Below are 144,179 nucleotides of genomic sequence, written 5' to 3' on the forward strand. Positions count from 1 at the left end.
CACATGGAGTTGCCATCGTACTCTCACTGAGATGGCTAGGCCATGTGCTGAGAATGGAGCAGGACCGGACACCACCAGGCAAAAGAAAACCTGGAAGGCCCAAATCCGCCTGGCGCAGAACTGTGTCACAGGAGCTGGAAAAAAAAAACTTGTCATGGTGAGAGGCCCAACATGCTGCCAAGGACTGAGCGCAATGGAGACTCAGTTATGATGGAACTGTTTTGTTTTTTATTATTATTATTATTTTGGCTTTTGCCTTCATTATACAGGATAGCTGAAGAGACAGGAAACATGGGGAGTAGAGAGTGGAGGATGCCATGCGCCAAATGATCAGCAGACCGACCACTGTCGAGTCTGCGATCAGTGCACCTTGGACTGTATACACGGGGCGCCTGCTATATCAACCGAGCCACGCCAGCGCCATGACTGAACATTTTCAACATCTATTAAGGGTTTTTAAATCCTTTAGTGTGGGCCTGCCTGAAGGTGCACGCCCCATGTACTGTAGAGAGGCTCAGTCCTCCAAGCAGCTGCCCCGAGTTCGATTACAACCCTCTGTCTTTTGCTCCGTGCCAACCCTAATTTGTTTCCCCCATGTTTCCGTCTGTATTCACTGAACTATTAAAAGAAAGTGCTAAACTGGTTCCAGCTTCTCTAAATGATTTTTTTTTCTTTATCACATGAATACAAAAAATGTTCATGAGTACTAGACTCTGATTCCAGACTCAGACTCATTGAAAATTACCATTTGTTGCAGCCTTAAATTATATTCTATCAAGCAACATTTGACTCTGTGTGAAGGGAAATTAGCATCGATATCTCCAGCTACACAGCCAGTCTTTAAAACATGGCTCAATTGGAAGGAGAGAGAGAGAGGACAAACTTCAACACAAACAAATGAGAAAGGAGGAAACAGAGTGCATCTGGGGTTAGAGCAGGGAGGAAACGCGAGGCATAACCCAGGGCGGGTTCACGCTCCATCACCCGTGTATTACAAAACTGCACACACTCATATCCATAACTTCAGGCAATCCTAGCTCTCCAAACTTCCTGATCTGCCTGCCTGTTGGCAAAATGTAACATGAGTGACAAGCGGGAGGATGTGCAGAGTTCACACACACAGAGCTGTGGATGTGACGACAGTTTCCCTCTGCAGTCGAAGAGCTTACCCCTCTCCGTTTCTGGTCTACTCTAATTGTTGGCCTTCACATTGATTAAATGTATAAACGTGATATGATTGGGTGCAGTTGGGGTACATTTTTTCAGAGCTAAATGCTTCTTTGCATGCTTCAATTAACAAAGGCAGCACTCAGAGAACACAAGCTGCAGCATCTGCTGAATAAAAGCCATGGCTGACCAAACATGAAAACACTCCCCGTGCCCAGCTGCATCACAAGACTCATCTGTTACAACCCACTTGTGTAAAACTATCAATCCTCTCAACACTAAAGTAGTTGGGTAAAATGCTACTGTACCTATCAGTGTCTGATGAATGGTGGCTCCTTGTGTGGGGCTGCATTTCCAATTACTTTTCCGTGGCTTCTCCGGTCGAGCTGCTACCCCGCACAGCTTTTTGAAGGACGGAGAGGTGAATGCAAAAACAGCCTCTGTGATTTTTCGGCAGCCTGCACCCCCTCCCTCCAGCCTTTGATGTATGAAGCCTTGTGTGAGCCTGCGGCTGCAATATGTATGGGTTGTTTTCCTGACACCTTTTTTTTGTAGTGCTTGTTGTAATGTTTTGTATTGTCAGACAGGAACAGAGCAGGAAGTCAATGCAGGTTCTAAACACTTCTTGTCAACTCCTGTCAGGCCAACTGCTTTGACGTTGCTGTGAGGTGAATGTGCTTAATGTGACTATCGAGCGGCAACCTCCAGGGCTGAAAAGTGCCAAAAACTGCAGTTCCCAGAGTGGCCACTTGGGGCTGGCCCCGAAAGTGAGTCAATATTACAATATCCAACTTTACAGCTGAATTAAACAGGTTTACAGCCTGCTATAATATGTTTTGGTCCTTTAGCTCATTCCTGTATACATGACAACTGTATTGGGGGTGGAATTTTTTATAACTAACCCATTTACGTTATATTCAGGCTTAATATGAAATATTAGCAGCAATTAAATCCAACATAATGAGGTGTCTATCTTTGAAAAACCGGGTCACACGGGTCTGTATGTGACTGACTGACTGAGTGAGTGAGTGAGTGAGTGAGTGACGGTCTTAATGTTACACTTTCTGAGCCGTAAAGACAGAGAGAGTTGCGACATCGCAATGGCGGATCATGGAGCATATTGGACCTCCACTGACACGACTCTCTGTCTATACTGCTCTGGATACTTTGTTCAGGGAGTAGGCGGGGCTGCTCGTCCGCTGTCCTCACCTACGTCCGCAGCGCATACCTGCTTTCAAACACTTTGTCATCGGCCTCATAAGGACAGTCCTTGTGACACATTGCCCACAAAATCGCACATTGACCTTTTGACTTAACAGTATAATCTCAAAGATTTTTTCATGTAAATAAATGTCTGTTAAGTCACTATCGCCAACACAATCGGCATAATGGTGATTGAGCCTGTGGCCCACTGATGAAAGCTATTGCATTTGCAGTATATAGTATTATTATGGACTGGGTGTCTGTGGCGACATTCGTGGAAGAAAATCACAAGCGGCGCCCAGTTAATGACGCGTTCTCCATCAGCCAGCAGTGGTTGGTCTGCCAGAGAGGGTAGGCGGAGCTAAGTGGCTGCACTTTGGGTCTCTGCAAGTGTTGCGAGTAAACAGTAATCTACTATGGCTGAACAAACAAAGAAAAGATCGATGACTACAGATACAACTTCAAAAATAAGTGAAAATCCAAAGAAAAAGAAACAAATTCAATGCTCAGATGAAGGCAAACAGTCTGAAAAGGAAAGCGACCGACAGCGAGGAAAATCAAGAGTTAGATCCATGACAAAGGGAGCCAGCCGCAGACGTTTGGTTAAATCGGGTGCTCCCGCCATTACCGATTATCGCCAATGGGTGGTGCTTAAGAGCATGAAATTGAAATCTATGAGATTGTATCTTTAAAGTCCACACATAACAATTTCATTTGAGCCAATCATTTTTCTTGGGATTTATCTGTGAACTAATCAGTGAGTCAATCAAACAATCACAGCCTTCAAACTCTATTCAACTGGAATAGAGCAGCTAAACAATATCGCAGGTTACATTTGGATTTCAAAGTGTTATTTGATATGAGGACTGTGTGCTTAAAAAGCTTAGTCGCAAACTTTCCAAAAGAAATCAATAATAGAAATATGACCAAATCTCAGATGAGACGTTCTGAGATTTGGGCGCTGAACCCCCCTGAGATCCCCGCCCCCTCCTCTCGATGGTCTTATCTGTGATGTGCAACTGATGAACTCCTGAAAGACTCGGGGATGCGCCGGTATGGATCAACTGACAGAGGGACGGGAGGGGGGCTTGGTCCATTTCGCTCTCCCCGGGAGATAAGCGCTGTCTGTCAGCGTGATTGACGTATCAAAGGAGGGCAGCCTTTGCCATTGTGGGGGGACTTTACTCCCAGATAGGCTTTCTCAGCCATTTGCCAGGCCGGTTTGTAACATAAACAAGCCAGGCCAACAGACATGGCGGCTTTGTTTGCAGCCATAAAGAGGTATTATGATGATGGTGGATATTTAGTACAATAAGACCTGAGAATTGAATAGCAGATTTCAGCAGAAGAGAACGGAGACTGTAAGGCTATAGAAAGGGCAACAACAGGGGATGCAGGATCTATGGTACGTGACTGGAATTACTGATTAGGTAGCAGAAATACAGTGTATGCATTTTCAGACATAATACATGATTCAACTCAATAGTTTGAAAAATAAATCATTAATCTTTGATAGGCATTTTATTCTATAAGCCACTGGCATCATTTGTTTCTGTTCTCGCGCACACAGAGAAAAGAGAATAAAAAGTTGCACGCAGAGACACAACAGAACTTAGTGATGCTTAACGAACTCAGTAAATAAGTAGAAGGAGCAGAATAAAGTTTTGAGCGGCCAACTTTTCAGTATTAATCTAAGGCATCATTTGGGAGAAGATTTTATTTGCACAGGCTTGTTGTTCAAGGCACCGCGAGTAAATAAAAGACTGACCGAGAGGCCAGCCGTCGTGCAGTTAGGCAGAGTGAGAGTTTCACAGTGAAGGACCCACAGACGCTTTCTGCTTTGATACAGCAGCCGGCAGCGCGCCAAAACACCCTTATCCTCAATTCACCACTGCTTCAAATGAGGCTTCAATTATTTAGCCTGAGACCAGCGAGGAATCAGAAGGAGACCTTGTGCACATTTTAGCTCTAACAGGGCTCTGCGTTGCATTTCTACGAGCTTGTCATGGACTTCTAAACATTTGATGGAATTAAAAAAGTGAGTGGTGAATCCTGCAGCAGGTAGTCAACAAAGACTGTATAAACAAAGGATGTAGCTGCCGGGACTTCACCCATGGCATTTTTAAGGCCTCCAGTTTGGCATTTTAGCCACTGCATGTTATTGTTTATCTGGCAAATGAGCTAGTTAACCATCTTATCTCCCACATAATTAGATTTTATTTGTGCTGGTCGCTGACTCTAATTGTTTATTTGACAGACAAAAGAAGCTAGGTTATTACTTGTCTGATATTTGCACAAACATGGTTAAAAGGTTCATTTCAACAAGCTGAAGTATCACTAGACAGACAGCTACCAGCATGCACCTGTCAGTCAGAGTGGCCACGTCTATAATTATGCACAACTTTAATATTTTTATGTAAAATTTTATGTTTTTGTTCAATAGCTTCCATGTCATGTGACCCGGTGTCCTCAAATCAATGTCAGAAGGTAACACTCACTTGGACAAATAAGACACACCTCATTACATTGGATTTAACTGCTGCTACTGTGTTACATTAATATTTTTATGAAAAATGTTAATTTTTTTTCAACAGGCATGCACCGTCATGATCGCCATTGCAGCCGCCACCCTCACAACAATCAACGTTACCATAGGCTAAATTAGTTAATGGGACAAACTGTAATCAGTTACTGTAACTTAAAGTGTTCCAAAAACTTGAATCCCTCAAAATGAATAACTACCACATTAATCTGAGTTATTGCTAATTCACTGGGATGAGTTACATCAAATGTATTTGAGGATAGAGTTAAGCTAATTTACTTCTTTTATTAAGATAGACTGTTCGGTTTGACATTGATGATGAAAGGTTTCACGAGATGGATGAAGACTAACTGGCACAGAGACAGAAGACACTGGGGAGGTGAGGGTAATCAGACACATGTGAGACAATCGAGGAGCAGGAGAAAACAATACACGATCAAAGAAGCGGGAAAACACACAAAGGCAGGAAGTAGAACATCACAAGGGTCGTGCTAGGTCACAAGGTCACGACAGATATACCAACAAGACAAATCAAAACCTAGTATGTGGCTGACCGCATCAGGTCAATGTGCGCTTTTGTGGGCAACACTGGACGCGTGGCGTGTGCGTAACGGCTGCGGGACGTGTTCATTTTTATTTGTAATAAATTAAAACAGGTCATCATGCTGGTGTGATCCGCGCATATCTCGCAAGACTCACTTCCCGAAAACAAGATAAGACAATCCTTTATTGATCCCCAGGGGGGAAATTCGGATGTTACAGCAGATCAAAGACAAAATAGCAAGTCAGTAAAAAATAATAAGAATAGATAGATAAATAAATAATACAAGGTATACATATAAAAATACAAGGTATACAACTGTTATACAAGTAGGAGTAAGTGAAAAAATAACTGACAATGTAGAGAGCCTATTTTTACCGCGAGCCGTGTGTGGTTCTCGGTCAAAATACACGGTGAAAATGAAGTGTGATGAGTGCTTTGGATCTCTGACAGCAATATTAACATCTCTTCCTGTTGTAAAAGTCACAGGCATGGAGAGTAAAGTAGGTCAACAATTCCGGTATGCAGGCTCAAATAGAGTAATTTAAGCTAACATCATGCAATATTCAGCAAAAAGGCAAAGATTAGAGATAAATGTAAAGAAAAGGACAACAAATTTGTGACGAAGAAGTCGCATTTGTCGACCATCCTGCAGCATTAATCATCTCCTGACCCTTTGGATGTGGTCAGACCCCCTTAAACCACCAAAAAAAAAAGTCCCAAACCGCATATAAAGTAGCTCCAACTCCATCAGCAGCAACTGCAAAAAGCTGTATGAAAATGTGTCAGCATGTTTTTATCTTACATTTCAATTCATTCAGACTGTTTGTGCTTCTGAGCCGCAGCCAGTCAGGAGCTGGACGTCTCACAGAATCTCAAATTTACATCCGCCATTAATCTCCAGACCCTAAAATGCCACTCCATTGCACTTTATCTCATTTATGCTTATGAAATGAGCTCGAGTGCTTTTGGCAGCGTTTTTTTTTGTTAGTCATGCACTAAATCTCAAGTTGTTTCACACCCAAATCTCGAGTCATTTCACACCATCTGCTGCTCCACAATTTGCCTCTTTTTTTCCCCCTTTCTTTTCCTTGGACCACTCCTTAATCCATTTGTAAATTAACCGTCTCTGGTGTAAATTTGACGAGTTTGCCTCTGGTGCCATGTGGTGAATATATAACATATCAGCTTGCATTGCTAATATAAATCACTTCCTAAGCATCAGTGAGGGGATACTAACAGCACGTGTGCCTGGGGACCTGGTGTCACCATAAACGTATTATTAAAGGGGAAGGTAGGGCCTAATGTGCTGTCGCATTATTAGTATTTGTTTACGCAGAAGAAAAAGATTGATGTTCTTTTACCAACATTATTTACGGCTAATCAGTCCGGAGAGGGGACCAGAGACGCTACGACGTCAATGGCATTGGTGATGGAGTGATAGCAGCTGAGTCAGCACAAAACAATGACTGTTGCCGACCTCTGCGATGACGATGGTTCAAGGTGAGGGCCCTCGTATATAGGCTCTGTGGAACGTCGCGTCAACATCTGGCCGTCAGACACAATACAGCGTCCTCTATGGTGATATTTTTCCTGCTTGTAACGGAGACAGAAGCAGCTGTTTGATGCTGCAGATGAATCATGAGACACTGTCACACACGCACGCAGAAGACGCGAGGTCAAGGTGAAGCACGTGGGAAACTGAATGAAACCGAATACGGCAGTTTTCATGTTGTGAATATCAAATTAGTCTTTCATATATTGATAATCATACTTTTCTGAACAGCTCCTTTCATCCTCTCATACAGTAAAAATGCAGCTCATAGTGCTTTACAATTATGGGGTGCTGGTTGAGCTCAGTGGGTAGAGCAGGCGCCACATATACAGAGGCCACAGACCTCAAAGCACTGGCTGCAGGCTTGACTTCCGTCTTTGCTGCATGTCATGCCCCATTCTCTTCTACATATATTTCCTGTCTCTCATATGTTCTTGTCTAATAAAGGCAAAATAATCTTAAAAAAAAACACAAAACAGGCAAAACGAACATAAAAATGAGTGCCATAATAATAAAATGGAAAGTTAAACCTACTTTATAATAATTATAGAAACAAGGTGAATACAGTTAAAAATTTAATGCAAACCAAGATTTGATACAAAGACATTTGATGACTAAAAGATCAGAATAAAATGCATCGTATGCATAAAATGAGGCTAATGAAACACCCATAAATATAATAATATAGTTATTATTAGAGGACAGGATTAGAGGACAGAATGCATACAATCAGGTAGAACACATCGTGTGAAAAGAAGTGCAGCAACACAGCAGGGCAAAGCAAAGTTTTAAAAAGCCTGCATCATTGAAGTCATAGCTAGCTACAGGCTAAAGCGAAGAGAAACGTTTCTCAAAGTACCGTAAAGTTTGGTGAATATGACACACTTTTAATACATTTTTTCATCTAAAACAGTGTGACTAATATACCAGTATAAAGTGCAGAGAGAGGTATTTTATTGTGTGATGGTATTTTACCCAGACAATGGCGCTATAATGTAGCTAAAGCTTCTCACAGCACTTTTACATTACATGTCACATTCACCCTTTCACATATAGATGGCAAAGGCCTAAGAGCCAATCTCCAATCAGATCTATGCTCATTCATACCCGATGGCTATGCCCTCAGGAGCAATTCAGGGTTCGGCGTCTTACCCGAGAACACTTGGACATGTGACTGCAGCAGTCAGGGATCGAAACCACAACCTCCCGATTGAGAGACGTCCGACTCTACCACTGAGCCACAGTCGCCCCAATCCTTGACTTTCTTTCACTTGTTACTGGAAACCTCCAACATACCAGAAAAAGATGGCTGCAGTGGTCTTGGCGGCAAATAGCTAACAAGGGAGTTAGCAATGTAGTGTGGTCTTGGCCCATTAAGGGCTTTGTGCATAAGGAGGAAGATCAATTCTCAACGTATAGTTTTCAAGGTTGTAAATGTATGCTCTTTGTTTTATGACATCATAAAATCTAAGCAAGGTTAATTACCACTGCTGTGGTTGTTGTATGCCGGCCTTCCTGTTATCTACGGTGGCCAAATTCAGCATCATGAGGATGATTTATTTGATCCCAAGACAGCAGCGCCAACATATTTCCAACTAGAGGACACTGGGGGTTACTGCTACAGTGGGTCTGCAATATTGGCCCGGCCTTATAATGAGTCTCCTTGGTCTGCTGGCATTGTCATTAATATTCATGACCGGGTTGCAGGGCCGCAGGTCGACATGATCTGTGCGTGCTTCTCCTCTCACGACAGCCATCACACCAAAACACTCAGGATAAGGATGCATCTAGTGGATATGCATTAATGAGTAGATATATCATCACTTTAAATGTGCAATCATGTTTTTTAAGTGCTACATTTTCCCAAGGCTGCTTTTCCCTCCCATTTCCAGATCTTTCCCAACCATCCCTGTTCATTTCATAGCTGCTAAATACAACCAGAGCATCAGAGGATGTTCCCACTGCACTGAGTTTAAAGTTGTAATCATCTGATTTTTGTTTCAAATGGTAAATGGACTGTACTTGTATAGCGCTTCCGCATACTCAAAGCGCTTTTACACTACATGTCACATGCATTCATTCACACACTGATGGCAAAGGCCTAAGTGCCAGTTGTAGATCAGTGTTTCTAATAGCCCAAGATGACATCACACTCTTTTTTAGCCTTATTATGGCTTTATTGTATATAAGGGCGGTGGATGGTGTTGGAAACAGGGGAAGAGAGAGTGGGGGAAGACACGCGGAAAGGGCCGAGGGTGGGAGTTGAACCCAGGGCCGCCACATCGAGGAATGAGGTCTCTGCACATAGGACTCACAATTTAACTGCTGAGCTAAACCAAAGACCATATATAGTTGGACGACACGACAGCTCTCTAAAAGTGAAGCCAAAACATTGACCGCCCCCTGCTGACTGACTGCAGTATAGGTAATAAAGCCCGCCTCCTCCATGTTAACAGAAGGGACATGAGTCAAACTATAAAATTTAAAATACACACCAAATAAATTTTTCTCAAACATGGTTTCTGTCATTATAGTTAGTTGTTATCATACTGATTTACGTCCAAGTGTTCATTTTTCTGACAAGTTTATTTTTAATTGCTTTAAAATAAATTAATGCTGTCAAAAGGATGATTGACAGCTCTGTTGACAAATACGACTCCTGCAGCCGATCTGTTCCGGATTAGCAGAGTGGAGGACGAACGGCGAGAGGAAAGTAACAAAAACAATCACTACAGTCAATGAAATTTCCATACCTGTGAACGTTAACCTCAGACCAACACAAGAAGCTGTTCTGCTGTTAAACATGCCAGTGTGCGGGATCCTTGCTGTTTTTTTCTGTAAGTTAAGTGTGTGTTTTGGTTAGCGGAACAGCGGTGCCACCCGCCGATCTCTACTGCGTAGACTCTGGCTCCAAATGACGTCTCCATTGCAAGATGGCAGCAACTATCACGGGGGCTATTTTGGCATCACTTTCGTACAATGGGAGCAGATGGAGATGCGTCGTCTATCTATAAAAACAGTCATTGCGTGGGACGCACAATTTAACCGCTGACCTAAATCGGCGCACCTGACTTCTTACTTTTTGTTGTCATACAGAAGCAACAAAAAAAAAAAAAAGCAGAAAGTATAAAAATTTAAGTCGCAATCAATTAGTAAAATAGTTTGCTAATAACCTAAGAGTTGACAACCAGGGAAATGTTTGACTATAAAGCTGTCTCTACAAAAGTTTACCCCATTAAAAGTAAACCACCGTCATTAATAGTTCTGTGCTTTTCTATGTGACATCCCCGTTCCCTCATGTAGTAAAATGACTTGCTCTTCAAAGAGATGCTGGTGCCTTTACGACCGCTGAGAGGATGGATGCCTTTAGAAACGCTCAGGAGGAAAAAAAGTTCAGCAACTTGATCCCATCAGGAAACTTTTTTAATATTATAATTGTGTCTCTGCAGAAATAAGCCACCCTAAACTGCAATTACAATAAGTGTGGGCAATAAGTCAGAATTGAATTATGAGACAGACAACCATTAGGAAAATTACTGAGAAAAAACACTGCTTTCTGCTGGTATGTCTGAAATGAAAGTCCTGCAGTTATTATATTATCTACTTTACTCGTTCATTGTATTGTACTCTCGAAACACACTTTGGAGTTATGTGTTACTCAAACAGATATGTGCCAAGGCAGACGGTTCAGTACATCTGGTAGTTTTTTTTGCCTTCAGAGTCTGAGGATTTTATAAGACAAACTTTTCTTCCCTCCTCAGTGAAAGAAAAAGAATGTTTTGCAACTTGCATGAAACTTGCATTTACTATTTATAGACTTTACGCAGATGACACGATGATGTTCAACACAGTACGTCATTAAATTTTAAGGTAATGTTGTTGTTCTTCACTAAAACTCATTACAAATAAATGAAACTTGCTGAGGGGCCTGAGATAGTGTGAGATACTGTGTCCCATGTGATTGCATTTCTTCTCTGTCACATCATATTGAAACTAATATCTTGAGTTAATATACTATAATGGCTGATGACCCAAGAAATGTCTGCACTAATGTGTTTTGTGACTAAATTAACAAAGCTGAACTTTTCCTCAGTGGATGCCGTATTCCTCCTCTTTTTTTAGCAACACCTCGGACGGAATGATTCATGGAATCATTTAGGCATCATTTTCAGGGATACACAGCCTCTTAATGATATTATAATTACACATTGAAGATTAATTTGCTTGTGTGAAGCAAATTATTTGATGGATTACTTATAAATTGGCATGGAGCAGTGTAAGTAGTGAATCATGGCAGGGTGCAGATTTCTCATTGTGCACTGAAATGACCCCAACATATGGTAATATATCCAATCCCCACTGCTGGACCTTTCACAGCGGCTACAGGGTAAAACCTGGAAATGCATAGTGAATACACCAAGCAAACAAAACCACAATTAAGATCAGACTCAAGAATTTTTTTGTTAATTGCCCCCCACAAATGAGTAATTGATTAATTGCTTCTCCGTTAATTAAAGTGGACCTGCGAGGCTCCCTCTTTCATCTGGCCCAGTTAAACGGCCGCCCTCTAATTAGAGATGGAACTAATGTGACGGCCAGCGTTTGCAGCATCTTTCCCCCTTGATGACACAGACTTAAAACCTGACAGTCATCCAAACTTTGCTAGGTTCCCCTAATTACCTTGATTGTGTTGTGCTTTTAAATGAAGTCATTAAAATGAATTCAGACTCCTATCTGAGGCTGGACGGGGGCAGGAGTCATGAACCATGAAAACAAGGGCTCTGGGAGCACATAATTACTTTTGCATGTCAAAAGGTTTTTGTTTTCTCCTGGGAGGTTGACTGTGGTTATTTGGATTGTGTTTTTGCACTGAACTAGAGCTTTATAAAGAGCAAATCAACTTGTTATGTTGTTGAGAATTAATTGGGTCGCAAAATGTGAACATTTTGGAAAAAGGGCCTTCTGATCGCAGGTTTTATAATATGTCTGTGAGACTATTAGAATATTACCCTTATGTCCCTTTTCCACTGGTCAAAAAACCTGCTTACACCCGGCTTTTTGCTTAGTGGGAAAGATTACAATCGACATTCAGACCCGGGTCAAACTACTCTGCAGTAGACCTGGGTAATTATTGCCTCGGCTCCAATCGGCAATGATGGGAACACAAAACCCGGGTCGACACGCTTATCTCCGCCCCCTTTCCGGCACGATGCTATGCTCAGTCGGTAACTTATACGTCTCCTCGTCATCTCGGCTACAAATTCCGCACGTCTCCGTCTGAGCAACGCTCGAACATCGATCCACATTTGTCGCCTCCGAGTTTGATAAACAGACTGAATGAGTAATGGATACAAAAAAGACCTAACCACCGTAACATCTTCACTGTGACGTCAGACGGTGACGCAGCAGATAAGAGGCCAAAAGGAGTATACTTCACTGGCAATGGGGACAAGCTGCATTTCTTAGCGGGTCTTCCTGGGTCTGAAAAACCTGCGTTAATAAACATTTCAAACTATCACAAGAGTGAGTAGTCTGACTGAACTATCATTATTTTCTTCTCTTGATGATCTGCTTTGTTTCACGCCAAATTCAAATGTATGAACATACAGAATACAAAACTGTATGCAGTCAATCACATGGACCTCCGACCTCCACGGCTGTCTATACATCAGAATATACTACAGCAACTTCTGTAAAAACACAGAGTTAATTTGCTCTCCAGTTTGACAGACAGACAAATGCATCTGAAAAATCTGTTTATTCCCCCAATTAGAAATTAAAATGAGGCACCTCCGTCTCCCACCTGAAGAGGAATTTGATGAATGAATAAAAGATCTCCGAAAATATCAAAAGGGACCTTCTGTTTTTCTGTCCTGTTATTGTTTTCTGCTCTCCAACAGACCTGTCTAGCAGCCCATGTGGAATGATTTAGCCCTGGATTAGCTTTCACCTTTACGAGTGCCATGGAATTCAAAACAGTTCACAGGAATAAATCAAAAGACGTTGTACTTTAGGGGAATTGAGGTTGTGTTTGGCTGACAATAGGTCGGTCGCAGACTGAGTCATTTAAATACAAAAAGTTTGAGACAACGATATGAGAGAGGATGAACATCAAATTTCTTTAAGGGGCTTTTGCCTTTTTTGTATAGGACAGCTGAAGAGTGACAGGAAGTGTGGGGAGTAGAGAGCGGGGGAGGACATACACCAAATGATTGGCAGGCCGGGATTCAAACCTGCGATCAGTGCGTCGAGGATTGTAGCCTCTGTATATGGGGCGCCTACTCCGACAACTGAGCCAAACCATCACCCCTTTTTATGACTCTATGACGACGGCAGAGTCAGTAAAGTCAATATCTTACACACTTGGTTATATTTAATGGGAAATACCATTCGCTATCATACCACTCACTTAACTTAAAATATGCAGTAACACAAAAGATCAGTTTTTTGATATAAGCTATTTGTTCTTGGACATTCATCTTATTACAAGTCAGAAATGTAACTATTGATAAAAGCTACTTAAGCATCACTTGGTCTGGTATGAGCAGTAGCTTTTGTTGGCTAATGCTAGCTATTGTTTCTCACACATCTCAGTCACTACAATGGCGTTATGACTCTCCTTACACATACAACTTAAGAATCCAAAGAAAAAGTTACATATCTTCACTTTAAAATTCCAATTGCTGAGATCTCAGTTTTGTTCTCTTTGGTGGCACCTACAGCGATGAACGGTAATTGCAGGAGCACACTTCCCAGCTATCCAGACAGTGTCGCATGTGTGATGTCCACGGTTGGCTCCGGTTGTAACTCTTGATTTTCCTCGCTGACGGTCGCTTTCCTTTTTAGACTGTTTGCCTTCATCTGAGCGTCCAATTTGTTTCTTTTTCTTTGGATTTTCACTTATTTTTGAAGTTGTATCTGTAGTCGTCGATCTTTTCTTTGTTTGTTCAGCCATAGTAGATTACTGTTTACTCGCAACACTTGCAGAGACCGGAAAAGCAGCCGCTTAGCTCCGCCTACCCTCTCTGGCAGACCAACCACTGCTGGCTGATGGAGAACGCGTCACTAACTGGGCAACACTTGTGATTTTTTCTGCTAAAGTTGCCACAGACACCCAGTCTGTAATACTGCAAATGCAAAGTCTTTCATCAGTGGGCCATCGGCTCAATCACCATTGTGTTACCTCATTCGGCGATAGACAGAGACTTAACAGACATTTATTTACATGAAAATCTTCAAGCTTATCACTATAATATGTGTTGTGGTTCTTGAATCTTGTGCTGTGAGGTTTAATTTGAGAATTTTTGCATCCACATCCCAAGAAGAGCATAGAAAACAATCTGTTGTATCTGCTCTGCACTGCAGCCATCTTCACACTTGTCTGTTTTGCCTTCAGTCTTATCTGCAGCAGGTGAAACAGGTTGGAGCTCTAAACATCCCACTGTTTGGTTATGAAAAACATCTTGGTCTTGTTATCTGTGTGTGTAGGATAATGGTTGCTGTATCGCTGTCAAAAAGCAGGACTGTGTCTAATAGGAGGCCCACACTGTTTACCTTTAAAGCGTGATAGTCATTGTTTCATTGTTAAGCCAATGTGCTGCAGTTCAGAGCCAAATAACAGACTCCTAATACTGTTACAACACTGAATAAACAGGCATGCAGAGCTCAAAAATACAACATTTTACAGCTGAATTTGTCACCACTTACCACTCTGAAATTGTGATTCTTCTCACAGATTTTCTGCTATCTACTTCATACTGCTTTTCAAATTGCAACGCAATTAAACTGTTTCACTGTTGTGTATGTTATGTAGCAGGGCTGCTGGAATTATCCTTAGGTTTTGAAAATGATTGCAAACAATGCTGTCGTGCACTTCTCAGTAATGACAATTCTCAAAATGTTCCGGCAGTGTAACAGAGCTGGCTGAGAAGAAAACAGGCCAAAATACAGAATGTCAAGTTTGAGTGTATTGCTTTAATGATCTTAGCTGAGAGTTGGTTCACATGACCCCGAAGCCTTCAGCTTTTTCTCCTACTTTGATGTTTTATTAGAAAAAATATTAGGAAAGGCAAAAGAGATAACAGAAATCTGAACTGATTTTTTTGCAGATCAAATCACATGACGTATATTTCTTTGAGTCATCTGTTCGGGATAAAGTTACTGCAAATGAGGAAGTGTTCTGCTTTCTAAGGTTTTCCATGACCTCCAGCACATAATAACTGCTTCAGATTTCATGTTTTCTTAAGTCAGTGCATGTTATATTCATCGGATGGAGAGACATTCTGTTTCCTCTCATTGTGAACAGAAGAGAGGCAGTTGGCAATGTTTAAACCATGTGTCCTGACACTACATGTGCTACACGGCCTGTACAAGTTTGTGTGGTTCAATACAAACTAATAACCAAAATTAAACAAGATAAGGAGAACAAGTTCACCCTTTAATCTGTCCTTCAAATTTAAAGCAACTGAGAGGTAAGCTTAGTGTAGCATAAGGACTGGAAGAGCTAGCTTGGCTCTGTATAAAGCTAAAAACAATGAAAAATTTGTCCTTCACATTTGCACTGACCCTACATGTGCTATAGGCCTATACAAATGTGTGGCTCAATACAAACTAATAACTGACCAAAATTAAACAAGATAAGGAGAACAAGTTCACCCTTTAATCTGTACGTCAAACTTAAAAGAGCTAAGAGAGGTTAGTTTAGTGTAGGGACTAGAAACAGTAGGAAAGAGCTAGCTTGGCTCTCTAAAGCTAAAAACACTGTAACATTTGGCGTTCACATTTGCGCTGACCCTACATGCTACTATAGGCCTATACAAATGTGTGTGGTTCAAAACAAACTAATAACTGACCAAAATTGAACAAGATAAGGAGAACAAGTTCACCCTTTAATCTCTTGTTCACTTTAAAGCAGCAAAGAGAAGTTAGCTTAAGATTAGCATAAAGGCTAGACAGTTGGAAAGAGCTAGCTTGGCTTTGTAAAGCTAAAAACACTGAAACATTTGGCGTTCACATTTGCGCTGACCCTACATGTGTTATAGGCCTATACAAATGTGTGTAGTTCAATACAAACTAATAACTAATATATTTTAAGAATAGGCTATAACAATTTCACCCAGACTGTCCTTCAAATGTAAAACAGCCAAGAGAAGCTAGCTTAGCTTAGCATGAAGACTAGAAACAGTAAGAAAGGGCTACATTCGATGTATGAAGCTAAACACCAAACAAACAACATTGAGGTGTTTTATTTTTAGCTTTGGACAGAGCTGAGCTAGAGGCTTACAGTCTTTGATCAAGCTCGGCAAAGTTTGGCTAGCTCTCTTGTCTCCCGCGTGGGCTAAATTTAAAGGACAAAAATTAGAGTGGTATTACTTTTCTTCCCTCAAGAAGAAAGCAAACTAGCAATGTTTTAAAAGGCTAAACTATTACATTAGTTAGAATTAATACAACCGTGTTAACTTATGCTAGTTTTGACCTTGTTTCTAGCAGTGACTCTGACCAATAATTGGAATCATTGTGCTGCTAAATGCTAAAATCTGATCTTTTCCAAATGCGATTTTCAGGATTTAGTTTGCAGATAAATCAAGCAACCGCGGATTTCCCTCTTGTGTTTTCTCTTTATTGAGTTAGTGAGGTTTATCCCACTCAGTCAGTGAAAAAACACTTCCTGCCCTGGAGCTTGCGAGTAGAAGTTTTCCACCACAGGTCAGCAAACAGTCCCCGCAGTGCGGTCAGGGTTAAGTGTCTCGCTCAGACACACCTTGAAGGCATTTTTAAAGCTGCTAATTGTTCAGACTCCGTTGAATTGTTAGTATTCCTTCCTCTGCTCAGGCTTTAATGCTTGTAAAAAAAAATAGTGTTGTGTCTTTCCTATCAAATCCGTTGTTTGAGGAATTTTTGGTTGAGGATTACAGAGGCCAGATTAGGGCAAAGTGTTGTGCATAGTGACAGAGTTAATCCCAAAATGAAGATAAAAGGAACTGCAACAGGGATTAAATCATGAACACAAGGACTTATTTATTTACTGATCGGATGAGTCTGTCATTTTATTATGGTATATTAAACCAATCTATCCTCTAAGTTGATGACAAAATATGTGTAACTCTGCTGAGGGACTGTGTGTACTCTGTTCTCTTCATGCCACAGAAAGATAGGGCTGTGTAAATCTGGTGTTTTGGACAGCGGAGGTTAAAAAAGCACCAGTAGAGGTTGGAACTGTTTTGCCCACTGTGCACGCCACGGCGAGGTAAACTCCCCAGGATCCCTGTTAGTCACTGAGGCCATGATATGTTCTGCTGCGTGCCTGGGGGGGGCCGTGCCACATGGGCAATGCTTTTGCCTGTCAGGTGGCTTGTGGTGAGAGCTAATCCTGTTGAAAATAGAAATGTTTTCTGCCTCGGGATGGAACGGGAGGGAGGGAGGGGGGCAAGAGAGATGCGACCGGCCCCAAGGAGTCAGTCATCCATGTGCACAAGGAGAGATAGCCTAATCTTGTCTCAGACGCAGGGGGAAAAGAGGGAGAGTCCCGGGCTATCAGTGGCAAAGACTTCTGCTCATGGAGATGATTTGTAAAATCATGCTAGCACATGATGAAAGTTTTTATTTATTTCCTCCCCAGAGGCTTTGCCGCTGTTGATCCAAAATTCACGTATGCAAACATTAATGTTATTCATCATTTCATACTATTAGGACTGAAATTACTTTTCAGTCGAGCTCACTGGTTGCATGTTTACGCAAGAGCCTCTTTTTGCTTCCATATTCTCCATTTTAAATGTTTCAAAGTTAAACACTGTACAGATGGTGTTTATCCTCGACTCATCTTCTCTCCCCAGTACTCTGTTTTTTTATGGGGTTCAATTCCTATTTAGCCTAAATGTGCGTGCTTTTGTCTTTTATCTGCGATTATCCCAAGGTTGTCGAAGGAGAAGTAGCCCGTTTTCAGGTTATTGTCTGAATCCTGTTATCTTTCTCTGGCTCTGTCTTCATATTATGTCAGCTGAGCATCTTTGCTGCCTTTCCTCCTAGCTGCACACAGAGTCCCATGTAGTATCCCGCTACTCTGTATGCTATGTATGACGGCAGGGAGGCGGCAGTTAGAGTGATATCCTCGGAGGTCCCTTCAATGTGACGGAGTGGCAGGAATGATCTTTGCATACCCGAAAGCTGACGGCTTTCAAGTGGGGGAAACAATTCCCTCATCAGGCTCTGCTTCACTTTTAAAACACCCGGCAGCAGTTTTGATTGTGTGCTGACTTTCAGGTTTCACACAAGCGGCTTCTTGTGCGTTATCAGAGGGAAGCCGAGCATAATATGTTTGCTATTGCAGCACGTAATGTCATATGTTCTCAAATACATGCTGTGCATGTTGTTCTGTCAGAATCTCTCACATTAGATCACATAGTTTGCAATCGCACATAGTCCAGTAGCTGTGAGTAAACTGTTATTTCCTGACCCTGGGATTTGACTGCACAATTTGTCCCTGTTGAGTCAGCCCACTTCTGCACAAACTACGGGTGTGGGTTATACATAACAAAGAACCTCTTTTGAAGGACTGAGCCTTTTTATTATTTTATTCTCTGCTTTTGAATGGTAATTGACATAAACTAAACAAATACAAAGCAAGACTTATTCCTGCAGCATTGTTCCCCAGGTTTATGTCCCAGCAACAAGGAGAGTGCTGCAGTATTTGTGTCCCAACCGACCAAACAGCCACTAAATAGCCTCTGTAATAGTAAGGTGCATGCTCACAGAGCAGATCACATTCTCGTCGTTGATGCTTCTCATCATTTATGGCTTTACACATTTTTGTGTGTAATACATTTAACTGAAAGTGAGTAAATTAATTGACTTTTAATGAGTTGTATCTGTGTTTGTTTTCCTCTGTATTAAGCTTTCACAGGTATAAGCTTCACTGCAGGGTTCGGCTTCGTACAGCATATTTGTAATGGATTACATATTGAATTTAGCCAATAACAGCTCATAGATAAAGTCCAAAAACAATTATAATTAAATGCATTGTTTTTATTTTTTAAATGACTCTGATTAGACCATAAACCTCATCCTTTAAAAAGTCCCTGCAAGAACTGTGTAAGTCGACATTCAATTAATCACATTGCTGCATTTACAGACTGTTGCTGCCATGTCTTTTCTTTAAACTGATAATCTGGAAGATTTTCATTTAAATAAATGTCTGTTAAGTCAATTCAGCGATACAGCAACCATTATCCTACACACACAGATAACAAGACCAAGATGTTTTTCATAACCAAACAGTGGGATGTTTAGAGCTCCAACCTGTTTCACCTGCTGCAGATAAGACTGAAGGCAAAACAGACAAGTGTGAAGATGCCTGCAGTGCAGAGCAGATACAACAGATTGTTTTCTATGCTCTTCTTGGGATGTGGATGCAAAAATTCTCAAATTAAACCTCACAGCACAAGATTCAAGAACCACAACACTTATTAAAGCGATATCTTGAAGATTTTCATGTAAATAAAGTCACTAAGTCACTATCTATCGCCGAATGAGGTAACACAATGGTGACTGAGCCGATGGCCCACTGTTGAAAGCCTTTGCATTTGCAGTATTATGGACTGGCTGTCAGTGGCAACTTTAGCAGAAAAAATCACAAGCGGCGCCCAGTTAGTGACGCGTTTTCCATCACCCAGCAGTGGTTGGTCTGCCAGAGAGTAAACAGTAATCTACTATGGCTGAACAAACAAAGAAAAGATCAACCGTAAATCAAAAAGTAAATTAACCGTCACGATCAGAGCCAACCTTGGACGTCACACGTGCAAAACTGTCTGGATATCTGGGAAATTTGCTCCCGCAATTACCGTTTATCGCCATTGGTGTCGCCAAAGAGAACGAAACTGAGCTCTTAAAGATTCCCACTTTAAGTAGCTGCAACAAATATGAAATAATTCAATTGCACATCTTAATTCTGTAAACAGACTTGTAGGTTCGGAATTTTAGGTAAGATAGAACTTTATAAGATAGTACTTTATACTTTGTGTAGGTTCAGAATTTGCAGCTGCTCCCAAACTCTGCCCCTAATAATGTGACACAACACAGATGCACGTAACAAATCTAAAAACCAAATATCAAACCTACAAATTAATTGTTTTGCCAGTAATGAGGCAGAGGAACTGTAGAACATCTTGCAGAGGAAGAACAAGGTGTCTCTCTCACTGCCAACAACTCTGCAGACAAATTACTCCAGCACAGATGCTCCAGCACTTTGCTTTGGATCCAAGGTCTTCCTTTTCCCAGCCAGGAAATCAAAGGGAAGTGCACCCCGTTTGATTGCGAGGCATCAGCCAGTTCTGTGTGTTTGTTTCAAATGTGAGAAGATCAAATGTTTGCCAAGCCATTTGGTGCTCTTTGCCTTCTGTTTGCTGATAAATGTGGCTCACTCATAACGATAGAACAGAATGTGAGGATGTGAAAGTCAAAAGAAATGGTTTCAATATCCGTTTTTGGGGTTCAGATGTCTGATGCTTTTATTATCACGAACAAAACTTATCATTAAGCAATCTTAGTGGCCTCTTGAGTCGAATGATATAATATAAAGTCAATTATTGTAAATGTGAATATTAATAATTCCACAGAAGCTCTTTTGTTACTTATTTTCAGTAATGAAAGTTCAGATTTATTGCGGTACGACAAACTCTGAACACTCATGATCTCTTTGGCGTTGCCAATCTGATCGTCTGTCACCCACAGAGAGGGAAATGAAGCATGTGTTATTACTGGCAGGGAGACTCAAAATCAAAAAGCTCAGCTGAAATATTATCATGCTCTTCTGCGAGTTCCACATCTAGGATAGTAAATGTGTTTTGGTTGGTAGTCTGAAAAAACATTAATAAATTGAGACTAAGTACATTTATGCAAACCCCACTCTGTTGACCCTCATCCTTCTGACATATTCAACATGCAATGAATGCAGACTGAGTAGCTTACAGTAAGAAACAGCCAGCAAATCCAAAATGCTAATTCATTTCTGGTATTAGTCTTGTTAGAAATGTCATCTGAAAAAAAAACCACTTTTATTATTATTGTAGGAAAGTTCCAGTTGATTTGCTTTGCGTAAGACAAGAATAATAATAACACTTTATTTGTATAGCACTTTTCAATACAGGTAACAAAGTGCTTAGACAACAAAAGCAATAAAAGCAGATAGATTCAAGTCATGATTAACAAGACAAATAAACAAGAACAAACAAGACAATAATATGAATTAAAATAAGGTCACAGAGTAAAAGCTTTTTTTGACCAAGTGTGTCTTTAGCAGTGAGATGAAACAAGGGACTGACCCTGCGAGTCTGATCCCCTCTGGCAGGCCGAGTCTGGGGGCTCTGACAGCAAACGCTGTGTCACCAGAGGATCTCAGACTGCGTACTGGCTCATAGGGGAATAAAATGTCAGAAATATAGAGAGGGGATAATAATAATAATATAATTTATAGACAATAATATAAACTCTCTGTTTCCGTCTCCTACTGTGTGAAACTTTAAATTAGGACCCATACCAAACATGAACCGAAGAAATACTCCCATCTATAACACACTTTGACTGGCTCCCTGAGGATCCCAATACATCCGCATTTTCTTCATTCTTTATTGAGTCTTCTGACAGATAATGAAAAATAAATAACACATTGCATGTATTTTTGCACAAGTTTTGTTTTGTATCATATATGATTCATCAGGTGTTTCTGTCGTGCAGTTTACTGGTAACATTATGTGTTTTAAACAAATAAAAGCATACATAACACATTTTTTTACCCCCTTGAAAGGCCTTCATATAGCTGATGTAACCACCCACAAACATCTGCCACGTGTCTTACAGAACACAACTTTTAACCGCTTGAGCGCTGATCATTCTTTCAATTCTCCTGCCTTCAAACTTAGATGAGAACATTTGTGTTTATATGCACCTTTTTTTCTAATTGTGAGAGTCAATTTGCAAAAGAAAACTGTCAGCAGGAGAGCTAATTACTCATCCATTACTGTGATGAAGCAGGTTACATGTATAATGTATACTGATACATTTACAGATACCAAATTTAAATTTATTATTTATTATTGAAATACACATGACAAGATTTTACTACAAAAGAAGTACAAATATTATTATAATATAAGTCATTATATGTTGCTTAAATCCAGTAAATATTCCTCTTGAAGTATCAGCAACAACTTTTTCAAATTTAGCAAAAATATCAATAACAAAACAAAAGAACAAGGTTGTCCTTGCTTGTTATTTGAAAGCTGTAAATACCAACTATCAGATTTATTATAACAGAATAAAGTTTGACACTGTTGCTCTGTTCTTGCAGGTGGCCGATCAATTGAAGAGGGAATGCTGCGAGGGGATGTGGATTAAGGGGAGACGTTGCCCACCTCACACTTCCAGCCTCCTCCTGCCTTCTGCCCTGTAAGAAGCTCCAGCAGCTCCTTGGAACCAGCAGGCCAGCAATTACTGCCTGTGAGTATTATTGCACTACCCGAATTATGAGATGTTCCCGCTGTTCGGCGTGCAGTGCTCCCAATTTGAGTTTAGTGAGAAATTCTTACATCATCTTTAACTTCAAGTAGTGAAATGCTCTGGATTCGCAGGGCCTGTCTGACATATTTAAAAACCAGCCAAAGATTAGCACTTAAGGGAAGTTTTAAGAAAACATAACAGTGTCTCGCATGCGACAGTGTGAGGCCGATATCAGCAGAGGCTTATCAGAGGCAGCTCATCTCAAAGCGGTCAGAACAGACGCTCCAAACGTTGAAATATCTCATCGCCTTATCTCATCTTATGTCAATCAACATCACTGCACCATAAATGTCACATAGTTCCTCACAATGCATTCACTGCCAGATGGACATTGGGTGCTTCTCAAGCAGGCTGCTTGGGCATTTTAAAGCATTAGTATGCACACAATCCTATTTCACAGCTTGTGTTTGGCGTCTAGGCTCAGACCTCATCACTTCTCGCAGATTTATTTTACATGCAGAAATCTGAAGAGTGACGACATCATATCTTAAACCCCCTCCAGCCAGAGCGCAGCAGGTGGATGCTGGGGCAGAAAGTATGAGCGCAGTGCTGGTGCAGGGCAGCGCTGGCAATGTCAGAGGAGAGGGAGAGACCGGAAATCTTGCAGCTTAAATAGAGCGCCAGATTGGCAGGAAGTGTTTGTCAGGTGATTGTAGAGAATGACACGTCAGCCCGAGGTGCATGAAATTGCTGCCTGGATTATTTTAACTAGCAGCATTTTTAATCGTGTAAAATGTGCTGGATTTACAAATGCAAATTTAGAATGAGTACCTAATTATAACCATAGTTTATGAACGTCTTAGTTGTTAGAAGACAATATTGTAATGCAAGAATGGAAATTATGGGAAGAATATTTTACTGATATGTATAATATTAACACATTTGCAACATGTCAGATGCTTTAATTAACGTAGTTCCCACAATATTATCTATACCGCTTATCCTGCTCAGGGTCCCAGCGGGGCTCGAGCCAATCCGAGCTGTCATTGGGCGAGAGGCGGGGCACACCCTGGACTGCTTGCCAGTCAATCCCAGGGCTGACACACAGACAACCTTTCACGCTCACACTCACACCTACGGACACGTTTGGAGTTACCAATGAACCCAAGGGGCGTAACCGGTATAGACATTGGAGGGGTCCAAATGAGAGTCATCCCCCCCAGATGTTTTTGTGTGGTTCCCGCATTTCTATAATATTAATATTCAAAAAAGATGAACATTTAGAACATCGTTTGGACAACCACATTGACTACATTGGGTGGCTGTGGCTCAGTGGTAGAGTCGGCCGTATGTCAATCGAAAAGGTCGGAGGTTCGATCCCCAGCTCCCTCAGGCTACATGTTGAAGTGTCCTTGGGCAAGACACCAAACCCCAAATTGCTCCCGGCATAGCCAATGGGTATGAATGTGATAGCTGATGGACAGTTGGACACTTTACGTAGCAGCCTCTGCCATCAGTGTATATATGTGTGTGTGAATGGGTGAATGTGGCATGTAGTGTAAAAGCAGCTTTGAGTGGTCGCAAAGACTAGAAAAGCGCTTTATAAGTACAGTCCATTTACCATCTGAATTCACATTTACTTCTCTAATGTATCTAGTTAACGTTACTTACTGTCCAATCTTGGAACCCTCCTCCATATCAGACCTTATCATGTTGCACTATATTATGTTCTGTCTGCTCTATGTTTTGCATGCAATATTGGTCTACCCACCAGCAGACAAATAAATTTAACTTGCAGCAACAATTCCAACAACAAATGGGCCAAGTGTACACTTGGGAGGGATGTCACACACTTATGTTTTCCTTAACAAATGGAAATAAATTGAAAATAAATCGGAATTAACAGGAGACAGATCAGTTGACAGGATGCAGATATTCAGTATTAGGAGAACTGGGTGAATGAACCTAACGAGTACGTCTTTGGACTGAGGAAATCTGGAGTACCCAAAGGGAACCGACGCATGCATGGGGGGAGCAAAAGGCCGACTTCGTCCGAACTGGGATTAGAAGATTCTACCTGTGAGGCGACAGCGCTTCTACAGCCGAACCGTGCAGCCCACCCTTAAATTAATAAGTAACATAAAGCAGGCAACATTGTATTTTATAATAAGGACTGGGAATCAAGGTAGATTTTACTGCAATACTCTACCACTGCAATGTTTAAAAGTGTGTTGTTACAGAGTATTAAAGTTATCTCCGTGAGCTCCTATAATTAAAGTGCACCTTGTATTTGACACGGAAAATAAAGCTTCATTATGTGCGTAACACTTCTTAAATTAACTTGTTTTCACTCTGATTACTGTAGTCCCGCCAATTCTCCTCCTTATAAGTCGCCTTGCTTAATCAACAGCAGAAAATGTTATTTACGGCTGTCAATGAGAAAATTATCCTCTGCTCTCGGAGGTAATGCAATTTGATAAGCATTACACCAGTAACACTCTCAGACAACACAGATAAATTATTAATCAGCACTGAAGTGGTTTTTACACCCACTTGTATACAGACTCTTTACCATGTGATCGAGGTTTACGTCAGCGATAAAAACGTCTGTCGGATACACGATCCATAAAGAATAAAGATGTGTGCACAGACGGATAAATAGTCCTTCTGATTGCCGTTACTCATGTCAGATTACACAGAGATGCTATGTAATTCTATGATTGCACTCCATGAGAAAGGTCAACCTGCTGACCTCTGTAATGTGCGTATAACCCTGGCAGAGCAGGTGTATCATCATCATCATCAATCAGGTCAGTGCACCGTTTCATACACGGGGGGGAAGCTGGGTAAAAGAGGAGTAGGAAAAGACACGGGAACAGATATTTACAGATTCAGATCTCATGAACAGTTGAGTCACCACATGCTGTAGTTTCAGATTCTCTTCACCATTAAGCCCCAGTGAGCCATTTTCAGAGGTATTCACTTCTCCTTATTGCCCTACTTCCACCGGGCAGCTGCTTAATTACACCGTTTCTGATGACTCATATTAGCTCAACCTTCCCCCGATTGTTTCAATTGATTCTTTTTGCCGAGGATTGCGAGAATATTAACTTAAACTTTGGCTTGTCTTATCTTTAGCTTAACTCTATCACAGCTAAAATATAAATATATATATATACATATATATATATATATAAAAAGCAGCCAAGTCGGAAAAAAATTAATCAAGATCTTTTCAGTTTGCGCGCCTGCAGCAGAATGTAGCTATCTCCCAGCAGACGAGCAGCCATCTCTGCTTTTCAGGGGAGCATTACAGGAAGTGCCATCACTTTAGCTCTTCTGTGTCAATTGCTCCAAAATGGCCAATTTCCTGTCTAGGATGTGTGTTTTCACATTTTTATCATCCCCCGCCGTAGTTATCCAGTTGCACTTAGGGCCATCAGTCATCGATGCTGCGTTGAGAGGAAGCCGATGTGCAGTAAAACTGACGGACGGCCTTCCGCATGACTGAAGATGTATGAGACGTGCAGGCGAGCTAGTGGGCCTTTTTTTTATATTGTATTTTCAGGGCTGCCATATAGGTGCCGACAGGGAAAATAGCTGTGCTTACCATTGCCTCTGACTGAATCTTGTGTCTCAATCTTTGGAGGATAAAGTGAGTGACAGCTTTTTTTTTTTTCAGGCTTATTAATTTTGAAACACAGATCTTTGAGTTTACAGAAGCAAACAAAATGAGTCATTGGAGACATCTGGATTAGATTTGTTAATCATTTTGTCCAAAGTGACATTTTTTTTTCTTTTGGCCTTTAAGCCTTTATTGAGAGGATTGTAGATAGTGTCGGAAACAGAGGAAGAGATAGTGGGGATGACAAGCGGCAAAGGGCCGAGGGGGGGAGTCGAACCCGGACCGCCACATCGAGGACTGTAGCTTCTGTATATGGGACGCATGATTTAACCGCTGAGCTAATCCGGCGCCTCCGACATGACATTTAATTAAGGTAAATAAGAGGATTTGAACCTGGTTTTGTTGGAAGGACATTGAATTTTGTCACTTCAGAAATTACAATGTATCTGAAGCTGCTGCAAAGATTTCAGCAGCATCACTGGGTCCTGCTTTTAGTTATGATTCGGTTAATATACAAATCTAAAAAAACACAGTAAAAGATTATTTTTTGTTTTGCATCTCGTGTACAGATATTAGAATTAACCTCAGGAGCAAAACAGCATTCATGGTCAAGAAGAAGAAGCTTTTAACACGAGAACCATCAGGGGTCACAGTATACCTAAAACCGCCAACAGGTCAAATGTACCTGCTATTAGAATGTGTTGATTTTCAAGGTTAATTTATTTAGCATTTTATGACACAAAGTTGTGTCATGAAATGCTACATGTGGCGTCTATTATGCAGCTTACATATTACAAATGACGACATGACAATGAAATATATATAACAACAAAGCACTTTGTGAAGAATAGCATACAGTCCAGAGACGTCCCCACCATCAGACTCACCTTCACTCAAGGCACCGAGTAAATCTAATGATTCACATTCACGCATCTCTTCCTCTTATCCGTGCTGAATTGGAGTTTATGATTTGATGAGCAACTTGATGACACACAGTGGTAGAAAAAATTGCGTTGCCATAGCAACATACAATGTATCAATCTATACACGCAAAATGAATAGCGAGGAAATGGCGGCGTTCTATATGTGGGTAAATTTGACCTGCTGGCGGTTATAGGTATAAATAGCCATTTTTAAAATCTGGCTTTATGTTGACATTTTTTAACAATAGGGGGCGCTACCGAACATGCTTTTAGGAAAAGTCAAAGACGGGGGGGCTTGAATATTTCAAGTTACATACAATCAAAAGACAACTGCGGGTAAATTTTACCCGTTGGCAGTTTCAGAGAAAAAAGTAGTCCTCATACCAGTTTCTTTACTTTTTTATCTTTATGTGTTTCATGCTTCGTTTTGAGTCAGCATCCAATGTCATTCCACATGCAAACATACAATCATACAACAAAATAAGATGAATCAAACGTCTATAAAACTTCGGGTCAACCGTTAATATATTTCCTGTCATAACAGTGTGTGTTAGAGAGTTCCTCCTGCCATATATGTCACCCAATCTAGGAACCCATCTGCTATCATCTGATGACGACATAGCCTCTGAGAGCAACTTTTCGGGGGTTTCCGGTGTAGCCAGTGGTCGGTGATGTTTACAGTCAACTAGAGAAGCAAGAATGGAGTTGAAGTTGAGAGATGACGTCTAAGAGCGGATTGTCAGCTGCACTTTAATGCAGATGTCTGTCAACGGGCCCCCAAGACGGAAACCAGAATGCCTCAAAAGACAGATTCTGTTCAATATCGTATCTTTGATCATTTGGAATCCTCTTATCTGAGCTGCTTAGAATTCAGTGTGTGCGAATGTCTTAAAACACCTTGGACTCCCTGGAAGTCTCACATCTGAAACGTGCATTAACACCTCATTTTCAGATCAATTAATCCTCAAATTTACAACTTTCAGCCAACTGAGCAGATCAGTGTACAACAATAGACTCATACTTCATTTATTAATGACAATGAATATTTATTTACAGAACCTTCAGCTCAACCGTTGTCAGTTTAATTCTTCTCCATCAGGATAAAAGCTATTGTACCGTGCTTTAAGAGCACAGATTATACATTCTGCTGCACAGAAGAACTGCCATGTAGAGCATCGGAGTATGATTCATCATTTGCATAAGAACAATGAAGGGACACCTCTCACAGAGCTCTAATGAGAGTGTTCTTGTTTGATGGCTCGCGCTGCACCTTGCATACAAAACCCACCACCACTTGACCTTTGGATTCAGAACATTCTCCGCTGCACGAAACTGCATCCATGTCCACCAGGCAGCGGAGGAATGTGAAGTGAAACACACCAGGGAGCACTGAAAGGACATTTAGTTAATGGCTGTGAGTCATGGAGGCTTCATTTCCCCACATTTTACCTGCTTACTTATAAAATCTCTGTGTTAGATTCTTAAAGAAGAGCTCGATCAACACTTCCCCTTCAGCATTTTAAACACGCTGCCCTGTCAATTTTTGCATGCACGAGTTATCTGCACATCATTTGACACCCTGACTGTATTTGATTGATCTGCAATTCATGAATTTCTCCTCAAAGAACGCTTGAGTGAAGAGGCCTGTTTACTTTTTCGATACCCGCTACATAATTGGTTTCTCGTGCTTAAGGGCAGCGCATCGTTCTTTGTCCAATTACAGACAATTTCCCTCCAGTTGGACTCCTTCTTTTCCAATACAACTTGTCAAAAGCAGATAATTATAGCCTGATTTCAGCAGAGGATAGAGTTACGCCAAGCGTTTCGAATCAAAAACGGTACACTTGAATCGTCATTAGTATTTTTGGGAGAATCCGTGTAAGCTCTGTCTGAGCTCTCCGAACAAAATACTTTACAAGACACACCTGCCCGGACTGACATTTAAAGCTGTTTTGACAAATAACAGTTTTGACAGAAATGCTCTGAAAATGCTCTCTGCACGCTGGATTTTTACGAGGAAACAAAAGACAGAAATAGAAGCGTTGCATTGTTTCCTTGATGCCTTCTGTTCACAAATGTGCATTGGATAAAACTAAACATTAAAGCAAGACCACCACAACAAAAGCATTCACTATTAGAAACAGCTTTACCTTGCATCCCACTGGCCTGCTTTGTTGTTTGGCGGCGTATTTTTAGCCCAGTCTTCCTGTCATCGTGTCAAGAAGACTTGTTTAATTTCCTGTTTAACTGTGATGAAGTTTGATATCTGAGTCCAGCCGGTGTCAGTCTCTTCTTTCACAGCTTCATTCCAGCCTCAACAGATGTCCCTGATATCAGATTCCATTGATGTTTGGAGCCTGAATAGACCATAAAGCAATGCATACACAAGATACAACTCTAACTCAGTTAATGTTATGTATAAAAAAAAAAAAAGCTAGGAGTATGTATCCTAACCTGAATGTGTATAATGAAGCTAAATCCAGTTTTGTGGCACTAAATTAGCAGAACAGGCAGATAAAGGCCGATAACACCAAAATGTTGCATGATCCAATGTTGATACTGATGTGGATGCATCATGTGATGCATCTGTGAGGGTTCTCAGTCATTCAGGTCATAGTCATTTGAAAGAAATAATCTTGCAGCGCCCAGTTAGTGGTGCGTTTCCCATCAGCCAGCAGTTGTTGGTCTGCCAGAGAGGGTAGGCGGAGCTAAGCGGCTGCTTTTCCGGTCTCTGCAAGTGTTGCGAGTAAACAGTAATCTACTATGGCTGAACAAACAAAGAAAAGATTGATGACTACAGATACAACTTCAAAAATAAGGGAAAATCCAAAGAAAAAAAATCAAATTGGACGATCAGATGAAGCAAACAAAAAAAGGAAAGTGACCGTCAGCGAGGAAAATCAAGAGTTACAACCGGAGCCAACCGTGGATGTCACACATGCAACACTGTCTGGATATCTGGGAAGTGTGCGCCAGCAATTATCGTTTATCACCATAGCTGCCGCCAAAGAGAACGAAACTGAGATCTTCTAGATTATCACTAATCAGGCATCTGGCTGAAATTCTTAAAGACGTTTAACCTCTCATCCAAAAGACTTCTTCAGTTCTTATGGATGTTCTTCTAACTCTTCAGCTTTACAAGACAACAATTGGAAAGGTCTGAACAAACTAACAGTATCTATCATAAAATAAGATAAAATATGATATTCAGAGAGAAAAGTAACATATGTTAACAGTTAAGTAGCTACTGATGGAGTCCGTGGCTCATAGATAGAGCACGCCGTCTTCCAGTCGGTACATCAGTGGTTCATTCAGATATGCCCCCGGTTGCAGCCATAGGTATTTGAAGGTGTGTGTGCGAAAGGGTGAATGTGACATGTAGAGTAAAAGCACTTTGAGTGGTCTGAAGCCTAGAAAAGTGGTATATAAGTGCAGCGCATTTACCATTTACTATTTAAACATGAGGGGATTCATGATATCAGATGCTGAGATGGATGAAGACTCCTGCAGCTCGTTGGTTTCAGGAGGAACAAACTTTGCAGCTTTTTTTTTTTATCACCTGCAGGAGAAAAGGCTGGTTATTTCTCTTTCTCTCCTTTTTTTCTTTTTTTTTGCTTTAGCCACTGGGTGTATTTTTGGTTTTAAAACAACCAGAACTGTCTCTAAAGCTTACGTATGTGCGTAATCGTTGTTAAAGGTAGACAAAAATGTTTTTCAAACATGTACTGTTCGCTTTGTGTTGAATTTTGCAGTCAAAATTTACTTTTCATATTTCTATTGTTATTATTTGTTTCGTTAATAATCTATTTCACACTTGCAAAAAGCATTCCACTTATTCAGCATCACATGAGTGCTTTGTATAAAGTGATACAGCATTTCCTGTTTACTCACTGATAAACAATTCATCATTTAACAGACCTCAGACAAAAACAGATTCAATAAATAAACCGAGCAGTTTTCCCTCTGCGTTGCATCAAAGTCTGTTTTACACAACGCTGTTTTTTCTGTCTGTCTTTGCTGTTTGTTTTAAACCAGAACTAATGTTCATTTTGCCATTTTTCAGTTTCAAAAACTGGCATGATTTTTTTACTTTTTCAAACCAGGCACGACAGAATCGTCTCAAAATCCATCCACACCTTCTGCTAATCCCTATACTGGTAGATTATTTGAGATTATTATTAGAGTTTTTTTCCCCCTCCAACTGCATTTAAATGATATGAAAATTTTGAGACAATGTGAGATTAGGCTAAGGCTGCAGTTTACTTTATTCCTGTTTTTTTATGATAGATGGACTTTTTGTGATAAGCGGGATGTTAGAACTTTCCAAAGCAAAACATAATGAAAAAAAAAGTATTTCTGTCAGGGAACTGCTTTCATTTCTTCAAGTAATACTTTCATTCCCCAGTGGAGATCTGTTTGGACAGTTACCTCAGACAACAGCTGCTTCGACGCAGCAGAGTTTTGTCTTAGTCTATTATTATATTGTCACTTAAAAACAGGATCCCTCTTATGTCATGTACTTTCTTTTTTTTTCACACGTCGCTCCTTCCACCCACGCACCACATGTGCTCTGTGCCCACTGGTGGATTCAGTTGATTTGTTGGATGGAGGAGGCAGTGCGTCCCACTCTGTAGTGTTTGGGTTACATCAAAGGTTGGCAACACACTATCGTGAGGATGTTACAAAAGGTGCCGCGTCCCTGCCCTTTAAAACGCAAAAGAAATGTTTAGTCCAGCGTTGGTTACAAATAAAATTGTATTATTTCCGACCTTGCCTCGGGCATTAAATATGCCAGAGCCGCCGCTGTTTATTCCTGTTCTGTAGCTGTACAGCTTCAGCATCAACTAAGCTTTCATTGAATGCATACTGTCTGTTATCGAGGGCTTTCACCGTCCTTATCTCCCTGCTTGGGTTGTTGGGGGGAATAGTAACGTCTTGTAAGCGACAGAAGGGAGCAGATTTGAAAGAAATTGTGGTCCTGAAAACATTCAGAAACATGAAATTCAACTTGAATGTTAAAAGTAAGTCACAAAAAACTATTGTACATTTAACACAGGGTGCGTCTCTGCAAACTCAACAATTGGAATGCGTCCGTTTTTTGAGTGTGACATCTTAAAACACTTTTAGATAAGCCGTTTAGCCAGCTCACCAATGTGTGAAAAGGTAATCAAAGCAGTTCCATATTTGTGCTCAGTGTAAAGTGCGCTGCAGTGATTATGAGATGTGAGAGGTGGTTCATGCACTGCATTAATGCTCTGACAAAGAACTGCCAACACGACAGCCACAAGTGTGTTTGGCCGTAAAGTTATTTTTTGGTCTTTAATTGATCTAATTTTCAAAACATTTTTGCCTGTTGTTGGTCTCTCAAAGTTGGATATTTGCACGTCAGATGGGACATCACATTAACATTACAGTTAGTGTGGTTAACCTTAACTAACAAAAAACAATTACAAAAATTAAATCTTTGCTGTAAATGTTCAATTTGTACAATTTTAATAATCCAAATGAAGATAAACGAGTATTAAACTCAGTCTCACTGAATCAAAGTTTGTTATTCTTTGTTTCAATCCTCGTCTCTAACCTCTGCTGCTCTCTTCTGCACACCCCTCACTAACATCTGGTCCAGAATCTTTAAATACATCCTTCATCAGTGTTACCCTGAAAAGCAATCTCAGAACCCACTGGCTATAACGTCACAACGCCATACAGCGAACACATCTTGAGTTCACACATATGTGGCATAAATGAAAAGCACTGACAGTAACAGAGAGCTAAAAAGCTACATTTAAAAAAGAAAGTTCAATAATTTACTGAGAGGTCACGTTCCCCAAGAGTTTAGCTTGACTTTTGCAAAGTCTTTTCTTCTCCCAGGACCGGATATCAGTAACTTCCTTTGCCTTTCAGCTCGACCTACTTTTTACATGAAGAGGGAAATGATAAGAGAAAAATCAGCCACTTGCACGCAGTCTTTTCCCTTTACTGTCAATAGCCACAGATTGAAAAGTAGCCTTGTTTTGCGTTTTTTGAAATAAAGCTGAGGCAAAATAGGCCCAGATCTCTTGGAGCAAAATGTGTGTTTGAGGAAGATTTCCTCTAATCCTTGCTGCTAAGCACAAAACAAGAATCCAAGGTCAGCTTTCCCAAGGATGCAGGGGCCATATTTCTATCATGCAAAGGGATTTACGGGGGGCTGCTTTGAGGTGCGTAAGTGCTCTACTGGCATTGTCTTGCACAAAACACACACACTGTTTATCTTTAAGAGAGCACACATACAGTTTTAGTTAACATCTAAAGCAACGGCACGTGCCCAAAAGTTGCCGCCCAGGCATTTGCAACTTATGACACATGCTTTAGATTACATGGAAGAAATCTACATGAGGCTGAGATGTAGAAGAAAAGAAGCAGCACCCACGTGGACTCTGACAAAGAGAAAGCTGACAAAGATTCCTAGAATGCAAAGAAACCATCAGCCCTGGCACCTTTGCACGTGCTTAACCACTTCATGTTTGCTGTTGGTTTTTACCGTAAGCTGTTGCCATGGCAACAGGCGATGTATTCATGTATACACAGGGTGTTTGCGGATGGAGTGTGAAGACACACAAAAGCTTGTCGCCAATAGGAGCATATCTGGGATTTTAAGCATTATCTGTGTAAATGTCAGCACACACTCAGCAGGAGGAGGAATGCAAATACGTCAGGGTGCTTTGTGTGTGTGTGTGTGTGTGTGTGTGTGTGTGTTTCTGCACAAACCTCATTATTGGAAGTGATATTAAAGTGTCCCAAGGAATTAATCTATACTGTTTATGATGTATGTTTTAACGGCCCTCTTAATGAATATTCAATAGTCATTTATCTTAAATATGAAATTGCTTTTGTGATTATGTCTACGACAGTCTTGCTCAGAAGATGCAGGAAGTCGCCGTGTTTGCTTAATTAATGAGAAGTAACAACAGGCAAAGGGGAATCTGATTGTTCACTTCTTTTATCTACTTATGTCACAAGTTGAAACTTTCAGGATCAAATTACGGCCTTACGGTTGTAATGCCTCTGCCAACGAGTCCAGTTCTGTCTGTGTAGACTCTAGATGTTGGAGTTTATAAATCAAAAGGCGAAATGGAAGGTAATAGTATAGAGACTATTTTTCCCGAGGAGGAGAGAGGACTGATAAAGAGCTGTGACACATGACGCAATCATCATCACCTTAAGCTCAATATTAGCAGATCAAAGAGCTTGTTGTGGATAACCAGAGGAGCAGGAGGCCCCCTGTCCTGGTTCCCACCCAGTGAGAGGAAGTGAAAAGGGTGGATTCATGCAAGTACCTTGGGGTCTAAATCAATCACACTGACTTTGACCTTTGACCACTAAAATCTAATCGCATCATTCTTGAGTCCAAGAGGACGTTTGTGCCAACTTTTAACAGAATTAGCGTAGGAACGCTTGAGTCATAACCAGAAATGTGTTTTGTAAGGTCACAGTGACCTTTGACCACCAAAATCAAATCAGTTCATCCTTGACTCCAAGTGAACAGTTGTGCAAAATTTGAAGAAATTCCCTCCAGGCGTTCCTAAGATATCGCGTTCACAAGAATAGTATGGACTTGAGATCACAGTGACCTTTGACCTTTGACCACCAAAATCAAATCAGTTCATCCTTGACTCCAAGTGAACAGTTGTGCATAATCTGAAGAAATTCCCTCCAGGCGTTCCTAAGATATCGCGTTCACAAGAATAGGATGGACTTGAGGTCACAGTGACCTTGACCTTTGACCTTTGGCCAACAAAATCTTATCAGTTCATCCTTGGATCCAAATGGACAATTGTTCCAAATTTGAAGAAATTCCCTCAGGACGTTTCTGAGATATCGTGTTCACAAGAATGGGACGGACAGACAACCTGAAAACATAATGCCTCCAGCCACGGCTTTCGCCGGCGCGGGGGCATTAAAAGTGAAACTGGAGTCTAACTATCAAACAGATACACTGAGTTGTAGCAGTTTTGAGGATTTATGTCAGAGTTTGCAAACAGATTTTTGAGCAGAAACTTCCTCTTGTTGAGCTTTTAGTCTTTCCTCGTGCACGCCGTGGTAGTCTGCTTTTTAAAATGATTGCAAAGCGAAGCATCAGCACACGAAGGTCACTGCCCCTCATATTGCTCGGTGCACTACACTCCCAAAGATTATACTACTGAGCTTCATCCAAGGCTGGCCGTTACTGTTAAGAGCCCATTCTGCATCAAATATTGATGCGTTTAGTGGACGAGAAAGAGCTCACAGTGGATGGAGTACAACAGAGAGAGCACATGAGGAAGAATTGGATGCAGAGTTATGGATTACAGTCACAATAAAGTGAGTTAGAAGCAAAAAATAACAAGTGTTAAAACCATATAAAGCCATATCCTGTTTATTGTTAACACTGAACCCTTCAGTGATTGGATGATAAGCCCTTCTTGACACATGGTTTTCATCATGTTCATTTTGTTTATGACATTTGGCTGATGCTCTTATCAGGCCTGATTTACGATACTTGAGCCGGTTGGGTTTTAGTATCTTGCTCAAGGTCAAGGACACTTTCGCTGAGCAGAGCCGTCAATGGATAAACTGCTGCTTGTCAATTTGATTTAGCTTATTAGCTTATTAAGTATCTGTCTTTGAGGTGACCATGCTCATATTGTGCAATGACCATGATATTTCCATTTGTCAATACCACGTTTTTTTTTCAGAATTGCACATTAGTACTGCTATTGTTAATGCACAGTGCACAAAATAACCCCAGCTCTCAGTGAGGGATGGAGCCCAATCGACACAGGAAGCCGTCGTGCGCTCGTGATTTGTTGTTCAGTCTGCGTTTAAGACGAAGATGAAGCAACAGAAGAAGCAACATATTTCCATCAGCCCACCCCACCTTGCCCCCACTAACTGCATCATTTTCCATCACACAAGAGCAAACTATTCTATTTCCGTAACCTGATTAATGCGCCCCCACGCTTCGCAGCCACCTCTGCACGCGCACAGGAAAACATAATCATTTCTGTCTTGTCTGTGGCGTGACCTCGCTGCATTCTGCAAAATGTGTGGTTTGTCTCCGCAGCCTGCCTCGGAAAGACACCTGAAAACCTATGACGCACTTCATGTTGCATTTGTATCGGCCTTCGGTGTGATGTACTCTCTGTTTTTGTTCAGCTGATGTGACTAAATTGCACTATTCCCCTGACTCAACAACTACATGCATTTGCTTCCTGCCTTGCTACAAATAAGGATGGAAGTTTTATTGCCCGTCTGCGTCCTATGAATGTTTCTTTATCTACAACCGTGCTGCAATATGAGGCTTGTGGCCGAACATGTGAAGGTTGTTCATGTTGCATGGATACTTTGTTGTATAAAATCACTGTCTTGCACCTGTATTGCATCTGCAAGGAGATATTTCCTGTGGTTTTCATTCCTTGGTCGTTTTTTTTCTGTGTGCTTTGCCTTGAGGTTTGTCTTTTGATGGTCCAATAGTTGACACAGAACTTTGTATTTCTCGACTCTTTATGAACTCAGCCCTGTTGACAAGCTTACCTTGCAAAGAAGAAAACCAAAGAGCATTGCTATTTGGTAATGGTTAATGAAATAACATCACTCACCTCAATTCCCAGATCACTGTATTCCATTGGCTCTAATTAATTCTCTTAAATGTATTCTGCCTCTCTCAAACATTAATCATACAAATGTGTTTCTTTTAATGAGATGTTGTTACTAATAGTTTATTGAAATAAAATGTGAGAAAAGTATCAGCAATGCTGTTGATAATCACTGGTTTTGTTTTTCATTTACATTGTTAGTTTAATTTTTGCATATAATATTTCTTCTTTTTTTCAGTTTTTAACCCTTTAGACCCCATAGCACCCCACAGCGCCTGTTCTATATTTCACTCTAGCACCCTAGAGGACCCATTCTAAATTGTATTATTAGTTAGTATGAGCTTTGCATTGTGGATACTTTTATGTTGTCACCTTTTAACCGGAACCTGAAATACACGTCGTTATGTTGAAGTCTTTGTTTTTTTCTTCGTGGGTTTCAATCTGTTTCTTTACAGATCTAAAAGTGGCTCCGCCGGCAATGCGGCCCCGTATTTACAATCTTATGGAAGATGTAAGATTTTGTTGCGAGTCAGCTCCTGAATCGCCGTGCGTAATGGAAGGTGACGAAGATGTGAGTTTGGGTTTTTCAAAACCACGTAATCAAAATAGCGGGACCTATCCGGCTTTCCTTGCCGGAGACGGACGCTGTTTTCCAGGGGGGCAGTGCGCGCCCGTCGGTAGGGAGGACTGACCGGGCTGTAGCGACTTTCCCTCATACAAGTTGCCAAAGACTCCACACATGACTGTTGTCTGTTCTTGTAACATTGCTGTGTGGGTTGAAGCGATTTCTCTTTTAATTTGAAAGCCAAGCATTATAGGTCTCAGACTAAAAAGCTGAACATAACATATATTTGGTATCAAATTAAAAAGGAGTTTTTAAAAATGAAAAATACTTTTAATTGTAATTTTTTTTCTGTTTTGGATGGAGGGTTTGTTTGGATGAAGCAGGAAAATTAAGTGACAGTTCTCAGTGAACTGCAGCAACAATCTAGAAATCTACTGTCAAGGGGGTCAAGCACACCTGACAAGTTTCACCTCGCAGACCTCCAGATGAATATCATACATACCCTTTTTCGTCTGTCAGACATGCAGATACTATCATTGCTTTCCATTTCTTATGTAAACACTAAGTGTACCCCTTTCACTTCCTAAAGTTGGAATCAAACTTGCAGAAATCGAGCTAATGGGTGACTTTCATCTGCTTTGAATTCACAACCATTCTCATAAAAGAGAGGGCCGTCTAAATGCCTGATTCCATTAACAGTTATTTGCCAGCCACTGCTGCGTTGCAAAGTGGAATGCATGAAGCACCACTCGAGCCTGCCCCCCCACACACCCCCACCCTGTATGCTACCTGTTTATCAGTTAACCTTATCACATGCCGTGTTACACCATGTCTCAATGTAATGTGGTAAAGATGGGGGCATATGGCTCGCTGACTGGGCAGATCAAGTGCTCTGGAAACATTATGCCAAGGTCATTCATATTTGCTGTTCAAGTGGACCATGTGGAGAATGAATCTGCCTGATATGTTGTTTTCACTGCTCGATCATAATCCAGATATGATGTTAAACCTTACAGATGCAGCTCCATGGAAATTATACAATATGACACTTAGAATATATAATTATTTGGCTGGTTGTTTCTGTTAAGATTGCCTGGAAAATGACCTAAGAGACTCAACTGTTATGCAAAGAGTTCTAATGGGACTTTGGCACTGTCATGTCTGTGTGAATGCTGGGAGTGGTTTTGCTCTGTTTTGCTGGGTCAGCCTAACATGAGGGAGTTGAGTATAGATGGCTTTGAAGTGCATAAACAATGCAGGAAATGCAATCACCTGAGCACCCATGGACTCCCATGACTTTCAGATGAACAGTTCACTCAGTGTACTTTAATGGAATGTGCACACAGTTTGTCCTTGTATAAAATTTAACTCTGCATAGTTATTATGTTTAATTCCATCCTTGAGTTCTCGTTTTTCACAGTTACTGTGGATATTTTTACCCAGTAATTGAAACTATCAAATTGCTAATCAGTCCTTTCTCCAAGAATTTGTGTTTGCCTACAACTAATTTGCAAAGGCATATACGATTGAAGGAAGCATTATAAGCCTACTAAATTTCAAAGCACATCTGCCCTAGTCTGGCTTCCCTTCAGTGGCTCTTGGTGTGTGTTTCTGAATTTATTTGAAGATTTTATTCTTAACTTATAAACCACTGAATGGGCTTTCAGACCTTTAAAACCACATCTTTGCTGTTGCAAGGTCAAAGTTGAAGCTCAGGGGTGACCAAGCCTTTTCAGTCACCTCTAAAGCTCTAAAGCGTTCTACTTCCATTATGTTCGGCTGTCCCCCACAGTGCCTGTCTTTAAATCAAACCTCTGCATGAAAGTTGCCTTTTTTCCTTCCTTTTCCTTTCCTACTGGTCTTTTATTTTACTACTTTATTGTCCTATTGTCTTTCAATTGTTTTTTTATTGTTTGATTGTACAGCAGTTTGGTCAACAAATTTGGATTGGATTTTTGTAGTGACATAATAAGCTAATGTTGTTAAAGGGCCAGTTCGCCGATTTTCAACCTCAGTCCTATCAAGCTATTATGAGGAGCTAATGCCATTATGGTAGAAGAAAAGTGCAATTTAGCTCTTTGCCTTTGGAGGACGCTATCTGCTTCTCCAATGGGCCCTGGAAAACCTCCGCCAGACTACGTAAAACGCAGTCCTGGAGGCCAGGGAGCTTGCTAAACTACACTCCCTCAATCTAGGACGCCCGCCTCTGCTATCACGTCTCGTTCAAAATAGTCAGGTTTGAAATGTAGACTGCAGACCTGGAGATTTTTAAGACCATCCACCGGTATAATTTCGTCGCATTTCTGATTCTGTACCGCTCTGAGCCATTGCCTGCAGCGAAAACGGTAGTATTTCACTCTAGCGTCTCTCGCTGGGCTGTTCCTTTCAGAGGGAGGGGCGCAATGCACGCTGGGGGTTGTAGGAATGTAGAATGGACGAAACCACGAGCTGTTTGTACAACTGTCTCCACAGCTATGGCGCCAATTTCAAACATTATTGCTTCTATCGATTACAGAGAACACCAGCTTTGACTGACAGTGGCTTTTTCCAGGGGTGGATTTCTCCTTTAAGTAAGATATAAGGCAAGTTTAATAAAAAAGGTCATACTGAATGTATCACCTGAAAGTCAGCAGTGTCAGCAGCACTCTTACATGTCCAATTCCAAGTGGAATTTTGATGTTACAGTAATGTAATTATTAAAACGATTTATTACACTGCGTCACATTTAGATGACAGGATGAAATCTCTTCTAAATTGTGCGAAAAAATGTCAAAATTGTGGAGAACAAAAAGAAGACATGCCAGTTTTGACTTATTTGTTTACTACTGCATCAGCATGTGAGTGTGCCATAAGTAAGTCTTCTGATCCACTGAAAATGATTTGCAATTTTTAATCTCATGACATATTTGTGAAGCGCTGTGTCTCAGCTCCATCACATCCCGGATTCGGAATGTTTTTCCTGCATAATGATCAAAGCTAATGACAGAAAATGTTGTCACATACACTGAGCCAAAACCGCACCATTTCTCTTTGAGTGTCTCGCTCGCAAACATACAGAGGAGAAGACAGAACAGCCCAACATTCAGCCCACTGAGCTTTCCTCATAGTATTCCATTTTCTCAACGCATGGTAGACAGAAGGGAATGAGAGACAATGATCACAGAGGTATCCCTCCTCAAGGTCAAGAATAGAAGTAAGCGAGAAACAGAGGCGTCAAGAAATTACTTTTTTATCCCCGGTGGCGAAGGTAAACCCCCGAAAAAAGAGATTTTGATACCTCACACACCCAAAAAAAGCTTCTTATTTGTATTAGCTTTCTTCCTAGATGCAATTTCAACCTCAAAATAATTTTGAGAATATAGGTGCATTTTGAACAACATCATTTGTTCCAAAATTAGGCCGACTGGTTGCAGCTTTCCTCAGGTGCACTTGGACATCCTCGTTTTAACCAGCCTGGTGTGCAGTGAAGTGTGCCGGTGCGATGGTAAGACAGTAAGCAGACCTTAATTGATACCACCAATTATTCTGTCTGCTGGCAACAAAGCGTGGCGAGTAACAGCGAGCAGCACATTGGTTTAATGAGACCAAGGTGTCCCGGTTCTGGTTTCAGTGAGTTTGATGAGGGCGACCAACAGAGAGAGTAGTGCTGCTGCCTGTGATGATACAGGACACAGATCACAGGAGGGATCCATTAGATTCACAGTCGGAAGCTTGCAGTGTGGGGAAGCTTGTGTGGCACTGTTGCGGAGTTGACATCCTCGTATATGCAGAAGATTTATATGTTCTATGCGAGTGTTTAATAGCACATGTAATGTTAGATTCTTCATAATACCTGCTTTAACGTCTAAGTGAGCCTTACATTCTTTCAGTGTCAAAGAATTCTTGAAATATAGCCTCACTAAAAGCATACATGATCCAGCTGTTTGACAAATAACCTGCCGTGGCACCAAGTGGCAGGAACTAATGTCTCGCATCTGAGGAAAATAGCATTGATTGTGAAAGAGTCATTTACTTCCTATTGAGAAGCGATTTGTTGGATGGTGTTGCTGCACAACGTGAGCGAGCGTTTCTCGATACCGGAGGTGTGGGTTGGTGTGCTGTAGATGATGTGTGCCACACCAAAGTTCAAGCCAAAGGTGCTCTAATGATCTGGAAAAAAGGTATCATTGGAAAAAAAGTGAAGGGCAATGAATCACGTGTGTAAAAAAGGATGCATTGAGGCGATTGTGTCATTATGTGTTAAATACATTGAATCTCTTTCCTGAATGTTTTAGGAATTGCACTTTAAAAAGCATTACATGTTATATGTACATGCATCCATACGTTATATTTACTCCGTTTTCCCGTGATAACGAGTTATTTCTGGTCGTTTTCGATAATTTCCCGGCGATCTGGAAAACAAAACAACAGGCTGGTCATTGCGAGGTTACAGACCAGGACATGCCATGTTGCCGTTGCTCACACTAATGAGGTAAGTTAAGCCTGTTTCTATGTTCGTTTTGTGCTTTTACAACTCTGGGGATACGATGTATGATCATCTGACATTACGGTGGTGCCCCGTCGAGATCTCCAGAAAACGACCAGAAATAACTCGTTATCATGGGAAAACGGAGTAAATATAACGTATGGATGCATGTCGGCTAAGGGCTTCCGTAGCAATCCCTTACTTAGATCTGTTTTGATTATTTTTGACTTCTGGGTTTCGCCAGTAGAAATGTCACTGTTTCTGGTTACACAAAAAGGAACTTACTCTTTAAAAAATATTTGTAGGGATCATTTCCATAATGTTGTTCACCAGGAGTAACAATCTGAGCCTGTCAGTGGCAAAAACAAGCACTTTTAGCGGACATACTTTGACCGCCGGCGTTGCCACTTGATTATGTTGCAGCCATTGCGGCCGTATCACGGCTACGGTGGAGGCCATCTGCTGGACCGAGTCCTATGAGTCATTTTGACACCCAAATTTGTCCAAATGTGCCCAGGTTTAAAAGTACTAAACTTCTCCTTTGAGAAAGAGTTAAAAAAACATTGAGTGAGTAACACAAGTAATCATATGGTTATGAATAAAGACGTTTATTAATAGTAGTAATTTCTGAAACGAAAGCTTATGGTGCAGGCGTAGCCGTTAAAAGTAAACAGTCCGCAAATGGTCCGTTTATGTAGCCACAGCGATAACGTGCACAGGGACAAGGTGCCGCTGATAACAGGAATACACAAACTTATTGCGACCTTGCGTAATGGCCTGTTTGCCTCGATCGTCCCATGGCAGGAGTGTCATGTGCATGTTCACAGTTTACAGGCAGGTGACTTACAGATGCAAATCTCCCTCGTCTGTGTACGAAAACCAAAACGTGTTTATCCCAGTAATGACGGTATTGCAAAATCCATGTTGTGGCAGAACGTGACACTGGTAACAGTATTGAAACCGGTATACCACATGCCCCTACCACCGGGCCAGTTAAATGCTTCATATACTGGCCCAGGGGGTTACAAACATACCGTTACCGGGCCAGTGAAAGCTAAGTGAACATGTAGTGTGTATCAATTATGACTGTTTCATTGCACGTTGGACTTGAAGCCAGCAACACCGCGTCTGCTTCATTTCTGTATATCTCTGCCCTTACAGGGGTGTAACATTCACAGACACTCCGAGGGCGGCTTCTAATCTCTTCTTCTACTCCAGATTTCTGGCAGCTCCGAGGATATCACGCAAGGAAGGTGAAAGCAATGTCAGATAATGGCACTATCATGGGAATTGCATTAGAACCCTTGAGACTTGAGAAAGGGTTCCTCACAAAAGCAATTATGCCGCCTGTTTGTCTCCAAGCTCTTTCATGCCACAACATTGTGTCAATATCCTTAAAACGTGCTAAGTAGGACTCAAGGGGACAATGAGCTAAATGTCACCTTTTAGACCTTCCTGCAGAGCAGAGGTGATGGAGGAATCAAACCTCACCACATCAAACAAGTTTCCTGCTTCATCTGGGAGAAGGGGATTAATTACAGGACCTCAGTATGATTGACCCTTATGAGCTTCTGTATTTGGAATAAACATCTGAATGAGCGCTTCAGAACGAATGACACATTCAACCTTTTAAAAGGCAGTAATTTCACTTCATGTGCCGCAGACATTCATTATATCACCAATTCAATTGAGAACAACTATTTCTGATGCCCACCTATCAACATCACAGTCATCTTTATTAATTCCACTTCCCTTCCTTTCTATTTATAAGCACACTTTGTTCCTGCTGTATTCAGTGTGTACACAGGATTAAAAAAAAAGTACTTGTAATTGAAAAGCCTTTCACTCCGTCTCCTGTTTCAGTGCTATTTAGACGTGTCACGACACTCGGCGCCAGGAAATGATGATCAGTGGTTAATACACTTCCAAATACAGACACAAGGTCTTCTTTTGATCCTGCTGCAGCAGTCCTTTCAAAATAATTCACCATAAATGTGAGAGTATTCAGCAGTTAAAGAAATAGAAAGCACAAACCTTATTTTATGTTTAAGATTCGCTTCTTGAAAACCTTGAATCAGTTTTTAAAGTTTTTGAATGGGACCATTTTACTAATATATAGTGTATTGAACTCTTCTTTCATCATCTGACTATATGTATAGTATACAAATATATACCTCAATGTTCATTACCCTTTTAGTTACAATTAATATAAGTAAATTAGCACAATTGCATCAAATAACCTCCACTTTATTTCTCATTACATTTGCATTGATTGGTTTTGAAGATGTTAAAATGTGTTCTTGTTGTTCAGAGCCATGAATAAAAATATGTTCTAATTCAAAAGTTCCTTCATGTCAAAAATACATGTTACAGTTTGCTCAACCGCTCCTCAAAGTGGTATTTTTATTGAACACATAATAAATGTGTTTATTTGGATAATAATGTTTAAATAATAAATAATATTGATTCTGCAGATTTTGCATACTTAGGGTGATCCATACATTGAACTAAGGGTCTCCCTATACTAGCTCTGTTGATGCTTCTCTGCGACATAATCACAATCTTTTCAGTGAAATATAAAGTCTCATCAAGCAGCTGTTATTAAGCTTCTTTTGAACCCCCACATAAAGCAGAATTATGAACGCACAAATACACTACTCTAAACTTGTACGCCAACTGAAGTAGGGCCGCACGATATATCGTTTAACTGCCGCAATTGTGATGCGTGCATGTGCAATGGTCACATGGTCACACATACGAGCTGGTAACGGAGCGGACGGCGTGCTGCGGGGCGATTACTTTAGCGGCTCTGCCTGCAGCGAACACACGGTGTGAGGTTGTGTGTGCCGACAGGAAGAAGGACACGGTGAGCTTTTCGTTTCCAAGCGTTAACGTCAACAAAAAATGCGGGGGTAAATAAGTAGTAACACTTAGGTTAAAGGGGTGTTAGGATTTTGCGCCATCATTAAGGTATATAGAGTTAAAGAAAACTGGAGGCATCTAACATCTGTACATCAGCAGACACTTATATTTCAGCAAGCTTCCTTTTTCCTCTTCACAGTGAGGTGGCCTGTTTTGCTACCTTTAACAATATTTAGTTCCTGAGTGTTTCTGAGGGGTGAAACACGGTGCAAGACTTATTCACCCTGCAGTTTGTTGAAGGTGTACAGTCACACAGCAATAATAAAAGTGTTTTCAGCTGAAAAACATTATACACCACTGTTAATACAGGGCGACACAGCATGTGTCATTGTACACACTTTGCTGAGCACACCTTGCCCTATCAATCGTTCAGGAGACCTTTTAATCCTGCTGCTTCCCTGTGGCATTGGCTGCTCTCCAGCTGGGAGCAGCAGGTGTTTATTGGCTTTGGTATCAGTAGGAAACTTGTGGTGGCCTGCCTCACCTTTAATTCTGAGGTTCCTGTCAAGTCTGCGTCAAGTCCCTGTATGACTTCAGCTTTCAACTTGAAACTCTGGTATAGTCTGAGGCTCCTAAATATAGTGGAGCAGTTATATCCATAGCATCGTCCAAAGGGTTCAATTTTTACCGAGGAAATACAAGCAGACACTTGTGACTTTCACAATCAATCAACCAATCAATTTGTATCTATATCGCGCCAAATCACAGCCAAAGTTATTGCATGCCATTACACATACTACGGTCTAACCGCTCTAGACTGTAGTCTTTGTAATAGTTTTTTAAAGAGACCCAACACAAGTCCATCAGTGGGAACCTTTTAAAGGGGCCACATCCTTTAAATGCATATTCTCATATTGTGCATGGGTTTCACATTTTTGTGTTAAGTGAAAACTGCATAATTCCATGTTTTTCCAGAATAAAATGTTTAAAAAGGTGGCCTCTGAAATGGGCCGTTCAGAACAGCTGCAGGTTTCTACGTAGAACCTTGCATTCACTGAAATCGACCAATCGTCATTCACCGTCATTCACCTCAGGCTGCCTTCTCGCACTAGCTTGTAGTCAAGTCGTCAGGATTTCGACTTACCATTCTGATACCTCCCGGCGATTCTGGCTCGTACATATAAGGCCGAATAACCAATCCTAGAGCAGCAACTTAAGAGTGACAGTGCAGTGCGGCCACTCCCCCACATGAGATCGCACACGTGGGGGAGGGGCTACCCGGTCAGCCAATCATGGGTAAGGTCTGACCTTTGAATGGAAAAACGGCTTGTTCGTTTCAGGAGGAAGGAGAGACTCTGAAAAATAATTAAATTAAAATATGTATACAATTTTAAAATTAAATAAAAACGAAACATAATAGAAAATTGATTGCATAGCTAAAATATGTCCCCTTTAACAGGCAGAAACCTCGAGCAGAACCAGACTCATTGGTAGACCGCCGCGTCTGCATAGGCAGAGATTTAAGCCTGATACATTTTCACATTGTGCAGGATAGGGTTCATATTCAGCAACTGATAAAGTGCTAAAAATGATGACTAAGGTTAACAGCTAATACGTGATGTCAGTGAAACTGTCCTGATTAAAATAAATATTGGCACACTGTTTTTGTTATTCACACTAATTGGTTTGATGAGGCCGTGTAATTAAAGGTCGAAACCTCTGAAACTGAAGGGCCCTGACCCTCTCCGTTAATCACATCTCCCAGATTGGCCAAATGAGGTTGAGTTATGGAATATCTGCATCACTTTGGAGGATGACATTTGTAAATATTTGCTTCCTCCCGGTGAGAGAAAGAAAGGGATTTGTTGCCTGCAGATTAGTGCTGAGTCAGGAGTACAGCAGAAGTCTGAAGCAAGGGAGCGGTGCGAGAAATCCCATTAAGGAACAGTGATTATGGTTTGCTGTTTGTTGCGAGACTTGGTTTTACATTGTGCATCCAGGACTTGGAGGATTTGAATATAAATCAACTGATAGGAGAGCTTGATGTGATTTTCTGCCTGGTGAGCAGCGGAGGAAGGTTGGTTATCTCAGGATGAGGGAGTCGGGGTCAGGCAGGAGATTTTGTGCTTTAACTTTGGTGCTGTGAGTGACACAGCTTTTCTTTTAGTAACCGGCTCTGCTGTGATTCAACTTTCTGGATGATTCCGTTCGTTTCAGTGAAGACAAAACATGATACGTCCTTTTACGATATGTGGTAGTTTCACATCATGCTGACGATATATTTAGAGAATGGACGTGGGCTGCAGGGTGGTGCAGTGGTTAGTGCTGTGCACCACCACTAGTGCACAGCTAGAAGGTTTATAGTTTGAACCCTGGTTTGGACTAAGGGCCCGATCAGACAGAACAAGTTTTAGCAGCTGGGGGCGGCTTTTTTGTCTTTGTTTTCAGTGAGAGGGACACTTTTAGCGCGCTGCTTTTGCGTTGCAGAGCGCCTCGTGTTTCTCCGCTCTGTGTGCCTCGCATTTTTGAGGAAACGCTCCGAGCGCCTCGAGCTGAATAAACTTCAACTCAAGCAGAAAAGTGCCTGATGTCATGTGTGTTTTTTCTGATTGTCCAATCAGATGAAAGGAGAGGCGGGCCTTCTGTCAGTTTACATACGGTAAGGTTAATGACAGCTAATGATTTGATGGTTGCCTTGACAACAGTAGAAAAAAAAGGCGCAGCGAGCTGCTTTTTTTTAACCGTAGGCTTCCACAAAAAAGGCAGTGCGGTGCGCCTCACGTTTTACATCCTGCAAAACGCGCCTTGTCTGATCGGGCCCTTTCTGTGTGGAGTTTGCGTGTTCTCCCCTCCAGGTACTCCGGCTTCCTCCCACAGTCAAAAGACATGCTTGTTAGCTTAACTCTAAGCTGACGCTGACTCTTAGTGACTCTAAATTGCCCGTAGGTGTGGGTGTGAGCGTGAACGATTGACCCTGAACAGGATAAGCGGTATCGATGGATGGATGGATGATCCTGACATATTGACATTATTGGAAATATTGAGTTAATTTATTCACTTGAAATATTAAAATTTCATGCATGCAACGTCACTGTTTCATGTTTTGAAGTGGACTCAACCCTGCTATTTGTCACTTATGTAACAGTAATTTCACATTAATCTCATTAACACATCTTTTGTCAGTTTCATTATCTGTTATATCAAGCTTTAATTTATGTAGGTAGCACACATACACAATACTCTCGGGTCTGTTTGTGTTCAGTGTTATATTTAGTAGATAATTACACCTTCTCTGAATGCAGGTTAACACAGTCATGACTTGCAAACACGGTTGTTATTTTATTACTTTCCTGTCATGGAGTAGGGAGAGCTTTCTATGATGTCATCAAGGCAGTTAAAGTCACTATCATGTCGCTACCACCAGGTGCTGACAGTATGAATATGCATCGTGTGTGTGTGTGTGGAGAAAGGAGTACTGCAACAGCAGCAAATAAAAGAACAGGGATAACATCATGTTAATGATCTCGGTTGTTTTGTGTTTTTTTCCCTTTGTAACATTTTTTTGGGGAATTACACTGCGATATAACATTTCTTCAGTTCCCTTGAGGTCATGTGAAATGAACCACACTTATGTGTTAAACGACAGATTTCCTTGTCTTGGATTGGTTGGTTCAGAATTGAGACTGAGCTGCAAATTCGACAGGCACCATTGTTGGAGAAGAAGTGATTAAATAGTCACATTGCTTTCCCTCCTCAGTTTTGGCATGTAATTAACCTTCAATCATCGTTTCACTCATCAGTGTCAGCTGTAATTCCATAAATGAAATGCAGCACGGCAGGGGTCTCCTGGTGTGGGGAGAAGTCACCTGCCATTTTATTAACAGCTCTTCAGAAGCAGGAAACGGTTAATATGCGCTCGGTTCTCCCACGGTGACGGGCTTTAATATTTGACAGCATGTACTGGCTTGAGCTATTACTTTAGAATACTGCAACTCGCAGAACAGAACAATGAATCACACTATACTCACAGGAAAAAATCATGCACTTAATGTCAGAGTCAGCATGCATCAGAAATCCGGTGAAAATGTAAGATTTATCGCTCGGGCTGGAAGAGCCGAGCCAAAAGTACCAAATGTAGCATAAATGTGAATGCATTTTTCAACATGTTTCACAGGCAGATGAAAAACTTTTATGCCTGTTGTTTTTATTCATATGCAAGTGTATATTGGATGCATGAATTTATTATGATGCTGCAAAAAGACTTCTTGTACCAGGGAATTAATAAATCATAAAACATAAATAATATTATACCAAGAGAAAGAAACATTTACACAAGTAAACTAAACATGAGAAAGAGACAGCTGCGCCGTCTTCCTCTCTGCATCCGCTCCCATCGTGTTTGCATTGCTATGCATCAGCGCTCTTACATTAGTACAGTAGTTTATAATTTCCTCTTGTGTTAGGTCATACCTCTTTCCCATAGGTACTTCTTTTTTTATATTTTACTTACATGATCTAATTAATTTTGCCTTCCCAGCTGCATGCTCCCACATTACCTTATTCCATTATAGGCCTGTGTATATAGGTAAGTGTTTTGTTGTGGTTTCCTGTACCTGGAAGCCTGTTCATTCCTGTTTCCAGTTCTCCTTGAGGTAACTGACTCAGTTAAGTCAAATGTATTTACATTAACTCCCCCTGTCTGGGGGTTGAGTCTGCACTTGGGTCCAGACCTACAGTACCTTCTACAATATATTTGTTGACATCATGTCTGATGCCACCAATGATAGCAAAAAAACGTGATCTGTCATGTCTATACTTCCATGCTGCTTGTTCTACCTCTCCGTTTTACCATTATTCTATCCTTTTTTCTTGTTTACTGCTGAAGAAGATCCCAATTACACAACATAAAATAAGCAGGAGCATCAGACAGTCAGTTCCATATAGGGGACAATTTACAAGGACAGCTAGCAGTACAACCAATGGCTGGGGTTACCATAAAATTTGGTGTGTAAGAGGCACTTTTAATACATTTCTTTCATCTAAAAAGCTTTTACCAGACTTGATTGTTGCTAATGCTTCGTCACAGACATGCACTGCCATGATCGCCATTGCAACCGCCACCCTCACAACAATCAACGTTACCGTAGGCTGCCAGCTACCACTAGCTACAGCGCCGTTGGTTGGAGGATTGCAAACTCGTGAAAACAGATGGTAAGCTGTAATTTGTGTGTGTTTTGAGTGTGTTTCAAATGAAAATAAATTGAAATAGTGTTGAGATAACTTGCATACTCTTTTATTAATAAATAGCCATATATATATATATCCCTCTGGGATACCCCCAAAAACGGTAAATTAACGGTTACGGTAAATGACGAATTGGACACCCCGGTTACAGTTTTGTTATCTTTTTTTCTGTTTTGTTCTTAATTTAACATGTCTGTTTATCTGCAGCCACTACATCCCTGCAGGTAGCCAAACATAACATTTCTCACCTACATTTGTAAGACATATAACGGCCTACAATTCACATCAATCAGAGACACCAAGAGGTGCGTATTTCTCTTCATTTATAGGCGGGAGATAAGTTACACAAGTTCACAAAATACAAACACTGACACATTTCACTGAGCCTATAAATATTTGACCTGCAAACAAGGGATGATTCATGATTCTGAAATATTCAAATAGTCATTAACTTATCAAAAAAATCAAAATTTCATGCGACTATTATGTCATTTAAAAAATATATTTTCTCCATTGTTTTGACCAGCGCCTGGTCATAATGCAGTACTACCGGCAGATGGTGGCTGTAGTGCATCTGAAAGCTGTTTGCTAACCATCGTTAAATAACAAAAGAAGAAGAAACCGGGTGCAGGTAAAACGGGTGCGGCGCTGTGAGAAAATGCAGAGACTTTAGCAGCCGTCAAAGAGTCCTGTGTGGAACTCCTATGAGGAAAAAATGAAAATGAGGTCAAGTGCAAACTTTGAAAGGCAAAACTTCTCTTGTTGAGTTTTAGATTTGTGTTTCGCTGATCAGATGTTGTTTCCTGTTTTGCTCTGTCACTTTGTCTCCTGTTGTCATCCGTCCTTGTTTTTGAGTTTTGAATTTAGTTTATTCTGTGTTCTTGTCACGATTTAGTCTTGTTTAGTATTTCATTTGTTAGATCACATCCTGTTTTACTGTCACCTTGTCTCTAGTGTTGGTCCACTTCCTGCCTTGTTTGATTACGTCCCCTGCCCTGATTGTTTTCACCCGCTCCTTGATTGTCTCACCTGTGTCTGATTAGTCTCACCTCCTAGTTTATTTAGTCTTTGTGCTCCCCTGTCAGTCTCGGTGCTGGTTCGTTGTCGTGTTACCTGTGGAACTGTTGTCATCCTGTCCTGTTAAACCGCCGTCTTTCCGTGGATTTACCTGTCGCCTTGTGGCTTCTTGTGATTGTTTTCTGCTGGTTCTTTTTTCCTTTGGATTTATTTTACCTGGACACTTTCTAAGTAAGCCTTTGTTGTTCTGCCTCGTTTTTTGCCTTTAGTTTATTAAACCTTAAATCTCAAGTGCATCTGGGTTGTGAACATTTTTTTTGTTTGGACATTAAACCGTGACACAAGGGTGGGTTGGGGTGGGTCATCGAATCGATTCCAAAATAGTTCCGAGTGAATATCAAATAGTTTTTTTGCTTGAAATGCTGCAATACTGCAAATAAGCAGATACCACATCTCTGTAGGACTATGTGGGAATCAGTCTTTTATTGACATGCACTCATTTTACTGTTGCTGTCAGTGCACTAAGCTAACCGTGAACAGTTAAGTACAGAATGATGTCAGCAATATTCTCACCCCTCTATTGAGCCCTACAAGGACAAAAAAAAAGGCCTCCTCTGACATTGTTCTACATTGGCTCTCTTAATATCAAGTAAAAGATTACATCAGAAAATGTTGGGTTCAGCATGAAGCTCTGCATTGTTCCTAGCTCAGCGCTCCTCGCTGCCGTTTAATTCAACTCTCTCTAATTACCAGATGAAAGGAAAGCCTCTTGTCCTCGTTGACATTTGACCTCTGTTAGTTACTTATTTACATTCCCAGCAACCATTCAGGCATTGACTTTTTCGCCTCTGAAACGGTTAATAATGATCACTCCCTCACCACTAACACACACACACACACACACTAAACACACACCACAAGGGGGACAGGCGTGTTGCTCGGAGCCACACATTGAGAAAAAGCCATAACCCTGGAACAAATAAAGCCACCCAATAGAGAGCGAGCATTTCCCCATCCAATAATTGCTTCAGAAAGTGCATGGGAATAATGAGATTCTGCTGACACAAGGCAGCGGCTGGAGTGAATGCAATATATGTTGCATCCAACCTCTCCACAGTTTGCTTACTGTTCTGTACGTGTGAGCGAGCAGCCTTGTGTTCATGCCCAAACATTTATATATTTGCCATTTGCCTGTAGAGGGGCGACACGTTTAAGAGGTTAAATGGTTTTATGTGCTCTGCGCTCCTGTGAAATTGCTGTTGTATCGTAACTGTATCTATCCTCTAACCTGGGAAAAGGCAGGATGAAGTGACTCTGGTGTGTTAACAGAGTTCTTCTGACTGCTTTTTACTAAACATTATGATACAAGAAAATGACAAGCATTTAAAAGGGCTTGTGATATCAGAGGAAACTCATTGCTTTAGATCAGAAAGCTCCTGGACTGGTGTCAACTGGTGACTAACATGATGTTCTCAAGCTAATTATGAACCCTGAGCCACCTGAGAAAAGGAATGATTTAAGGAGCAATTCGACCCATGTAAACAGACTGTATTTATTTAGCGCTTTTCTAGTCTTCTGACCACCCAAAGCTGCTTTTACACTACATGTCACATTCACACAATCTACAATCACATGTATGCCCATTCATACACGATGGGTATGCCACCAGGCGTAATCTGGGGTTCAGTGTCTTGCCCAAGGACACTTCAACATGCGACTGTGGCAGTCAGGGATTGAACCCCCAACCTTCCGATTGAGAGACGACTGACTCTACAACTGAGCAACAGCCAGTCAGTCAAAGCTGGTGTTCTCTGTAATCGATAGAAGCAATAATGTTTGAAATTGGCGCCATAGCTGTGGAGAAAGTCACCCATTCTACATTCCTACAACACCCAGCGTGCATTGCGCCCCTCCCTCTGAAAGGAACGGCCCAGCGAGAGACGCTGAAGTGAAATACTACCGTTTTCGCTGCAGGCAATGGCTCAGAGAGGTACAGAATCTGAAATACGACGAGAATATACCGGTGGATCATCTTAAAAATCTTCAGGTCTGCAGTCTACATTTCAAACCTGATGATTTTGAACGTGACATGACATCGGAGGCAGGTGATAGATTGAGGAAGTGTAGTGTGTGTAAGCAAGCTCCCTGGCCTCCGTCAGATGACACGTTTTATGTTGCCTGGCGGAGGTTTTCCAGGACCCATTGGAAAAGCGGATAGCGTCCTCCAAAGGCACAGAGAGAAATTGCATTTTTTCCTACCATAATGGCATTAGCTCCCCATAATAGCATGATAGGACCGAGGTTGAAAATCAGCGACCTGGCCCTGGACCAAAATTATGATGAATTTGTCAAGAAGGCACTTAAAGATTGTAATTTGAACACATCTGGTTGTGAAATAATTCCCCCAGGGAGAGAAAAACTCTTGTTCTCCCATCAAGTAAACTCAGCCGGTTTGTGTTCTCAACGTTTCCAGCAAATGTTGACAGATGCAGCTCTGTTTGCCTGCGTTCCTGACAGACTTTGGATCACGGTGGGTTGTCCGGGCTGGAATGGGTATTGTTGTAAATCAAACAAGACAGAACTGTGGATTTTGTTTTTAATTTGATTCATTGTGATTAATTTAAGCCATACACCATGCGGCTCCGTGCTAAACTCTGATAGCAGCTGGTGAGACTTCTAGCAAGGTCAGAGAAAAACACTTGGGGACTTTGAATAATTTTACAGAACAAAGATAAAGATGAAATCCTTATGAGTAAACTTAGCAAAATTAGAGGAAAACATCCATAAAAGAAGCCTAGGGTTCAGGTAAACTATATCAAATTTCCCGGTTTCTTAAATGCTTCAGAATATAGTCACAGTTTCTGGATGAAGGTACGTCCAAGACAGAAGGTGAAATTTGTGAATCACAGAAGAAGGAGATGCTGGAAAAACATTCAGACTATTAAATCTGCTGTAGTGGAACAAAGATTACTGGAGCAATATATTTCCACTTATAATACGAGAAGAAGAAGAAGAGAGGGTGATTCAGAGCAAAGCACAATTAGGTGAGCACAGAGGAAATGTGTCACCAAGTTGAAGTGAATTTAAACGTCCTCCCGAGTACCACCGCACATTTCAAGATAGATTTTTGAAGGGAGCCGGATCTTGTGTGATGGTTGTATGGTACTTCTGGCTATAAGACAATTCTTGACATAAGCAGCTACGAACATAAGACCCCTTGAATCTCAGACTAGATACCAGTGTTGTACTGTAGAGGACGAGATCAAAGAAGGAAGAACACGGCGACTTAAGACAACAGTATCTCTGGTGCTACTGCATTGGCTTCTCATCCTTTTGTCTTCACTGTCCATCAAAGAAACACTCCTATTTCAATTCGGATTTAATTATGCAGCTTTCAAAATAAAAAAATGCTTTGTTTTCATTGTATTAATTAAAATGGAACACATATTTATACATTTTGCCGTAGTTTGTTCATATTTAATACTATTCATTAAAGGGGGGGTATTATGCTAATTTCAAGCTTCATATTTCACTCTGTGATACCTGTGGAGTAGCTTAGCATAATTTACAGTTAAGAAAACTCCTAATTTTTCTCACACTGCTTGAAACGACTCAGTCAGCTCTGTCCCTTTAAGAAACTCTGCCCCTACAAGCCCGCTTTCTTCTGATTGGCCAGCTCCCTGAAGCCTGCTGAGGCTGCACTTTGTGACGTCACAAAGTGCAGCGTGTAGAAAAAACAGCTGGCGTTTACAGCAGCCTGCAGACTGAGCTGAGAAGCCTGGGGATTACACCAACATACTTTAACCTACAGATTTTAAACTTCACCCACATTTAGTCTGGACATCCAACATTGTAACATTATATATATGTCTTAAAATGTGAAACAGCATAATACCCCCTCTTTAATATTAATCTTCACCTGGAATACATATCATTTTTAAGCTCACACCAAAGTCGAGCGCTTGCGAATAAAAAAAACACTGCGTTTGCTACATTAAAGGCCTCTTCAGCATGGACATTACATCAGTGCATTGGGGTTAATGGCGCTAGCCTTCAGAGATGAAATGACAGAGTGGGAACATTCTTGGCCCAAGTCGCCACCTTGGTAGAATGAGGCATCAGATGCAAGCCATTAGCTTTGTGCAAGCTCATGACATTTTCACTGTGCATTATGAGAGGGGTTAAAATAGTGAGCTGTCTGTCATTTGCTTAGTATGAAAATGTTCTGCTAAGAGAACAAATTGATTTTTGAAGCCCCAGTGGAAGTCTAATGTACGGCAGATGACAAACCGTTCCAGTGTGTTAAAGACAGTTTGTCGTGGTGCAAAGCTAGCAACAATACAAGTCTTTGAATTCCAATTGTAATATGGGAAAAGTCTTATTTATACATCAATGTATCCGTATAACTTTGGAGTGTACTGAAAAGACTGAATATCAGATCATCATATCAGATCAGCAGAACAAACAGCACAGAATCAGTAATAGACGCTGACAGATTCCCCCTGGGATAGCTGAAAATGTCTCTGAATAGGCAGGTATTTGCAAAAAGTCATTTAAGGATTTCAAGTATATTTTTTCCTCAATTTTTTTTACATCACAGATGCACTAAAATAGGTTCTGTCGTCACTCGTCTCCCACTTTATGCAAAAGCTGCTCCTGATTTGACTCAATTCAAAGGACACGGTAAATAGAGTGTGAATTCACCCGTTTGTTTTTTACATGAAATGGCCCTTTGTCTTTCTGCTTTAAGCGATGCAGCTGATATACATTGCCTTATATGTTTTCCATGACTCATGCCTTTTGGTGACAATATTAAATGCATGATTAGCATTAAGAGTGCATGCATTTGAAAAAGAAGCCAGAGGCACTGGGCTTCTATAAGCACTTTAATGGATGTGACATCAGCAAAATGCATGAACACCGACGTATCTACATCTTTATGTGCAGCCTTTGTGACGTGGAAAGAGATTTAATCATATGGTGTTCATCCTGCATGTATCAGTTCAGGGACGTGACACTTTTCACAATGGGCAGCTTGAATAAGTCATGTTCCGGGCACAGAGTTGTTATGAAGGTCCGCTCGGCTCTGGAGTTCTTTATAGATGATTGGTGACTTCTCGCACTGCTCTTAACTTATTTTCAATTCATAAATGCACTTCCTGCATGATGCAACACTGCAGCGTTGAGAGGAAAACACACTGAACACCTAAAAGTAGTGTCTGGTAATTTACACGCAGTCAGAAGCTGAGGAGAAAATGAGATTAGACCTTTTGCAGCCTGCAATCACTCAAGGGATCGACCTGGATTTGGCTGTCAACAATTTACTAAAGCCATGGTAACAGCTATAAAGTGATTGAAATCTCACTACGCTTCAGAATGGTTTGGTGCTGGTGAGGAGTAGGGGGCTGACCCGAAAACGGTGTATGAAATAGTGATTACTTTACCAGTGTACACTACTCCCTGTAGCACTCCCTCACCCTGCTTTACTGTCTGAAAAACAAAAGGATGGGATTTGATTCAGGGACAGATTAGATTTGTGCATGTGCGTTTATGTGTGTATTTACGCGTTCACGAGCCCACGCATTTGTGGCGACTGTGTGTTAGTCCGTGCACATACTTTTATCAGTGTGCCTGCATTGCTGGGAGATGGAGGGGTGGCAACATCTTTTACAAGGAGCTCTTGTGTCAGGGAGGCATTGTCTGTGGGGCGAGATGACAGGCTAGTAGCCCCGGCGATGGATGGTGCCCTGCAGATGAAAAAAATAAATAAAAATGGAGCCATTGTTTTAGAGGCCATGAGCAGAATATCTGCAGGGGTCTGAGGCCAAAGCGCTGCTCGTAATAGCTTGTCTGTAGGGAAACACATTTGTCACATTTGTCTCTTGGCAAAATGAAAACCCAAATGGGTTTTTCTACAAGATAAAACAGCTCCTGCAGTTGTGGACCACTAAATGTATGGTCAGAGTTTCATACAAACAACATAAATTGATGAAACTGCCTCTTATACACTGAGACGATGAATGTATGGGTCATCCTCAAGAGAAGATAATAAATAAGATTGCATATACTGGGATCACACACATTTTTTTGACTAGTGAGTTGGACCTGAAACGTGCTGAATAGGTTTTAATTTTCCGATCAATGTAGAATATGTAGAATTTCAACATGGAGTATAAAACAGGTGAGTGAGTGGCTTTATTTATGCAGTTTCCCCCTTTATTTTGCATGATGACCTGCATTATAGAGCATGTACTTAAGCATAATGAGGTATTATTGTTGACCTATAGTAGCCTGATGTGAATTTGCAAATCATCTCTTTTTCTGCAGTGTTGGGGACAACACATTACAAAGCGTTAGTTCTGCAATTCAAGTAATCATTATTTAGGGGAGTTTTTTGTATGTTGGCGAAAGGTAAATACAGTTGTGTCAGTGTGCATGTGTAGCTAGCTGATTCAACCAGCGAGATAGCAGAGAGGACAGCATTTACTTCATGGAAATATTCACATCATTTTGAATATTTGGGGCGAAAGGGACAAGAACAACATGATAGTGAAATGTAAGTTGTGTCTGGAAGATAAGTGCTCGTCAGCTCATAAACAAAGGTCAGCAACACTGGTGGGACTAAGAGCCTGTGTTGTATTGTTGTAATTAAAACAGCTGTGCGTAATACTGCACGGCTCTGCCCAGTTCTCTCTGAATTGTCAGATTGTAAGTATAATAAAGAGCTGTAAAGGTTATACTGCGTCTGTCATTCCTGTTATTAGGCTGCAGAGTTACAGATTATGAGCCGTAGACGAGGCTATGCAATGACAGTAGAGTCAACATATTCAAAGGTAGACGCACAGCAGGCTACACGCTGTCCTGACAATATAACAGACATGCGTAACGAGTCGCAACGGGGGTTTTAATTTCTGGTTACACAAAAGTAATCCAACGTGTTACTTTTCTCAGTAAGTAAGACAGTAACGTAACGAGTTTAATAGTAACATTACCAACACTGGTCTTTGGTAAAGGTAATTAATGGATCCATTTATTTTTACATTTATGTCACAATACACCTTCACAGGCTAACAAACATTTTGTGGTATGAGCAATGATGAAATGGAAATGGAATATAATAATTTACGTCATTAAATTAATTCAACACAAACACATGGGACTTCCTAGTTTTTATTTGCATATTTTGAGGTTTGCTGGTGTCCAGACATTTTAGTTGTAGATCCATATGACCAGCGTCATGTGGGACAAAGTAAATTTAAGTATCGCCTTTTTATCCCCTCATTCCACCTTAAAAACAAGGATATTAGCCACCCTGTTCACCAGCAGAAGTTTCATTTTTTAAAAGCAATAGACAAGGTATTCTTACATCTTTAAGAATGTTCTTCAAAAACAATGCATGTTCTTAAAAATCACAGCATTCATGAGTAGTAAAGTCAAAATATTCCTCCCTCAGACCTTTTCACAAATGCACATGATGAGTTATTCACAGTAGTTGACAGGTAAAGAATGGCTCCACAAGTCTTTCCTTTCAAAATCACACTCCGCTGACTCTCAAGGTGATGGCACAAAAAAGAAAGAATTATTCCATTCCTCAATCCACTTTTCCTCCTGTTAGTGTCTGCCATCAAGACTAACAGTTTGAATGCTCTTTCCTCTTTTTACCTGAGCTTAAACACCTTCAGGACTCAGTGCCAACAGCTAAATATCCTGATTTAGACGGCATTCCCGAGGAACTGTCAGCCATCATTGATATAATTGGATTTAGTTTGCCTGAGTTTCAAAATGACTCTGTCAAGGCTGACAACTCATACAGGAATAGAAAAGTTACTTTGAACTTAGTTTCCAAAGAGGTGAAAGAGTCCTTTGGAAAAATAGAGCTTTTATCATATTTCAGTGTTAAACTCTGATGTTAGGTTATTTGCACAAGTCCTATCATCCAGGTTGGCAAAGTGTGTAATTTCCCAGATAAAACCAATCTTTGAAGGGTTCACTTAGGTAATATTGGCTCTCATTAACCCCATTGTGATCAAATTTCACCCTGAAAACTTAGAAGGCATTGACTACGACTGAGTGGGAATGTTTAAGTAGACGGACGGTAGCTCAGTCTGCAGGGACTTGGCTTGGGAACCGGAGAGTGGCCGGTTCAAGTCCAGATACGGACCAAGCCTGGAATTGGGGCCATGCTTGGGGTGCATGTTCATGTGCAGCCCCCTCACTCTGACATCCCTCCATTAATGCATGTCCATAGGGTTCTGTTTGTGCATGTCTTTCGGGCCTGTGAACACCTTAAGTTTGGCAAACCCCCATCCTTCAAGCACCAAGTGTCAATAAGTCCATCATCCTGACTCGTAATGTCTTTGTATGCAGATGACATGTTTCTTTATATATCAGAAACTTAAAACATTCCTACATGTTCTCTCCACAATTGATTGTAGAAGTAAATAGAGTGTAGAAATAAATAGACAATGTCCATAATTTTTCTTCAGTACATCATAGTTAAGCAGGCGGTCTGCTCGACTTGAGCTGGAGGGTTATAACTGGACTTGCTTGGTCTGGTTATGGCGGACAAATCTCACCTTCTACTATCGGTTTAACAGACTTGTAAATTACTTGAATAAATTCTTGTAAAGGGACTTTAGAGACGTAGATGAGGCTCAAATGACATGTAACCTATTTTTAAAGAAAAACATATCTGGGTTTTTCAGATGAGCGTGCCTGATGCCATAAAGGAGTCCACCCTCTCTCAAATCTGTTTTAAAGACTTTTGGTTTCCAGGGACTAAAGGCACGTTTAATCTTTCCCATCTGTCACTCCACGATGACACGGCATCAGAGAAACAGATAATCTGTCACTATGCTGTCGGAAAATGTTCATAGCCTGACATATATCTGGGAACCTAATCTGCCTTATCACTCTTTGGTTTTTGATCCCTTGTTACTGACTTTGTTTGCTAAATTTGAAAGGCTACCTAAAGCCTTCTTCCTGACCTCTAACTGCTCCTACATGTTAAACTTCTTATTATCAAGTGCTGTGTTCAAAATGCCATACTATACTAGCAGTATGTACTGATTTGGCCAAAATGTAGTCTGCAGTATGCAAACAAAAGCAAAATGTGCAGTATGCCAAAAATACCCGGATGTCGTACTGATTTGGAGAAAATCTCCAGTATGCATTGGACCAGTCTACTTCGCCTACTGTATCCCACAATGCAAAGCGCTGGAACGTCATGGAGGCATTTGAAATGACGGACAGCAGCAGCATTCCAGCAGAAGGGGGCGCTATAGCTAAAGAAGCGGCGTTATTGTTTACTTTCGGCTGGCGTAGCATACTGCATAATGAATTGAAAAAGCTCCTCCATACTACATACTACCGCCCAACGCAGTATGCAGTATATAGCATGTAGTATGTAGTATATTGTACAGCATTTCGAACACAGCCAGGGATTCAAGGAGGTCTTATTGTCATTCCAGAACATGTTAGTACGTTAAAGGGAATAAAATTAGGTACTCAGGTCCCGGTTCAAAATAAAGCAATGATAGAAAAAAAAATTTGCACTATAGTTTCTCACTGCAATGATTTCTGTTTGTCAGGTCAGTTAGATGAAAAAAATAATTAAATTCTGCCTGCACTTGAAGTTGGAGGACGCCATCATCGTCCCCAAAAAGAGAAATTTGTGTACTCAACATTGCAGTAGAAATTGGCGATAACATAGAATACAAGAAGGCAAATTGCAGAGGATTATGCCGTCTCATTTGGCTCTCAGTGATAGATTATGCCCCAGCATTTAAAGACATTGTGTTTTGTTCAAGGGTGGAAGTGACTTTGCCAAGACATTGCGAGATAAGAAGCTAACTGTTATTAGTTTAATGGGAATGATAGTCCGCCCAAAGCAGTGTGTGCAAGTGGCATGGGAGCATCATTTTTCTTCACAGTCTGTCTTGCACGGAGCTGAGGCTGAGTGGAAGAAAGAGGAGCAGCCTGCCAATTGTTTTGTGGGGGAATCTGAACCAGAGAACTGAAGACAGAGTGTTGCTCACATAACCACTGGCCTAAAAGAGCGAGGTAGAATTTGCAGCAATTGGTGTAAATAAGCTTCTTCTTATCCTGCAGAAATTGGCAGTCGATTTTTTTGTAAAAGACACTTGAAAAGAATGTCTGGTGAAGTATTCATTCTTCATTATATTATTATACCAAACTGTCTGAACAATGTTGAGGATTCGACTGCAGCATAAGCCGTCGACTCCCAATGAGCTGCTTCTTTCCTCAAGCTTTTATATCATATCTTGGAAATATTGTAGGAGAAAACTGCTGTATAATGTATAATGACCTTGAGGAATTTCTTTGCCAATGATTATTGGTGCTAATGTGCTGCATAGTTAGCTGCTCATTGTGCATATTTCTTCATCTTTACAACCGTCTCAAAGACTGTCCTCTGGTGTACTGCCACCGTCTCAAAAGATTTGCCCGATCTTGATGACTGTCATTATCATATAAGTTCTGCGCCTTTGCAACTTATTGCATTAAAAAAGCTTTTGTCCAAGGATGTCATACTGCAACACATAACAAAATGACCACCTCATAACCCAATGCAGTCCTCTTAACAATATCCTTTGCAGAACGACAGGGTGTTAATAGTGCATATGACTGTGGTATTGTGAATCTGAATATGCGTAGGTTATGCATTTGCAAGGATAAAACCAGATGCCAGCGATGTCAAATCCAATTCCTCGCGCATTCGGTTTCTGCACGCAAGCCCATATTACAATGCTTATTCAGGATCTTGGCAATTGAAAGCCCATTGAGGCTACTTTTCCCTCCAACCCCGCCAAATACTCTGCTTTCCATTTTCACAGCACCAGACGTTTCACATAGCGGCACAATAATGCAAGTCAGGGCAAATGAGTGACTGTGAGGGTGAGAGTGAGTGAGAGTGAGTCAATATGTGTGTGTGTGTTTATTATGTATGTGTGAGAGTGATTGACAGAGAGAAAGAGCGGGGCTATTTGTAAGGAATTATGCAAATTCGCTTCGCTACAGCTACTGGACCTGTCGACTTAAATATGTGTATGCATGTTACTGTTGAGTGCAAAACTACAAATCTACACATGCATATATACAATATTTAAATTATATAGACATTTCATTTCATATGTGCGCATTTAAAGTTTCAATTATACAAAAGAAACACATTTTTACACACAATTATTCATGTTGACAAAGCACGTTGTTTCTCCACTAAAGAAAATACAATATGACTCTTAAATTCTAGTTGCTATTCAGCACTGTTCCTAAAGCCAAACCAAACACAGTGCAAGAGAACAATAACACTGTAAGTTAAAAAAGTAAAAAAAAAAAAACGTGATAACTAAAGTTTCACACTTTAGTTTTCATGTCACAAGAAGACGATTGTGTGTCTTCTCTAAATTGTAAATTAGGTGGTGATTTCACAAAGCATCATTAGGGAAGTTCTTCTGAACAAGACACCATGTTCCAATTGTGTGTCTTTTTATCTATCAATCCCTTATTGGACATTCAACGTCCTACATATCATCCGTGCTGAACTGGACCACTGGAACCGACAAAACCCGCTCTACTGACTGTCTCGTTTTTCCAAGTCCCTCGCCTTTACTCTGAACTTGGTGAATCTGCCTTTCGTTTTTTTGCTCCAAACGTGGAATTACTTTAGCTATCTCGAGACACTTTACAAAAAGAGCCGCTCTAGACCGTACTCTTTGTTGTTTAGAGAGAGACCCAGCATGAATCACCATGAGTAGCACTAAGCAACATTCGGCACATTGGCAAGGAAAAACTTCCTTTTAACAGGCAGAAACCTTGAGCAGAACCAGACTCGTGTTGAACAGCCGTCTGCCTCGACTGGATGGGCCGAAAAGTGGGATAGAAGGAGATGCAAAGAGATCAACAACAACATATGTCTTTGTTACAACAACAACAACAACAGCAACAGATAATACATACTTATGGTTATGATGCCAATAATAGTGGCACACAAGTGTAAAGATTAGCAAGAACAGCATAGAAATGATAAAGGCTGTAATAATAGTAATTGTAAAGGTTGAAGTCGGCAGGTCTACTATTAGCATTAGCAACAACAATAATGATCGTATGGGGAAAACTTCACACTCTTAAGATCAACAGTCTAATGGTGCTGGTCTCAAACCACCTCACCTCAGCTTGTAAATGTTTTCATTGAGTGTTGTGTTTTTGGTTGTTTTAATTGTGTCATTTTCTGTATCTCGACATCATTGCAAATGAGGGAAACCTCAAGGCTTAAATAAAGGTTTTAATTGAATTAAATGAATTAGCATTAGGTTGCCTGTCTGTGTCCACACTCATAATATTGCAAAGAATGTCTCATACAGCATATCTTCAGGTGTCCGTGCAGACGGAGTAGAGAAAGCAGAAAGAGACAGAAACCCACAAGGAAGTCCAAGGGTGGTTTAGAAAAGTAATAAGCGCCTGTTCCACTAAAGTATATACAATTTAAAGGTCAGAAGGATAGGCATGGTGCAAGATAGTGTTAAAATAGAGGCTTTTGGGGAGTCATTGCTATAAAGGCCAAGAGAGGTATAGAGCAGAGAGGGATTGATTGGTCTTGCTGTGGCAGTGGTAGGGAGGCTTACACTGTCTGCTAGTGAACAGTTTTACTCAGGTATTAATGGAACCCACAAACGGATGGAAAAGAAACAGAAAAGAGCTTATTTTAATATCAATCTTCTGGATTTTTAGGGAAACATGAAGCATGACCTAGCGTCAATATAACAGCTGTTATTAGTGGGGATGTTTCTGTCATGTTTTTAGATTGAATGCCTGTTGATTTCCAGACAAACATTTATGAGGTATTATATTTCTAAAAAATGAATCCCGTATTGAATTTTTGTGCCAGAACCAGTAGCCTTATTGCAACTTTGACATCCATCTGCCATGCATGAATCTCTTTGAACCTTGCTGACCTCGGAAAATCATCATAATATTGACATGACCTAGCAGGCCAAGTTTAGCATAACACTCTCACACGGTGGATTAGAGCGTTTGGGCTTCCCTATTGTCCGAGCTGCTGCTGCAGGAAGTGAGGCTGCCCTAGATGAAGCATGGAATACAGAAAGAACCGGATGGCAAATAATTTAGCTCTTCTGTGTCCAAGGTTCTGTCTGCGTGCAGCTATGAAAAGAGAACATGACATTGGTGTGGATGCTGTGGATCTATCTGCCTCAGTCTGGCTCTGTCCGTGGTGCTGAACAGAATCAAAAGCAGGTCTGCTATTGTGCTCGGCTTTGAATCAGAGTGACTGGCGCTCTCCGTGGTCCTGAAATCGCAGTGTACACATAAGGCTCTAACCCAGCCGTATTGGAACTGTACATATTCACATTACATAGTCCTTTAAGGCGAATGTGTGATTTGTGATATAAGGCTGTATAAATAAACATTGGAAATGCTTTTGGGTGTAATCTTATGCTCAATTAAGTGTGGATGGACACATTTTTAAATGCCGTTTTAAGGCAAAAAAATAATGTTTTTTCTGTTTTACATGTTGAAATAATTATTTTGTAAAAAGCGGGGTCCAGTAGAGCAGATTTTGTAGTTATCTGTATACCACAGGAGGGTTTGGCCAACTTCCTCTCTTATCAGAAGCTCTCCAAATCCTATGCTGAGAGAAAAACTGTGTACAAGTGTGCAGGTTGCTGCCGTCACAGCATTACGCAGACTGTTTTTGGACTTAAAGAACCCCCACCATAATATTAAAGTAAAAAAAAAAAAGTCATTTCTGATAAGACACCTTTCGCAGCGCCACCAATAAAGGGGAAGAAGGAATAGCTCAATCTGTAGGGACTTTGCTTGGGAACTGGAGGGTGGCAGGTTCAAGTCCTAGTACAAACCAACCACGGCATTGGGTCTGGTAGCTGGAGAGTTCCTTTCCTGGGTCCTGTCGAGGTGCCCCTGAGCAAGGCACCGAATCCCCCAACTGCTCAGGGCGCATGTCCATTTGCAGCCCCCTCACTCTGACATCTCTCCATTGATGCATGTCCATAGGGTTCTGTTTGGGTTGTGTGTATTTCAGGCCTGTGTGTGTGTAGCTTGTTACTAACACAGTGAAATATTTAAAACGGAATGTCCCCATTACATACAGTATGTCTTCTTCTTCTCAAGGCAAAAATAAATCATAGAAAAAAGGAGGTGTTATGATGCTAAGCTAGCTCCTTCATCCGCACTTTCACACCTATCTTTGCTGCTGAAATATCAGCTCACCTTTAGAGTGTCTTTTCTCTCCCCAGGCCTTTTATTATATAGAAACATCATAAACTATTGTGCTGTAAACTGGTCAAGTGCAGCCATGTGTTTAAGACACTGTGTCTGCTGTACTTTGAATACAAAATGGCTCGCTATACTTTTTTGTACTACATTTCTGTCATATTACTGGGTCCTATTTTTGGCTGACCGCCGGGGTCAGCTCCACACATGGGTCTGTATGTGAGTGAGTGAGTGAGTGAGTGATGGTACTTTCACAGCCGTATAGAGTTGCAACATCGCAATGGCAGATCATGGAGCATATTGAACCTCCACTGACGCGACTCTCTGTCTATACGGCTCTGGATACTTTGTTCATGGAGTAGGCGGGGCTGCTCCTCCGCTGCTCGTCTGCAGCGCGCACCTGCTTTCAAACACATTGTCATCGGCCTCATAAGGACAGTCCTTGTAACACATTGCCCACAAAAGCGCACATTGGCCTGATGCAGCCACATACTAGGTTTTGACCTGGTCTTGTTTGCTTGTTTTACCATATTTTATATGTTAGTTATTTCTATAATGACAAAGTTTGTCAAAATACAAAGATATTGGAAAATGTCATTTAGATCTGTATAATCTAAAACTCAGATATAATTTTGGAAACTGCAAACTAAATTGAAAAGTAGTCAGTCATGTTTTATTCCAAAGGATACCGAAGGGACAAAAGATAACGGAACACCACTGGTGGATCCTGCTTTCACTTCACATCAAATACTATTAGGATTTCTCTATTAAATTTCCATTCTGTGTGGAGAAAACTCATTCTGAACGCCAGAATTTAATTTGACAGAGCGAAAATGAATTAAGGTGGAGTGGAAGCTCCTCTCGGTCGCCAACACATTTCAAGATTTCAGTTAAAAACGTGTCTGTTTTTTTAATAAAAGAACGGCAACTCTATTATAATAACGCCATGGAGAGTATTAGTATCTCAATAGGATGGATGCTCATTAAAAGGAGAGTCTTATCAATAACTGCAGAATGAATGACAGCCCTGCAGGTTGGTATGCAAACCCACTTACCTGCCGAACAAAAGTGGGAACGATTCTGTCGTGACAAGCGAATGGTTACTTTATCATCTCATCACGGAACCATTTATCTTTCAGAGGCGAGAGTGGCCATGTGACAGGCACCCCTCACACCCAGCATAACAAAAGATTCAGGACAAGCATGCGTGCCGGTGTGGAGAAACACAGCAGAACAAATTAATTATTGATGGGATGCTTTCAAAGCCCATGGCGTCACTAGGTATCCATTGTTACCTCTGTTGTTGTTTGCAGCTCTTAGCGGGCGGAGAGAGGATGGAGAGGAGGCAGGCGGGGATAAAGACCGTGAACTTAGCCTCTCTTCTCCCTCCCATGAAGTGCATCCTGCCAAAGCTAATTTTCTCTGTTTTGATCTCATTTGTTCCGGGTCTTATTTGTCTCGTAGACACACTTGTTCTGCAAAAATACAGCTAATGTTTGGTTTATTTGTTTTAAACCATTAGGGACCAGTGGATGAATGTCTCTACTGTCTGTTTGTCCGCTACCCAGCGGCAGATGGCCATCCACCAATGAGCCTCGTTCTGCTCGAGGTTTCTGCCTGGTAAAAGGATGTTTTTCTGCTTACTCCCTGGTGGGTTAATGTTGTCCAATGTCTTGGAGCTATAGAAATTAAAATTTGGAACCTATTTATTTGCTCTTAAATGTCATATCCATAGGGAAATATAATGTAAGCTGACTTTTAGATGAAAGACTGTTTAGTTAGTTCTGCAGCTAAGTTTTAACTGGTAATGTCTGGTGCACTGATCCGGAAAGAAAGAAGCCTGTGTCCCGCCCTTAAGGAGTGGTTTCACAGCCAGGCACTGGGTAACAGTTCGAAAAAAAAACCGGAGAAAATACCCAGTACTCATAGCCAGGGTGCCTTGGCCATGCGTGAACTGATGCTGATGACATTCACATGTAGCTGAGATGCCTGAGTGCCTTAAGATGCTCTAAGGGTCTGTGCAGAAAAGCTGCAGGATGCAAGAGGGACAGAGACACATTTCAGCACCGACGGACAAATACTTCAGTGGTTTTTCTCTGCTGCGGGCCATGAGTGAAACTTGTCGGGAAAACGCACGCAATGAGAGTGTTTGGTGATGCGGGGAAGTTCGACACATGCAATGTAATTTAGGTTTTAATACTCAAGCTCTGATGCTCTGATGCTCTTGAAAAGTCTAAACGCTTCATCTGAAGAAGGGAGCTACCGAGGATGCGTTCCTGTTAATGCATCATACCAAACAAAGTAGTTCGAGGGACATAATCCCAGAAGAAATAAAGCACGTCAGCGTCTCTGTCGACGTCAGCAGTGACAAACACATAGCAGCAACTGAATGCCTGCGTGACGACAGCTGTGGTCACACTTGAAATATTTACACTCTTTGTTTTTAGACAGTCTCTGCACACTCGATTTGTCATCCTTAAGAACAAAACAAGGCCAGTGCTACTGGAACACGATTTTGACGAGCATGGGAAACATCTGTAAACCAAAATGATGCCTCTAATAGTTCATACTGACGATAATTTACTCTATTTTGTCAATCAAATCATGACCTTACCATTCATCATGTTTTCTATACGGAAGCCCGGAGCAGACATGCATCAAACATTTTAGTTTTTCCCGTGATAACGAGTAATTTCCGGTTGTTTTCTCCAGATCCGTACTTATTTTTTGTGTTATCTTGGGATAACAACGCTAGTTTTCCCATTACAACTAATTAATTTATCTCATTATCTCGAGATAACGAAGCTTGTTTTCTTGTGATAACGACTCATTTTCTGGCGATCTAGAAAACAAAACAACACTGTGATATTACAGACCACGACATGCCTTGCTGCCATCGCCCACACTCATATTAGAGAGACCAGAGCAAAACGAGACAACTGAGAGAGAGGAGAGAAGACATACGTTTTCTGAAGTTCAGTTTGTATATAAAAGAAATGGCAAAAAAGGCTTTGCCGTTGATTTTTGACGGAGGAGGGAGGAGAAAATTCCGACGACTCTGCGCCCGATAAAGAATTGCTCTGGCAGGAAAAACAAAGACAATTCCTTGCAAATAAACGGCCAAAGATTCTGCCCAAAAGAACGGGCATAACTCATAAACAGTAAGAAGCTTCAATCACTTCTAACATGTGTGCAGTTCTCAACATTGAGTTTTTTTCCCATCATATGGTTTGCAGTGTGGTTTTCAATACCATGCAAAAATTCAAGTTCCAGTTTTGTTTGTTTTTTTCTTTTATAGGCTGATATCCCGTTATAGTGTAGTGAACTCTCTATAGAGTGACATAAACAGGTGGTGCTGATTCTGGAGGTGTGTGACACTTGATGATACTGTAAAAAATGGCAACTTTATGAGGCAAAACACAAAGACATGCAAAAAAAACTAAGTTGTTTGTTTTGTGCTTTTGCCACTCTGGAGATACGAGTTATGATCATCTGACGTTACGGTGGTGCAGCGTTATCTTGTGATAACGAGATAAGAAAGTCGAGAACCTGAGATAACCACAAATTACTCATTATCACGGGAGCATGAAGCGAATAAAATGAACGGATGTGTGTCCACTTAGGGTTTCTGTTTATGCCTCTTTATGCTGGCTGCTATTCTGTTTAATACACATGAATACAAAAAAGAGATACGCAAGATGTTAAAAGCTTCAACTTTTAGCCTTAATGAAAGAAAAGAAGAGCCATAAGGGCCAGCAAAGGTCAATGAGCTGGTTTGGGCACCTAATGATGTTAGTATAATGAAGCTGATATCTCTTACTAGTGCAACATATTCACTCTTTAAGTCAATGCGCAAAAAACGTCCAAAAAAATGGACTAAAACGTGCCTAAGAAATACTTTTGCTAACAACCAATGCAATGCAATTGAAATGATGTGATGAGTTACCTGTCATTGATGATTGAGATGATTGGTAAGTGTCAGATATGTACATTTATAGAGTAAAGTTCATTATAGAGTCAACTCTGTCTTGCCACATGCACCTGTACAGCACTATAGCTGAGTTGTACCTGTTCCTAGGCGTTGCCCTCTTGTTGCACTCTGTGCTCGGATGCTTCTTTCCGTCGCTACCTGGCTGTGGTTGCTTGATTACAGATTTGATGCCTGTGCTGACTTTGTTAATGTTAAATTAGTAGTGATTGTGTGTCTACAAAACCCAACGTATGGATTGTGAATAGATCTTCTTCCCGTTGTCTTCCTCTCATCTTTCCAAATGAACCCCCAACCGAAACCCACTCACGCTTGGGCAGAGGCTTGTGTTAAGGAATCCATCCAGTATGATGTCCTCCCACAAAGCTTAGCTATAATCAATACACCACAGGGATTATAAATAAGTACTATCACTCAGCTGCTAAAATGGACTTAAAAAGCATCTAAAAGCGACTTAATTCTTCATGAATTGATCTGAGCGAGCTTTAGAAGACCCGGTGACGCACAATTGTTATATATTTAACAACTATCTGATCTTCTCCCACTTTGGCATGACATTAAAGACCATGAAATGCGAGCAGCAGACAGGACAAGATAAGAGTTTGCTCCTGTGAAACATTTTAAAAAACACCTCTGCAATCTCTGGCTGTGCATGAGACCCTTTCTTTTAAAATCACAGGAGACAGACAAAGGATCAGATATGTATGAGACAACATACTCCAGGGCCCACCTCCTGCAAAAAGCCTGAGTGCGTGTCTGTTTGTGTTGCACTATCTGAAGCCCACAGTGCCATCAGGCTCTCAAAAGAGGAACTGCTACCTTAGATCCACTCCAGGATCAGAATCTGATTTTATGTTGCAAGCTTCTTGCTGGTGAAATATGTGCATGTTGGAAAAGAAGTGTGGCCTTTTTTTTGTTTCAATTAACCCCCGGAGGATGTTTTGAAATGCGTCCTTCACGCGTGTGTCCTCGCGCGTAAACGTTTGACGCACAAGGGAGGCTGGAATCTGGACAGACGAATCCGGGCAGATAAGGCTGGTTAACAAAAACAGCAGCAGAGTCTAAATGCATGAACCAGCAAATGAAGAGACTACATGCGTGCTGTGATCAAACACATACAAGCAAACACCCCCACACAGACGCACGCACACTTCTACCACACACTCACACTTGAGTAGGACACCGGGCAGAGTGCGTTCCGCCGATCATCTCCGTCCCTCCCTCCCTCCCTTCCTTCAGCAGGCGGATTGCCTGTGCCACTGACGACAGCCAGCAGTCACACACACACGCACACACACACACTGCTGTATGAGTGTGAGGCTGTGGAGAGACTGCATCAAGGAGAGAGAACTGTGCGCGCTCGCATCGGGAACGCTGCGTGGGAGTTGTTCTCTCTCTCTCTCTCTCTCTCTCTCTCTCTCTCTTTCTCTACCTGCCATTTGCATTCCTTCTTTATTCTCCACACTCATCCTCGGACGAGTTCGGGCGCACAGGGAGTCCCATTAAACCCAGGGAGGATCGCGCTTTGTTGCTGTGAGTGTGTGTGTGAGTGTGTACGTGTGTGTGTGTGTGGGTTGCCTGTTTTTAACTACAGCTGTCATCTTTAAAGCCGCGGTACTGCCGCTGTGGAGAAACTCATTGGGAATCTGCAAGAAACGGCTGGCTGCTGTCTTTTTCTTCCCCCCCACCCTCCTCGGTTTTTCCTTTTTTTTTTGAGAGCTGTCTTTCAAGGCGATGGACTTGAGATAGTGCGTCTCAATTTGAGTGTTCGTGGCTGGGAGTTGCCGTCGGGGAGAAATGCGAAAGGATGCTTGGATTCAGTGAAGCCTACAGCAGGTGAGTATCCGATATAAAAGCGCAAAATGGGGGTTCTTTTTTAGCGCAGAGATGCCTCTTTTTCGACTGTTCACTGTGTTCTCATGTCGATGCAGTTTAATGTGGGCTGAGGCCAAGATTTTAGAGAGGTGGATTTCCAGAATGCAGCTAAACCCCGGGTCTCTTAGGGCTACTTTGAAGAAAACATCCCTGAAATATGTGGATTCTAGTGCGCCAGTGGCGACATCAGCTCGCACCAGAGGCTTTCCTAAAACTCCTCGGATCTCAATCCAATGTCAAATCGGCTAAAATATCCTCGGTCCGCGATGATTACAGGGCATAAGCGGTTGACAGGACAGAGAAGCGGACAGGGGGGGACTTGAGTGTGGTTAGGCGCGTCCTCTGCAGGTAAAAAACGCATCTAATCCGCTCAGATTGGAAATTAATTTATAGATTTGTTAATCGCGCGCATTTCTACAGTGTAATCTCTTTTTCTGGTAATTTCTCTGCGTATGTGCGCCTGTCTGGGAGGACGAGGGCTTAAGCCATTAATCAAATGTAATTGTCCCGCGAATGTGAGTGTGTGTGTGTGTGTGTGAGAGAGAGAGAGAATGATGAGTGTGTGTGTGTGTGTGTGTGTGTGTGTGTGTGTGTGAGAGAGAGAGAGAGAGAGAGAGAGAGAGAGAGAGAGAGAGAGAGAGAGAGAGAGAGAGAGAGAGAGAGAGAGAGAGAAAGGAGGGGGGCTGAATTGCAAAATGTTATCTTAATCTAGCCTTTCTTTGGCCACTGCTGAGATAACATTTCTCTATGTGGGCAAGTGTGAGGCAGTCGTGATCCTGCCCATATGCCATTTGATTCATCTGCAAAGATGGCTATCTGTTAAATGGGCAGAGGATAAAAAAGCAGCGCTCCTGCTGCAACCGACTCCTGCGTTTTTATTGATCCACAGGAGCCACTTTGGGGGTTTTTTTTGTTGGGTTTTTTAACAACACAACAGTCCTGGGATCTATATATAGCTCACAGTGCGACTACACAGGACACAGGATGGAAGTTGTGTGTTGATGCCTCCACACGCCTGCTGTTGTTTGTTATTCAAAGCAGCATATGCAGAGAATATAGGCTATGACAGCACCCCCACCCCCTGAAATTGTCACCCTCCTGCACTGCCTCTTTTAATGACACACCAAAAACAGTTGCGGCAGAGTATCAGAAGACTGTGTGATGCTGAGCCTGCGGACATTCATAAAGTGCTGTAGCTCTATTGGTTATAAATAGCCGGAGGGAGCGGACTGCCAGATAGAAACAGGAGCAGCCTCAGCACAGCCCTCTCTCCGCCTTTATCTGGGCTCGCAATCCAGCATGATAGATGGCTGATACGCTCGGAGATATCACACAGACACATGGGCAAGGGTGTGGCAGAGAAGGGCTTCAAAGGTGCATTAAAGCCGTATCTGAGTTCATCTCTTCTCTCAGAGTGCTATGTGCTCTCCTTATTAGAAGCACACCCTCTGCTTGTGTGTTCCCGGCACTAAATGGTGACTTTACAGTGACCTTAGTACACCAAATGTCTCCCTTTATCCCCTTCTGTTTCCTCAGCGTCACTTACAGGCTTAAAAATCCAGTTCTCGTCAGGTTTACACCCTCGATTCTCTTTGATGATTTGTTGGCATACTGCTGACTCAATCATGGCTGCCTCGCAAGAGCTAAGATGCTGCCCAAGTGTGTGATCCGCTTTGTCCAGACGCCCCGGCTGCCTTCATTAAACAAATGTGCGGCCGCTGACCTTGGCAGTCTCCCAGTTGTCGATGGGATTCACCTCTCTAACCCTGCAATAGGCTTTAGGACACATGTAACAAAGACGCACTCCCTCCCTCCCTCCTTTCCGCCAACATTATGCTGCTGTTGACATACTATATTGAATTACAAGACGTTGATCAATGATTGCAATAAGCTCGACCTCTATATGCTGGCTGCTATTATACAGAGTATCGCATGTCACCGGAAAATCATGCTCCTCATAACAGCGTTATATCTCGGTGAGGTATGGTGTCATTTGCCGTGTTTTGTAAGTTACTCACATGGAGAAATAATTCAATCAATTGAGAGCAGAAGAAGAGTGCGTGCAGCGCCTGAATCATCCCTGAAAGGAATCATCTTCAGCGGCAGATTCGTCAGCAGAGCGAGGCAGAGGGGCAGTCGAGACGAAGTGGGAGGTGAAGGTGTGGACCGTGATGTCAGCGCGTGATGACTGACCCCGCAGGCGCGCCTTTTCACAACACACTAAATGACCAACAGTGTTAGTGAGCCGGCTAATGCTGGCTTATGACGTGTTGTGCCGTGTCTCTTGGAGACATTCATCCTGGGTGTAAAGCTGACACCTCCTGCATCGACAAGGTGTTTATTAGCTCCCAGTTGTGAGGCCGCCGTGCCTACACGATGTTACGATGACAGTGAGGCGTTTTCACCCGGGACGGCAATTATGTTGTTTTCATAAGACTGGCCTGCCATTCCACTTGATGCCACCGCCTTGATACGTTGATGCCCGAGGCTGGATGGCATGTTTGTGAAAGGCCTGCGGTGGTATCATAGTCGCTGTCTGATGGGTGGGGGAGGGGGGATCTTGTCACTGTTGTCCTTGGTGGACGTCTTTTGAAGTAGATAAGCAGGAAGAGCAGATCTAAGTGCTGTCTTAAAGTCATCAGCATTTTTTGGTGTGTTTTTAAAAAAAATTCTGTTTGGCAATCCCTTTGAGCAGAAGAGTTTTTGTCCAAGACAGTCAGGCACAGTTCTTTCCCTTTGAGCAACCTGCCTTTATACGTGTAACTCATGACATACTATGGGATTGTTTTGCAGCTGGTTCTCCTGCATTGAATCTGCACAGATGTTATCTATTGTGCCAAAAACAGACTGTATATAAGAAGTGGACTTGGCCTCTGGTTGCAAAAGTGAAGCCCATGCAGAAGAAGCTTAAACCTGGATTTTTTTCTCTTATGGCCAGCAGGGGGAGACTCTACTGGTTGAAAAAAGGTGTGCGGTTGTATGAAACCAGAGGGGAGAATTCAAATGTTTCTGGGCTGATTTATTACATCTTTAAACATATTCCTAATATATTTATGGTCTCAATTGCTAGTTTCAAGTCTACCTCAATATAGCATAAAGTTCATGTAGTAAAGGTCCCACTTAGAGTAAAATCAAGGTTTGAGCTCGGAATGCTTCAGGGATGTTTTGTTTTTTTGGGACGTTTTTCTGGGACAAATAGATAGTGACTTTACTGCAACATCACTGGGTTTATATTTAAATATAAAATAACCGTGATGACGGTCAGTTGGTCCACCCCGCGGTTGGCGTCACATAACTGCGGTCATGCGGTTACCGTCACAGCCCTAGAGTGACTAGATGTTGGTAATTCACCACCATGGCAACTGTCAACCAAAATAAAGACAAACAATTGTGTATCCATTCTGTCATTTAAATATGGTCACTTCTGGTGCCCCCCAAAAAACAAGAAGGCAACGACCAAAACTTATTTTATACCGACTTAGTGCCAAATTTGAGAAAATGTCCAACAAAATGTGGTTTTGTTTTTGGTCCATTGTGGAAAAGTTCTCTGGCATGTAGGGGACCAAAATAAAGCTGATGCCCCATGCTTCAAACAACCCTGCTGGTTTAACAAAGACATGTTGAATATATTTCCATGCAGCCCGGGTTCCTATGAGTAAACGCTGCATCCTATAAACACACTTTTGTGCAAACAACCTATTTGTTGATCTCTACTTTACCTTGATTAGAGTGATTGTGGCTTTCAGTGATTCATTCCTGAAATCAAAATTTGTGACTGCATTGGCCTTAATCTTTCACTGTTGGACACATTACCATAATTATTGTATATGCTAATCCAGAATTTACACAAATCTCTAACCTTGTATTTATCACATCAATGATACAGGCTGGTCCACAAAGCTGGTCCCCTATGTGGTCAAAGCTGTGTGATGTAATGCACCACTATTTTACCGTGGCTTTTTATTTGAGCGGCTGCATGACAATTATTCTAATTAAATAGAGGGGGAAAAGAATATCTGAAAGGAGCATCTGATTATCACTATATTGCTGTTTGAATTAAAGCTTCAAATGAAATGTCATTGAACAGTGAAGCCTTGTTAGAGGCATGTCAGAGGCACGCCTAAATGCCATACATTCACATTAGCCTGTAGGGTTCATTCACCTTTAAAGAATCCATGTCAGAGAAGCGGATACAAGTGCAGGTAATTCGGATCTGCTGCACAGTGTTGTGGAAAATGTCTTTAGAGATTCTTTTGCAAAAGGTGCTTTGAGAGAGATTTCACCTTGTACGCTTGTGTGAAAAGGTGTCCACAAAGAAAAGATGGATTACCACATGTTGTCAAGCAGTAACCGGCAACAGGAATGGATCATTGGCTGAAGTATGCTAAGAGGACTGTCGCTGCCTCCACAATCCTTCATCCTATTCAGCCTACATGCAAATGTAGCATCCATATAGATTTTATTCGAATAATGCTTGACCACTGCCAGAGTTTTTTTAATGATATAATACAATTACATTCTAAAGCATTTATATTAAAGGTACTGTGAGGAGTTTTTCTCTGGTTATGAAACAGACTTAAATTTATTCTGATGACTTTATATGAGCTACAAAAGCAAACCAGACCGTCAGCGACAAGATTGATTATTTCTATGTAATTATTTTAAATGCCTGAAACTGCTGGCGGGGGGTAGGTGCCATACAAACTGCACGCTGCTTTTGTTAACATTTTCCAGGGCAAAAATTTAAAGTGAGTGATACATATGACTGTTAAAGAAAGCAGGATGAGATTTTGTATTAAAAAACACCACTTAAGCATGTACAGGACAAAATCAGCTAAGCCCACAGGGGGCGCCAAAATCAACACAAACCGAAAGTTCCTCACAGGAGCTTTAAATACACGCAAAGTCTTGATCATTGCAAGTGAAAGAAAAAAAGCATCAATGGCGGTCGAGGTTGGGGTCAAAGGTTGAAGAGGTGATATTGTGCTTGCTCAGGCCCTTCAGAAACCCTCTGGAGAGGACATTTGTATTCACTGCATAGAGACTAATCAGTGGCTATGATGGCGGCCCTGTTGCTGGGTAGACTTAAACTTGGACATATCTTTGAGATGGATGTGTGAATGACACATTTAACACTCTACTAAGCTGCTAGTGGGCTGTAAACTACATGGCCTGAGGCAGTGGATGGCCTCAGACTGGCAGCCGGGATAGGGGACTAGCACTGAAACATCTGCATAGGGATGCTTAAATAATTACCTCTGGTTGCCACATGGTCCATGGTGTTATTAATGCAATGAGGTGTAAAAGCTGGCCACAAAACTGCCTGAAAACTAAAACAAATGTGATATTTTTTGGGATTCTGTTTTCATTGTTATTAACAATGCCTTCTCTTCCACTCCATCTGTACACAATGATTATTATTGTCTCCTTTGATAACCACACATGCATTTATAACGAGAGGCTGAATGCATTGTTCTGCAATGATGATGATTAGTATTGTGCGGCACAATTACAATATGTTACATCTGTTCTACTGAAAGCATCTATTCAAACAGTGCTATTCAACGGGGACTGGAAACCCAATAGTGGGACAATAGCAGTACCACTTGTACCGCCACTCTTCAATGGAGTACATTATATTTCCCATAAGTGGGAACAAGTTTTGTGTTTGTGCCCCACCTCGCTGCTGTAACAGCAGTTTAAATACTCTGTTGAGATTCAGAGTTCACCGAGTTCGGTGTTTAGGTACAGCACTAGCACTCTCCACTCTCTCTCCTGGTCTAGTAGGCTGGCCGAGGCTCTACTTAGAAGTGAAGTTGTCATTTACACCAGGTCTGCCACAGGACTCCTCCATATGAATTAATCATTTTGTATTTCTTTAGGGTAGTATTTCGTAGCTGCTCATGTTTGAGCTATCCGACATGCTGTCCCTTGCATTCGAGCCAATTCATTCTGATTAGGGTCTGAACACGTCTCAGGACTTGTTTTGCTATTTCATGCCACTCAATAAGAGCCATTAACAGTCAGTAATCCCATTAGAATTCATTAAGAACATGAGCACCCCTGTTCAATTGCTGCCACGGTATAGAAAGGCTACTCTCTGTGATACTTGGATTAAAGCGTTCTTTGATAATTCAAATATTTTAATGTGCTTCAAGCCCATTATCCCCTCTCTTTCCGTCAGATAACTTTCGTTGCTTTTTATCCATTGACAGCCTGTTCCCATTCATCGTGTGATTCAAGACAACAGGGGCAGTGCTTTGAGGTATAAAGGGGCAGAGGCTTTTAGCTCCCTAAAAGCTCCCTTTTCTCCCTCTCTTTGGTGCTCTTCCTCGTTCTCGCTCTCGCTGTTTAACTCCCCTAAAAGCTCCCCTCTCTCGCTCACTCGGGCTTTTCTTTCACCCACTCGCTGTCGACGCCGAGAGAGAGAGAGAGAGAGAGAGAGAGAGAGAGAGAGAGGGAAAGGAATGACAGAACATTGTAACAAAGAACTGCTAATACTGTCAATGGAGGCGAGCGAAAGTGCAGGAAGGAAACAAGAGGTCAGATTTCAGGTTATCGACCAGGCTGGGTGGCATGAGGAGATGTTGGTTTGCCAGACATGAAGAAGCAGAAATAATCCCACCAACACTTTGACGCGAAAGAGATCAGCTCGTTTAAGAACACTGGAGCACATGCTGTACCACTGAAGGTGTTTACATTCACATAAACAATCCTATTGTAAGCAGGGACATCTACTTTTTAATTAAAGTGCTGCTCTGTTTATATTCCGGGATAAGCCTATATCTTATTAATTATGCCAGCTGGGATATGCTTGACGTCAGATATATTCTGAAATGTAAACACAATGTCCTGCCTATTTTTTAGATGTTTTCTTTTGGTCTGATGCATTTCTGGTAGGTCTACAACACGTTGCCAATAAATGAAGATATCCAGAGAGAGCGAGGGCTGCAATTGATGATTATTTTATTACATATTTTCTCCCTCGTTTGCTCTACATCATTTTAAAAATAATGACAAATCCCCATCACAAGTTTTCGCCGCCAAAATAATGTGTCAAAACTGCTTATTAAATCTGACCAGCAGCCAAAAAGCTAAAGTGCTTAATTAATAATGCTGAGAAAACAAGCAAAAAGCAAGCAGCTATGGCTTGTGATTACATATCAAGAGAATATGTAGTTTCTTTCTATGAAAAAAGGGCTAAAACTTTACTTACTGATCACACTGAAATTAATCGTCAATAATCAGTTAACCATATATATATGTATATACACACACTCACCAGGCCACTTCATTAGGTACACCTGCAAAATCTAATATAATCCAATCCAGCTCAGCCATAAGATTAGCTTTTATGTCGCCTGTAGTGTTCAGGCTGTTTTCTAAGCTGTCACAGACGTGTTAATTCAATGATGTTTCAGCATCAAGGTCATAATTGGTGGTGGGGCTGCACTGAGCTGCTTTTTATTCAGAGGTGTTCCTAATACTCCGGCCCCCTCGTGTATGTAAACAGGGAGGACAGAAAATTAGAGACACATCTCAACAGCACCTTTAACTCTGGCATCAGTTATAAACATTGTTGAATTTACACACTTCAGACTGTAATCTTACAGCTAATAACAAACTGAATTGCTGTGGTTGGATCATTGTCAATTTGGTTTGGAAAATGTGGTTATTTGGTGAAAAAACCAAAAAAAACCCAGCCTCCTGTCTAAGCTGATATTAACAGTATTGGTGCGGTTGAAACAGATGGAGATTCTCATTAATTCAAAGTGTTTCAGCTTCATTCAGGAAACCAGAATGCAGGGAGCTCCACTCAAGGACAGTAGAAGCAGAATCACCGGTGGACGGCTTTGAGATTTATGTTTGCCTCTCCTAAATGCACAATGTGGTGTGTTTGGATTATTTTTCTCATCTCGTCTGAAAGCAACGCATAGCTCTGACTTTACGACTTTGACAAGGTGAAGTTGATCGATTGCTTATGTATTTCCTCTGGACAGACATATTTTAAGTCCGGCTTCTGCCGGTCGCATCCTCTAAAGCTGCTGGGGGTGGGGGGGGGGGGCAGTTAAACCGGAGCAATGGTGGCGTGTGGGCGGATGGGGAGGGTGAGGCTGATGAAAGAGCCGGGCAGCGATCAAAGGCGAGAAAATGAAATGGCATTTGACCTTGCTGGATGCCGGCGAGTGACGTGCTGCCACAGAAGTGCAAAGTAGTTTGGGAACCTGTGGGAATCGGGAGAGGGGAGAGATCAGGTCTGCGGGGCGCTCCGGAGGACGGTCCACGTAATTTAACCCTTTCCGTTTCATAACTGATTGAGCAGAGTTCAAAGGTGTAAAGGTGGGGAAAAGTTACTCCCATGACAGAATGAGTCCATTTCAGGTGCAAGAAAATGTCTTATGCGCCACATAGGGAACTATGGGAGAGGTTTAAGTGTGCATTAAAATTTTTGTGATGCTGGGAAGTAATGGGCTTTATGAATTGGCCCCAAAAAAGGAAACCTCAGGAGTAATCACCCTCTAAAACATCACCTACTGTCATCCTGGTCCCAAACCTGTGCTAGATATGCAAATGTCGAATAAGTAATTCAGCTCTTTTGCATTTCCTTGTGCTTGCTCCTGCCACATTGGCAATAATGAGTAACACAAACGATAAGGAATATGTGTCTTTTCCATCAACCATGGCTGCTCCATGAGGATCAGATGCCAGGCTTTAGGACACATAATAGCCGGGGCATTTTGATCAGCAATGTTAAATGTCTGATGGCATTTTTTAGGCTAAACAATTCAGTTAATAAACAATTTTTTTAAATTGATAATATGACGCTGGACTTGGTTGAAGTTCTTGAAGATGTTTCACCTCTCATCTGAAGGCTTCTTCAGCAGCTATTTTAGATTTGGCCTTAGTCTTCAGACGAAAATGCTTTTTCGTTTTAGTCATTTTAACCCTTAATAGTTTTAGTCTTTACTTTTAGGCACAATGTTTTCTCTCTTGACAAAATATGACCCCCGCCCCTTCAGTGTCCCTCTTCGCGTTTGCTTCAGGTAAAATCAAGACTTTAGATTTCAGCAGATCATCCATACAGTAAATGATCGATGTAGACACCTCATCTAAAAGATTATTTTCATCATGGCTTCTCATTTAAACAGTCTGACTGAAGCAGAAAGCCGATGATCGCTCCTTTCTGTGCGGAAGAAGCGTCAAATGACGCGTAAAACACCTGTTTTCTGTGGCCTCGCACAGAGCCTGTGCTCACAACCACCTCCGTGATACCTGTTACCAAGTTACAGGAATGCATTACTTGCATTTTGACTGATTAGACGCAAAATTTTCTCATACAAGTGAATGAGAAAGTGTGTCCAAACTTTTGACTGGTAGTGTGTGTCGTCAGAGTTTTTATGATCAACCATCTATTTTTAGTCTCGTCTTCCTCATAGAAAATAGACCGTTGACGAACTTTTTCCGTCATCATTTTCGAAATTAACACTGTTCTTTAGTTCTAAACTGACGGGTGGACGGAGTAAGACATATAGGCTTACATTTGTAGCTCCGTCCACCAGTTGAATTACCATGACCTGGATGACTGAGACTGGAAGCCTGTGTAGGTCATTAGTATGCTAATAGAAACAAACATCTTGTTTTGTTTCTAAAACCAAAAGATGAGAGGTTATCATCGGCATAGAGGAGAGCTTTGGCATCTCTGCTTAATAAATGACAAAAACAATTATGTGATTATGAAAATTGCTGCTCATTAATTTGCTCTTGAATAGATTAATTGACGAATCATTTCAGTTGCAACAGCTAAACATTATTTACATTTCAAAATGCACTGTAGGTGGAACTCTGTTTTGTTTCACTCGTTAGCTCGTTAGCTTGTCCCTTTTGTTATTCCACCACTCCTCTTACTTCATCCCGTCGCCAACTCTATAAATATCTGTGTATTTAATCATCCAGACGGCACAGATAAAGGTTTGTGGGGAGAAATCTGGATAGATTTTCCAGCACGCTAGGCAGCGTTTCAGCACTGCTGACTTCTCCTCTGTAAATGTCATACAAGCTACATCACAACATGGCTAACATGACAAGACTACAGAGAGGAAACTCTAAAAAGTGTGTCCAAAGCATATCATCTGGCTGTCAGCGTGCTGCGACAAAGGCACAGCTCTTTGCGGGGGAAACAAAGGAAAAAGACAGGCACATTCTCATTCATTAATTAGAGCAGAAGTGGCAGAACGGATCTCACTTCATCGCTGTGGAAGCTGAGGTTGGATGGGCTTTGATATGAGCTGCACTGAGAATCTAATGAGGTTCCTCTAAGAGGTATTAATGCACACATAAATGCACCACTTTTAAATGCAGAATTTATTAAAAGAATAAAGTTCTCATGCCTTTTTCTGCAACTTCTTTTAAGGGGTGCACAAGTGTTGACGAGGGATTTGCGGTGTCTTTGCCGACACTAAAGCCATCTGGTATTACTATACAGGGTCACCTTGTCATTGATCCATGTGAAGCATGTGAAATACCTAGATTGTCTTTCTAAAAGGGAGATTCTGCTCCCTCTAGTACCCCCTAGGATTAGCAAGCGCGAGTGAGATGCGAGCCTTTTCTTTGCACTATCTTTATGACCTCGTCTCAGACTACAGGGAACCAAAGATAGGGAACGGGAGGATACAAGGACAGCTTAGACAAGTAATTTTGCCTTTAATTGCTCGACGCTCCCAGGAGTGATATTGCTTAAGTACTCCAGAAACTGTTGTTGTTTTCTCGCACATAATCTTTGATTATATGAAGGTCAGCATTTTTCTCTAAGCTTCTTATGAGAGAATTTGGAGCAGGTGGATTGCTGAGAGAGATGAGACAATGCTCCCCTGTTGGAGTCGAGAGCGAGAGTGAACTGCCCCTTTCTTCCGGCCACTGCGGAGACTTTGCAAGCTGTCGCGTCCCGGCCATCTTATAAACTATACTCTGTGTGTTTTTTTTCTCTTTGTCGTGCTTAGACCTCATTTCTGAGTCTATATCAATAGCGTCATTATGTGGGGTTTTATCTGGCTAATTAAGGCTTCATCTTTCTGGGCGATCTCTCAGAGGACATGGATTAAGCTCCCCTATCTCTGCACGGAAGCCACGTCGGGGTCGACAAGGCTCGCTCTGCTCTGTGTAGATTGCGGAGGGGAAGGGGGAAAAAAAAGCCTTGACGTGAGGTTGTTTTGGTGAAATTCTGCTAAGAAACGGAGCAGAATATAAATATTGGATGCTGAAAGTGGGAATCAAAGGATTTATTGATGAGCTGTGGTATAGGTTGTGGGAAAATCTATAGCACAGTGCACAACATCTCTCTCATGCCTCAAGGTGCCCCGGATTGTTTTTGTTTTCGCAAGGCTTTTGAAAGCTTACGTACCAGCAATGAGTGTGAAACAAATCCCCATATAACCTACATGCAGTAAATTATACTAAATGCGGGTATGTGTCAGTTGTCCCGCCTATTTTATCAGCAGAAAGCCATTTGAATCGATAACCTCGCCAACCGTAGCGTCTGAACAAGTCATTCACAATCAGTTTGCATGCCTCAACAGGCGCCATTTCGTTTGCATATAGAATCAGGTGATTCATTTGAGTTGGAGTAGGCATCCTGAGTCACTGTTTGCCAGTGCGAGAGCAGCTCTGTGTGAATTTTAAACGCCCTGTTCTGGTCATTATGTTTCAGAGCTGAAAATCCACAGAATAAAGTCATCTCGCATACAAAAGACATAAAGCCAGGATATCCTCGCTGTATGAACGGGGGTTGAACCAAAAGACCCTCGGTGACACGCTGCAGACCTGTCGTTAATTGTTCAGGAGGTGATATCTACCTCGGACTTTCTGAGAGGAGAATAAAACACGGTCTGTTTTGTTGTGCTGCAGAAACACAATCTGCCTCACAGCTTTGGCCGCCTCATTGGCAGCTCTTATAATGCACCTCTGCTGTTTGATAAAGCACTTATGAGACAGTGTTTTTTTTTTGTCTGAGCCCAGGCCGTTGGAGGAGATAAATCCTAAATGGGTAAACTGAAGTGACTTTGCTCCGGCAGTTTTATACACAAGTCTGTACATTTGGGATCCATAAATCGAGAACAGCGCGGGCAGAAAAAGCGCTTCTTTGTGTATTTTTATGCATTGTTTCGAGATGAAATTGCGTCTTGAGTCATGTACTCTGTCACCTTGCTGAAGGTGTGGTTACACAGGCGCCCATTTCACCTCCATGAAATACTCTCCTCTGTCTTAGAATTGGGTTCACCTTCAGGGACGTCCTACAAAAACAAGTATTTGAAAGAACTATGTCATTTAAAAAATGAGAAAAATGACCTGAGGTTGAGGCTGGGAAGTTGGTTTATTGATTGTTTTCTTCTTCTTTGTGGTGAAAACGTGATAGTGGCGAGGTGTGGAGTGGGTTATTTAGAGGTGATCGGGAGGCCTTGGGACACCCAGGACGTGATCGCTGCTATGCCACTGAGTTGGTGCTTGAATAGGAACGGCTGTTGCATTGGATGTCCTGTGAGTGATATTGAACCTATATTATACGGTGGCCGGCAAGGGCAAACGCGCTGCAACAGCCCAAATGATTTTGATAAGAAGAAACGAGCTGCAAATTCAGAAACGATGTAAATTCAAAAACACATGCAAAAGTCCAAAACAAATGCAAAAACGGAAACGCGCTGCAAATGAAAAAAACTGCTGCAAAAAAGCCAAAACAAAAACATTAACATCAAAGACAAAGTCAAAAACACACAAACCCAGAAAACACATGCAAAAGAAAAACGCTGCAAATACAGCCCTCACAACAGAAGTGCTCCAGGCCTGTAGGGGGCGCTCGGTGTGACAGGTTTATTATTAACGGGAGCGAGAGGGAGACGAGACAGTGAATTTATTACTTCTCAGACACACGGCTCCTGATCAACTGATAGCTTTGCGAAAGTATCCGCTGCTAATTGTAGCTGCTGTTAGCCGTGCAGCTTTGCCTTTGCCATCAGTGTGTGAACAGGTGAATGTGACATGTAGTGTTAAAGCACTTTGAATGGTCTGAAGGCGAGAAAAGTCCTGTTCATATACCATTTAAATGGTTAACATACTGAGTGAAACCTGGCCTAGTCAGTCATTAACGAAATAAGTTTGAAATCATAATAACGATTACAGAATATAAACGTTTTAATAAGGAACAAAGTAAACAAAAACATACCGGTGTGTCGCCGCCATTAAACAACTCGGAGGCAATGTAAACCATCCCGAATTTACCCCCTGGGGATCAATAAAGTATTACATTTACAGACATATTATCGGACAAAGATAAGAACTCATCAGCACTCTCTGGTGGACAGAATGTTATAGAAACACTACTTCAAATCATGTTAGGCATTTCTGTCTTTTTACTTCAAGTCCTTTTCAGCTCAAACTCGGTCATTTCCTCAAGCACGTACATACGGACATACAAGTAATGAATGTCCCAAACAATCTCCTCTCTTTCTTTAATCAATGCTTTTCTCCCCTTTAGAAACCAGCAGCCAGCATCTGATTTTCTGCATCGAGGTCACCTCTCTATCAACTAATTACAGCTCATTTCCCTTTAAAGGCCTCACTGCGAGCTGCGGGGCCAGCCAAGCATCGGGGACATTTTCTTCCCCACACTGGGAGGAAAGCCTGTAGATGCCAGTCACAATTAAAGTCAATATGGCCCCGAGCTGCTCCACACTGTGCCCATCACATCACACTCGCTAGCAGCCAATCAGATACGGGCTAAATTATTCATTATGAAATGCGGGCGTGTTTCCGTGTTGACTCCCTTAATTGAGGAAACCAGTGCAGCTTGCGGTGCAGCCTTAGCTATTAAGGCTATATCCTACAGATGTATAGTGATGACTTGGTTGTTCTATAAGCTTGCACCCCACCACCCACTCCCCACCTCAAGCACAAACAGTCCAAGGGCAACTGCCAAATCTACTCACTTCATCCAAGGGGAAAAATATCACTTGCAAATGGGTGAGAAGAGTAATATGTTCAGTCTCCTCCCTCGGAAAATGTTCATTTATCCTCCCACACATTTTTCAAGATTTTCAGTGAGGTTCTCACGTCGAATTTTACAATTTAAACTATCTTAGGCAGTCAGATTATGTCTGGCCCACACTAAAAGATTTTTCAAATCTTAACAGATATTGAAAATGTGAGAGACCCCACTCATGACGATATATAATCATAGATTTAACAGTTTTGCTCCTGTAGTGTGTGGAGAGCAACAATTACGCCAGCAGATTCCATTCACCAACAAACTCTCGTAGTCAAACGAGACTTTAGAGTAAACAAACATGGCGGCCGACTGGCAGGAAGAATTGGCGATGATAGTAATTGGGGTGTACATGTTACTTTATGCTCCTCGTTTGCTTGCGGTTGTTGCGCTTCCTTCTTCAATCAGCTCGCTTCCCCACTGGCACCCCGTTTCGTTCCACGTAATCTCTATATACCTGGGGGGACATGGATTTCCAACTGTTTGAACTATGCTTGTAGTCCGAGTAATATTGACCAATCACCTATCAGCAGGCTGCGGCGTATGCAGGAAAAACAGTCTGTGAGGAGAGCAAAAGCAGGCGAAAGTTTTACTTCTTGCAAATCTGCATCACGATGCAATTTCGGCAAAAGGTAAGACCCCTTAATCAAAGTGAATGTCTTCTCTTTCTTTAACAATGCAGCACGCGGAAAAGGAAGTCTTGACTGGAAGTCGATTATCGCTTACGGCCCGGCACGTTCACCGGTGTCCCCAGAGGCTATATCGTCTCAGACTATAGCCGATGGGATCCGAGATTGCGTTCCACAAGACAATCCACAGACTGTGTGCTCAGCTGTCATCGGGGTTCCCCCCACACGACAGGATAACAGATCGTAAATATTGAACATGTTTAATATTTACGATTTGAAACCGGTGCGGCCACAACGGCCTTCCGAGCAGATTACATCCCTCACACCCCAGGAACATCTGGCAAGATCATCTTTAGAACCATCAATTGAGACTTTGCTTATGATTGGCGGAAGGGGGGAATCAGGCCCCAAACCAGCCTGGTTATCTTGTAGTGTGTACCCCGCTTAAGGCACAATATCGTGGTGAGGGTTGATGTGCTGTCTTGACTGCTATTGCTAGTGAACATATTCAGAATAGACATAATGAGAATATTTTAAACTGGATTTAAAATTGTGCAAAAAAACAAGAAGATGTTGCGTGAAGGTGAAGAAAAGATGGGTGATTACATAAGTGTGTTTTCATGGCTGCTAATCAAAGCAGTGATGGTGGAACCTGTTTATTCGCCTAAGCTGCTTTGCGCTTTGCACAATAGCCTTTGAATTCATTACAATGATAATGTTGAGACGACAGTGCGTCTGCTCCTGATCAGTTGCTGGTGGGTACATTTTGCTAGAGAAGAAAAGGGTTTCTTAATTTTGCATGAAAAGGAATTAAATTACACAGTTCACTGAGGACAAGTGTGTAGCATGAAGTTTAAATGTTATGTGCGCCCTTTTAGGTTGATTTTTTCTTTATATCTGAGCAAAGCAACTTTGAGGAATAAGTATATAAAGTATATTGAAGTTATAATACTGCCTAAGGGTCTGTTTTGTGTGCTGAAGATCTAAAGCAGTGCATAAGTGTCGTGAAAAATTAATTTAACCTTTAATAAACTTGTTTCTGCTACAGAGCTGGTGTAAGTAACTGCATTTTGCTGCTGTTTTTTTGTTGTAAATATCTGCATTATTACGGTCAAGCACACATTTAGGCACAGCTGATGGCCACCTGATTGTAGATGTAGTCAACTTAAGTGATTCATTCCTCCCTTCACTTTGTAGACATGGCAGCTTATCCATGAAATCCTCTGCAGCAGATTTAGAGATGCCTTTTTTTTGCAGTTCATACTGCAGCTTGTTGCTACTTTGAAGAATTGCCTGACGTGGTGACAGATGGCTATTTGCAACATCCATTCCATACGACTTCTATTTAAACACAAGACATACAGTAATTTGGCATGACATCATTTAGGAGCCAACACTCACTATACCATTCCATTACCATCCGAGGCAGCCATATGTAATCGTTCACATACACCTCTAGAGGGCACACCAGAGAGCTCAGGCCGTATGCAACAACCATGTGTGCGGGATGCAAACAACAGGCATGGCGACACTCGAGGAGGTTACTGTTACGTTCACTCGGAGATCACGGCAGAAAAAGCAAATATTTTCCTCCATGCATGGAAATAACGTGTCACACTCCCTCTGCCTTTAAACTGCCCCTACCGTTAATGTGTGTACTGCATCTCCCATACGGTAGCGTAAATTTTCCAAACAGACGCAGTGAATGCGTGGCAGCCATCATACGCACACGAATGCGTAGTTTAAAGCAAGTATATCTCTGGCTTGTGAAACCTGCTCCATGAATAGATACGATTGGCCCGGCCCTAAATCAGACCAGACTGAAATATCTGCCAGAGCAAATGAAACATGACTTTGCAGATTTGTCTGGTTCCCATGCTACCTAACTCTGAGAGATAGATATAGGGCTGAAAACTGGTTAAATATACCTCAACATACATTTTTCAGTCAAGTAAATGTTGCAAATGCAAATTGTGAAACTAACCAGCTCATCTGAGGTTAAGAGAGAGATCTGTAAATAGTTATTTTTGCTAAAGATGTTCCACTTTGATGTCAGAGAAAAGCAACCAGTCTTCACATTTAATGAATCCAGAATGAGCTAATAATTGATATATTTGCTTGACAGATCACTCACTAGATTAATAATTAAAGTTGTTGATAAAAAATAAATAGACTAATCTTAATTGGTAGACGCAGTGTCTTTAAACATGTCTGACCTTGTGCCATTTTACCCTTTTTTGACCCTTTTTTAAAAGTGACTGAAACAAAGTTTGTGATTCAAAGCTTGTATAAAACAGCATGAGCAGCTGAGTGAATAAAAAAAACACTTGCTTGGCCCGTTGCTTGAAACAGACTGTCTTAAAGCACCTCATGGGGCCTTGTTAGTGCTGGCCTTTCTATCTTGCAAACTAAACAAACTAGAAGAAGCCAGGTTTCATCCCACACGCTGAAACACTCATCCAAGACCAGTATCCAGTATAAAATCACAAGTATAAGCCCTGTGACCTTCAGCTTACATTCCCTGCCATGGCTGCAGTGTTTTCACTTCTGCCAGCGTAGCAGCAAGCGGTGCTCCGGAGCACTGAAGGGTGGCATATCCTGCGGTGTTCGGAGAAGAGTCCATGTGTAACCGTGTGCCCCCCGGACATAATCGGCTCATGTCTTGACGGCTCTGTCAGCAAGTTGTCCTCATCCAGAAGTTCAGGCCTCAGTGGGGGGGCGCAGCATTATGGGACGAGGCCATGCAAGGAGATAAAAAGTGAGACACAACTCACCATTAATCCCTGAAGACTGGGCGCTGAATGCTTAATGTAGTGAACAAAAAAAACAAGACAGCGCTCCAATTTATTTCTTAATATTGCCATACACAGACAAACAGCATCTCTGCGTGTGTGTGTGTGTGTGTGTGTTGGGAGCCGCCACACCTTTAAAGGATTTTCTCTCAGCCTCAGGGAGAATAAGGGAACGGCCGTTCCAGCAGCTCTCTCCTGGGGACCTCAATCTTTCACAATCTAGCTGTTCTGCTTTCTTACTTTCTGCTCCCAAACACTCCAAATGTACTGCAGCTACCACAGAACACACAGTCACATTTTACCTACTTTGTGGTGCAAAGCTCCGGACAGTCTAATACTTTGATTAGCGACCAATTACCTGCAAAGCCGATGACATCCAATCATCGGCTCCCTGTCTGTACTACTAATTAGCAACTGATGGCGAGCTAATATGCTAAGTGAACATGGCAGAGTAAAGAGAGAGAGAGCAAACCTGGTAAACATCAGCATTTGCCATTTCTGATGTTAGCATGCTAGCATTCTGATGTTAGCAACTTAGCATTCTTTTTTTTTTTTAGCATTTTGCCTTTATTATGTAGGAAAGCTGAAGAGAGACAGGAAATGTGGGGAATAGAGAGTTGGGGAAGACGTGCACCAATGATCGGCAGACCGGGACTCGAGCCTGCGATCAGTGCATTGAGGACTGCAGCCTCTAGACACAGGGCGCCTGCTCTACCAACTGAGCTAAACCAGCGCCCGGCATGTTAGCATTTAGCTCAAAGCACAGATGTTGCAAAGCCACAAGCTGCGAGACTGTCACACAGAAGAAACAGGTTGTGCAGAAACATTTTTAAAAGCATCATATTTTTTTCACTTCGCTGTTTAGATACTCGACCGTCACTTTTGACTTGCACGGCAAAAACTGAGCTTAATATCAATCAAAGCCGAGGTCAGAACTTTTGTCCAATAATGTTAAAGGCACTTTGATGAAATCTGATTAAGGTCGTATCCGCAGAGATAGTACGACGTGCCCTTAGAGCTCGGAGATAAATCCATATAAAAATGATATTAGGTAATATTGGCTATTAAGTTTGATCAAGGTTACTTATTGTCTGTCCTTATGATGTAGACTGCATTACAGTAAGGTTTCACACAGGAACACCTGTGTGGCTCTTATATCCACGCTGCTAAGGAGGTTTTTTCCTGCCGTACACACTTAGTTTAGGTGTAATATCATTAATGTTCTATACACAAGATGGCTATTATATAACAGATATAATCAGAAAAGTACATTTAAATTCCATGTGAACACACAAAGTTGGCTCCCTTCACAGAAACGAATTCATTTTTTGTAGTAGAAGGAGAATTGTTGAAGCAGTGTTCCTTTCACTGATGGATTACGGTGATGTGATTTATAGGCATGCTGCAGTTTCTACTCTTCAGCCCCTGGACTCTGTCTATCACTCTGCCCTGAGATTCATAACTGGTGATAGATATGGAGCTCATCATTGTGTCCTCTAAGAGAAGGTTGGTTTGCCTTCTCTTGCAGAGAGGCGCAATGAACACTGGTGTTCAACTTCAACTTTAACTTTATTGTCCCCGAGGGGAAATTTGTTTTGCAGCCAAGTAAGACAAAACACATTTAGAAAACACAGACACAAACATAAATAGTTGAACAGAGTCGACATATGAATTTAGTAATTTTACGGCCTGAGTGATAAAAGAATTCCTCATCCTGTCGGACTTTGCCATTGGTAGACTAAATCTCCTGCCGGAGGGCAGTTAGCTCTAATTCAACGTGGAGAGGTTGTCGCTGACACTGTAAGATGTCTCGAGCCAGAGAAGTTATTCTCTTGGAAAAGGTGTGAGACAGATCAGGTGATTTTATGCCAATGATTTTACTGGCAACTTTTAGGATCCATTGTAACCTGTTCTCGTTCCCTAATGAGCCCAAACTAGGAGATTATGGCAAAGCTGAGACTCTACCATGGAGGAGTAGAAGAGATTCATCAGTCTGCTGCACACCCCAAACCAGCTCAGTTTCCGGAGGAAGACTAGTCTCCGCTGTGCTTTTTTACTGCATCTGTATTTTCTTTAAATACCTTATAGTTAAGCTACCTCCTTTCATCACAAACTTGTTGGGTTGGAATTTCGGAACCGACATGACTCATTCCACTGATTCTTAAAGTCCCTCGAGCTCGCACTGAACTTGGAAAATCAGCATTTTCCGTTGATGCCCTTCAACACACTCTAAAGATTAAAGTTCTTCCCTCTCTTGCAGAGTTTAGGACTTTGATTTCTAGCAACTGTGTGTGAAATTGTAACCGTTTTAATTGATATTCATTGATCTATTGTTATTGTTCTTTTTGCTGTTTTAATGTGCCTGTAATCTCGACTGCACTGGTAATGAGGGACACCTCAATGTCCCTCTGAGAATAGATAAAGGTTTTAAATGAAATAAAAACATAGTTTCAGTAAAATATCTTTGTGAAAAAGTAATCAGGGTGTAATATTAACATAGAACTGTAGTATTATTTGTCAAATCACACACAGCATTAACATAGTTACCACTTATCGTTTGCTTTGATCATGAAATTACATGGGATTTCTGTGTTATTTCTCGACACAAAGTATTGGCAGGAGCCTTTTTTTCTGCTTTTGGATGTTCTGGAAGCAGTTTGGCTTCTCATTAGTGAGTTCTGATCGGAGTCCTTCCAAAATTACGGATCCTCTTAAGAAAAGTCGGACATTATTGAGGCCGTTTCCTCTTTGAAAACAGAACTCCTAAGAAACCAACCAATTAATGGTGATTCTGGGAACAGGGCTGGGGAGACGGTGCTAATGAGCGAATGATGGAACATGAAGGAAAGACACGGATTCCCTCTGTCATGCGTAGCAACCGAGCACAAATGGAAAATGAAAAACTGACTTTCAGAGATTTAACAAACAAGAATTAGTAAACTACTGAACTCTGCACGTACCCAGTATAAATAATGACACACTATTAATGCCAATGTGTAGGCTTTAATTAGAAACTTACATGGGAGCAAACATATCCTCTTGATCGGGGAAAAGAGATTTCTGTCCAATTTGTTTAATCAGTGTTTCAGGGTTTGAAAATAATGATCAAAACACACGACGAATACAAAGGCGCAATTTAACCTGTGACCATTACAACGCCAATAATAACACAAGTCATTGATTTCTTTCCCTGCCACCAACAACACTCAATAAGGTCAGCGGGAAGGGTCAACAGCCCCTAAAGCTGGAGGGATTCAATGTCTAAAGGCTGGAGGACCCTTAAATAATGGGAGAATAAAAGACGAACAGCATCCCCCTCTGTGTCACAAAACCTACATTAACACAGCTGAAGTCGTGGTACATTAATCCTTTCCTAAACTAAATCTTACAAGCGCAGCATTTAGATTGGTAGCCAACATGGCCAACTTTTTGGACAAGGAACTGTAATGTGATCCACCACATAACTATCAATGAAGGTTGGCAAAATCTGAAAGTCTACTACACTCTTCTTTTAATGCACTTATCCTGAAGGCCAACGACTCGTGATGCCGTCTTTATCGCCCTAAAATATCCTTTACAGGTAAATGAGTTCTTGGCTGTATCAGTAAGGACAGCACCTGCACAGATTTAGCGAATTACCCATGAGGAGGTGAAGTTCAGTAGGGCGATAATCAGAAAATGACCCCTTAAGGAGGTGAAGTTCAGGAGGAACATGTTGACAGGTTCGGTGGCAAAGTTTTCATGGGGACAACAGCTGGCCACTGTTGGAATTCTGCACCTTGTTGCACAAACCAGCTTCTTCGCCTGGATTAGGGCTTTGCTGTCCATCTGTCGGGCGTCGGCTTACATTTAAGCCCTGCCATTTCACAGGCCCAGCACCAGCCAGCAATCCCACCAGGCAGCTTAGCTTCTCAATGACACAAGGGTAACCTTTCTCTGGAAATTCAGCTCTGCGATATTAGAGCACTGTGAAAGTGATCTTACTTGAGGAGCTAAAGGTCACACACTCCTGGTTAAGATAGATTTATCCAAAGTACGCCTGTCAATATACATGTTCTGTGCCATAACTCCAAGCTGCTACTTACTGCGAGGAATTGAACCAACCTTAAGAAGCAGTTCCCAACTGTTTTTACAGCACACAATATTGAACATTATTTTTCAAATTATGACAAATATGTAATGTAGGTTGAAAGTAGATAAAAAGTACAGCCTAATGTGAATTTATTGCAGCTTCTTAAGGCGGATATATGGGAAAGTAGCATCTAATTATTGGAGGATAGACTATTGTCATCATGCAAAAAGTACATCACATACAATTCTGCAGCATGCTTTGTCCATTCAGGATTAGCTTGGCTGCTGACTAAGCAGTCTATAGAGGAGTGGGCTTTAAAAGCTTTTAACACTTTGTGCTGCAGATAACGTCCGCATCATCTCAGGGATTTCCCACAAGCTTACAGGTATTTAACTATGGTATTTAAGGCTCTGAAATGATGTCTCGTGACAGGTAAACCAAAGCTTTGGGCAACAGTTAAGTCTTAACAATAGCCCTCCCCGCACGCTTGATTGTGCTCACTGTGGAGAATTTAATGGAAAGCGACAGCCCCATTCAGACACATGGAACAAGATTAAGAAGGGTGATAGCATGTTGTTTGTGAAGGCTAAGTGGACAGACAGAGTTAGAACAACTTACTACAAGTAATGAAGTAGTAAAGGGGCCATATCTTTATGATGGATATTCTCATATTTTCATAGAGTTTATTGTTCACAGTGAAAACTGCATAATTCCGTATATTTCCAGAATTACATGTTTAAAAAGGTCGCCTCTGAAATGGGCCGTTCAGAACAGCTGCAGGTTTCTACGTAGAACCTTGCTTTGGCTGAAATCGACCAATCGTCATTCACCGTCATTCACCTCAGGCTGCCTTCTTGCACTAGCTTGTAGTCAAGTCATCAAGATTGTAAACTTACCATTCTGATACCTCCTGGCGATTCTGGCTCGAACATATAAGGCTGAATAATCAATCCTAGAGCAGCCATGTTGTCTACAACTTTGGAGTGACAGTGCAGTGCGGCCGCTCCCCCACGTGGGATTGCACACGGCTATAAGGTCACTCCAAATACTGTCAGCCAATCGTGGCTAAGGTCTGACTTTTGAACAGCAAAACGTCTTGCTCGTTTCAGGAGGAAAGAGAGGCTCTGAAAAATACATTTAAATACGTATACCCTTTTGAAACGAAAAACTTTACCAACGTGACTCAAAAACACATTAGAGTAATAGAAAATTGATTGCATAGCTAAAATATGTCCCCTTTAAATACAATGAGTCAGTCTGATATTAACAGTTAGCCTGTGTATGCAAACTCTTTGGACTTAAGCAAAAGTGCAGAAAATAAAAACTCTTGTCAGATAATGAACATTTTTTTCTGATTAGATTGAAATCCAATTTGATTTTTTATTGGACAGTAGCCTCAAAACATGGAAATGTTATGAGAAAATCCAGCTGAAGTGGGTTTAGTCAAACCCTCATGTGGCCAATATTTATTTGAGACTTGGAAGCTCAGAATTAAAAACTTTCCAATAAACTTGCCTGAGACGAGGTGTAAAAATTAACCACCACAGAGAGCCAGAGTTATTTTATGCAAAGGGATGTTAAAAATCGTACTTATTGACCGTATGATTGTACCTGCACTGATGAGATGTCTACTTGTATGCCGCTCTTTTGTAATAGGAGCGCGGGGCACCATCCACTTCCTGCTCTGCGGCAACATCTTCAGCGTCCCCCGTGGATTCTGTCATAAATGCATTAATCTCACAATTCATTGATCCAGTTATTACTGGTCTTGGACATGCGGGTCCTCATTTATTGAGCGCTGTTGTCTTCCTTCCCCTCGACCGCATTCATCCCTTGGAGAAGCACGCCCCTTCTCACTTCACCTCAATTTATGTAATTCTCTGGGAGCTCACTGGAGTGCTGATTGGAATGAAGAAGTGCATTCAGACTAAATGCCTGCTAGCGAATGATAACACCAGATCATTAACAAAACCGAGCTGCAAATGTTTACCCGGTAATGTCATTCTTCATCTTAATGGTTCCCTGTCTTTCCTGGTTTCCCTGCATATTTGCAGCCAAAGCCACATGCAATAAATGTCTAAGCTACCCTGTCATGAAAGATACATGGGCAACCAATTTGAAGGAATGACTGCAAAAGCTTTAGCAACATTGTCTCTTCCTAATGGAGCTTGTAAAATATTCAGATGTGGTTTGATTGAGTAATCAAGCGCTCGGTTATGTTGTGGGGATTTTGAACCGGCCTACAGGAGTGCGAGGACTCATTAAGAAGCCTGACTGGGATCTATAACCTGCTGAAGTTGCAGTCATGGAGCTTTACCAACAGGGGATTATGATTTGATCACTTTCCTGATTGGGTTTCAGAGTCAGTGGTAATAGAGTTGGACATAATAGCATCTCATTGAATGATATCCAATACGCGATAGCCACATGATAGAGGGTGACAGATGGAATTGAGCTGGTGATAAGGCCACTCCTGTTCCTACAGTGTCTCAGCCCCACACCACTCCATCTCACCACACTCAGCACTGACTTGATCAATGTAGGTTAAGGAGTTAGAATGACTAAGTATGACTGGAGGCAGTCAGCACAGCAGGTTGCCGTGCAGGTCTCTGATCTCAAACGAGCGTAGCATCATCTCTGCCTGTTCTGAAATCACTTGGTTTCACTTGATTACAGATGGTATCATCAAATCCCCCGAACTGAACTTTGACCTCAAAGGGAATAAAATGAAATTGAGTTCAGTAAATGTAACCCATAAAGCCCCCATTTGTCTCACGCTCAGTTGTCCATTGGGTGCGAATCAGTGATTAGTGGTCATCACAATGGTGGGAACATAACTAACTGTCAACCATAATATCACAGATTTTTTCCCACTCATCTCAACAGTCTCAATCTGTCACATGTACTATGGTCCATGAAATCTGCCCAAGCACAAAAGGTTGCATTCTCCTCCTTCACAAACCTCGTGTGAATCAGGAAGAAGCACCATGTGACCAGTAAGCAATCAACTGTTGGGACAAATTTAGAGCATGAGATGAAACTGCGTACCGCTAGCTAAATTCTATGCTTTTTGACAGCCATCACACATAGACAAGAGTCCCCTGGAGACATGTCTTGATGAGTGCAAATTAAATGTGAAGGATTTGTTTCTGGGATTTTTTTCTTTCTTTCATCATGTCAAAGAATTACAAACCGACTGCACGTGTTTGACCGTAAATAACATCCATTAAGTGTCGATTAGATTAATCATTAAATCTATCCTCTTTGAGACCATCTGCTTTTTTATTTCTGGAACCCTTCAAACAACTGTTTAAATTATAGCAGAAATACTGCTTCCTCTATACTGTAAATGGTACCAGCATGATGCTGTTTTCATATAACTTTAAATTTTAAAATTATATCATCAATTGTTAATAGCACTGAAAAGGGGTGGAGGCATTCCAACAGATGGCATTGAAATTAAATATGGTGAGGTTTCTTTTGCTCTTAAGCCCTGTTTTTATCTCTCAGTATCCAATTACCTGCAAGTGTATGGTCTATATTTTATCCTAAAAGATAGCGTGAGCCGAGTGTCAGCCACAGCACATACGTCACGCTTGCCACCATCCGTCTTAGACCGGTCCTCCTGCTACTGCTGCTCTACACCCCGACTGTGTTTTTTTCAACTCATTCAGCAAATTCAGGCTGGAGGTTAGAAGAAATGAGGAGAGGTGAGGGGGGGGGGGGGGAGACTTTATGGTGCCAGAATAAACCACAGATGTGCTCAGCATATGTGTCTGTGACACAGCATGAATTAGATTACCATGTGAAAAATGCTGCTAATTCCTCTTGAAGCTGTGGCCCCCTTAGGTTACATCAGGGAGATAGCATTGATTGAATGATTGTCTGCAAGGTGTTCAGTGGAAATGGTGCGCAGCATTCCAAACACAAATGAGAGAGCAGAGAAAGATGGAGATTACAAAAAATATTCGGCCTTTGATTTTCCAAGAAGGGGTCAGTACTTCCCCTTCTATGTCACAAGTACGTTTGACAAAAGGCTGTGCTTTCACGACGGCTTTTTGCATTGGAAATGCCTTTTTAAACGCTGTGCTGAAATTGAATGATGCAGGATTCAAAACTGTCAGCACTCTCAATTATGCATGAACATACCTTATTCCTCATAACCGCCCACCTCTATTCATCTTGAATCTGTGTCATGAATATTGCAGCACGATTCATACTCTTCTGTTCTGTTAGGAACTGTGTCACACAAAGATGGCATCCTTTTTGCACTGATGATTGTTGAACTAACCATGCTGCAGAAAAATAGACATATTGACCAATTCAGGTTAATAATGCTGCTGAAATACATCTGCTTCCTACATGATGTTAAATTACTAAATTTGGCAGAGAACAGCATATGTAAATACCAGCCCATAGATTAGGTATATCAGCCATAACATAGAACCTCATTCGACTTTTATTGTCCTTGCTGGAACCATTTTTTGGGGATATTTGTAGGATATTTTTGGGTATTCTGAATCATCAGTGTCAGTTGTGTGAATTTCACGTTACTAAATGTTTTCTTTTGTCTCTTTGTCTCCCCAGGTAACCGATAAGATGGTGGCCAGGGAAGCGACTGGGCACAGCTACCTGGTGGTTTGCTGGCAGCCCATTCTGATCCTGATGCTGGGCACCGTGCTGTCTGGCTCCACCACAGGCTGTCCATCCCGCTGTGAGTGCAATGTTCAAGAGCGCTCTGTGATGTGCCACCGCAAGAAGCTCATGACAGTTCCTGAGGGCATTCCCGCAGAAACAAAACTGCTGGACCTCAGCAAGAACCGCATAAGATCCATCAACCCAGACGAGTTTGCTACCTTTCCGAGCCTTGAACACCTGGAGCTCAGTGAAAACACCATCTCCTCGATTGAACCCGGAGCTTTCAACAACCTTTACGGCTTGCGGACATTGGGACTGCGTAGCAACAAACTCAAGCTGATCCAGCTCGGTGTCTTCACGGGCCTGAGCAATCTCACGCAGCTGGACATAAGTGAGAACAAAATCGTCATCCTGTTGGACTACATGTTCCAGGATTTGTACAACCTCCGGTCTTTAGAGGTGGGCGACAACGACCTGGTTTTCATCTCCCACCGGGCTTTTCATGGCCTGAGCAGCCTTGAGCACCTAAGTCTTGAGAAGTGCAACTTGTCCTCTGTGCCAACAGAGGCTTTTACCCACCTCCACAGTCTGATCACTCTCAGGCTGCGTCTACTCAATATCAATGTAATACGGGATTACTCCTTTAAACGGCTCTATCGACTGAAAGTGTTGGAAATAGCCAATTGGCCATATTTGGATACCATGACCCCAAATTGCTTGTATGGATTAAATCTCACCTCCCTGACCATTGCAAATGCCAACCTGACCACGATTCCCTATGTGGCCCTGCGGCACTTGGTTTATTTGCGCTTTCTCAATCTGTCATATAACCCTATTCACACCATTGAGGGGAATAAGCTCCATGATCTTCTTCGCCTGCAGGAATTTCACCTGGTAGGAGGCAGGCTGGCAATGATTGAGCCCTACTCTTTCCGTGGTCTCAACTATCTGAAGATTCTTAATGTGTCCGGGAACTCTCTAAGCACTTTAGAGGAGTCTGCTTTCCATTCAGTTGGGAACCTGGAAACCCTTGCTTTGTATGATAATCCCCTGGCCTGTGACTGCCGACTGTTATGGGTTTTCAGACGACGGTGGAGACTGAACTTCAACAAGCAGCAGCCTACCTGTGCCTCCCCTGAGTTTGTCCAAGGCAAAGAATTTAAAGACTTCCCTGATGTTCTGCAGCCTAACTACTTCACGTGTCGCAAGTCTAGGATTAGGGATCGCAAACCCCAGCAGAAATTTGTTGACGAGGGAGCCATTGTTCATTTTGCTTGCCAAGCAGATGGAGATCCTGCTCCAGTGATAATGTGGCTATCCCCGCAGAAAAAGTTCATCACCACCAAGACGATTGGAAGGCTCTCCGTGTTGCAAGACGGCACCCTTGAGGTGCGCTATGCCCAGATTCAAGACAATGGTACATATGTATGTATAGCTAGCAACGCTGGCGGAAATGACACCTCTCTTGCTCACCTGCACATTCATAGCTATTCACCTGATTGGCCCCACCAGCCCAACAAGACTTTTGCCTTCATCTCCAACCAGCCGGCAGAAACTGGTTCTAACGGTACAAGAGCCAACGTTCCTTTCCCCTTTGATATAAAGACGTTGATCATTGCAACCACCATGGGCTTCATCTCCTTTCTTGGGGTTGTCTTATTTTGCCTGGTGCTGCTCTTCCTTTGGAGCAGAGGTAAAGGCAATACTAAGCACAACATTGAAATTGAGTATGTGCCACGGAAATCGGACGCTGGCATGAGCAGCAGCACAGCGGATGCTCCTCGCAAGTTTAACATGAAAATGATCTGAGGGAGCTGTGGAATTTACGAATTTTGAACTTAAAAATAAGACAAGTGGAAAAGAAGATATTTCTTTTCTCTCTTACAAACCTGTGGATCCTGGTCTGTTAACATAGAGTAAAATGTTTTTTTCCTGACTGAACACTAGGGAGGAGGGCAGTTCCTGACTTTCACAACTGAGAGGGAATGAAAGTACACCCAGTGCTACAGGGCATTGGTGGTTTCTACGAGGCCTGCAAGGGCATTAATTGAAAGTCAAGATTTGTCATAAGCAGTTCATATTCCTGTGGATTTATACTGGGAAAAATATATCAGAAAAGAAAAACACTTCAAGCCACCAGATTCGAGGGGCAGATCATATTTTTGGCCATTGCTGTTTTTGTCTGTATTTTTAATTTAGTGTTGTTTTTTTTTTATTTCCAATGTTAGATATCAAGTTATGAATGAGATTTATATGGGTTGATGAGCACATGTATAGAACATTGATGCATTTCAAATACATCATCAATACAATACATCAGTGTTATTATTGTGAATGCAACGTGCTACATATGGTCTTTTTTCTTTCCAACAGTGGTGATCGTTCTGTAATCCATTAGCTCTATATCTGTGTCACAGCATCCAATGAAAATGATTGAATGAGTATGCCCTGGAAATTAGCATAAACACATAGCATAGCCTACAGGGCATAATGCTATTATGGGAAACAAAGCATTACTTGAATGTCACAGCAGCTAATTCATAGTCATTCTTTTGACCAAGAGAGTACAATGAACTGTACTCTCAAACAGTTTACATTCATCATTATGTGACCTAAAAAATTATATGAAAAGCGCTCTTAAAAAAGCAGATTCAGTGATATAGGGATACTTCAGTACACATTTAATATAGATACCATTTGGCAACAATGCACTGTAAAAATAGGCTAATTGGTATGTAAGAATAGTGCATTAGTAGAAAGTTAAACATAACAATATTTAGTTTTGAAAAGTAGGGAAACCTGTTGTTAAATGTGGCTCCTAATACGGGATGTTAGCTTTGGGGAAATGCTCTGATGGAGCTTTATGAGCCCAGTAAATGATATCAGTATCAGTGTCACTCATCCCTAATTTTCAGAAGGAACCCAGATTGTGCACAGATGGACCGAGGGCATGATACAGAAGGGGATGTGGCAATGTTGTTGATATGATGCTCTGTACCAACAATAAATGCAGCATCTCGAATGGTGGGTATTGGCACCTTGATACTATAAGCGCGCATCCCTGACTTTTTAAATCACATTTCAAAAGCGTATATGTAATGGTATTATTTTGTGCTCAACAAGATTGTGAGAAATAAAACTGTGGTGCTCATGTTTTTGGATACAATGTGCTCCTCAAGCTGTAGAATATTTCTTTCATTGTTGGTTGTTTTTTTTCTTGTTTGTTTTACAAAATCAATGATTTATTTATGCCGATGCTCCCCCCCCCCCCATTAAAGCCATGGAAATATTTCCTTCCAGGATCATTTACAGGTTTGCTATCCCCCAGAAATGTTCAGTGTTTGTCAGGGGAAAAAAGAACTGCGCTTATTATGCTCCCAGTTGGCCTGCATATAAAATCTGAGGTTACAGCCTTACCTTTTCAAGTACACACTGTGGACAGCTGGGCTTTACAAACGTGTGTGAGGATAAAGGCTACGTTACTTATGATGGATGACATTACAGACAGCGACACAGTGATGGGCTGGAAGTATGGACAGAATATGCAGATGGTTGGAGTGACACAGATGGTTTCACCCATGGAGCAATCTGAAGCAGCTTTGGTGTAATCCGTTTTGCATAAAGGAAAAAAAAAACACTGGATATGGCTCATGGTTCTCCCTCTTGCTGATTATGAATGCTCTCTTCGTTCAAAGTGTGGCTACTGTACCTAGCCTTTTTTGGTCCCGAGTGATCCCGGGATTCTGTTTTTCATTTCTGGTTCAATTTTTTTTCATTTGACCCTGGTCTATATTGACTATGTAGTCCAAGCCAACTTTTTACTAAAAAAAAAAAAAGGTACTAAAAAGAAATCTATGGAAAATACATTCAAATTGTTCTGTGCAATAAAGGTAATATGCAGATTTTTTTTTTTTTAATTAACAAAATTTTGTTGATGTTGAATTGTTGAGAATATGGTATGTTGTATTAAACAATCTATGGACTTTTTTAAACACATGATGGTCCTATCTTGATTTTGAATTTGTGTTTTTCAAGGTTCAAGGTTTCAAGTGCTGAATAATTAGGGTTTAGATAACATCGGTTCACACCAATGACACAACGATTATCCCAGTTTTCCAGGTGTCGGGATTACTGACTAAAAACTCTTCTACTACTCGTCACTATTGTAAAATTGTTAATTATTCCACTGGACAATGTAAAAAAACATTTGATCAGGTTACAATATCTTCATCAATATCAAAGCAAAATATAGTAAAATACCGTTTAATGATTTTCCAGCCAAATAAAAGCTTCAGTCGAGCTCAACATGTATCAGTGACCAAATGAGCAATTTAATGTTTTACTCATTTGACTGAAAACCTCATTAAATGAAGACGCAGACTGCACGGTAATTTATCATCATATGTTTCAGCACTAATTACTTGTTTATGGGGGCATTGGTAGTTCACTTGTTCAATGGCCTGGCCTCCCAATATTAATTAACGACCATTAGTAAAGGATCACAGACTTTAGGATATGTATAGGGAATATTATTTATAGATGCTTTACATTTGTAATATCAAAGAGAGAGTATTAGTAAAGTTATAACTGAATGAACTTGAAACAAAAAAAAACAGTTGTTTCAGTAATAAAGACGTTTTATTAGAGGATGTCTCTCAGCGTGAAATGGGGAAATTAGGTTACCCTTTGAAGGTTATGGGAAATGACCAGGGATACGACTACAGCCTAGTTTCATAAAACATGGTGCTACTCTGAATTAAGTTTGGATCTCTGTCCCATTCCTTTTTATTCCACATCTTTGGTTGGGACTCCACGGGGACTTTTGACGTTCTCCCCCCCGCCTCAAGCTGTATCAAAGCACGCTCATTTATCTTCTGACTTGAAAACAGACAGGCAGAAAGGAAAAGGAGAGAAGCTATTCTTGAGGCCTCAGAGCCCTGGGGAGTAATGGAGACATCCATTCTTTTCATTCCTCAGATATTAGATCTGTGCTTAAAATTCTAGGTCAGGAACAAGCTGATGGATTCTGACACTCTGCGACAAGTCGCCGCTCCTCAACTGAGCATGAAAACACCAACACACCTCTGGGTGTTCCTTGCACTCATTCAAATCCATGTGCTTAATGACATCTGGGAAACAATGCGTGTAAGCAAACAGAAGTGTGAATTTGCTGTTGGCGGTGTCTCAGTCGCACAATAGAAGCTTCAGATGCCTAAAATAAAAAGAAAGCCATCTGGGATATATGTTTGGATGTGGAATCTAAACTCATGGCTTGGAGGCTGTTTCTCATATCCATATCATATCCATATCAAAGGGGCCAATTTAAGCCCTGTTTATGTCTGTGTTTCCATATTATACCTACTGTATGCTAATTCACCTAATTTAGTCAGTGTCAGTCAAACATATATTTCAGCATTCCTGGTGAACTTGTTTAATTACAAGCTAACCCCGGTATCAAACCAATGGGAGAGGAGGAAGTGGACCGAAATGTACTCATTACTTTATTAGAAATGCCACCTATCAAATTAAAAGGGCTACAATCTTAATCACTTTAATCAAACAGCATATTGCATGTTTGTGTTAGCACTATCTATATGTTCGAATGTCTTCAGCAAGAAGCATACTTTATAAAAACACTACAATGTTATTGTAAGTTATTATGATGACAAGCATTTCTGTCAACTGTAACTAAGAATGGATCAAGGAGGAGCAACAGATGCTTCAACAGAGCGACAAAGGTCTTGCCCATTTCCAATTAGAAACGTTTGCACACATCGCAAGTCTTTTGTAATGGGTGAAATATGATTTACCTCCTTTATTATGTGTGACTTAAAGCATGAAAAAGACTGTTATGCAAAATCAAAAACCAGTATGAAGACGTGATGGGACGAATTCAGCTCAGAGGGATGAAATTTATCATGCTCAACTTAGGCTGGCGCGGTTTTTGAGAGTTTATTGCTTCACTGTTGTAAAACTTCATCTGCTGAAAATAGTCAGTTTGACGCACCATTAAAGCAAAATGGGATATCGCTGCAAACAGCACGTTTCAAAAAAACATGATAAGTTTGATATCCCCTCAAAGCTCACATGTGACAGCTTTGCACGTTTTTCTTTAAATCAATAGTTTTATCTTTTAATGCAGATGGCCCATAATGTTGCCTCTTGGATTTGTATCACTGGACTGTATCAAAAAGAGCCTTAAAGCTCCTTTGAGGAGTTTTACGCTGGTTATAAAACAGATTGAAATTAATTCTACTGACTCTATATGACCTACAAAAGCAAACCAGACCATCAGCGACAACATTTATTATATCTATATTGTTATTTTTAATGCATGAAACCACTGGCGGGGGGTAGGTGTCGGACGACGCGATTAACTGCACACTGCCTTTGTTCACATTTTCCAGGGCAACAAATTAAAGTGAGTGATACATATGACTGTTAAAGAAAGCAGGATGACATTTTGTGTTAAAAACCACCACTTAAGCATGTACAGAACAAAATCAGCAAAGAGATAAGAGGTACGGCTTTGTCCACAGGGGGCGCCAAAATCAACACAAACCAACTTTCAGAACACTGTCAATAATAACCATCATATTTTGCACGATGAAGTGCATTTGAACATTCTGTTAGGCTCTGCTGTACCTATTACATCACTTGCTTTTCAGTCACCTCGAGCTAAGTACTTCATGTACGGGGGGGATTAAGTAAATATGTTTCAAAATATCAGATGACCTCAGACTGACTGTTGATGGGCTGTTAATACTGAAAAGTACACTGGCTTATGTGCTTAAACTTTACCAAGAAAGATAATTCTAAGAAGCTGGGACAGCTTCGTTGAATTTGTCCTCATATTTTGTCAAACATATATTATATAAAAAATACATATTTAGGACCATACCTGATGTAAATTAAAGTGACAGTATTTCCTATTACCATGCATATAGATATGATTAAAAACAAACTTAACCTTCATTTTTTCAGCTTCAATGTGAAAATACTACTTCCTACTTTTGACAAACCCCACCCCCCCAGGGCCAAACAGTCTGCAGCTCTTCTAAGGAGACTGGACGCACACAACAAAGTAGAAGTGCCTTGTCTCGTTTCAGTTAAAGTCAAAATCAAAGCAGCAGCATCCTTTGTTCAGGAGTGAGGAGCAACGTGTCTTGTTTCTGGAGGCTGTTGACTGAATTTCTCTCTTCAGGGTAGTTGGGAAACTGGACATGACAGTTTATTGTGTTACCTCCTTCCACTGACTGAATGATGAAGTGAAGAGGCTACCGTAAGAGCCAGTTCGCAGCAGGCCTGCGTTATATCATTGTTAGATGGGCTTTGCAGATAAAGACCTGAAATCGTCTTCTATAGTTGGAAGGTTATAGTTAAAAGTACAAAAAAAACCCTTCTGTTTACTATAAAACCCTCACTGGAACAGCAAATACTCTTAAATAAACATAGACTTAATGAAGCAGCAAAATATAAATATATATATGTGGGAAAAAACAGTGAGAGATTCTTAATATACATGTGCAAATATATGCATGTGATATTTGCACATGACTGTAGTGGATCAGTAATTAACTTCCCACAAAAAGAAAAAAAAAAACTCCCTATGCATTCTCCCAAAATACCCACAGTAATTATCATATGTGGTAGTGAGTTTTCTATTTATATTTGTGACATAACATTCACAATCCTCATTTCTATTTAATATGCTAACAGTTAAATAGTGGGTGAGACTTTGATCCTTCTGGGTTCAGGGGTTTATGTCTGGTGTTGCTCCCATGAGGAGACTTAGCTGTTGCTTTGATGTTGAGCAGACAGCTCTGCATAGTCAATAAACACTTCCCCTAACCCTGCTGCTAAAAGGAAAAAAGCCACCTGACTCCCCCCTCTGTTACTCGCTTTTTGACTGCTTTGCTATTGTTTTACTGTCTTGGCCGGCTCATGGCTATCTCACATGCACCAGGATGGCTTCCAAGACGGCGATCTGTTGGGGCCCTTTTTTTTTTTTGCCTGGGCCATATGCCACAACCCGCGTCTCTGTAGGCAACTCAATCTACCCTCCTTATTTATTTAACAGCCCCATGAAAGAGTCATGAGATCCCAATTCGTGCGATGTGACAGCCAAAAGACTGCATCTGTCTGCCATTAAAACCATCTTTTTGGCAGGCTGCTTAAACGAACTCACGGCAGGCGAACGTCTATACTAAACCAATAATTTGTGCTCACGCTAGGAGACAGCTGAATGCGTGCAGGTGGATGTATTACCAAGGTGATCTGGGCAGTTTTATCAAGGTAAATAGGTGAGCAGGTAAGAGACCAATCCATCCCATAATTCTGTTCCGTTTTCAATTCCCCTGCGTTAGGCCTGAATATGCCACCGTGAAATAATTGAGAGCTCAGTTGTTTGTTTCACCTTGAGGTGGTTAACTGGTCCGCAAATAATTTGGCTTCTGCCTACTTTGCCTCAAGGACGGCGGGACGCTGAAATTTGATGGTGCAGCTGAGGCAGGTGCCGTTGTGAGATAGACGATGTGATCTGATGAAAACAGCAGAGGCAGCCCGCTGCTCCCGCTTGTCAGCGTTGTTCCAAGATATGTGCAGGTGAGTGCGGGTTTCATTTTTCATTACTTTCTCCATCTACCGTCTGATGTTGTTTTTGTCTGTGTGGCTTGTTTTTCAGGGATCACACCACATCTTGTTATCTCAGCGGGGTCAAAGGGTCATCACTGTGTAAAGGAATAACTGCAGATGGGATTTGTGGGAACAGAATCAGATATGTTGAGACGCATTGCGTTCTTGAGTCATGAAACATTTAGTAATGTTGTTATGCTTATACTCAATTTAGCTTTTATTGTTTACATTAAAGAGCCAGTTCAGAAAAAGAAACTTCAATAAAGTGAAGAATTTCCAGACTTTGAGCTCCAAAAAACTGCATCCTACATTTCCCATAATGCAACTCGTGAATTTTGCTATGCCCCCTGCCAAGAAAACCTTTTTTAAACTCCATGTAAAGCTGGATTAATTAAAAAAAAAGTTATATACTGCGGTGACTTCAAAGTGCAACTTAAAATGTTTGCAGATGCTGTATTGTACATGTGTCTAAGGACTGAGAATGCAGTATGTATAGTATATATAGTATATACAGCTTAAACAGCCCATTTGAACGGCAATTTTGTCATATTGGGCTTTATAAACAAAATTGTCACAATTGAACGATTGATTAATATCTTTATTTCAAACATGTAAATCAAAGTAGATCTGATAACTACGCAAGAATAACAATAAAAGAACAAACAGTGAACAAATACAATAATCTGCATTGCAAAATGATCCCAATGGAAATGGACCCAGAGCATGAATAAACTTGTCCGCCATTGTATGCTTTCCTTGATGGAAATGTGCATTTTTTTAATTTATATATATAAAGAGTACAGTCTCTTTTTGTAAAGTGTCTTGAGATAACTTATGGTTATGATGTGGCGCTTTATAAATAAAATTTGATTGACTGATATGTTATATTAGAACTTTAAAGCTCCTGTGAGGAACGTTTGGCTGTGTTGATTTTGGCGCCCCCTGTGGACAAAGCCGTACCTCTTATCTCTTTGCTGATTTTCTCCTGTACATGTAAGTGGTGTTTTTTAACAAAAAATCTCATCCTGCTTTCTTTAACAGTCATGTGTATCACTCACTTTAAATGTTTTGCCCTGGAAAATGTAAACAAAGGCAGCGTGCAGTTAATCGCTTCGTCTGACACCTACCCCCCGCCAGTGGTTTCGGGCATTTAAAATAACTACATAGAAATAATCAATGTTGTCGCTGATGGTCCGGTTTGCTTTTGTAGATCATTTAGAGTCATCAGACTTAATTTCAGTCTGTTTCATAACCAGCAAAAAACAGGAGGTTTAAGCTAACCGTCAAATCTCAAGACAAAGTCCCTAATTCACAGGCTTTGACAATGTTAGATGAGTCACTTCAGCAGTTAATGGATCAATCCAGGCTATTGACTGACTTGGATATTCAATAATTTAGATTCCCAGGTGTATGACAGTCCCGAGAAGCGCAATAATCAACTGACAGCACGTCTTGCTGACGTTTGAGTCTATAGGCCTTAGCTCATTGCACAAAGCACAGGGTTATCACAGCCGTACAGTGTAACTGTATATTGCACACAAGGCAGCCCAAACAACTCCTGAACATAAATGGAAGCTTCTGATTCACAGACATAAATAATTCCCAAAACACAGCTGCGCCTAATCAAAGGCATGTTTTCCAAATGGAGCACATTCAGACATTCATTAAAATAATGATGGGCTATATTCCAATTCCAATGCTGCCATCATTATGATCAACTGTGCGCCCCTGTATTAGAGGTGCACATAACTGTGATCACACAGAAGTGAAAGGACTCCATATTGACTGATGTTAATTACAGGCAGCGCTCAAAAAGAACAGAGGTATTTAAATCCGCTCATGATTGACAAGAGCATAATTATTCTATGAAGTGTGCTTGATCACATATAGCAATTTCCAAAGGCAGTCACTAATTTCCTATAGAGGTAATAATATCTGTATGACAGGGAAACTTTGGCAGATTGGTTGATGTCTTAAAGTTCTAATGGAGGCAGACCTAACAGATGATCAGCAGTTGTTCTCCGAGGCCCAAAATCCCCTTGAAGTAAAATAGTGTCGATGTCAGAAACCAGTTGAATGCCTCGGCAATGACTTTCTCTTTGCAAAGCCCTGGGGATGAGCAATACAACAATAGCAAAGGCACCACACAGCTGTGGAGATATTACAAATGTAAGCTGTTTTGGCTTTTTCAACAGTCTCACTGCAGGAGCCCGCAGAAGAATTTCTCTCTCATTCAGCGGGACAGAATTGCCCGGCTTTACTCAGCTTTCAATTATTTAAAAAGGAGTCACGAGGAGAGAGACGAGGGTGAGAAAATCCTGTTTCTCCCACATTAAACCGCAGAGGAGAGCCCTTGAGATGCCTCAGTTGTCTTATAAAATAAAACGGAGCGCTCTTTTTTTCTTCCTGACTTTCAATCATTCCTTGACGGTGGAATTACTTTGTTATTGCATTAAAGGACACATCAGTACGTCCACTCATGTATCTCACTCAATGTGGACTCATCATCCAAAGCCAGGCAGTCTGCTGAGCTTTATTATAGTGTTTAACAAATGAACCAAAGGACATTAGATGATTTTCAGTTATCACTTCAGCATGAGCTTTTATGCCACAATTACTATGGATGAGATGGTCGACATGCAACCAACAAAGATATGTTTCACCAACAGATATTTGGCTTTTAAGACATGCTGTTGTCATGTATGATCCTTGTTTTGTTATACATTTGGTTGGTTGATTTTGTATTACATTTGTATTTCATTTAATCCCTGTTGATAGTCTTCATTTCCTGTTTTATTACTGTCATAATCCTGAGTTTGGTTTTAGTGTTTCCTGTTTTATTTTGTAAGTCTTGTTTTACTTCCTGCCTTTGTGTGTTTTCCCGCCTTTTAGATTGTGTGCCCTGCCCTCATTGTTTTCACCTGTGCTGATTAGTCCCACCTGTCCCTGATTACACCGTATGTATCTAGTCTCTGTGTTCATACCCTTCTGTGCTAGTCGTCTTTCCGTGTGCAACCGTCGTTGTGCAACCTTGTTGTCATTGTTCCCAGTGTGGATTCACTTCATGGCTCCCTTCTGTGTTTGTTCTCTTTGTATTTTTTGGTTGGACTTTAAGTTGGACCTTTTGTTTGACGATTGATTCCCTGGACCATCCTCATCAAGCATTTTGGATCTTGCCTTTGTGTTTATATTAGACTTTTGTCTGCCATTTTGGATTTTGCTGATTAAACTTTTTTATTCTTAGCATCCGAGTCCTCTCCCTTTTTTGTTTAAACCTTGACAGCTGCGGGGTATTAAACATTAGAATTCACTGCAGCGTTCGGGCAGCCAGGGGAAAAGTTGGCTCAACTGATAAGGGCAAAACAAATAAAACTTCTAGGCAGTTAAATTACTTGTTTATATGTGTTGGAGTGCTTTGTTATTTTAAGCGGGATTTGGAGACAAGCAGATGAGTCTGTGTGAACTCGAATGTTTTTGTTAGAAATAGTATTAAAAACATCCCCAATTTGCAACTGACAATTTATAGCAAGATTGGCGAGGACATCTCCAATAAAAACCTTTTACTACTACTTTCTATACAGCCCATTATAGTGATGTATTACTCGGGTATTTATGGCGCATTTAAACCAAATCATAAGAAGAAGACTGACCATAACTAAAACATTTCCTACCAATCGTCTATTTCCACATTTGAGAGATTCAGCAAACAATCTGAAAAAAATGGTAAATGGACTGCACTTTTTTGGGCCTTGCTAGTCTTGCGACCACTCAAAGCACGTTTACACTACATGTCAGATTCACCCGTTCACACACATTCATACACTGATGGCAGAGACTGTAACGTAAAGTGCCCAACTGTCAATCAGTACTACTCGTGTTTACACACCAATGGGAGCAATTTGGGGTTCAATGTCTCGCCCAAAGACACCTCGACATGTAGACTGAGGGAGCTGGGGATCGAACCACCAACCTTCCAATGGAGAGACAACCGACTGTACCGCTGAGCCACAGCAGCCCCAAAAAGATGCAAAGATTATTTTAAAAAAATAAATAAAAAAAAAGACGTGTTCAACAAACTAAAATCCACACAGGTAAACATAAAGGTTATTTACATACATCCAAACTGCATCCCTTATGTCAAGCCAGGCCTTTTGAAAGAACACTCGTGGAGTACAAAAGCAACTTTACATTCCAAATGTGTGAATGACCAACAGCCAAATGCGTTTGCCCCCAAGAGCTACACTTACATACCTTAAAGTCCAGCCTGAGCTGAGCTTCTAAGGAAACACAAAAGCAGCTTTGGCAGGTTGATTCTGCGTGTTGCACAAACACAATACAAGCCTCTGAACTGCTCTTTGATTTAATCCAACCAATGAATGCCCCTTTCTCTGTATCACATAATTGATTTTTTTAGTGAACCTGTATCTTAATAATTGGAAAACATCAGGTGTAGAACAAGCTCGAGTTTGCATACGTCCATGCAGTGAGTGCATGTAATTGAAGAATACATATGCAGCTCTCTACACTCGACTGAACAAAGATGCATATAAATTTGTTTAGAGAGAAGTTGTGCGAGCACGGTTTGTTCTCATGCAGCAGCAGCCTGACTAATTTAGTTAGACTACATTCACATCTGCTGGCTGCCTACGCACAGGCATCTGCTGCTGGGCTGTCTCACTTTGAAAAACTCGAGAAACTTTCTTTGACGTTCAGGTCACTGTCGCAACAGCAGCCTAATATTTGACGTGAGGTTGAAGGAACCACCTGGTAATGTCGCGTAAAAGTACAGACTGCTTCAACGAAAAGCCCGATAACTTGATTGTAACAGCTGCTGGCAGGTATACAGAACACCTCTTTCAACGTGGGGCTTTGGGTTGATGTCATTTACAGGAGAAGAAGACGTCTTCTGCAATTTTTCTCTTGAAACTTCAGACTAATAACACTTTCAATAATCCGCTTCAGGGCTCATATAGAAAACTCCATAAGATAAGAAGTTCTATAAGTCGTGCTGAGGAACCTGTGGGCCTTCTTCAGTCACGGTTATTTGTGCGAATCTGCTCAGTGGTGAAGTGTGGATGAGTAAGTGTTTGTGCGTGAAGCATGAGTGCACCCACAGCAAAACACTGTGTGGGAACCTAAAAGTTTCAGAAAAACTGTGTCTAATTGATGATGACCACTACAGCAGAGATGGAACTTTTGATCCTGTTAAGGATGTGAGCAGCTTGAACTGGAAGTCTGAGCTGCACGACTTCGCCCCCGGAGACAAAAGATGTGACTGTAAACCTGCTGGCTGGTTATCTCGGGCTCAGCAATCTGACACAATGGAACACGCCAGTGAGGAAGAATCTGTTGACTAATCCCATATCCCTTGTTCTGACAGGATCTGTGACACATCCGACTGCAGAGACCAAGAGCTCCTGGGGTGAATTTACCTGAGGACTAGTTTCTCTGACACATTAAAGAAACACTCGAGTCTGAAAGCTCTATCATCTCTGAAAGCAAGAAAGAAGTATAAGCTAAGGCTTGCTACTCTTAAAAGTACAGTGAAAAACAGGTGTGTTGCAACACTAAGGCTTGGCACTTCTAAGAAAAAGGAGCAGATTGAGATAAAGTAAAAAAACAAGTGCTGGTGCGGTTAAATATGTGCGAGCTATTTATTTGCATATAATGGGCACAGAGGCACAGATGTGAAGGCACTTATAATTCATGACAGTTTCAGAGTTGCACACCTGATAAAAGAAACTTAAACACAAGAGAAAGCAGGTTATAAAGAAGGAGAAAACACTGGAGCAGCAAGCAGCCAAGTGTTCTAAAAAAGAGGATGTATTTCAGGCAGGTGGGCAGTGTTAAAGCAGAGCTTCCAAACTGCTGCGTTAACAGCCGTGGTTATGTCACATCTCAAATAAAGGCTCGCCCCAAATTTCATTTTATCACTGGGTGGCTGTCGAGGATTCTCACTATCAAATAAATGAGAGCAGGCATTATAGGCGTTTTTGGAGGCCGATAAACAAGGTGGTTTAAAAAAAAAACTCCTCATGTTACACATAGTACAATAAAGGAGGGTTTGCACTGCAGAATAATGAGCTTCTTCTGTCTTAGAAAAACTAACCTTGTAAAAATCTCTGTGTGTTGTTCTTCATGTGCTACATCATCTCCATGGCTGGGCCTGTCTGCTTTTACACTGCAGTGTACCAAGGACAGGCTGAACAACACGTTTTCAGATTGGCAGGTTTGAGATGTCACAAACCTAAGGAGCCAATCCTGTTTATGGACGGGGTGACGCTGTGCATATCATTATGTGTAAGCTATGGCAACCACTTTGGCGATGCGCGAGCCAGCTGTAACCGCCATCGTAATTTTTGCAAACTCACTACTGACTGCTAACGTTAGCGTTACTACTACTAATTACTACATTTCAAGCTAGCTAAGTTTCAACAAGTTTCCACTAAACAATGGCAAAAATGTGTTTTGCTTTCGCGTCGGAGGGGACAGTTGGAAATTTGCATAGTGGGCGGGGACTATGCAAATTCAGGAATTTTTAACGAGGGAGGAGGAGGAGGTGCCTTGGGAGGATTTTAACAAGGTAATTAAATTTAGCATAAAAAACACATCAGCCTTAATTTATTATTTCAAGCAGAGCATTTTATACCTCTTTAAACATGACTGGAGCTGGTCTCTTAACAATTCTAATTTACATTTAGTACCTTAATTATACTAATTGTTCTGATTTTTGTCAGTGCTGCTTCAAAGTATCCACAAATAATGTTGGATGTAGTGTAAATTGAGGGATCAGTGAAAATTGAAGGATACTAATAGTGTTAATGGATGTGTTTGTTGGAGGGGGTGCACTTGATTGTTGATTTAGATGAGTTTATCCTTTTATGGGTTAGATATGGTTAGACTGTGGTTATTTGATTAAATGTCATTTGTTTAATTAGTGCGGGTAAATATATAAAATAAAAGAAAATGGTACAGCTTGTATTTGGCGAAACTTTCTTAAAACGACAGACAGTTTGAGCACCATGTCTTCTGTCAAAGCCCTGTCATATACAGGGTTTGTGGTACTAAGCTGTTTGATTTGTTTCCTTTGGCTCTTATAGGCATGATTGTGCACTCTGAGTCCCCGATTCATATCTTCCCATTCATAAAACCATGACTGATATTAGCCTCTTGGAGAATGAGTCAGTCATTACATGTGTCACTAGCGAGGTCTGAGGCTTCTCTTTATTAGCATGAATTATGTATTGCGGAGTAAGTGTCCACTCTCTCTCTCTGCTTTGTTCCCAAGGCCTGTACAAACTCAACTTGACAACTCCTCCTTTGTGCCGTGGTCCTCTTTAGCTTTGCCAACTTATTGTCTTCTTTCCACGGATAGTGTATGCGATTGGCAGAAACAGTTGGGCAACAACAGAGGGATAGAGACGAGCTTTTCATGATGTTGTTGCTCCTGTTGCTGAGCTTTGTAAGGGAGAAGCACCTACTGCATCCAACGCTACATTAAAATATACAGTACGGAACAGCATTTACTAAGATGTAAAATGTATTATTTATTATTGTATATTGGTTCTGTTATTAACATTTTAATAAAAGTAAGTTAAAACACATAGACAGCAATGTTAGACTGTACATTCAGAGAAACTACATTAAAATCCTTATGCGAAGTTTTACAGTAATGGACAGGTCACATGGATCTATAATTGACTACACTAACTTCAGCTGAGGTGTAATTACTTGATTTAGTTGTAAAAGCAGAATAAGTAGTTGCACATGCTCTGTAAGTAAGATACACGCTGGTAAGTGAGATATAACTGAAGGTGAAACTTGTAAGGAAGTCATGCACACCCACGGAGGTGAAGAGGAGTAATACACCCACACTTACACTTAGCTATGTTGAACGCCATCTGACAGAAACGCATCGGTTGCAAGAAAATGGCTGTGGAGGAAAAAGTGGCCGTTCTCAGTTAATATGCTAAAACACCTTTTTTTTTAACATCGCATCTTATGTTGGGAATGTTATGGCTCAGTTTCTTTCCGAGAGCTGTTATGATACAACTCTGTATGACTACAGAGATGTCAACAAAAGGGCGGAGGGTTATAATGTTGCTCACTGTTGATTTAGCTGCACGTGACCTAGCATGGGGTGGTTGCAGTTGAAAAAGCTGCCTGTGGTATTTCGGCATTAAGGGGAGTGGATCTCGGACTATAAAAAGAACGGCTCTCACCTACAACTCGGTTCTTATCGTTCGCAGCAAAGAGCCGTCTGATCGTTCGTGTATGTGCACACCCTTGGAGGTGAAGCAGAGTCACACTCCCACATGGATTGTCTAAGAGACTAATATGTGTTAGACTAGATTCAACTTTATAATCATTGCACAATTACAAGTGCTGAACAAGGAAATGCAGTTTAACATCTATCCAGAAGTGCAAACAAGCTTTAAGGTGCTGAGTATAGTGCGAAGCAAGTGTGGAGTGATATCTTACATATGTACTGTAACGGTGGCAGATATTGGTCCATATGTGCAGATAAGGCAGTTGGATATGAAGACACACACACACACACATACACATATATACAGACATACACATATTCACATATACACACAGACTCATATAAATACATATGTACAAATATACAAAACATCACAGAAATGTACAGTGAGGACAGCAGTATATATAGATGTTTTAAGTATGAAAATATGTTACATGGCAGATAATGTTGCTAGATCTAAATAACCGTCACTTAACTCTGTTTACACCAGAGTTTGAATATTTACACTGGGTTGTTGCTAGAGGTGACACTGTGCCTTTACCGTAAAGTTTTGTTGACCATCGGCGTTGGTTTTCCTCTGATTGTTCTGAGTATACTGTAACAAGCTAATTAGCTCAATGCTAATAATAGTTAAGAGTTTAGTAAAGTGAACCATTTGCAGGACAGACAATTTGTCATTTGCAAACAGTTTGTGTAGTTATTAAATATTCTGTTGTGTTAAGCTTTTAAAAACACCCATAAAATGTTTTCATCTAACTCACAATCAGTGGTGGGGATCGGCCCCCCCTAGGGTCCCCACGTCTGACATAACGGCATGACAGTGCCCTCGCGGATGCCCCTGCCGATGATAAAAAATGATAAAGTGCCCTCTGGATGTCCTTCCAGTGGATCAATGACAAATGTGTTGGCCTCTGTGCACTCCTACGTGTGACACAGTGTGCCCTCATGGTATGCCTCTATAGCTAAAAATGCCCACGCTGTTGTTTCACATCACAACTTTCTGTGCGTTTGTGCCCCGTGGCATACAGCGGATGCCGCCACTGAGTACTGAGTACGCCACTGTCCCCAATGATAACAACTTGCACCAAAGTGCTCCCCTACACTTGGCTAATGCAATTTTAGAGTGGAGACGGATTAGCGTGGCTACAGACGTTGTGTCTAGCCTCTTTCTTACCCCGAACACCATTTTGAAAAGTTCAGGAATAAACCAAGAAATTGGGGGGAAACCTGCTCGACCAAACCAACAAGTACAACAACAACTGCCACTATTTGGGGTAAGCAGACTCATAATTAGCTTACAGCTACCGTGAACTTGATTAGCAAGGTAAACTCGCTAATCTACGGTAAATAGATAGCTAGATCACATTATTTCAGTAAGCAGAGTTGGAAGGCTTTATAGCATTAGGGTGCCGCGCCTCGTGCCTCTGGTCCCTTTCCAGAACTTCGAGGTAATGTTACTTAGCCGGAAAGCACGTGTTCGCTGGATTTCGGGTTCCACGAAGGCTGTATCTTGGCCAATGAGGTCAGGCCCGTCTGGAGAGCAGCGCTGACTGGGTTTGCATAATGTAAAACTGCAATCTGCATGAAATGTAATAAGTTAATCTAGCAGGCGTCACCTTTCCCACACTTGACCTCAAACGGATACACACACACACACACACACACGGCATACATTACCGTGAATCCTCTGACACAGGCCGATGACAGCCAACGACAGAAGACAACCTCTGATAACTCAAAGAACATTCGAACCGTCTCAAAAGAAGCAATAATATGCTCTCAAATACGAATATCAAAATAACATTTACATATGGATTTGTGTCTGCATGTTGTTATTTAACTTTATCCGTCCGTACACACCTGCACTTCTGATAAAGATTATTTTATTGTAATAAAAGAGCTGCCCATCCCTCAGCGTGCACATGGTTATTAAACAGGTTGATTACAATTAATTATTTCAGTCTCAATGGGTGATTTTCTTTGCAGTCTAATCAAAACAAAACACCACAGCAAACTTCATTTTCTGCATTTCCATAAATGACACAAGACATTTACTCGCCTTAAGCACCACCTTCTACCCAACGGTATAATGAATTTATGAGGAATGGACCTTGTTTCTCACCCAGATATGCCGAGCCTGACTTTGCCATTAAAGATAATTAAACTTGCTCAAAGAAATGAGTCTCAGAGAGCTACCGGGGAAGGTCTGATTGCTTAGACCCTATGTTATATAAGTTTAATTCGAAACTAATCTGTGCTAGGTAAATGCATTTGCTCTGAACTTGAGGCCAAGAAAAATATGTTGCATCCTAGCATCAATTATGCTTGTCCACCAACAAGGCCTCTGCAGTAAGATTGTGGTAAATGTAAAATTAATGGAATAAAAGGGGGGAAAGCAGTGTAGCGTTTAAATTACTGAGGATGTGGGAGCAATCAGTACAAAAACAACACATTCGTGGGATTGAATTGGTATCTATGGCTTTTAATATACCATAATACTACTATACTGATCCATTCAGGAAGGGTGCAGCATTGAGAGAATAGAATAAAGGAGTGAATGCATACATATGAATGTAAAAGGAATAGTTGGACCATGATAAGATGAGAAGACTGTCCCAGTCCCATCACAACAGGGCCCTAAGTCGCTAACTAGACTCTTCTCCTCTGTAGTCCCCCGGTGGTGGGATGAGTTACCAAACTCCATTCGGTCCGCAGAGTCCCTTTCATGAATACCTCCACACTAAATGATATTGATGATGACACTGAGGATGTTGTTCATGTTGATTCGGATATTTATGATGATGATGATGATGATGACAACGTTGTTGTTGATGATGATGATGATAAAAATAAAGAAAATCTGCATCTTTTCACCCTGTGTGTTGCCTCTGTGCTCTGACTGTCGGCACCAGTGTTCGATCACACTTTAAGCTGTTCGTTGGCACTAACTGACTTTGTTCCTTCCTGATCGTTGCTCGTGTTGTATTAACTCTCAGATGCCACTTTTGACAAAAGCTTCTGCCAAATAAAATTGTAACATTGTAGAAGACAATACATTTACAGAAAAAGCCCCCTGGGTGAATTGATATAAGATAAGAAATTAATCGAGAAATTAGCCTATCATAGCTAGCTTAGCTTAGCAAGCTAAGCTGAGCTAATTTTGTCGTATCTCTACTGTTCCCAATCATCAGAGAAGTGAGTCTCCCTCTTAAAAAAGAAAAATGTAAAGGTATTTCCAGAAAAGTTGGAAATGGTACGTTCTAGTTCAGTTGAAAAATGTCTTTTCACTGGGGCATTCCACAACATAAGAAAAAGTTGAGAACAGTGTGTTTTGTGTAAAATAAATAAATAAAAAATATTCGAGCCAAGAAAAAAAAAAGTCCACATGAAAAGTTGACTTTGCCTTTTTTTTTTCTTTTTATTGCATAAGATGTAATAATAATAATAATAATAATAATAATAATAATCATCCATTATCACTTATCCTGTTCAGGGTCAGGGTGGCCGGAGCCTATCCCAGCTGTCATTGGGCGAGAGGCGGGGTACACCCTGGACTGATCGCCAGTCAATCACAGGGCTGACACATAGAGACAGACAACCTTTCACACTCACATCCACACCTATGGTCAATTTTAAAGTCACCAATGAACCTAACAAGCATGTCTTTGGACTGTGGGAGGAAGCTGGAATACCTGGAGGGAATGCACGCATGCATGGGGAGAACATGCAAACTCCACACAGAAAGGATCCCTTCATCTAAACTGGGATTCGAACGAGGAACCTTCTAGCTGTGAGGCGACAGTGCTCACCGCTGCACCACCGTGCAGCCCGGACATATAATCAACATTTAAAATTTTAAAAACAAAAGAATGCATAAACTATGATTTAGCATTTTTGATACAACCCGTCCAGACTAATCGAACCCAGATTTTTTAGTCTTACAGAGCGTTTCTGAACACAACTTTATACAAAGTGACCTCACACTGATAAACACAGGTTCTTCATCCTGCTGGAATATTCGGCCTGTAAACTTTCTCTTGCATATTTGTGTATAAAACTCCGCACAAGCATCTGCAGCACCCATTTATAATTCATGCAGAGAGACCACACAAGATTAACCTTGATCTGTCCTAGAACAATGCATCACTGTATTGCACATATTTCTAACACCAGAACATTAGGAAGCAAATCTGTTTGATTTCACTGCTCAGATTTAACACAAACATATCACATATAAAGAAGATCCACAGACAGTGTGTCGGGAGAATTATAGAAGTCGCAGAGGAGTCTGTGTAGGTGGTTGTTTATATAAGAGATGCATACAGTGAGGATGGATGAGCCTTTCTGTATGTATTGTGGGTTGGGGGAGTGAATGGGTGGGCTCGGTACAAGAGATAGAAAATGCACAAAAGGGATGAATTGTTTTTGGCTCTTTTCGCCGGAGATAGAGATCTCCATCACTTTCAGACATTTCTGCTTGAGGAATTATCCACGCAGAAATCCTCGCAGATTACAAAAACATTGAATTAAATCAACACGATGTATGTCGAGCAGATCCAGGCATTATTAAAAACGTATGTGTGAGGAGACTTGGAATAAAAACTGAATGGAAATACATCAAGGAATCCAAACAATTGTTCTCCAGAGATTGTCTTTCGGAGTTTGAATTGAATTAGGCAATGCAACTGTTGCTTTTGAAAGAATTAAAATGAGTTGCTGACACAGTTGTTGTTGCTGTTGCAGCTGACCTACTGACTTTGTGCCAAGAAGTCTAACAATGCAAATTCACCAGCATGGCTAGCAAGGTAGTTAGCAGCTAAAGCTAATGATAGCTTAGTTACTTTTAAACAATATAAATAAAATATTATGCAATGTATTAATGAAAATATAATGAAAACTAAATGTATTATTTATTTACTAAATGTATTAACACTCACACAGATAATAGAATATTCATCCATAAATATGATTCATTCATTCAGCTAACCATCCAGCTAACGGGGGAGATGTTCTATTATTAGATTAGCTGAAGTTAGCACTTGTGATCTTCAATCCCCAGTGGAACAAACTGAACCAGACAGCTTCGTTATTCAAAGCTCCATTACCAACTTCTCTTCTGGCTCAATTTATATAATCAAGATTATGTTTTATTTTATAAAAAGTTTCAAAACATATAATCTCACTCTCTGTCCGTCTGTTCATCCTCGATCCACTCACTTGATTCCCGCAGACAAGTTGCTTTGTCTGGATGTCTTCCAACAGCCTTTTGTGATGGTAGTTATGCAAGACCGTCTCCTCTGTTCAGTAAACACCACAGAGCAAGACAGGAAAAAAAGTTTAGAACTGCACAAAACTGCACATCTCTGGAAATCCTCCAATTTGCATTTGAAAATGAGTTTCCAGCCTATAGATGTAATGTAAAGTCTAGCATGCATAAAGTGGAAAGAATGAGCCCAGCCAGCTGTGCTCTCCTCCTTAACATCACCTAACAGAGGCTCTGAAAGGTCCTGGGGGAACCTGGTTCTTCTGCTTCTTGCTCAAGGCACTTCCTATAGTTGTTAAAACAGCTCCTATAGAACCATTTACATCCACTTTCATTAGAAGTGTTGCCCCACAACTTTGTTAAGAGCTGCTGACACGCATTCATCTGTTCAAAAGCCTCTGGTGAAAAGATTCATTGCGTCTGCAACATCTGGTATTTTTCCTCTGCGAAAGCTTCGTCTCAGACGGCAAATATCAGACATTACAGAACGTCTCCGCTTGTTCTGACTGCCGGAGTGAAATGCCAGCTATCAAACAGCAAATTTAGAGAGCAGGGCACGGCATGCTGAGATGCAGATTAATACAGCATACTGCTGCGGTTGAATGTTGTGCAGTTGACTTAAAAAAAAAGTGCAATTAATATAAAGAAATATACAGTTAAGAGCTTTAACGCAAGATGATATTAATTATCAATATTCCATAACATTTTTCAGGGGTCATTGACCAGTAAAGGTTAGGGGGACTTTTGCAGTCTTTAAAGGGATAGTTCAGATTTTCTAAAGTGGGGTTGTATGAGGTACTTATCAATAGTTACTTGTCAAAACGTAAAGTAGATGACAGTCAGCACGGCTCCTGTTAGGAGAAGCCGACGGGAGTTCCCACACACAGTCTTCTGAAAAAAATTCTGAAAATCCAATGCCAAGTATAGGCAAACATGGAACACAATGTCTGTAATATCTATCTGAAGATTTTCATTTAAATAAATGTTAAGTCACTATCTATCACCGAATGAGGCAACACAATGGTGTTTGAGCTTGTGGCCTACTGTTGAAAACCTTTGCATTTGCTACACCCAGCAGTAGTCTGTCCACCAGAGAGGGTAGGCGGAGCTAACGCAACAAACACACGTGTGTAAAGCAGCTGCTTTTCTGGTCTCGGATGACTACAGATACAACTTCAAAAATAAGTGAAAACCCAAAGAAAAAGAAACAAATCCAAAGATCAGATGAAGGCAAACAGTCTAAAAAGGAAAGCGACCGTCTGCAAGGAAAATCGAGTTACAGCCAGAGCCAACCGTGGACGTCTGGTTAACTGGGAAGTATGTTCCTGCAATTGCTGTTTATCGCCATACAGTGCCGCCAAATAGAACGAAACTGAGATCTTTGAGATAATGACTTTAACAACCCATTTTCCACTAAATCTAATGTGAAAAACAGATAATCTCTAGAGTGAAGAGCTGGAACTATCAATTTTTAAAAATATCTCTACCCAACTAACGAATCATTTCGACATTAGACAGTTTTTTTATTTATTTCAACAGTTATCTGCATTTAAATATCTTGTCAAATTTGCGTTTGATTGAGGTGTCTTTATCTCAAACAAACAAAACAACCTTGTAAGGCTGAATGGCAGAACATTTTGTAGTGTGTTCAGCCAACAATGATTTAAATCTCTGCTTGCTTAAAGACGCAATCAGCTGAAAAATCATCTGACCATCTGCATTCATTCTCCAGTAGGATTAGCTGCAGGAGTCGCGTGTTGGTGTAATCGATCTAAACCGAGTATAAAGAAACTCTTAATGAAGCTACAGGCTTTCATCCGTGAGTCTCAGTCGTCTTAGTGTCCTTTGAGATCTACCCGTTTGATTAATAAGCCTCACGAGCCGACATGTGAACATGACCAACATCATAGTACAACAATAGCAGCACAAAGCGAGCATATGGCTTTCCCCATCCAAACAATTAATCAGCATGAGATGAAACTGAACACATAGGGTGCATGATAAATAAGGTGGTCGTGCTGATATGTGCACATGTTGTGTGTGCAACGTTAACACTCGCAAGAGATTTCTCAGCGTCTGTGACTGTGCTGTGTGTTATATGGAATTGCCAGCTTTTTGTGAAACCTTTCAAAGCAAAATGTTGATGAATAAAATACATTTTCCATTTGTTTATTAAGAAAATCAGCATTGTGTTGAAACCAATGACTGTATATATAGATGGGCCATGCGTCTCCATCTGCTCCTATTGTACGAAAGTGATGCCAAAATAGCCCCCGATAGGCGCTGCCATCTTGCGATGGTGACGTCATTTGGAGCCAGAGATTGCGCAGTAGAGATCGGCGGATGGAGTGGCAGTAGCCACTTCCGCTAACCAAAACACACACTTAACTTACCGAAAAAACAGCAAGGATCCCGCACGCCGGAGTGTTCAACAGCAGAACAGCTTCTTTGTGTTGGTCTGAGGTTATCGTTCACAGGTATGTAAACTTCAATGACTGTAGTGATTGTTTTAGTTACGTCTCCTCTCGCCGTTCCTCCTCTACTCTGCTAATCCGGAACAGATCGGCTGCAGGAGCCGTATTTGTCAACAGAGCTGTCAATCATCCTTTTTACAGCATCAAATAACTAATTAAAAACAAACTTGTCAGAAAAATGAACACTTAGATGTAAATCAGCATGATAAGAACTAACTATAATGACAGTAACCATGTTTGAGAATGTATTTGACGTGTATTTTGATTTTATAGTTTGACTCATGTCCCATCTGTTAACATGGAGGAGGCAGGCTTTATGAGCTATACTGCAGCCAGTCAGCAGGGGGCGATAGAGATGTTTTGGCTTCACTTTTAGGGAGCTGTCATGTCGTCCATCTTTTTGTACAGTCTATGCTGGAAACAAGTAGTTATTTGAATTCAACCAACAATTTATATTTCTATGATAAATCATAGAAATAATTGTTGGTTGAAGCTTTATAATGTTAATATTTTCATCTTCTCTTGTCTTTATATGATTTTAAATACTCCATCTCATGTGTTTGCACAGACAATCAGACAAAACAAGAAATCTGCGGGCGTCGTCTTGTGCGCCACAAACGTGAGGGTTATGTTTCACAATTTACATAGAAAAAAGTTGATGGACGTAACATTTAATCAATTTATCAAAAGAAAAATTGACATATTCATTGGTATTGAAAAGAATCATTACCACAAAAGTAATTAGCAGATTGCCATTGTTAACCCTCTAGTTATTTACCACACTGCATAATTAAACAACTGCGGGTGTCTTTGTAGTCTATTGTAGAAGCATTGCTTTAAACACAATTAATACATTCCTTAACAACTAAAAATAAAGGCTGGAAGGCTGAAAATATCCTGTATTGTACTTTGTGCTGTTCAATAACAACAGATTATTACCTTCCCGTTACTGATTCACCAACGTGTTAATCACATTTAGCATCAGGGCTTCCCACTCGCGCAAAAGGTGTCTATTGCACGCACATATGTTCTGAACAAATATGTTTTTCAATCTTGACAGGTATGAGCGCCTTGTTTGAGCGCAAGCAGAGAGTACGTTCAGGCAGATAAACACCACTTACATATCATGCCTGACAAAACATTTCATGGTTGCTTCTTTTAAAGGACATTAGCTCTGCACTTGTCTTTCTGTGTGTCATTGCAGCGAACCTTAGCTCAACCTGCTTTGCATAAGTCTTACATTATATCATCTTTTAAAACTATAGTTCAAAGCTGTTACATGTTTGTCAAAAGACGCGCTGTACGTGTTTTCAGCATATGTTGAGAGTATTACTGAAGGTGTTCCAGAGTTCACTGGTATCTGAGGAGCTGCTGCTCTTTTCTCACCAAGGAAATTGAAAACACTGAATTCTTTTTTTGATGCATCTGCCAGAGGCAATGCTTTAATTTTTTGCAGCTAAAAAGGTGTGTGGTTCTCACCCTCTTGAGTGATCACCGACACCTTATCTGTCACTTAATTCGGTGAAATGGAGGATGAGATGTGAAATCAAATGTGGCAAAGTATATTCCCTCTAGAAACATACAGCCAAGCCTTTATTAGTTTCCAATTAATGTAGAACATTATTGAAGCGGTTATTAATTTCTGGAACGATAACTAAGTAAATAAAAAGACAGACTTGAGCAGGTCCTGCCTTTAAAAGTCGTGCATACATCGCAGCTTCAAAGCAAAGTCTCCAGTTGTTGGCTGGGGCTCAAATGCGTCTGATAAAAAGAAGTGAACAGAGACGACTGGTTTGGCTGCCGCCTAAAAACCCAGAGAGAGTTGACTTATAAAAATGTGAGACGTGATGTGAATGTCAGACAAAAAGAAAAAGAGCAACAGCACAAATGTCCTTCTCCTGTGATAAACTAGCTTCGACTGTTCTCTGAGAAATACTTCCAATGTTTGGCACAACCAACGGGAGAATTACTCTCACAAAAATATAAACCAGCATTTAGTTGCAGTTCTAAAGATTTGTGCCTAACAAGCTCACCTCAAACCATGAGAAAACAGGTGCTCCTTTGTTGTAAGTTAACACAACCATCAGGCAATGCAGCCTGCTCCCACTAAATGGTGAATATGACTTTTTAAATTTTTACGTCGTGTGCAGAACGAAGGCCAAAATCTAATTCAGCATGCAGGTGATACATCAATCCTTGGCAATACTTTCCCTTACCTTCTGCGTCCAAACGAATGTCAGGTGACTCCGAATAATGAACAAGTCACTCCACCTAGAGAGGAGCAGCCTGGATGAATGAGACTGATGATGTTCTCCTTAAACTTAAGTTTGCGTGCTTAAACCTAACCAAACTTCAGTGATGTCACCATGCTGTGCACTTTCTTCTACGCAGACCATGACGACAAAGATCACCTGACTTGCTGGTGAACTCTTCAAGGTGATGCAGGGTATTAAAACACATCTGCTCTCCGCAGAAGTTAAAGGTAAGGTCACCTGCATGCCAAATTGGACTTTGCTCTATGCAGTGCACGCCATGTGAAAGAGAAGAGTTGGGTAATTTGTCTGCAGATTTGTGAGACCAGGTTGGACAATCCACACCTTTTCTTTACTGCCAATAATAACCTACAGCACAGAAGCTTTTTTTACTAGCATTTGTGCTATCGTGGTGTTTCTGTGCCCGCTGTTTATTATAATATTGGCATTTTATATAATTTTACCTAGTGTCTTTCTCTGCTACAGGATGATGTACCATCTTTGGATATGTCAGCAGTTGTGGTCAAAAGCTTTAGCCTTACACCAGAGCATTGAATCAAACTAACCAAGAGCTGTAGGAAAATACATCGAGGAGAAAACATGCTAAAATAATGATGAGCTGAACACAAACGTTACGTCTTTATAATGTATTTTGCATTTGCATGCAGTACCTACTTTAAGAAAGGCTTCTTCAGACAAACACAGCCTAAGTGTGTTAATCGTTTGACATAGTGATCACAAGGTAAACAGTAGAAATGCAGCACTCACGTTACAGAATTATATAGCAGCAATGGGTGCACATGCATATTTCACGAGCCAATGTTGCACCTTGTTGAAAGGTGTTCACTGAAGCAGGTTCGACTTACTCGCTGCATGACCCTGAGGGTTTTTACCTCTGCTTCTGTGCTGCCAAAACTTCAGCCTGGTCTTGTTCGATTGTGCTGGACCAATAACGATCGGTTCTACCATGTTGATTTTTTAAATCGTATGGCCAGTATTTAAATTGTGTTGCTTTGTTAAAGTCTGGGGGATTCAGAGAAAACTAGATGATGCCAAAACAGGACTAGGTCAAAACCTCGTATGTGGCTGACCAAAGCAGGTCAATGTGCGCTTTGTTGGGCAATGTGTTACAAGGACTGTCCTCATGAGGCAGATGACAACATGTTTGAAAGCAGGTGCGCGCTGCGGACATAGGTGAGGACAGCGGAGGAGCAGCAGAGGAGCAGCCCCGCCTACTCCCCGAACAAAGTATCCAGAGCTGTATAGACAGAGAGTCGCGTCAGTGGAGGTCCAATATGCTCCATGATCCGCCATTGCGATGTCGCAACTCTCTCTCTGCGCCTCTGAAAGTACCGTCAATCACTCACTCACTCACTCAGTCAGTTACATACAGACCCATGTGTAGGGCTGACCCCGGCGGTCAGCCAAAAATAAATGTGCTGTATGAAGACATTATCTCTTCTCCAAAGATATATGCAGCTACCTAAGTAGTTATGTAGGAAGCTAACATTCAAGTCTTTTAATGCCAAAGATCTCTGGTTGTCTTTTCTTTCCCCAGCCAGGAGAAAACAAACAGATGAGCACAACATCGTGGCATATTTGAATTATGAAATGTGAGATATGGGTGATGATATATGTCCGGAGGCAGGCCAGAGCTGACGCACATCGATGATAGATGTTGTCGCTTCTCTTTGAGAAAAATCTTTCTGCCGAGTGACATTTCAGCTGACAGGAAAGCTTTTAAAGAGAAATAATGCTTTCTGACCCGCATGGGACATCAATCTTTTGTATGAATTGTATTGGTTTTCTCAATTTTCTGTGTATTTGGATATGTTGTTCAGGATGCATCTTGAATAGGTTTCTACAAAGCTCCTCAAGTCAGCCAAACAATGAAATACAAAAAAGCTTTGAAGAGAAATTTCCTGTGATGCTGAGGTTCAGTGTAAATCTGACTATTTCTGGAATAATGGGCCATTGTTATGACAGTGAAGTAAGAGAGAGGACAGCAGGACACAGGAGGGTTAGCAGGGGGAAACAGCTGAACTGTCTGGTCGGGTATAACAGAGCAGTTGCTGGCCCGGGAGGCTCATTCACTGTCCTCCAAAGTCATGCCTGAATTCCTCAGACTGATATTCTGGGAATGTGTCCTCAGCCCTGAGCGTCTCTCCTGTGTCCCGGATGGAGTGAGTCACGGAAATATTCTGTTTTAAAAAAAGAAAAACATGGAATTCCACTTCCTGAATTTGAAAAGTGGGTAAACCGAAATGTGCAACTGAGAGCATGTTTGCTGAAATATTAATATGATGACGCTGGTGTTGGCTGTGATGCAAGAGAAATGGGAGCCAGTGACTGGAAAGAGGCTTGAGTTACACAAACTCTCCATCATTGTCAAAATGACTTTGAGCAAGGCACCAGATGTCAGGCTATTCCAAGGTCAGTGCACTAAGCAGGGGTGTATTTACGCGCAAATGGAGCATGAAGAACTATTCTAGGCTAATGTGGCGCTGTTAGCATCAGAGGGGGTAGACGACACGTGGCCAAAAGCTGGCGAGGCCAATGAGGAGAGCAGCAAACAAGACCGAGTGTTTGACCAAACGCAGGCCTCTCAGGACTGTTTACAGATATTCCTGTACACGCCAAAGACTGGAGGAGAATGTACTGCGAGGACTATCTGTGTCACCCTGTAGCAGCGTAGGAGGAATCAGCAGCAGCTCATGCCAGGCTGAGGATTACTACCTCCACTCCATACACACACACACACACACACTAATTCACAGCTCAAAAGCTCTCTATTAGATTAAAAAGCACTTTCTGTGCCATCATGAGCCAGATTGCAAGGGTTGTTGTGTGTTCTCTTTTTTTCATTAATTTTTGCTGACCAGATCCTCTTCCGAAATCCCGATTCATGAGTCATGTTTGTCTCTGTTTCGCTGCATGTTCTTTTCGGTGTTTCAGAGGAAGGATTTCTGAGCCAACAGAGCATCAAAGATTGACGGGAGAGACGGAGACATGTGATCTGAATCAAAAGCAGGTAGGCCTAGACAGATGGATTATTTAGTGTAGTGAGGAAATGATGCTGTGCTTGGTGCTGGGTTAAAGAAATGCACTTATTATTGCATAAGTTACTCAATGCTTTCAGGCATGGAGGCACGATCAAGGCGATTTATAGAGGGTCAAACCGAGCACTAGAATGGCGAGGAAAGGTGAGTTGGGTGACTTTGAATGTTGCACGGCTGTTCCTGCCTGACAGGCTCCTTGAGTGTTTCGGAAACTGCAGATCTGCTAGAATTGTACAACCATCTCTGGGGTTTTACAGAGAATAGTCCAGAAGAGAGAAAATATTTAGTGAGCAGCAGTTCTCTGGGTGAAAAGGCCTGCTTGATGGTGAATGTCAGAGGAGAATGGACGGTTTCAAGCTGAAAGAAAGCCAACAGCAACTCAAATAACAGCTCGTTACAACCAACGCATCGGGTTTCTGAACGCACAACACGTCAAAACTGGAAGCAGATTGGCTGCAGCACAGGAAGTCCAAAACGGGTGCAACTCCTGACAGCAATGATCAGGGAACTGAGGCTACAGCTGACAGGGGATTACCGAAACAGGAAAAACTCTGCCTGGTCTGAGTGGTGATTTCTGCAGTGATGGAAGGGTTAATATTTTGGAAGAAACAACATGAATCCATCTTGCATTGTATTGGTTCAGACTGGTATTTTCCTGCCACACTATTGGCCCCAGATGAGCATCCTTACTGCTGACAATGTCTATCCATTTGACCGCATTGTTCCCTCACTTCCTAAAATGTAAGCCGACCACGTCACATATGATCCCAGAATCGTTTCCTGAACATGACAATGGGTCCACTGTGCTCAAACGGCCTCCACAGTCTCCAGATCTTAGTCCAATAGATTAGGATTTGGGATGTGGTGGATCAGAGGATGTTATCATTATGGATGTGCAGCCATCAAATCTGAAGCAAATGTTTGATGCTCTGACGTCAATATGGACCAAAATCTAATGTCAAAGATGTTTGTCGTGCAAATAATGTAGGCATTTCTGAATACTAAAGTGGGTCCTATCCAGTACTGCCAAGGTGTACTGTATAATGTGGCAGGTTAGTGTATATGATAGACTGTATAAAAAGATGGACGACATGACAGCTCCCTAAAAGTGAAGCCAAACCCTCTCTATCGCCCCCTGCAGACTGGCTGCAGTATAGGTCATAAAGCCCTATAAAGCTTCCTCCATGTTAACAGATGGGACATGAGGCCAACTATAAAATTAAAATATACAGTAAATACATTTTTCTCAAACATGGTTTCTGTCATTATAGTTAGTTCTTATCATGCTGATTTACATCCAAGTGTTAAAGTTTATTTTTAATTAGTTATTTGATGCTGTGAAGAGGATGATTGACAGCTCTGTTGACAAATACGGCCCCTGCAGCTGATCTGTTCCAGATTATTAGAGTACAGGAGGAACAGTGATAGAAGATGGAAACTTCAATGACTGTTTTCGTTACAACTCTGTGAACGCCTGCTACAGACCAACATAAGAGGCTTTTCTGCTGTAACATACGCAGACATGCAGGATCTTTAGTGTTTTTGTCTGTAAGTTAAATGTGTATTTTGGTTAGCAGAAGGGGCAGGATGTTACTGCGGCTCCACCCGCCAATCTTTGCTTCAAAGATTTTTGGGGGGGTTTTTATGCCTTTATTTTAGAGAGAGGACAGTGGATAGTGGCGGACCTGGGGGAGGAGAAGGTGGAATGGCACCGAAGGCAAGAGTTGAACCCGGGGTCGCCGCATCGAGGACTATAGCCTCTGTATATGGTCGCTGATTTAACCACTGAGCTAAACCGGTGCCCTCCACTGCCAATCTGTTCTGTGCAAACTCAGGCTCCAAATAACGTCACCAACGCAAAAGGGCAGCGCCCGCCTCGGGGGTATTTTGGATTCAAGTAATGTACAATGAGAGAAGATGGAGATGCATGGTCCATCTTTATAAACAGTCATTAGTGTATACAGTCAGAGAACCCTGCACAGAAGTACTGAGTGGGTAAATAAATGGTTTCCCATTGGGAACTTCAACACAAAAATCTGAAATGATTGCCTTTATATTTCCATCCAGAAATATGAGTTAATAGAAGGAGATGCTTTGTGTCGATAGCCATGTTGACAACATAACCTTGAGGCAATAACACAAACCATTTACCCATTTTTATCACCTTTGTTAATCGATGTATTCCGACAAAGTTAAAATGAGTTTAATTTTCGAATGAAAAAAAAATCCCCTGGTATTTGCAGCTTTTATTACCTAAAACAGCCTGAAAATGTTTGAACTGAGACACTTTTTTTCAGTCTCTCCTGCACATTTTCCAAATCTGGCCCCAAGTATAAACTTGCTGACATTTCCAAAGAGACTCACAGTAGCTGTAGCTCGGTGTTTGCTGTTAGGACGTTGGGGCATAACATTTACACTTTATTATTAAGTTATGTAAGAGACCAGGCGGCTGTTGAAGTTTCTACTTGTTTTAATCAAGTTTAAGAGCAGCCACACAGGAAGCACTTTCACTACAGTACCATTTCTTCACCTGTTAGCATTGAATTGAATATGCCTTTAAGATTGTCATCACATCTGTAAACAACAGTATTGAATTGGATTACATAAAACCCAGAGAAAGATCAACACGCATGCTGTAGTAAACAACAAGTTATTAGGCGAGCGAAACACAATCTGAGGCTTTAATCACCTTGTTGTTGGTATTCACACCAATGTTTGCTTGCAGAGCAGATCTGTTCGTGCAGTATGAAACAGCACGGCAGCGACTGCTCAGACTGGTAGATCAACACAGTATTGGTCTAAGACATGATTTGAGCTCTGAACCCCAAACTGTGTAATTTGCTTTCCTGCCATCAGAAACAGGATTCCACTGGTGATAGTGGGCAGCTGATGATGGTTTCGATTTCCCTCTCTCATGAATGCTGCCGCCAGCTATCCTCCTCAATGTGTTTTCAAGCTGCCATGTCTGGGGCCTTTTAGTTCTATTTGTGTTCCCTGATGTGGAGGCACTAGGGCACACAAACAACAATGAAATGATGAATGTATTTGTTCTGGTTTTGTTGTTGAGCGTATTCCCCGCAAGCCCCATCATTAACTGCATATACATATTTATTATACATCCAGAATGAGACGGTACTTCCACAGAGGGATTCCCACCAGTGTTCCCTCGCTTAAAAAAACAATGCAACATTAGTGGCTTATCCTTAGAGGGCTGGTGGGGGGCTGAAGCCAGTATCTCTCCTTTAGCTTGTGGTGGTTGTACCCTGGATAGGACACCAGTCAATGGAAGAACCGCTGACACATAAGCCCCTTTTTACACTGCCACTTCAAGGCGGGGTTATTATGCTCTGTTACGTTCTGTCTTCTATGTAAAACGCACGGAGGCGCAATGGTGGGGCGAAGTCGTTCCACCTCTGAGCCAGCATCGGAGGCTGTAACGGAGGCGAAACAGCGGAGCCGGCAGGGCGGAACAGCGGCGTGTGTGTATTTGAAGCACTCGCCGTTTGTTTACACCTCGTGCATGTTTTGCTTCGGCAACACTGTAGCGCTGTGTAAAAACGCACACTGGGGCGGCTTCACGCCGGCGTTGCTTGGTCCAATGTAAAATGGCAAATGCTATAGAGACAAACAACCATACTCACATTCAAAGCTACTGGCAAACCGGGGAGCTGGTTTAGCTCAGTTGGTAGAGCAGGCGCCCCATACACAGAGGCTACAGTCCTCGTTGCACTGATGGATCATTTGGTGCATGTTATCCCCCCACTCTTGACTCCCCACATTTCCTGTCTCTCTTCAGCTGTCCTGTCAATAAAGAGAAAAAGCCAAAAACATCATCTTAAAAAATAAAAAGCTACTGGCAAATAAGGGTCACCAGTTAGGGTTAGGAGTGTTGACTAGCATGTCTTTGGATTGTGAGAGGAAGCAGAAGGTCAGTGTAATTAGTCATTTAACGGATTCCGTTTAGAGGCTCTCAACAGTCCTAATTGTGTAAATGTGTTTCAATTCAAGCACAATTGACTGCGTGGGGGATGACAGCTGTTCAGATGTTCTTTGTTGTTCTAACTCCTTGGTATCTATCACTACACTCCACAGGATCCGTCTCTGGCGCGCTCCGTGTGCACGGCGACCTCCTAAGTCGATTGGGCCCATTCAAGTCAATGCTCGTGATTCCACAGCACACGCCACGGTCCGACTCAGGCCAACGCGCCGGGTCTACTTTTTGATGGAGGCCGCTTCAAGCATGCGTCAAGCTGAACAGAGCAGATCGTTCCAAACAGGAAGTCAGACATGAAAACAGCACACAGCATCCGGTCATTTCAAAATAAAACACCATGTACAGACCAGTACAGACTCCTGTTTTTTCCGTTTTCATAACAACAACACACTGAAATCTTGAATAAAAGAACACTTTTAATTAAGTAGTGTACTCAGCCATGGTAGAAGCACAAAAATCACATAATAATCTCTGAATGAGCAGATAATCAACCTCGAAGGTGCAAAGTGAACTGTTGTTTGTGTGTTGCTCTGTTTAACATTGATGGTGTTGCAATTGCGTGATAACGTAGTTCTTCCGAGATCTTGTGATCTCGCAAATCCAGCTGCTTGGATCAGCACTCCACTGCGCTGCGAATCAGACACGCTTCCAGTGGGCGAGGGCTCGCGCCGTCTGACGGACCAGAACCGTGGCGCAGACAGAACGCACCGGACACTGATCCTGTGGGATCCAGGCGTAAATGGACCCCCTCCTGTGGTATCTATATTGGTCATTTAGAAGGTAACCCATCAGGAGAAATCGTATAATTTGAATGTTTTAATGTTTGACTTTGAATATATTAAAGATTTTGATACGTAGATAACCAGGAAGACTTTCTTGACATATTGAACTTGGAGGATATGTATTCCAGTTAATCAGGTCTTTTTGTGCACAGCAACACAAATGAGAATGTCATTCACTGTTTCATTTACTTTAGATGTTCACTTAATTACAATCAGCTTTTAAAGGAAACAATGTGATTCTACATAAAGAAGAGTTTAATTAAACAGAAACAATGAGCAGAGGCAGAACAAAAGACTTTGCGTTCCCTTAACTTCAAAGTTGAGATTCACCATTATCATAGTGACTTTTCCCCATCAAGCAGGTCTTCAGAGGGAAGATTGAAATCAATTTCCCCCCTGATCGGGGCCGAGGAGGTCGGCACCCTTGGCACAGCAAACTAAGAAAAAGAGGAGACGCTCATCAACCGCGGCTCCGCTGTCAAACACAGGGAAGCTCAAAGAGCCAAGTCCTTAGGAGAAGTACGGCATCAGCGGAACAATGCTAATTTGGACTGAATAGCCACTTTAAATTTGGATGCGGCCTCAGATGACAGACTGGCGTTGTTATCTGGAGCCCAGATTCTTAGTCAGAGCCTCCTGTCCTCCCCTGTGATTTTCTCCTCCCCGTCTCCCAGTTAATAATGCTGCACATTATTTCCCATGCAGATAGCCACAGAGCGTGAAATCAATTTAAGAGCAGAGGAGTGTGAGAACAAACTCAACTGGAGAAGAATGTCTGAATTTCAATATTTTCTCATTTAATAAAGCGTTCATGTGCTGTGTGATTTAATAAACACCGCACAGGGAGGGGAGGGGAGCGGAGGGGAGGGCACAAGGTGGAGGACGGGGTGAGTTGTCCTTCCAGACGCTGAGGTTAAGGAGGTTAGGGAAGGGAATAAGGAAAGATTGAGGACTCACAAAACCTGCTTTCATGATTATTTAAAAAATCCAGAACTAAGTAGAATGACCGTCATTATTCTATTTCAAACATGTTTCCGGGATGTTGTTGGACACAGGTGGAGTTTCCTCTAACAGGCGGTGACAGAACGAGCGGACGAGCAGAGACGCGACGTGGTGGAGGTGGGTCAGGCCGTCGAGCCACTGAGCTGTGCCCACAATAGGTTCTGCACAGCAACCATAAATAAACCACCTTGACAAGACAGCGTCATTTGTCAACATTAGGCTCTTGTGAAGCGAAGCCAGATAGTCCAGCAGACAGTCGTTTAAAGGAAACGTCTTTGCAGAGCTGCTGGAATAAATCTCATATATTTGCTCTGCCTGCATTTTGAATATAAGCCTTGTGTTTTTTATTCCATGAAAACAGAGGCGGAAGTTAGGGACCTGGATACTTTGACTTTGGAGTCCAGGATTATCGGTAAAGCTTCCCAACAGAGCGTGCTGTTAGATGAGATTATCTGAGTTTAATCCTCGATTCTGCATTATTCCCTTATTTACATCTATAAATAGTATTACAAACATAAACAGTAGCATTAAAATGTTACATATGGTGTTACAGAGAGGAAGAAAAGCGCCGTCTTACGTAAGTACAGCTACTACAAAGGCTCATTATGTCATCATGTTATTTAAGCCGAACTTTTAAGTCCACAGGAGAAGCATGTGAAGCTGTTACATATAGAGCCTCACAAATCCAGGTGAACTAAACCAACAGAGAGAACAGCGGCATGATATTAAATGTGCCGGAGCGTTTGTTCTGAGTCCAAAATACACTTTTCAAAAGAAGTGACCATCTCGGTTCAATTTCACCACCTGGGAAACGGATTATTGTGCCAGGACTGCCGGACTGTTTACCGAGACTCTGCGGAGCAAAATTACATTTTGCTTTCTCTTTGACTGGATTACCCCGCGGCGAGGTGCACTGTCAATACTTTACATGGAACGAACAGGTAGAGTGCGATCAATCCTCTTTGTTCTTTTTCCTCCCCTGATTGGATTTGCAGCTCAGTCCTCGGTAGCTCCCACCAGGATTTGGACTGTACTGAAATCGTTGCAGCTCTAAGTCTGTGAATGGAGCTTTTATGGTGCCACTGCTGAACTTCCTGTAGCCTGGGTAACAGGCCCCTGCAAGTCTGGGTATACTACAGCTCTGGCAGTGTAATGCCTTGAAGGGTTTCTTTGTTTGCAGGGTAGTTAGCTGTCAATAGGCAGCAGCCGGTTACAACTTTATTGCAGGAGAGCTGCAACATTTCAGAGGCTTTAGTATCACTGCTCCTGCTTTTAATTATTATTTCATGACTGTGACATTATGGAGGGTGACAAACTTCGCCATCTGGGAAATGGAATAATCCACACACACTGATGCAAGCACACATATAAACTCCTGTGTAGTTTGGGCTGTTTGTTCTTGAGCCATTTGGAATCTAATATTGTACAAATGAGTCCTTCATTATTCTTAATTATCCATATTATGCATAATTATATTCTAATGTGATGTTTGTGATGCAGGAGCCATCGTGTCAGGTCACCAATAAATCTGTTAGATCTGGCAATGCTGGAGTACAGCAGCAATTTTCATCATGTTTAAGCGCATCAAACAAGTAGTGTTTTTATAGAAGTGCATAATCCACCATTGAGATTCCACCATGATGGCAGGAGATCTGGGGTGAATAATGACCTTCTAACACTATTCCATGAATATCTGGTTGGTATCGCCATTGAGATCAGCTAGATGTATCTCTGTTTCACTACAAGTCCACCCTCGGATTCCAATCCTCCCACTCAGTTACAACTAAAAATAAACTGTAAGGAATTCCCTAAGTGAAGCAGCTCTCTGTGTGTGTTGAATAGATTTACTGTCAAAGACAAAGCTGCCTCCTCAAGTAAAATATTTGATTCTTTCCCCTAACATAGAAATGGTTCACCAGTTACTTCAACGGTGCTTTTGCTTACTGTGATGTCATCTCTTGGAGTATTTTCAAATGTGTTCTGTCCCTAGAATCAGTAGGACCTGAGGTTAAAGGTTTTGTAAGTGAACAAATCTTGTACAAATCTACACAGGTGTTTTTTTGCCCTCCTTCGTTTCTAAAAAAACCCCCTGTCCACACAAACACAGTTATAAAAAAAAAATCCTAGTCCAAACAAAAACGCAAAAACACAACAGAAACGCAGTCATGAGAAGGCCACACCAACAGGCGGCGATATAATCCAGTCATGCAAAGTAGAACAAGAAAATCGCGGCCAATCAAAAGTCAGAAACAAATCTATTGCCAGAAGGCTACAGGCGGGCTGCAATGGTGTATCGAGGAAGGGAGACGACATATCAGTATAGTGGACGAGTAACCTGTCCTGTGAGCAAGGTGAGAAGCATCACTGTTTTTGTCACGTTCGTCATTTTGCAAGGAATGTTGCCTCATTTGTGAGGCCTCACAAAAGAGATAACGGCGCACAGCCTGACGTCGCAAGCCAAAAATGCCCTTTACCCCGTCTACAGGTCTCAGTGGAAACAGAGTTTCTGAGAGTCTTCACTCTCGCCGGCGTTAGATCTGTTTTCAGTGACCTAAAACTGTGTTTGTGGATGAAAGGCCAGAACGCAGAGAAAAAGCTACGTGTACATGTAGACATGGCCTAATATTTAATTTAAGTATTTAAAAGGTTTCATGAATATAGATACAAATATCAAACTTTTTTTTTAACCAAGCATACACACAAAAATATTGATCCATAAAAGTTCTACGGATGGAAACATGAACAAAATATGTAGAAATGCTCCTCCAGTTCCTATACTGGCATTTTCATCATTAATATTCAACTAATCTTAACGACCTAGAGATTATGTGAGTTCTGCGCCAGCTTATGCTTTGATATTTACACCTACTTCAACAGGATTGTGCACTACATTGATATATTGGCATCAACAAACATACAAGGTGTTGACGCCACACACAGAAGCCGCAGCTTTCTGTTGAAAGCCCAAGCTGTTTGAGGCTTTTACTTGAGATCGATTTAAACAGGATTGTGCTAACAGCAATCTGTGGGAGATCCCTTTTCATAGTGTTAACCCTGTGATTAACAACATTGTCTTGGCTGCTCCAACTGGACTTGTTGACAGACCCTACAATGATCCTCCCTCCGAAAAGTCGCCTTACTGAACATTAACAGTTTATGTTTAAGTAGGTCTTATTCAACAAAGACAAGTGATTGTATGTTTCAAAATGTTTCGCTTGGGAAGACGACTGTTCATGTAGACTTGCTGTGCAGGGTTCTTTATGAAGTTGGAGGTGGATCTTAGGTTTAACTTTGAAACTTCAGTTTAAGGAGGAAGAAACTCTCAACCAACTCCAAGGAACAGCACGACGTCCACTCCTTCTCTGGAGCTCGGACCTTTCTAGCTAAAAGGTTGTCAAGACGAGGCACGCCCACTAAATCCAAATCCCTTCACTTTAAAGAAAGGGACTCCTGGGGAACAGGGCTGCCTTTGTTTCCCAGCAGCAGTGTTTCAGTGGTAGTGCATGGGCGGGAATCTTTGAGAGCGCAGCAGTTGTTTTAAAAGTGGGAGCGAGCGTCCTCACTCAAAGAGACTGGAACCCACAAGCAAGCTGTGTTCAGATGCAACATGTCTGGTTTTATTTGGACGTGTTTGACAGCCGGACTGTTTTTGCAGCCCATCTTTCAGCCACAAATAGCCAATAGCCTTGTTCCTTGACAGCACTGACGTTTGATGTAATAACACACATCCCGTCTGTGAGGGGGGTTTGTCTGTGTTTATGTGCATGTGACAGCTCAGACAGACAGATTTCAAACTCAACTCCACTTGTTATTTTTCTCCACTCCGGGCCATCTCTGTTTCACTCTCTCTCTGTTTTTACATTATTAAAGAGGAGTCATAAAACTCTGGATGATGGAGCGCTCTGTCCTAAAGTTGGAGCTACTTTGGCTTGAGATGAATCATCTTTCACCGTCCGTGTTCGCCTTTAACGTGCATCTTTTTGTTTTCGAACACCTGAAGTAGGTGTGGCTTCTTGAAAATGTCGTGTTTGCCTATATTTCTGCTTTAACTTGTTATCTACCACCATTTATACTTGTGAGGACATTTACTAAATACAAATATTATCGATTTAACTACATATTTAAGCACAACTTGTACTAAAAACCCTTGTCAATAAAAGAAAAAAAAGTCTAAACTGAGTCCAAATAAAATCTGTGAAATTGCTAATTTACACCAATTCTCAGTGATGCACAACAGTGTTTGTTTTTCTTTCCTTTATTTGTAGGACAGCTGAAGAGAGACTGGAAACGCTCGGAGGAGAGAGTGGGTGATGACATGCACCAAATGATCAGCAGACCGCGATCAGTGCATCGAGGACTGCGGCCTCTGCACACGGGGGCGCCTGCTCCACCAACCGAGTCAAACCAACGCCCCAACAGTTCATGTTTGCTAATATCTCATGCTAATAAACTGTCCTACATAGTTCTGTTGATTGCAGATTTTCACCTCATAGCAGAGACCATCAGGCTTTTCTGTAATGGAGTTCGCATGTTATTGAGCCTATAGTCGCCCACAGGCAGTAGTGCATATACTGAGGAAAATAAAAATTTGGATTAAACTTCAATTGTTGTTTTATTTTATGTTATATTTTGTACAGAATGCAAACACCACCTATTGTCTGAGTGTAACAACTGGTGCTCAGAAAAAAGACTTGAATGCAGGGATCACAAAGAGAGGAGCAGGCGTAAAATCTAACTGTTTACTTTAAGCCAGGCAGGAAGTCATACACAGGAGGTCAGTCAGAACAGCAACAGTACAAATCAGGGCCAGGCTTTCACTCAGTATCCAGGAACAATCCAAGGTCAAACAGTACACAAACTTACAGAGGGGCATAGGCAAAATCAGAGTCAGAAAGGCAAAGCAGAGAACGCGATAAAAAAAGGCTGGGAAGCTTGTTGCAAAAGAACGAAGCTAATCTGTGAAATGATGATGGTGGTATATATCCTGAATGACTGATTGGAAGGCGGGAAACTTACAGGAAATGACATCAGAAAATGCGGATGAAACTAAACTTAACAAAATAAAACAGGAAGCACAAGTAAAAACAGAGTCCAGGATCATGACACTGAGTGTGTTGTAAATCAGTGGTTCTCCTCAGGACCCACCACCTCCTCCTTAATGACAAATAACGACCCAGGGATGGAACGAAACATTGCAGTATGTCAACATCAACTTAAAAACTTCAACATGAATGCAACTAGTGTCAGGCTCGTCAGGTTTGAAGACTGTAAATGTAGCTCTATCATTGGATTCATGGAGTGTGAAACGACACTACTACATCCCGCACGTCAAAGGAAACCCGTGTCGTTCAAAATAAAAGCGCAGCATTGCAAACTTTTTGTTTTTCAAACACACATCCGCGACCCACTGAAGACAGCTCCGCGACTCACTTTTGGGTCCCGACCCACCAGTTGAGAACCAGGGTTGTAAATGGCATTGAATAATCTTGACTTCAAATTAAGCTGTTGATTGAGCCAGGACGTCCTTGGGAATTCTGTCTCAGATATTCTAACAGGAATGATGGTCCAGACTCTGAATGCAGGAGAAAAGAGCCAGAATATAAATTAACAAAATTATTTATTAAAACAAAAAGGACTAAAATCATCCTTTCAAAGTTATACTAGTACAAAGCCATGTTTTTTAAGCCCACTGTAAGCAAACTGATCATTATGTGCAGCATGGCTACAACAGCATATCAACTGCTTCCCCCATTACTGCTCATTAAGTAATATGGCAACCACTTTCTTTAGCAACAACCATCCATCCATATCCGTCTTATCAGACCATGCAGATGTCCGGGAAGGCAAGAGTTCTAGTTTCTGTTTCAACTACGCTTGTAGTCCGAGTAATATTGACCAATCACGTAGCAGCAGGCTGCAGCGTATGCAGGAAAAACAGTCCATAAGGAGAGCAAAAGCAGACGGAACGTAATGACATCCCGGCTCCCATCAGCGTCATCTGACAATGATTTAGCTTCTTATTAATCTCTAACAGACACCTGCACGTAAGTTCAGTTAACAATCCGTTCTAGATCTAAAGTTTAACTTGAGCTGAATTCCCGTGACGGTGTCACGAAAGCCTTTCGGCATTTAGATTTCCCGACATCCTTCAACGCATCAGATGGATCCAACCTTGGTTCAACAAACGAGCATTTTAAACATTTTCTTCTCCTCTTGAGGACAGACCTGACAAAGCTTGAATTTTTACTTCTTACAAATCTGCATCATGATGTTGAAATGTGGGCAAAGGTAAAACCCGTTAATAACAAGTAAATGTCTTCTCTTTCTGTAACAATGCAGCACGCAGAAAAGGAAGTCTTGACGGGAAGTCGGTTATCGCTTTCTGCCCGGCTCGTTCACCAGTGTCCCCAGAGGCTATATCGTCTCAGACTATAGCCGATGGGATCCAAGATTGGGAGCCATGTGGAAGGTTAGGTAGTATCGGCGTGGCCAATACCTGGAGCTCGCATGAACAGAGCCTGGGTCTGCTGAAGGTGGCAATGCTGCTTGGGTTGTGGCGACCACTAAGAGTCATGTGGTTGATCATAACTATATGAGGGCACAAGGGGAGGGGTTTCTTCACTCAGTGCTTATCCTCATCTTCTTTTTTAAATAAAGATAGATATTTTTTATTTAACACAGCACATTAATAACAAACTTGACTGTGTTTTAATTAGCTTCTCATGCGACATATGGTGAATTATAAAAATAACTGCGTTCATTATCGATGAGGAGTCGACTGAAACTGAAAAATAGATTAACAGCTGAACACATGGCGGGAATAACAGATGAGAATTCCATGTTCACAGCATTGTTCTCTTTCCGAACAGCCTGAAATACACAACAAAACAGAACAAACATGCTGCTTCTATAGTTAATTTCATTAAGCTGCATCACAAGCGTACCTTTCACACACACACCATTAAAAGGAGCAGCATTAGGAGAGTGTACTTCATTTTTCGGACACCTGCTGTGACTGTTTTATTTCAAGGATGCAAGAATGCATGAAATCCATTTTGGCCGCTCATCCTTTCATGTCCAACAAGCTCGAGGCCTCTCATAAGGTCGAGCATTGATTGGTTTAGCTTGCGGATATCTAATAGCCTCACCAAACTCTTCACCGGTGACCTTTACTCCAGAATGAACCCTGCAGCTGCAGTAGAAAGAGATATTGAATGTTTAACGGTACGAAAAGTCATTATTGAAATGAGTTATGTTGCATATTAGTCAAAGCAAGATATTTAAAAGTGCAGTCTGCCATAAAAAGAAGCCAAAATGCTATCTAACCTCTGAAATGCAATGTTTCTACCAAAACTCCAGAGAGATAGGTGCTGCCTCGTGAATATGTAGAGCTAACCTTCACCATTACGGTTTGGATTCATTGAACAACTGACATGTGTCAACATGATTGACCCGGGATCTCTGACATGCTGTGTATTCACCTTCGATTGGTTCAACATGAATAAGTCAGATCCAGTCTCCCCCATCTTATCATCAGCGGTTAAGTGATGGAATAGAGGTCAGCCTGTGCAGCGAGCAGGACGTGAGATGTTTCTATGCCAAAGGATAATAAGCACAGGCAATTGAGTCCCAATGTTGTCCGGGAGTCACTATCTGCCTTCCGCTGGATAACAAGAGGGGATCAGACCACCGCTTTTCCAGGGCGGCGAGGGAGGTGAGTTTAATGTCACTCTCCAAAAGCTATTTCCAAGAGCTCACCTAACATGTCCCCTTCAAGGTCAGGAGACAAGAGGATATGACTGTGATGTGTTCACGGGCTGATTGCCAACACCAATCCAATTTCCCAAATTCAGTCAGGGCAGAATACATAGTCCGGAAAATGTATTTAAAGTGACACAAAATCTCATTCCAGCTGCTTTTCTCAATCTCGGCCCTGTCTCTTCTGTTAGTCCTTAAAATTGAATTTTCTTAAGACGTGATAATAAAATAATAGAAATCTTAATTTATTTTGCTTTTTCAATGTCACAGAAGTATTCATTAGAGGAAACAGGAGCCCTGAAGAGAACTCCAATTAAGTGCTTACAAAATCTATTTCAAATCAGTGCGCCCATTGGAATTATAAATGAAATGCATCCATTCATGTCGGAAAAACTTGTGTTACAAAGTAATTCCAAACTGTGTTACCTACAATTAAGTCTGATTGGTGTATTGGCTGTCATATAGCTTATCATAGGTACAAGTAAAGCTGTGTCTCAATTCAAGGGCTGCATCCTTCCGAAGGACGCGGCCTACGAAGGATGAGTCATCCGTAGCCTGTGTAGGCCGCTAAAGCCGAACTGAAGTGAGATGGTCTGGTCTTCCGAGGATTTCCTGTTTGCGTTCCCAGCTGTTCCCGCACTTACCCTTGCGTCACAAAGCGCCGCTCCTGTCGCCTAGCAACAGGTAGCTAGCGGACTAACTAGCTATTATAACTGACGTCACATAAAATAATTTGTTTCAGGGCCCCTTTCGTTACTTTTAAATGTGCACTGCTAGCTGAATGATTGAGTTGAAACTTGAGTTTAAAAATGTATTTCTCAGGCGTTTAAGAGTCGCCATCTCATTTGAATTGGAGCGCAATGAATCTTGGGATAAGTCGGGCCGTGAAGTATGCACTCAATGGAACCCTTGTGGCCTGGGAAAAGGAGGACGCATTCGTTGGCCTTGAAATATGTCCTTCGAAGGATGCAGCCCCTGAATTGGGACCCAGCTTATATAAGTATTATTTGTATGCAAGCTAAAACATACGCTACAGGACAGAAATTCCAAATATAAATTTGAGTGCATCACAGTTTCACACACACTCTTGAATTACTAAGTTGAGGATTAAAAGGGCTCGACAGTTATTTTAAAGGTGCTTAAGGGGGTGCAGGTTGGCAACCAGGCATCAGCTCCTGGTTGCCAGCTTTACTTACGTCATATTCAGAGTGATGAAGATGCTATTTAGCTATCTGTCAGCTTAATTATGAAAATGTGACATCAAATAATGATTGAGCATGATGTGTCATGTATCAAAGGTGTATGTTCTTTGTCAGATGAAACAATTTTCATGTTCATTGGTGACTGACAGGCCAGTGAGACTTTTCACCCCACAGTCAATCATGTTGATTTTACTTTGTTCCTGTTTCCTTTGCAACATTTAAATATCATAACTTTCTGTTCCTGCCATGTTTTGCTGTCTGCTGTCCCCTTTTCATTTCATTATTAAAGGTTCATTACTGGCATGCTGTGTTTAAACAGAGCATGCCAGTAATGTACCTTTTTTAATAATATGACATAATGAAAACACATGATATCAGGTTTTGTATCAGACCTAAAAGGGCAGTATTGTTTACTTGTATGAAAAATAGTTGCCAATTTTGGCAATGCTCCAAAAATAAAATGATCGAAAACAGTTACAAAGCTGTACAGACAAAAGAGAATGAAATAAAAGACAGTTTCTTCCACAGCAAAAGCCCCGAAGGCAGAAGCCAGATCACCTTTTTACCTAAGGAATAGTCGGCAGTGAGGACCTTAAGCGTATGCAAGCTCAAAAGGAATGAAAGGTTGGAGATAAATAAAGAGAGGGAATGCAAAGCCTTCAGAATAATCAGAAAATTGAATTCCATAATGAACAGGCACTGAAGAGAAACTAAATCAAGCGGAAATATGGTGCCGTCTGTTAGGTTTAGCTAAAAGCATTATTGCATTCTGAGCATACTGGAAAGAAACCTCGATTTCGTTATTTCATTCTTCTGCTTCTCTCGGACATTCTTTCTGAAAGCAGCATCCTAAAAGCTCCTTCTCTAACCTTCTTTTTACAGCGTTTAATAACAGATAATCAAAACATCCTGCATTACCATCGCAGCCGTCCCATCTCTTTATTGTCAGACTGAAGCGATGGATCAAAATCTGAGAAGTGCCTCATTCTGACTGAGTAGCTGCTTTGTACTCAGTCAAGCATTTATTCTCTTTGTTCTCCTCCTGCAGCTAATACATTTCATATGAGCAAACGCTTTGCTTGCTAGCCAGCGAATGTGGCAGATGAAAAGACATGAACATGGAGGAAATATTTGCAAACAAACACTGTGAACAAAAATGTTGAAAAATGTCAAAACAGATGCAGGGAAACAAGCTTCCTTGGTGGAGGCTGCATCACTCCTTTGTGTTTGTGGCCAGCAGGCATTAGCTCAGTATCACAGCGACGTGTGTGTCATTACTCCTCAGAGTCACAAATGAGCTCTAAGCGCGGCGCCGCCAGCAGCTAGAGGCAGGGACATGGAAATGAATATTGATATCTCTCGCTCTCAAGAGCACAGGTAGACTGTCAATAACATACTTAGGCCTATTTATATTTCTTTCTCCCATTATTTTCTCGAAAAAGGCTTCCCAGAGCTCGTGTATAGATCTCGAAAAGTGGAAGTTTGAAGCTTGAATTAATCATTGTTGCAGCTCCATCCACTGTGACCATCACCCCGCTGCCGGCATTATGTTTTGCAGAATGTTAGGCTTTCCTCTCTGCTATGAGCAACCTATGTAACACATTTGTTTAACATGCCAAGAGGGGCCGCCGCTCAATAGCATTATATATTTCCTGTGCATGCATTGCTACCATACTGTGACCACCCACTACTCTCTCTCCTTCAGCAGATAAAAATGGATGCATCTCCACAGGGCTCCTGCACGTAAACCTACTGCTTCTGGGGATGTTCTAGTCCCACACGCCACATCGATGCCTTTCTATTGCATTAATTATTTTCTTGTGTTAGTAACAGTGAGCATAGAAGACTAGTAAACACCAGACTAGTTTCATGTTTGTACAGGAAAAAGAGATAATGTGCAGCATATGTGATAACAGCAGTTGCATAAGCTACGAGTGTGCATGTAATTCAATTCTACATGCATCAACATGATTCACTTATAGGTGTGCGGACGACAGGGGTACTTGTTCATATTCTTCAATTCATTGAAATTCTGCTCGGGGCACTAAAAGATCTATGGCCACCACTGAATTATGTGCATAATCTGAACACGTACGGAAGCCGCAGAGGTCTAGAAAACTACTGTGAGCACAGTTCATGATTACACTGCACGATCAGGACAAGATGAGATTTAGGGAGGATTGCATTGAAATTCTTTAATGCATTACAGGAGATCTGATAGTCGGAAAAACAATGTTTGACCGAATGCAGGCTGCATCTCCTCTGCAGACGAGCGAGCTGCCGTAGTGCTGTAACTTGAGATCAGCACCACGGACAGCAACACAGTAATCTGCCGCCCTGGAGCAAACACACCTGTGTTTAATCACTCATCTGCTGTCCAC

At 41.4% G+C, this 144,179-nt stretch overlaps 1 protein-coding gene across 2 annotated transcripts; it reads left to right on the forward strand.

The window, feature by feature from the left end:
* Positions 1-22,492: 22,492 nt before the first annotated feature.
* On the forward strand, positions 22,493-101,096 carry lingo1a (leucine rich repeat and Ig domain containing 1a). 2 transcript variants are annotated; one of them, XM_069686927.1, is made up of 2 exons: positions 22,493-22,497; positions 97,059-101,096. In XM_069686927.1, the coding sequence occupies exon 2, from the start codon at positions 97,071-97,073 to the stop codon at positions 98,916-98,918; it is 1,848 nt and encodes a 615-aa protein (XP_069543028.1). In that variant the 5' UTR covers positions 22,493-22,497; positions 97,059-97,070; the 3' UTR covers positions 98,919-101,096. The 2 variants fall into 2 exon arrangements, with proteins under 2 accessions (XP_069543028.1, XP_069543027.1); XM_069686926.1 differs by lacking the exon at positions 22,493-22,497 and adding an exon at positions 70,557-70,907.
* Positions 101,097-144,179: the final 43,083 nt, after the last annotated feature.

The sequence above is a fragment of the Semicossyphus pulcher genome, unplaced genomic scaffold (genome assembly GCF_022749685.1).
Source record: "Semicossyphus pulcher isolate SPU_LCO1_2020_fin unplaced genomic scaffold, fSemPul1.0.p SCAF_8, whole genome shotgun sequence".
NCBI lineage: Eukaryota > Metazoa > Chordata > Actinopteri > Labriformes > Labridae > Semicossyphus > Semicossyphus pulcher.

Excerpts from the sequence above, each read along its gene's own strand:
- lingo1a (XM_069686927.1), top strand. The coding sequence starts at position 97,071 with ATGGTGGCCAGGGAAGCGACTGGGCACAGCTACCTGGTGGTTTGCTGG.